The sequence below is a fragment of the Nothobranchius furzeri genome, chromosome 1 (assembly GCF_043380555.1).
Source record: "Nothobranchius furzeri strain GRZ-AD chromosome 1, NfurGRZ-RIMD1, whole genome shotgun sequence".
NCBI classification, from domain to species: domain Eukaryota; kingdom Metazoa; phylum Chordata; class Actinopteri; order Cyprinodontiformes; family Nothobranchiidae; genus Nothobranchius; species Nothobranchius furzeri.
The window spans coordinates 64,857,328-64,996,497 of record NC_091741.1 but is presented as its reverse complement, the minus strand read 5'-3'; the positions used below and the strand labels follow the sequence as shown (position 1 = coordinate 64,996,497).

Sequence of the window (139,170 nt, the reverse complement as noted above, 5' to 3'; positions counted from 1 at the left end):
AGTCCTTCAGGGGTACTTCTGAGTTAAAAAATGCTCATGAAATACGTATGTGGAGTAACCAGGTAGGTAGGTTTTAACTGTTGCAAATCTGCAACGTCTGCCTCCAGAGGGTTAAGCCTCGTAATTTAAAATGTTTTAATTTGGAAGGTAAAACATGTAGTCCAACCCAACTGTGTAAAGTTGTTGGTTTTTAATGGATTTTTCTTTGCCCCAAAGAAAATCATACTCATGTGTTCATTCCCTCAGTTTGGCCAACATATCATAAGGCTTATTATTTTCACAAACACAACTGACAGGGAAGTGCTTCACCACAAAGTAAGTCTCACAAGTTTGATTGATGGCACGCTTCTCCTAGGGCTTCTCAAGCATTAACGTCAGATATGGTTCTCCTTAAGCTCTGTCATCTTCCACTCCCATACTGACAAAAGTGAGGCTGCCACATAATCAGTGACACCAGTCCCACTGACCACAACCAACAGGCAAGGAGGGGAAACTGTATTGCCCAAGGACACAGCAACAATCACGAACAGAGCTTGGGTTTGAACCGCCAACTCAACAATTACAGGACAATCTTCTAACCCCTGCTCCACCTTCGTTCCTAATTGACCTTGTAACTCATCGCCACATTGACCCATTGCTTAGTCTCATCAAACCATTGACTTGACTTGTTGAACGATAGTGTCATCTTCACCTTGGTCCATAGATATTTATGTATTCATATATTTTAAAGCAGCACCTTTCTATTCCAATTTGAAATCCTGAAAACAGAAATAACGAAGCTGCTGTTTGACTTCATCATTAATTCACTCATCCCTCTTCTTCTGCACCTTTATTAAACATTCCATTAAAAGCCCCGTTTCCCCTCATTTGCTGCAACTCTAGTTTAATATTTTTTTAGTCCAGATGAGCAACTGTGAAGGTCGCTGGACAGAAACCTGGGGTGTCCCTCATCCCCCCTACACCCTGACTGTAAGGACCATTACCTGAGCCCCATTAAACCATTAGAACTGTGGCTGTGTCCCAGACCCTCATAAAGACGTCTCAGCTGCTCAGTGAGACATTCAGAGGTGAAACTCATGTTTTAAATAGTGTTTTATTTCAGTTTCAGTTGTGTAAAAAAATTAACAGCGTAGAGGAAAGAAACCAGGCAAGAACATCTGCCGCTTACAACCAAACTAGCTGAGCTGTTAAACCAAACAGAGAAGAATAAATAATAAAAATCTGCTGTAAGTAAAATACTCCTGAATCTATATGTTTAATAGGAAATCAAAGTTGTGCTCCAATAATGTTATGCTTCATATAATATCAGTCAGAATTCAAACGGAAAACAGAAGCAACAGTTGCTTTAAAAGCTGCGCGCACTAATGGAAATCCCTCCCCGAGGATAAGTAAATTGGTTGTGAATCTCAAAGGCGTTTAATAAAACACAAACAGTGAGTTTATAACAAGCCTTAATTCAATGTTGCGTTTAACCACCTTTACTCTCCTGAACTTTATTGCAATTTGATGTTTAAGTTCTCCAGGTTTCTTGAAGGATGTTTTAAAGTTCTTTGGAGGTTTTGTGCATTTTAAAGTGTTCTCTGTCAGTGATGTTGGTGTTGAGACTCTGGTTGTTAGGGGGCTGGGGGTTGAAGAATGGTGCTGTTATTAAGCAGAATCTCTCTGCTTGGTGAGTTTCGTGAGATTAGCTTGATGTCCGACACCTCCACAGAACCTCCACTGTGTCTTTCAGTCCAGCTGTTGAGCTGTTTTATGTCTCCCTAGAGAGAAGTGGACTGAATTTGAACACATCTGCTTGATTTGACCCTAAAATATAAAAAAACTGGACTTTGCTGTTTCCTGTTGTTGCTATAAAACAAGTGAAGTGAGCTTCTTTCTTCATCTCCAGACTCCTTCAGTCTAACAAAACCCCAGCTCATAAACAGACCCAATGAGAGAAAAAGTTCACTGTCTTTTTAAATCCCATTAAATCAAACAGATCAGGGGCCTCAGGTCCTGGTGGTGCCCCCATAGGACTCCCAGTGACCCCTGGGCCTCATGTTCAGCTGTTTCAGAAGCAGAGCAGTGATTTCTGCAGTGTTCTGTCACATATTTCAGCAGGCCTGGCTCTCATTAAAGACGGCGGTGCGCAGCGCGGTAATTGTTTTAATTTATTTGTTTATGGCGGAGACAGAGGGGACGGGCACATGGCACTCTGCAGCTTTATTGGGAACATATGGAAGACATTTATCACCATTTGCAGCGATCGGCCTAAATGATTTTATTAACTAATTTGTAACTTTACACTTTTTTAATCAAACACATGCTGTGTGCTGTAATACTCTGATAATGCTCCAGGGCTTTGTAAAGAGAGCGCTCGCAGCCGGAGGGAAATAAAAGCAGAGGAGGCGAAGGAGACACGAAATGAAAGTGTGGAGGTGTGAAAAGAAGAGGAGGAGGATGAAGATAACTGTAGGCTGAGCTGCTTCTCTCTCAGGTCATTAGGATGCTTCTTTACCTGAAGGCAGCGAGGTACCAGTGAACATGTTTTCATCCTCACTCCTCGTTGCTGAGGATTTCTGCAAGGCCTCTGACCCTATCTTGAAGGGGTCAGTGTCCAAGCCACATTGGACCGAACCTCAGTGGGCTGAACCTCTTCTACCCAGCAGGCTGAGTCTCAACGGACAGAGATCAGTGGAATCAACCATTTAGGGCTCTGGGAAATTGTTTTTATTCAGTTTTTCTGTGTTTAATTTTCTGAATTCCACGTTTCAATTCAAACATATTTAACAAACAAGTAGCCTCAGCATTAAAAATTCAACGACTTTCACAAACATTACAAAGTGCTGTGGTTCTGCTGAATTTTCAGTGTTTTTGTGCAGTTGTCAAAAGTTTTTACTCATCTTGTTTAAAAGAAAGAATGCATTATTGTCAAGGCTGGATTATAATAAGGGCAAACTGGGCACAGGGGCCCACAGCCACAACGGGGCCCAGTCTTTTTTTTGTGTGTGCAGCAGTCTTAACTTTGGAGAAAAAAGTTAACAAGTAATTAAACTTCCGCCCGCATTTTCTAAGTTAATACACATTTCTTTTAACAACGGTAGTTTTTGCATCTTTACTGTCTGCTTCAGCCCTCTCTCCCAGAGCCGCGGCCGCAAACTCACTGATGCGCCTTTCAGCTGCTTTTTAAAGGAGTCCATTGAGTCTACTGATCTCAGGCTCAGGAGGAGAGAGTTCCAGAGTCTGGGGGCCACAGCAGCAAATGATCTGTCACCTTTGGTCTTTAGCCTGGTGCTGCACAACCAGTAGGCTTTGATCACTGGACTTCAGGGACCTGCTGGGGGTAGGAAGGAGACAGGAGACAAAAGGAGGAAGGAAACAGGAGAAAAGAGGAGGAATGAGACAGGAGACAAGAGGAGGAAGGAGACAGGAGACAAACAAAAAACATGCAGATATTTCTTCTTTGCAAACTTTTCAATAACTGTATAATCTTTTAAATAATCCTGCATTACTTTCTGTTGTACTTTGACAGTGGGATCTCTTTTACAGCAGACTTGCCCCCACTGTCCCACAGATTGACAACATTTTTGTTAATACAAACAGAAGAGAAGACAGGAGCACTGTGAGGAAGAGAGAGACAGAAAATGAGGAAAAAAGAGAGAGGACAGAGAAAGAAAGAACTGCAAAATGTTGGGAGGAATGATGTTAGAGAGAATGTGATGGATCGTCTTTGTCCAGATGTAATGGAGTAAATAGTGTCATTCCACTTGCCAGCAGTAAAACTGTTGAAAACTGCTCTGCCGCAGGTGGGGAGTTGGTTCTGAACGTCTCCATTTTACGTGCTTACATAGCCAGCTGCGTCTGATGTTTGTCAGTTTTGAGACGGAGACATTCGAGGTAGGTCAGATTCTGTCAGTGCTCTGTGCGTGAGGAAAACGTTATTTAAGAATTAATTGAGTCTTTTTATTCCAACAGAGTGTGCTGTATGACTCGACCAAAAGCTAAGTTTCTGACCAGCATTCCTGTGTTTAACAGATTAAATACTGGTGTTGGCAAAACTTCGTCTCAAAACCCTTTTTAAAACATGCAGCAGAGTTAACAAAGACCTGGACCTATCAGTACCAGTGTCAGGCATGCCGGTGAGTGAAATGGAGGTGAGGATCCATACGCGGGTGAGGAAGGAGGCAGGCAGGCAGACAGGAACATTTAAAGGGTTTTAATGAGACACGCAGGACAATGAAACAATGAACCAACCAGACAAAATGGACTAACAGGGTTTAAATACAGGAGGAGCTGGGACCTTGGGTGATTGGGAGACAAGAGGCAGGTGGGAGCAATTAACATGGACACAGGACTGAACCGAATGGGGAGACAGGACAGGGTGTGACAGTCCCCCCCCCCCCCCCCCCCAAAAAAGGGCGGATTCCAGTCGCCCACAGGAACATAGAGCAGGACGGGAGCAGGTCGGCCACTGGGCCGGAGGCGTTGTCGTCGACCACTGGGCTAGAGACGGCGGCGTCGACCACTGGACCGGAGACGGCGGCGGCGACCACTGGACCGGAGACAGCATCGACCACGGGACAGGAGACGGCGTCGACCACTAGACTGGAGACGGCGTCGACCACGGGACTGGAGACGGCGTCGACCAATGGACTGGAGACGGCTTTGACCACGGGACTGGAGACGGCGTCGACCAATGGACTGGAGACGGCGTCGACCAATGGACTGGAGACGGCGTCGACCACTGGACTGGAGACAGCGTCGACCACTGGACTGGAGACAGCGGAGACGTTGGACTGGAGGGGACATCGACCTCTGGACTGGAGGGGACGTCAACCTCTGGATTGGAGGGAACGCCAACCTCTGGACACGAGGGAACGTCGACCTATGGCCACGGGGGAGCGTCCACCTCTGGACACGAGGGAACGTCGACCTCTGGACACGAGGGAACGTCGACCGCTGGACACAAGGGAGCGTCGACCTCTGGACTGAAAAGAGTGTCGACCTCTGGACTGGAAAGAGTGTCAACCTCTGGACACGAGGGAGCGTCGAACTCTGGACACGAGGGAGCGTCGACCTTTGGACTCAAAGGAGTGTCGACCTCTGGACTGGAAAGAGCGTCGACCTCTGGACTGAAAAAAGCATCGACCTCTGGACTGGAAAGAGCGTCGACCTCTGGACTGGAGAGAGCATCGACCTCTGGAATGGAGAGAGCGTCGACCTCTGGACTGGAGAGAGCGTCGACCTCTGGACTGGAGAGAGCGTCGACCTCTGGACTGGAGAGAGCGTCGACCACAGGACTGGAAGGGGCGTCGACTTCAGGACTGGGAGCGTCGACCTCCATCGACTTCTGGTCCGGGGGCGTCGATTTCTGGTCCATCGACTTCTGGACCGTGGACTTCTGGACCGTGGACTTCTGGACCGTGGACTTCTGGACCGTGGACTTCTGGACCGTCGACTTCTGGTCCGTGGGCGTCGGCTTCTGGACCGTCAGCTTCTGGACCGTCAGCTTCTGGACCGCTGGCTTCTGGAGTGGAGGAGTTGTTGCTGCAGACAGGGCCACTTGGACAGGCTGGACCGGATGCGGTGCGACCTCCGGGACCACCACGGGAACTGAATGTGGTGCACCCACCGGGACCACCGCTGGAACAGGATGCGGTGCGACCTCCGGGACCACCGCTGGAACTGGATGCGGTGCGATCTCCGGGACCACTGCTGGGTCAGGAGCTGACTGAACTGGTGGTGCCAGAAACTGGGAGAGCTGGGAGGATAGATTGTCCAGCTGGAGCTCCTGGAGACTGAGGCTCTGATGGAGTTGGGCCAGCTCAGCTCGGAGACCGGCGAGCTCTGCTGGGTGGACTGCGGGTTCGATCCTTTGGCCAAGAGATGAGGGAGCTGCAGACTGAACCAGAACCTTCTCCTGGTAATTCGGGGAGGATAGGGTGTCCAGCTGGAACTCCTGGAGGCTGACGAGCTGACGGATCCGGCCAAGCTCCGCCTGGAGGCCGGCGAGCTCTGTCAGCTGGGCTGTAGGCGTGGTCGCTCCACCTGCAGGTGACGGAGGCGCTGATTGGACCGGAGACGGGACTGCTGGTCTGACTGGGGGCGGGTCCAAGCTGGCGCGCCGAGCCGGAGCTGCAGGGAGCTTGCGGCTCCGTCCCGGGACCAGGGGTGACGGTGGAGCCCGGCATCCTTCCCAACGCTGTGGGCCAGCTCCGGGGGAGCACACAGCCAGTCTGGTGCCCACGTAGCAGGAGCGGTCAAGCTGCGTCTCCTGGTCCAACCTCACATCTAGCTCCGGGAGGGCGGAGGGGATCGTCGCAGCTGGGGTTCGGCGACGGCGTGTGCGGCGAGACGAGGCCAGAGGAGGAGAAGCCAGCCAGTGATCTGCGGTTAAAAACTGGAGCAAACACTCCCAAGGAATAACCTCCCTGCTGGATCCTTTGGTTCATTCTGTCAGGCATGCCGGTGACTGAAATGGTGAGGTGAGGATCCACATGCGGGTGAGAAAGGAGGCAGGCAGACAGGAACATTTAAAGGGTTTTAATGAGACACGCAGGACAATGAAACAATGAACCAACCAGACAAAATGGACTAACAGGGTTTAAATACAGGAGGATGGGACCTTGGGTGATTGGGAGACGAGAGGCAGGTGGGAGCAATTAACATGAACCGAACTGCAACGAATGGGGAGACAGGACAGGGCGTGACAACCAGGGCTGGTATGGTTACACAGAGTGTAATAACGTTCACAGGACCCATACAGGGGGATGTTCGCATGACTTGTTCATGCTGGTAACTCACAGAAAATTTGACTTCGGGGTCAAAATCTTTGGGGTATTATTTGGCGCTTCGTTGTTTTTATTTTTATGGAGGACTTTGGTGTTTAGGTGGGCCTTTTCGCCATGGCTGATCTGTTGTTTTTCTGTTTGTGTGGAGAGAAGGGCCTACTCCTGCGTAACCATGGGAAAGGTACAGGAGCAAAAACACCTGCACTATTACATATGTTTCTCTACTGCTAATATGATCAAAGCCTGTGACCATCTCAGGGTAGCCGCAGGGTATTAAAGTATTAAAAAAGCATTGAATTCAGGATAGCCAAATTTAAGGCCTTAAAAATATAAAATTTCAGAAAGAAGGTATTACATTTCAGAAAAAGGGCATTACTTTTTACATTTTTAGATGTTATATTTCATTTTAGAAATAGTTAACACTTACATTTCGTGATTAATACTCAGATTTGTTATTTATAAATAAAACAATATGGCGAAATGCACATTAGGATACCGCACTTGTTGCCATGATTCCCAGTCACAATTTGGAACTGTCGCTATCCAGAACAGCACCTACAGGAGCATGCGACTGGTATTGTTTCTTCTCTTCCAGGAATAATTTCAAACAAGAACCACGATGACCCAGTAACGTTTATGCCGATATAAACGTACAACCAGCAAGCTTCTAGAGTTAGCAGGCGTTGCTAGCGTGCTACTTGTCCTGTATATAAGCAACATATTCTCACCACGCGTCCCCTCAAACAGTGAAGTTGTTTTCTAAACTAATAAAAATCACTTGGTTAATGTTCTGCCCTAAACTTTGCATTTGGCTTAATGGTTTTTGATTTTCGGGGCATGTTCATTCGCAGTGGCGGCTGGTGAAAAATATTTTTGGTGGGGCTGTGCTATTTTTTTATTTTTAAACAAACTTGTGCTTTCTGAGCTTTGTGCACAACTTCACTATTTCCTGAATTAAGCACAGCTCTTTTATTTCCTGTCTTACATCATTGGACAAACTGATTAATCCAGGTGTGTCTGACTATTGGCACGCTGCCTTGCAGACAAAGGTTGAAAAATACTGCATTAAATTGCACATAAAATAACACGACCATAAATGGTAAATAGGCAATGCAAGAGGCAAGTAACAAAAACATTTTGTTTAATTTCAACATTTGAGTGAACACCAAAAATTATGAGCAGGTCACTGTTACAGTAATGGTAGTAAACACCACTTAGACAAAATGCCAGAAATTTACACTGTTAAATATTTCTGGAGTGTTGTGCCAAGGTCAACTTTATACAAAGATCAAGTGGATGCATTTGTGTGTGTGTGTGATACCTCATTTGTACAGAAATTTGTCCTTCTGTCCTTCTGAGTGGCAAAGCTCTCGATTAGCTTTTTATTGAAGTCAGGGATGTTTGTGACAAGCTTTTTTTTCCATGGAGAGCATGGCAAGAGCATTCAGCCCATCCTGTGTCATGGTGTTCCTCAAGGAAAGTCTTAATCCTCTTTAAAGTAGAAAAGCACCTTTCTGATTCGGCTGTGGTCATGGGTGTGGTGACAAGAATCTTCTTTTGCATGGCTCAGGATGGTGTGAAAAACCTGTCATATGATAAATAAAAAACAACAGATAAGTACATAGGAAACACTTTTATAGGAAATAATGTCATCAGTATCCTCTTACAAATGTCATATTTCCCAGTTTTTGGGACAATAAAACATTTCTGATTCTCAATCAGATGTTTTTACATTTGAGGTAAAAACATCTAATTGAGAATCAGAAATGTTTAATTGTCCCAAAAGCTGGGAAATTTGTTTGCTGCAGCAGAAGTGTAACAAGTAAAATGGAATCAGATTGATGTATGGACAAATTTACATGAAATACACATTTACATGATTAAATATGTATAATAAGTATGTGTGTTGAAATTAGTTTTTACAGTTATTGCACATTAAACATGTTATTAAACAAATGTCCCGGTTTGTGGGACAACCAAGGATTTCTGATTCTGATTGTCTTGTTCACAGAAATGTAATGTACAGCTTACCTCTGCACCCAGCTGCTGTTGTTCCCTGCATGGCAACGTTAAACTGCTGCCTAGCATGGCTAGCTTCACCGTGTTGTTGTCCATGTGTGCCCGGGATGACTCGTGTTTCTTCACCTTCTCAGAAAAATGTTTCATGTCTGTAACTCCTGACTCATCCATGCCTTATCTGTCCCAGCCGTTTTGAATAACAAACACGGAAAGCAAAATAACGCATTAGCATGATTGCATCCAGCTAGCCAAGCCTTCCTGGTGTACCAATTTTGGGAGAAGCCTCGTGTGTACAGTTTACCTCTCTCCTTCTCCTGCTGGCTTATCTTTACGTCGGGCTGATCTGGTCCAAGCTCTTTGACATTAAGTTTTTCCACCATAGTTCTCCTCTCGAACGGATACTGAAGAAGAGACCAAACTGAATTCAGAGGCTGCTGAGATCCGGTATCCACGCTGGTTGTACTCACCGGCGGCGTCCATGTTACATCTGCGTCACAACCAAAAACGACTCTGCCGAGTTCTACCGAACACCAACGAATCCTTTGGCTGTAGCTCCATCGCCCATCATGCTTCTGAAACGTTCTGAAACAACGTCGACGCTGATTGGATACATTCCCAATCCTACCCTTTGATATTCTTGTCAGCAATTGGACAGCTGGTCTCGTCCTGTTTGGGCGATTGAAAAACAGCACACAGCCTCCACCGCTCGGCAGAGACCGGCAGAGACCAATATAGATAGATATATATATATATATGATTTGTTTTTGTTACAAAACACACAATTAACGTAGAATATGTGATTATTGTTAATTTTATTTATTTATTTTTTAAAATAAAAATTAAAAACACGGAAAAACTGGGAGGGCGGCGCCCTATCGCCCTCTACTGGCCAGCCGCCACTGATTCGCATTTCAGGGTTTCACTTCACTGGGGTATATACAGTATATATATATTTATATGTTCTGTTGCAAGTGTAAATATGTATTTCCCGCCATTGATCTGGCATTACATTTGACTGAAAAAGCATTAAAAAGGTTCACTATTTCAAACCTGGAGCTACCTTGCCATCTGGATTTGGCACTGATCCTGTTAATTTTGGCAAAAGAATTTTAACTTATTTTGTCTAAAATTCTTTTAATTTTACTCAGGATTTAGTCATCCAATTTGCTTTCATTTTAGTCTTACTGTAGTCAACTAAAATATAAAGCAATTTCATTTAGACTAAAATATATATATATATTTTCTTTTGATCGGGGCGGTTCTAGACCAAATTTTCCAGGGGGGCCACAGTGGGGCCAGTATTTTTTCATGGGGGCGCAAGAAAAAAAAAAGGGAAAAATTAGGGCAATATCAAAATTATTTTTTGTCTCCGCCATATGACTAATTTTGTGCTTGTGCACAATTTTACCAAAGGAAATTCCTAGTACTGTGAAACTACTCACTTTTTTGACTCCTTTTTCATATCTATCTTTACTATATTTTGGGGATCACATTTATCCAAAAGCTGTATTTTACTAAAATAAGATTCAAATAAATTCTTAAGTAAAGACAGTGAACAAGTAAATTATTACAGCGAATGCAGTAATGGTTTACATGTGAAAGTAAAACTGGCATGTTTTTATGGTACTCAGATAACAATTCTGAATGCTTCACCGTAACACGAGACTTGAGTAAAAAATAATTCTAGTTGATTATTATAGTTTGTGACTTTATTTGAAGATTACATGTACTGTACATAAGAAAAATAAACATTCAAATAAATTATGAGCACAATACAATTTCAGACTATTTCAATTTTTGCCTTTCAGACTTTGCATGTACCAAAAAAAAAAAACCCCTCCTCTCTCAGTTGCTTTTTTCCAGTTCCTAAATCCACATGGTGAGTCAAACACACTTCCTGCGCTACTTGGCGGGCTAAAATGTCTGCATGCATGACAATAAGTAGAGTCCATAGTAACAGAATATTCAACCCAAGGATGACTTTCATACCAGCTTGGCTGAAAGCTGCGTCTTCTGTCTTCTATTAATGTCACTGGAAATGTCCTCAAATGAGGCTGAGTAAGTGGGTCATCCTTACACTTGCTGATATCTGAAAGAAAATAAATGTTAGCATGAGGATAAAAGTCATAATTAGTTAATTCTGAGTCTTATTTTATCTATTTATTAAATATAAACAACAGAAATTTTGGTCCAGAGTCAGCATGCCTCAAATGCATTTTACACACTGTATGAGCTCAGTTAGGAACTTAAAAGTAAATGACAGAAACACGCGACTACGATCAAAACACTGATGTCAGGAAAATAAGCTGTATTGCTTACCTTCGTCTCTTAGCGTCTTTTCCATTAGTCGTCCTCAATAACTTCTTCGGGTCCCATTTAAACTATTTTTAATCTTTTATTCAAAAATCCACTGCGTAAACAGTTCTGTCCACAGAGTGTGCTGCGCTCTAAAGGCTCCGTGTGAAATGCTGCAGCGCATTAGTTCCCGTCTCCGAGGCAGCGCGGGAAAAAAAAATCTGATCTCTTCAGCACAGGGGCCATAACAGGGGCCAGGGCCGGTTCTACAGGGGCCCAGGCCCCTGTGGGCCCCCGTTTAAAACCACCATTGCTTTTGATGCAATAATTTTCTACATTTGTAAAGAAAATGTGAACTAAACCTACTTGAAACTGTAAAGAAATATGAAAAATTCACATTTCACACTTTGGATCAATAAAACTACCTTATTGTTTTAACAATAATTAATGGAAAATACCAAAATGAACACTGACAGTTTGATATTGTGGCTCTCCAAATAAAAAAACTAAACAAATCTGTATGATCGTTGGTGTGTTCTTGTTGTGTTGAAATTCTAATTCCATCTTTTAGTTCTTTTTAAAACACAGAAAGGTTTTATTTACCTGCAACGTTTCGTTTGCGGCTGCAAACTTCGTCAGCCTGACGCACTGCTCCACACTTTCGGTTTGGCTCGGCTCCAGCAATCCACTCCTCTCCCACCGCTCGCTACTACCACCTATATAACCAGGTGAATCCCTGTGTGGCAAGGTGGAGAAACGAGGACCCGGGCGGGATTCGATCACCAGACTCCCGGGTGAGAGTCATGCACGCTTACCAGTCAGCCAAAGGGACATCGCCTTGGCCAAGTAGCCAGGGCGTATGATCAATCGGGACACTGTGACAGTATTCTCACACTGTCACACCTGGATGTGAAATCACCAAGCAAATACTTTTCAGATCGTCACATTTGATGCTTTTCCTCCCAGCAGTGGGTATTAGACGTCTGGACACGAAGACGTCTTTTTAGACGTAAACTGTTTAACTGTTATCAGCAGCTTGGTCAAAGCTGATCCGGACTCTGATTGGTTCTTTTCTTGTCTAGTGCCACCTGTTCCATTTGCTGAGTGGTTTTTTTTTCCCGTTTTTCCATATTTTCGTTTTCTGATTGGATTTTCGTTACTGTCAATTTTTGTTGTCTTTTATTTGTCAATGAAAATGTTGATCAATATCATAATTTAGTCTTTCTGGAAGTATGAATTTAAGTTTTCTTTTTGTTTGCAAAAATTAATTTGTCACAAAACCCCCCAGAAAATGTTACTATTTTGTTTGTGAAATTCACTGAAATCATCTGTAATATGTATACTCAGTAAAACGGGGAGAAAATACTGCAAACTAACACAAGTAGGGATTTGGAAGGAAAATAGAAGAGAGGGGTATTCTTAACATCTCAGTGTTTGGGAAGGCCTGTCATTCTTCCACCTGATGCATGTGTTTATGGTTCAGCAGAGCAACAGACTGGGCCTTAACAAAGACAAGGGTTAGATTCTGATTCTGTTGGGAGTTCATCACATTATTATGATCCAGTAGTGAACAAAAGTGAGCATGTGCATTATTACATCAAACAAAGGCTTTTAATGTGAAAGAGGTGCGTGTTGTTATACTGTATATCTAAAGCTTCTCAAACTGGTTAAAATGTTCAGGAAGAACCAGATCACACCGGCTCAGTACAGAGCAACACCACTCTACTGTTTACCAGCATCGCCCATGACACATCTAATGTGCAAAAACAAAAATCCTACTAATGATGTTTTAGTTTTTCATAAGATGATACATTTTCTCTGACAGATTGTTTCTCCTTATGAGAGTTCTTGTTTTATTAGACACTTTTCAGACAAACATGACTCAATCTGTTTAAATTTCCAGAACCAGATCCGGTCTCCTGCCGTTTAGACTTTCATCTTCAGACTCTCCGTTTAGAGTCTGGATCTTTGTTCCTGGGTGATGAGAGTGAATGAAAAGCTGACTGTTTTTGCAGAGTTAATGTGTGGCTGCTATTGTGTGGCTGTTGTGCCCTTTAGCCAGGCTTCACTGCATGGTACCAACCTCACGTCTCTTTTGCTCTTTGTCAGCTGTGATGTGAGGCGATGTGACGACACGTTTAGACTGATAAATGAGACAACATCTTAGACAAATCTGCCATTTGAAGCACCATCTGCACCACCTTCTCCTCCTCCTTGACTGCCTGTTACGTCTCAAGCTTTTCCATCACCTTTTCCCGGTTTTCTGAGGCGCCTTGTGCTCTCACGTCTACTGAATAAAACAAAACGGGTTGTAGTTTGTCGTCCCTCAGCGTCTCGACCACAAACATCTGGACGTAAACACGAATCCCACCAACAGCTGCTCCTACATAAAAGAAGACGCCAACTGGCAGCAGAAAGACCATCCTGCTGTGACGAAGAGCAGCGTGACACTGCAGCACCGCCGCTTCCCATTAAGACCCTAAAGAGCCGGACATCAAACCAGGAGGAGCAGGAGGAGGATCATCACAGTTTAATAGGACATGTGGCGTCTCCTCCACTCAAGCCCAAACTCTCATCCTCTATTCTGAGCAGCTGTGCACATCCTGATGGACACCTTCATCATACTCATCCTCATCACTGTAACTGTGATTCCTGAAACAGAAGCGAACCAGGAAGCTAAAATAGGAAGTCACTTTTAATCAGGAAGTTACTTCAAACCCATTAAAGCTGCTTTCTGGAGTTTTCCCCTTTCAGAAATGATGTCAGAAATCTGTAAAAGTGATTATCTTATCATGTACTGTGATGAAATGCAACCGATACGTCTTTGTTTTTTGGTTTTTTTTTTTTTTTGCTAAGCACGCCCCCTGCCCGCAGAGCTCCGTGCAATAGGAAACTGAGCGCCGACCAGAACTAACCAATAGCGTAAGACTACCACTTACTTGCTTCAAATTTAAGGAATACCTCAGCTGATGCAGAGTTGATGAACTTTTCACGGACAAGTAAGTCTCTAAAATATAATTATGAGAACACAACATGACATGAGAATAATACTCATAAAACGTGTTTTGGCTCTGTTTGTCGGCTACAGAAGCACATTTATAAACACAAACGTGAAGTCGCCATCTTGAAAATGCAGAGCAACTGACTTTTTGTGAGATATGCTTGTCAGCCAGTAGATGGTGCCATTGGATAAGATAAACACTCCGGGAAGAAGCTTTAAGTAGGGAATAAGGAATGCAGAGGTGGAAAGACTACTAAAATTTCCTACTTAAGTACGAGTACCAATACTTTGATAATTTTTTACTCAATTACAAGTAAAAGTACTTGCCTAAATTTTTACTCAAGTAAAAGTAAAAAGTATCGTAAACAAAATGTACTCAAAGTAAAAGTTACTTAGTTACATTTTTGTCAGCGTGAGGATGGCTACATCTAAGCAGTGCTAAATCACAACGCCAGTTCACAATTCACTCGTGTGTGCAAGCACACACACACTCAAACACGCACAGCTTGAAGGAGGGATTTCTATCCAGTCAGTGAGAACAGGACGTGCACATTGATTGGACGAGGTTTTTCTAGGATGGTAAGTTTCAATTGTGATTAAAATTATTCTTTATTTTGAGAAAAAATATTTTTAGACACCATCAGTATGTGAGGTATCTCAATGTTCTCATGACAAATCTCTAACATGAGACTGTGCTCTAACCTGTCACATAACAAGCTAAATGCAATCAAACATTTCAGATGGACCGTATGAAAGCTGCTAATGTCGGCACTACCCTACTTTACCTCTACATTACAGTTACTTTATCCATGTCCATCCTAGAGCTCCTCTCTGACCTTCATGCTTATTTAGAGCAGCTGATTTTTAAAGCTAGCAGAGTTCATCCTTGGTAGTGGTTTCACTCACTCATTTAACCCTTCACCACTGAAACCAGTTTGTTCATTCCAATCCTCCTAAATAATCCTTCAATCATCCAACTGGAATCCTTCCAGGTGTTGCTAGAACTAATGGTGTCTCCTCACCAGCGTGAGCCTCCAAACTGTGAAGGTTGGTCTCCAAACATGAACTTTAAATTCATGCATTTATCTCGTCTTGTAACACTTTAACATGTTTTAAAAGGCTAGTATCATGATAAGTTACACCTCCCAGATCAAAAATAAGATAAAACATTATCGTAGACACTATTAAGACGTCATTATTTATGAAATAGAAGTTATTTTCCCGAGCCGTTACTGCAGCCAAGAAATAAGATGCATGGATTTGATGAAACCATGCTGTCTCATGCAGTTCTATATGTGTAACACACACACACACACGCACGCACATGCACACGCAAGCGCGCGCGCACACACCTACACTCTGCAGCATGCTAGAATCATGTAAATGACTAATTAAACTACATTGAACTGCTTTTGTAAAAATGTAATCTCTTATTCTGGAGTAAAATAAAGAAACAAACTAAATCATCACACATCTGTGGCATCAAGAAGCATCTTCTGAGTTCAAACACAGGGATGGAGCACAATGTTTACACCTGAACAGTATCAGGACGTTGTAACTCATGGAGGCCTGCAGGTCTTCTGTTTTATGAGCAGAGCGCTGAGAATCCGCTTGTCATGAGCGCTAAACGTTATTTTGCCGCTGCCGTACGGAGCGGTAGGGAAACACAATTCAAACACGGAACCAAGTCCAGCTACCGAACCGAGCAGAATTCTGATGACGTCACACCGGTGCACGAAGGTGCGGGATCCAACCCACAGGAGAGGGAGGAGAGAGGAGGTAAACAGCGAGTCGAGGAACTGAACTGGTGTCTTTAAGCAAAAGTGTACACCCCACGGTTTAGACGCGGCGCTCATGCAGGTGTCTCTTTCCGTTCCGATGCTGCTACACGTAATATTTTTAATTTATTAAGCCTATAATTTATTTTTAGTCAGTAACGGATATCATTTAAAATGTAGCGAATTATAATTCTTTTTTAAAAACTTACTCAAGTAAAAATAAATGTACAGCTTTTAAAAACGACTTAAAAAGTATAAATACACAAAAAAGTTACTCAATTACAGTAACGTGAGTAAATGTAATTCGTTACTTTCCACCTCTGTAGGAATGCTTATGTTGCAGGTAAAGGGCCGGCACAATCCCCACTGACAGCTTAAATATAAAATATTGAGGGAACGTCCGGGTGCCTGAAATGCAAATAAAGAGATGGAGACATCAGAATGGAGTGGTCTCTGTGAACTGCTACTCCCGAATAACAGTAGACGGGACACAGAACACCACTAGCCCCCCACCCCCACCCCGCCACCTTGTGGAGAACCACGGTATTGCGCCCCACACTTTCCTATTCTTATTTTCTTACTTTTACTAAATTACAACACTAAATATTTTAACAAAATTATGTGACCACACTTTGTGGGCATCACACTCTCTCGGGCAAACAAAAGAAATCTCCCCATAACTAAAAATTGCATTTCTTTCTCACATATTTACATATTTTAGCGGTCTTTAACACAGTCACCCTTTAATGAACGAATAACAAAGGCTGTATATATACCTGAGTTTGGTCAGGGTTTTGACTCCTCCTCCTGTACATGAGGTAACGTGAGATCCTCTCCTGCTTTTCCTGATGGGCAGCGGGTTCCAACTGACACCTCCTCTTTTAAATGTACTTCTTTTTCATCCGTCAACCTCTGTGTGTCCTCCTGTACTGCTCCTGACTGATGTGTCAGTGGTTGGTCACCCCTTGGTATTCTCAACCAGTACCCTGAACAGTGTTCTTCCTCAGAGTCACTCTCTGCATCCTGACTGTCCCTTATTTGTTCATTGGTGTGGACAGCTCCCCTTCCTGAGTACTCTCCTTGCTCGTGGGTTTGTACTCCTCTTAGATTTTTCCATGGAGACACACCTCTCAACGGGTAGGTCATTTACTAACATCAGGAGATTACGACGCAGAGTATGCGTCCTCTTGTTGTCTCCGCTCTCAGGCTGGACAGTGTACACTGGGTTTGGGCCTATTTGTCCTGTCATGATGTAAACAGTCTTTTCTCAATGGGATTTCAACTTGCCAGGCCCTCCACGTTCACTGAGGTTTCTCACTAGGACCCGATCACCTGTTTGCAACACGACTCCCTTCACTTTCCTGTCATACTCTATTTTCCCCCTTGCGCTGGACTTCTTACTTTGTTCACCGGCGATGCGGTAAGTTTCCGCCATACGTTTTGCCCATTTCTCGGCAAAACCCTTAGGTGAGCATGTTTCTCTGTTTTCTGGTGGTCCGAATAACTAATCCACCAGTGGCATCATGGCGTGTACAATTATATGTGTGCACTACATGAGCCAGATGATCCTTCCACCGCCGCTTTCCTTTGTACGGTAGAGTTCTTAACATTTGTAAAATGGTTCCGTTGAACCTCTTGGCGGGGTTACCTTGCGGGTGATAAGGGGGCATGCTGGAATGACCCACCCCAGACAGATTTTGAAGTGTCTTAAACAGTTCATTCTCGAACTCCCGCCCCTGGTCGTGATGTAAATTCTGTGGGTACCCAAACCGACAAATGAAATCCTGAAAAATACACCCAGCGGCTGTGCGTCCACTTTTGTCTTTTGTAGCATAAGCCTGAGCAAATATTGTAAAGTGGTCGACGACAACCAAGATGTGATCATTTCCTCCCACACTTTTCTCCAAGTGTAAGTAGTCGACACACACCAGTTCTAAAGGACAGCTGGTGGCTATAATACCCATGGGGGCATAGACATGCGTAACAGGTTTTTTTTGACATAATGCAAGAGCATTTCTGGGTGATATGCAACTCTACCTCTTTTGCCATGAACGGCCAATAGAACCTCTCCCTGGCTAGATGCAGTACTCTTTTGGTACCCACATGCCCCATTTTGTCATGTAGCGTTTGTAGGACCAACTTCTGATATCTCTCAGGGAGAACTAACTGTTTCCTATCTCCCGTCCTCCGAAACAGGAGACGGTCTTCCAGACACAGCTTTGTCCACTCATGTAGCATCTTCTGAGCTGTTCTACCCACTGTCCTCCATACTTCATCTGTTAACTTGGTTTGTGACTCTTTCAGTCTTATCACCTGGTTGATGTTGTGATCCTCCCGCTGGGCTTTCACCTACTCACTGTGACTGATGTCCGGGAGGTTGGCAGTCAGTATAGGTGGGGTCTCATCAGCCGTCGTGTTGAGGATGGTGATCCAAGCAACTTCCTTCTCCTGAGCGATCTGACTCCTGTCCCATGTAGCCCGAACCGCCTCATCTGAAAAAGTCTCAGTACACTCAGGCATGTACTCCTCCATGTCCAACGGTAACCGTGGTAATGTATGTGCGTCTGTGTTAGCTTTCGCAGGCCGATATTTTATGTCAAATTGGAAATCAGAGAGTTCCCCCACCCACCTGTACCCAACAGCATTAAGTTTTGCTGTGCTCATGATGTAAATCAGGGGATTGTTATCTGTGTAAATGGTGAAATGGGGTGCGTAATACAAAAAATCTCTGAACTTCTCGCATATGGCCCATTTCAATGCGAGAAACTCCAACTTCCACTATGTAACCAGTAGTTACGTTCCGCTTGTGTCAAAGTCCGTGATCCATAACCTATTACACATAACTTGCCATTTTGATTTTGGTAAAGGATGGTTCCCAATCCCTTATCTGACGCATCAGTGTGCAATGTGAAAGGCAAATTAAAATTGGGGTAGGCTAGTACCAGTGAGCTTGTGAGGAGAGTAACTAGTTTTTCCAAGGCTTCTTGGTGCATACTAGTCCATATAACAGGCTCTTTGGAATGGTGCTGGGTGCGTTTGTTGTCCTTCCTACCGACAGAATTTACCACTGTGCTTGACTTGGTTTGTAATAACTTGTAGAATGGCCCAGCTATCCTGGAGAAATTCTGGATGTATGTGCAGTAATACCCCAAGAACCCTGTTAATTTACATCTGTGAAGGTTCTCAGTCATCCTGGTCATTGCAGTCTAAAGCCGGGCGTACACTGTGCGACTTTTTCACTCGTAGCACTCAGCTTCAGCTCAAACTGTACGACTTCCTCGCAGGGCAGATCTCACGAGCCAGGCGCTCACACTGTACGACCCAGTTCTCGGATGCGACCTGACTGCTCACACTGTACGTCTGGTAGCAACACGTCGGCCCTAAAAATATGCTAAAAATAGCAGTTTTTACTCATCACGTCAGACTTTTTTGTCTCGTTTTGCCTGTTGCCCTTCGGGAGTGCTGCAGGAGGACACACAGGGATTTATGGGGGTTGGATGAACGAAATAAAGAAAGTAAATCTGTGTTTTGTGATCAGTTTAATTTGACATGAACACGACAAACACGCTTTCTTGACAATCTTTGTGAGTACAAAAACGTGTTGAAACAAAAACGAACAACGTGTGTTATTAGGGAAATAGCGGGGAGCGGCGTTGATGCAGGATTGCGCATGCGCCGTGAGCGGTTCTGATACATTTTGGGTCGCAGCTGCTCGCAGCGCCGCTTCAACAGTGCGATACCCTCACGAGGGACGAGCAAAATATTAAACACGCCAGAAGTCCGTGCGACCTCACGACTGCTGATCAGCAGCTGGTCACGTGGTGTTAATCGCCTCTCGTAACCCCCTGTACACTACAAGACCGCTCGGCGCAAAACTCGCCCCAATGTCGTGGATTCTCGCACGACTAGAAAATCGGCTCAAAAAAGTGAAAAAGTCGCACAGTGTACGCCCGGCTTAAGGAGCTTTGAAAGAAAAGCGTCTGGACTTCTTTGAGTTACTTGAGGACTTTTCACCTCTCAACCGAGAGGCTTCTTAAGTTCTAAGGTCAAATGGTGGAGAGTCCCAGATTCAAACCCAGTGGGAGTTTCCCCCCAAAGAGGGAATAAAAGACCCCCTGATGATCTTCTACATAAACACATGAGCCAAGGTGTGAGGGTGGGTGTGGGTCCTATTCAGCCAGAGTTTTTGGGTGAGCTCTTTGTGAAGCCTGGCCCCACCCTATATTGTGAATTCCTGAGGTCAGATGGCCCAGGATATGCGTGGGCGTTGAGGAATCTGGGAAGGGATCTCAAAACTGGATTATAGATGGCAGACAGTTGGTGTCGTAAACCACCGCCTCTGTTCAAAGATGGTTGCTCACAGTGGTCATAAATGGCTTCCTTTACTCCTCTTTCAAACCATCTATCCTCTCTGTCCAAAATGTGAACGTTGGCATCCTCGAAAGAGTGACCTTTGTCCTTTAGATGCAAATGAACTGCTGAGTCCTGTCCCATGGAGGTGGCTCTTCTATGTTGTGCCATGCGCTTGTGAAGTGGCTGTTTGGTTTCTCCGATGTAGAGGTCTGGGCATTCCTCGCTGCGCTGTACAGCATACACCACATTGTTCAGTTTGTGTTTAGGAGTTTTGTCTTTCGGGTGAACCAGTTTCTGTCTGAGTGTGTTGCTGGGTCTGAAGTACACTGGTATGTTGTGTTTGGAGAAAACCCTCCTGAGTTTCTCTGATACACCGGCTACATAGGGAATGACAAGGTTGTTGCATCTGTCTTTCTTATCCTCCCTCGCTGGTGTCTGGTCTTCTTTTCTGTGCATCGTTGCTGACCTTATAAATGCCCAATTAGGATAGCCACATGTTTTAAGTGATTTCTTTATATGTGTGTGTTTCTTCTTTTTCCCTTCCGGCTTAGAGGAAACATGTTCTGCCCGGTGGTGTAGGGTCTAGGAGCCCATGGCGCAGCCATGTTTTTGTCTGTAGAAACCTTCGTTGTATTTGAAATATGTAGTGGTGAGGCAGAGGTCTAACAGTGTGCAAATCTGATCGGGTGTGAAGTTGGTCCTGTCCTCCAAGGTGCTGTCTTCTTGTAGTCGTTTTCTAACAGTCTCCCCTGCCTCCGTAGTGGGTATGCAAGACAAGAGGGGGACTACGTCAAAGGGCACTATGGTTTCATCTGGATCCAGGGTAAGTTTCTGGACCTTGTCAGTGTAGTCGGTGGAGTTCTTGATGTGGTGTGGGATGTTCCTCACCAGAGGTGCAAGGATGTAGCAAGGTGTTTCGCGATGTTGTAAGTGACTGAATTTATGCTACTGACAATGGGTCTGAGAGGGATACCTTCCTTGTGGATCTTGGGAAGTCCGTAGATGCAGGGTATGGCATCTCCTGGATAAAGGCGGTGATATGTCAGGCGGTTGATGGTTTTGTCCCTTTCAAGGCCTTGAAGGCAAGCTACAACTGATATAGACGGACTCACCTCGACACATAGCATTGGCTCTGGAACCCAAGTCCTTGAGAGGGGGTGGACACTCTCCTTTGCTGGAGTTGCTCCGGGTGAGAGGCGGAGGGCTGGGGTTGGCTTGTTGAGGCGGAAGGCTGGGGTTGGCTTGTTGTTAGCCCCAAGACTCTCTGCCTGTGTGTTGGGGTTTACCCCAGGGGACGAGAGGGTAGCTTCCCTGCGACTTCGGGTTGGGGAACAGGTCCTGACTGTTGTTTGTGCTTATGGGCCAAATATCAGTTCAGAGTACCCACCCTTTTTGGAGTCCCTGGGTCGAGTGCTAGATAGTGCTCCATCAGGGGACTCCATTGTCCTGCTGGGGGACTTCAATGCTCACGGGGGCAATGACAGCTTGAACTGGAGGGGTGTGATTGGGAGGAACGGCCCACCTGATCTGAACTCGAGTGGTGTTTCGTTATTGGACTTCTGTGCAAGCCGCAGTTTGGCCATAACGAACACCATGTTCGAACATAAGGATGCCCATTGGTACACTTGGTACCAGGGCAGCCTAGGTCGCAGGTCGATGATAGACTTTGTAGTCATATCATCTGACCTGCGGCCATATGTTTTGGACACCCAAGGGAAGAGAGGAGCGGAACTGTCAACTGATCAACACCTGGTGGTGAGTTGGATCAGATGGCAGGGGAAGATGCCGCGTAGACCTGGCAGACCCAAACGCATAGTGAGGGTCTGCTGGGAACGCCTGGCAGAAGAACCTGTTAAGATGGTCTTCAACTCCCACCTCCGACAGAGCTTTGACTGCGTCCCGAGAGCAGTGGGGGACATTGACTCCGAGTGGGCCTTGTTCCACTCTGCGATTGTTGAGGCGGCTGTTGCTAGCTATGGTTGCAAGGTGGCTGGTGTCAGTCATGGTGACAACCCCCGTACCCGCTGGTGGACACCAGAGGTTCAGGGAGCTGTCAGGCTGAAGAAGGAGGCCTACAGGGCGTGGCTTGTCTATGGGTCCCCGGAGGCAGCAGACAGGTACCGGATAGCCAAGCGGGGTGCAGCAGTGGCAGTTGCCGAGGCAAAATCTCGGGCATGGGAGGAGTTTGGTGAGGCCATGGACAAAGACTATCGATATGTTCCAAAGAGGTTATGGCAAACTGTCCGGCGCCTCAGGAGAGGAAGGCAGCAACTCGCTCACGCTGTTTACAGTGGGGATGGGGAGCTGCTGATGTCAAAGTTGGGACAGTTTATGCAGTGCTCCTTTACTGTGCAGAAGTCGGTTTTCCTCTAATTATCAATTGCATGTCGTTTTGCTCCAATTATTAATGCATGGTTTTCTTTTCTGAGATGTTTGCTTGTTTATTTGCATGGATTTGTGTTTTCCTGTTATGAGCACGGAAAATGAACTTCTGATTGAGAGCAGCTGCGCAGCTCATAATCACGGACTGATGCGGCTTGGGATTGGACAATTGGGGGATTGGGACTTGATATAAGGACACTGACAGGTTTGCGAGGAAGGAGAGACACGGAGCAAAGCCGCCACAGAGTAACCGGGCAGCAGCGGGACGCGCGTTCCTGGAACTACGTTGGGTTGCGGTACCGACGCTTTCTATCTCCTGGGAGAGATCAGAGGACGCCGCGGGAGGATCCAGTCGTGACATCAGAATCATTCAACGTCTGCCAAACAGCTAAGTGAAGGGACGTGAAATATTGTGGCTATTTCCTGCGTGCCTGTGGATTCTGGGAGGGAAGTGAATGCCCCCCTGAGCTGTGTCTTGTGTTTTCCTCGCAGCGGCAGAACCGGAGCCAGGGGGGGAGGAGGAGTGGGGCAGCGGCCCACCCTGACTGATGACGAGTTGGAGCAGACGCGATCCGTGACGAAGCCCAGACGAGGGGGGCTGGGCCCTAGCCTGGAGATTTCTATAAGCACCAGAGACTGAAGGACATCAGGGAGGCCCCTACAGGACAGTAAAGAGAACACACCAGAGCTCCAGTTGGTGGGAGCAACTGTTTTATTTCTGAACAGCAAAGACAGTTTTTATATATATATATTTTAACAGACTGTTTTAGAATAAAACGTTTTGATCATACTTTGGTTTTAGTCTTCCTTTAGCAGTGGAACTTTCACAAATGCTGGAATCAGGGAACCTGCTTGGTGACACTGACGTCAACCGGGGCTATAGTCGGATGGTGGAAGGAATACTTTGAGGAGCTCCTCAATCCCACCTACGCGCATTCCGAGGAGGAACCAGAGGCGGGAGACCTGGGGATGGACTGCCCAATCTCTGGGGCAGAAGATGCTGAGGTAGTCAAACAACTACACAGCGGTGGAGCCCCGGGGGCGAATGAGATTTGTCCTGGGTATCTCAAGGCTATGGATGTTGTAGGGCTGTCGTGGTTGACACGTCTTTGCAACATTGCGTGGTCATCGGGGGCAGTTCCTGTGGAGTGCCAGACCGGGCTGGTGGACCCCATCTTTAAGAAGGGTGACCTGAGGGTGTGTTCCAACTATAGGGGGAAAACCAGGGGCACCCTGTGGGGGATGCTCCAGGGGTGGATGGCTTTCTGTTAAGGGCCATTCAGTCCCTTTACCAGAGGAGCGTGAGTTTGGTCCGCATAGCCGGTAGTAAGTCGGACCTGTTCCCGGTGAGGGTTGGACTCCGCCAGGGCTGCCCTTTGTCACCGGTTCTGTTCATTACCTTTATGGACAGAATTTCAAGGTGCAGCCGTGGTGTGGAGTGTGTCGAGTTTGGTGGCAGGAGAATCTCGTCTCTGCTTTTTGCGGATGATGTGGTCCTCCTAGCTTCATCCAGCTCTGACCTTCAGCTCTTGCTGGGTAGGTTCGCAGCCGAGTGTGAAGCAGCTGGGATGAGGATCAGCACCTCCAAATCTGAGACCATGGTTCTCGACCGGAAAAGGGTGGCTTGCCAACTCCGGGTTGGGGGAGAGGTCCTACCTCACGAAAGAGGGTAGGAGGGATTGGGAGATCGACAGACGGATTGGTTCACGGAATGCATCACTGCAGACGCTGAGCCGATCTGTCGTGGTGAAGAGGGAGCTGAGCCAGAAAGCCAGGCTCTCGATTTTTCAGTCGATCTACGTCCCAATCCTCACCTATGGTCATGAGCTTTGGGTAATGACCGAAAGAACGAGATTGCGGATACAAGCGGCCGAAATGAGTTTCCTCCGTAGGGTGGCCGGGCTCAGCCTTAGAGATAGGTTGAGGAGCTCGGATATTCAGGAGGGACTCGGAATAGAATTGCTGCTCCTCCGGATCGAAAGGAGTCAGTTGAGGTGGTTTGGGCATCTGGTCAGGATGCGTCCTGGACGCCTCCCTGGGGAGGTGTTTCGGGCATGACCTGCCGGCAGGAGGCCCTCGGGTCGACCCAGGACACGTTGGAGAGGTTACATCTCCAATCTGGTCCGGGAACGCCTTGGGGTCCAGCCGAAGGAGCTGGTAGAGGTGGCCGGGGAGAGGACGGCCTGGAGCTCCCTGGATGCTGCCCCCGCGACCCGGACCAGGATAAACGGAGGAAGACGATGACGACGACGACAGGCCACCAAAAACTGTTGCAGGTAAAGCGCCAGCACAGTCCCCACTAACAGCTTAAATATAAATTATTAAGGGAATGTCCGGGTGCCTGAAATGCAAATAAAGAGACGGAGACATCAGAATGGAGTGGTCTCTGTGAACTGCTGCTCCCGAGTAACGGTAGACGGGACACAGAGCTCCACCCCCTGCCTTCTTGTGGAGAACCATGGTATTGCACCCCCACACTTTCCTATTCTTATTTTATTACTTTTACTAAATTACAACACTAAATATTTTAACAAAATTATGTGACCACACTTTGTGTGCATCACACTTACTGAATAGTTGTCTCCTTTTATGTCTGTTTACAATAAGAGTCAGATAGTCTGGTTAACAGAAGGAAGAGAAAATCTCAGCTACCTGACTGATCTGGGGGAGGAGATTAATGGTGCAACAATGACCAGAACCATGAAGTCAGGGTTAAGCCCCTGGCCTGATTCTAAGGTAGCAATGTTTAGTCATTATAATCTACAATTTTTACTACAATAAAATAATTTTTATTGCCAATCCATCATTAATGGATCCTTCAGCTCTAGTTTCAAAGATCAACTTAGGCCCAGTCTCAACACTCGCACTCCCCCCTAATGTAAAAGTGCACTTGGAGGAAGTGTGCAGTAAGGCTTCAAGTGTGCAAATAATTGCCGGATTGGGACAAGGAGCATTGTGTCATCGACTGCAACGCATGCCGGGATGCTGGCCGCTGTGCTACTTTTTACAAAACTTTTATTAACAACTTTCAAACAAACAACCAAACAGTTATTTGAAATAAATTTACATTTATTGCTGCTTTGTCTAAAATATTCAGAGCATCTACTAATCGTCCTAAAATGAACTACTTTCATTTGAAAATACTGTTCTTCAGAAAAGGCACTTGAGCCTTTTTTTCCGCAGCAATGGATTGTGGGTAATACCCTTCGCCCAAGTCTGCATCTGTGCGGACTTGGGTGAAGTGTGGATCAAGGGTGGTAAAGGGTCATGATCATCTTCCACATTTGAGAATCGGGACACCCACTCGCACCAAGGGCGCAAATGTGGAAGTGCGAGTATTGCGATTGGGCCTTTGTGGTTTTGATAACTGCAATGTACTACATGACCTCTGGGGGCAGTATTGTTTATGTTTTTTGCCAAGACTGCAAATAGCCCTACCATTGAAGAAGAACATCTGATGATGAGGAGAACAGAGTGAACAAAAATGTCAAATGGACAGAGGAGAGTGAATGACATGAAAATAACAAACATCTGAGACAGATTCTACAGAGAGTGGGAGGATGTCACTAAAAACAAACGTAAAAAAATGACTGATTCGATTTATACGATTTAGTTTAAACAATCACCAAAGTACACATTTCATGTTTCACAAATATCCCAGGAAACTGTAGCAGTCTGTGAAACAAAGCTGAATAAGCTTGTGAAAAACTTTTATCAGTTACTAAACAAAGACTTTCAGACTAAAGATGTGAATTAAAATCAAAATAACTAAATGCGTTGTTTCCTGGATGACTGTCTGACATTTTTGTGCATTAGGTTTTGTTAAAGGTGTGAAACATTCCGCAGAATAATCAATCATTTTCCCTGCAGTTTTGCTGCAGACTCTGATAATGGCTCAGAGTGACGCCTCTCAAAACTCGCTCAGCACTGATAGATTCTGCTTTTCCTGATTTGAAGCCAAATGCTCCATTTTTCTCTGAGAAGTGACCGTTTTTCCACTGGTTGCCAGAATGCTGTAGTGGCTTTCTGCTGAAGATGTTTCAGCTCTGCGTCACTGCTATCACACCAGACCCGTTTAGTGCTTCTTGATTAGAAAATCAGATCTAATTAACTGAAATGGAGTTTGGTTTGGGGCCCGGTTCAGTTCGAAGTGCTCTGTGCTGAAGCAGTAGATCACAGGGTGAACGTAGCCACTGATCGGACACGCTGCAGCCGGAGGTCTGTAATTTACTGCCTTCGTCACAGGAAGCAGCAGGATGTTTTACCCAGGTGTGGGAAAGGTGGGAAATGTTCAGAAGCTAACAGAAACACATCATTTTACTGTGGAAGTAACTAAAAACCTTCATAACCTTTAGGATTCAGAATCCTGTCAGAAACCTGCTGAGTTATCCACCATCTGAACCCTGGGTCCTGCTTAAACTCTGACTCTGTTCTAGCTCAGGATAGATTTCTCAAACTAAAACATTTTTCTCTTTTTCAGACCCAATCAGAATCTTTTTAATGATGTCATCACCTTTAAGAACACAGAGGATAAATTTGCTCTAATCATTTGTTTACAAATCCAGAAACACATTCATGTCGTTGTCTATTATTTTAGAACAAATGCATTTTCAGTCTGAACTAATCTGCAGAGCCTTCAGTTGGGTTTTCTGTTTGGCTCAAAAAGACTCAAATAAAATTCAACAAAAGCCATTTCTAATACAGAAAACGGCTCTAATAATAACAAAAGAGAAGATGATAGTCTAGTTTGCTCAGCCTCCAGGGCCTGGCTCCACTCTGTGAAACAAACAACATTTTTTAATAAAGCTGAACATCCTTCCATGAGTCTGTTCCTCATCCTTTGTTCTGTTCTGCCCACCAGGATGTTGGTCTGGGCCTGCACCCTCCAGATTAGCTCTCCAAGTTCAGGCCAGTCAAACATGAAGGAGATTCCCTCAGCCAGCAGGTAGCAGCTACAGCTGGACATTAACGCTCTGAGGGAGAAACAGCCCGAAGGTTATTGGCGACCAGCCTCTTCACAATTAAACATGATCAGAATATCATCGCTGTCTTGTTCATGGACCAACAGAAGTCTAAAATACAGGTTATGAAGAGACAAACACTTTAAATCTTCATGACATCACTCAGCACATCCACAGGAACTGTTGCTGTGATGTTCTCCTGCTCGTTCACTTTGTGTTTGTTTTCTTCTTCTGTCTCCTGTTGGTCTAATTTAGACGTCCATCATCACCTTGCTGTGTATTTTAATATCATCTTCTTGACTCTGGGGACCAACACATTATAATCACTGCCTCCAAATAATTTGTTTTTCCGGCACAGCTCCCCTGCTCCCGTCCAGCGCCGAGTTTATATTCAGAACATTGTGCTGCCGTTTACGGACACGTGGATCAGCCAGCTGCTTTAATCTAATGGAGGAGCTTTCAGGAGAATTACATGAAGGAAACGTTTCTGATCACTGATGCAGATTTCCTTATTGAGCTCAACATTTTTACCGTCGCAGATTGTTTTAGGAAATGACCTCAACAGGTGAAGACAGAAACAATAAGCTGTTAGATCTCTGCAGAAGGAATGTAAGGAGCCCAGTCTGCTGCTGCTAAATGGTTCATCTAGATATTAACTGACATCATTGGGGCCACAGCTTCATACCAACAGTCCACTTTAATTAAAGAAACACCTGACTAGCTCTCCTGAAAGAAAACAGGCTTATGTTCATGATTCTCTGTGGATCGTTGAGTCTGAACAGTCAGACTTGACGTGAAACAGTCTGACGTCAGGAAGGTGAGCAGCAGGTATGGCATGAATAAAAACCCATCTGTCTATCAGTCCCTTTCTTCATCCATTCCTCGTGTCTTGTACAGTAAACACCCCCTAAGCCTAAAACCAGGTTGTGACGCCTTTGGAGACACCAATTGGATTGAGTTTGTTTTAGTGTGTTTGTGTTGATTCATCGTCCGCTTCAGTACTTCTTCACACCTTGTTCCGCTGATGTTTTTGTTTTCATCATTATTTGAATTCTTCTCCACCTGTCGACCCACCATAGCTGGACCCATTTCACCTGGACCTGTTGTTGGTCCAGTCCAGTCAGTCTGGGGCTGAATCGTTGTTTTGTCCTCTAAATTGAAGCATGTGTGTTCCGTCTGCCCGAGGCCTCCTCTGTGTCTCCATTCAGCCCATTGAGGCCCATTCACCTCACAGTAACAAACAAACAGAAGTTCTGCCGGTCCTGCTGTGGTTCTCCACTGCCAATGTTCTGTATTTCTGGTGGTGTGATAGGGATTCCAGCTAATTACCTCTCCAGCAGTCCCTTTGAGGATCTGACCTGCGCCAGCGGGAGCAGCAGAATTAGCATGCGATGATGCAGATGAAATGTGTCCCTGTGCCTCGCTGCAGCTCCACTTATCAAAAAGTGATGACCCCCGGCTAACGATCAGTGAGTCGGGCCCTCGCCTCGCTGGGGGAGGAGCCACAGAGGTTTCTGTCAGAGGTTTTTACATTAAAGATGGATGTCAGAGAGGAGCGTGTAGGAGGAGGAAGCGGGTCGGTTGACTCGGCTCTGACCTCTTAAATCTTCACCTCAGGTGTTTTTCTACTGCTTCCTTTTTATCCTGCGGCATCCTAACTCCACAGCATCTTTCCCAAGTAAAGAGGGACTGTGGGGTACAACAGCTCTGCAGCCAGACCGGGACGTGACCGGCTCATGTAATCACATGACCACAGCAGAGCAGGTCATTAAGATGGAGCCTTCAGCTGGCACCATGGGAACCGGACTAGAACTGACACAGTCTGTGTGTGAGCAGATGTCAAGTCGAGGAAAATTTAGAGAAACAAAACTCTTCTTCTGTTCCCCCCCGTCAGAGGACAGACCGCGGCTGCAGGGAAATGTGCTGCTGCTCATTTAGATGAGCAGCCAAACAAAAAGCAGTGCTGTAAACAATGAGCAGCATCTCCGTGGTAACCAGGGCCCCATCTGTTCACCGCTAATGACCTCCCTCTACCTCTACACCACTTTAATTAAACCAGCTCACACACACACACCTGAGAGTGCCTCTAGTTCACAGAGCCAGTTCTGACCTGAGGACAGTTCACTGGAAAAAAAATGGGAACCCTCAGACAGGTGGTCCACAGGTGGTCACGTGATGCCCTTCAGGTGTTTGTTTCTCGGTCCCCTCATGTGTTCAGACCTGCTCGTCTCTGGAGTCCAACTGTTCAGACCATCAGTTTACGTGTTAGGTAATAAACAGCACCAACCCAACAACAGGCTGCTGCTCCTTTTAACATGATATGAAACTCAACTGCTTGATGTCATCACGGCTACGGTAGGAAAAATGTTAATGTGGATTTTAAAGGGGCAGTCTGAACAGCAGCACAGAAATAAAAAGAAAAGAAAAATGACAAACTGCACATTACTGTTCTTTTGATGTGTTTTACAGTTTTACATCACATCTGGTTTTTATACACTCAGTGAGCTTCCTCACATCGTTTTATAATTCTTTACACTGCTGTCAGCTTCACGTTACACGGTTATTTCAGCAGGAACATTATCAATCAATCAGATTTATTTATAAAGCGCTTTTCAAACAAAGTGCTACTCAAAGTGCTTTATAAAATGACCCCAGAATCCCATAACAGGTTAAAAACATTAACAGACATATGCAAGCATACACACGCACGCACGCACACGCATGCACACACACACATGATGACACACACACGCACGCACACATGCACACACACGCAGACAGACACACACACACACGCACGCGCACACACACACACACACACGCACACATACACACGCACACACGCACACACACACACACACACACACACACACACACACACACACACACACACACACACACACACACACACACACACACACACACACACACACACACACACACACAAGTAAAAATTCTATTTGGCTGAGTCCAGATGAGCCAAGTAAGGTAACACAAGGAAACGCCATCAGAGGAGCCGTCTGCCCCGGCAGCATCAGGTCTTCTACACTAAGTCAGGGCACTCAGTGGAGGGGGAGCATAGACCCCCACCTCCACTTAAACACTACCTATAGAGCGCCCAGGAAGCTACAGTCGACCACCGCTCCCGGGGCAGAGGGCCCCTACAGAGGAAACACTAGATTAAACATGAACGTTCTCTGTGAAGGGTGAGACAAAGAACGGTTCGAAGGATCTTTCATGGCGGTGAAAACGAAGAGTCGGAGTACCCGGCCCGGAGGGTTACCGGGGTCCCACCCTGGAGCCAGGCCTGGGGTTGGGGCCCGTGAGCGAGCGCCTGGTGGCCGGGCTCTCGCCCATGGGGCCCGGCCGGGCCCAGCCCGAACCGGATACATGGGCTCGTCCAACTGTGGACCCACCACCCGCAGGAGGAACATGAAGGGTCCGGTGCAATGTGAATCGGGTGGCAGACCAAGGCGGGAGCCTTGGCGGTCCAATCCCCGGACAAGGAAACTAGTTTTTGGGACATGGAACGTCACCTCGCTGGCGGGGAAGGAGCCGGAGCTTGTGGCAGAGGTTGAGCGGTACCGGCTAGATATAGTCGGACTCACCTCGACACATTGCATTGGCTCTGGAACCCGAGACCTGGAGAGGGGTTGGACACTCTTCTTTGCTGGAGTTGCTCCGGGTGAGAGGCGGAGGGCTGGGGTTGGCTTTTTGTTAGCCCCGAGACTCTCTGCCTGTGTGTTGGGGTTTACCCCGGGGGACAAGAGGGTAGCTTCCTTGCGCCTTCGGGTCGGGGAACGGGTCCTGACTGTTGTTTGTGCGTATGGGCCAAATATCAGTTCAGAGTACCCACCCTTTTTGGAGTCCCTGGGACGAGTGCTAGATAGTGCTCCATCAGGGGACTCCATTGTCCTGCTGGGGGACTTCAATGCTCACGTGGGCAATGACAGCTTGACCTGGAGGGGTGTGATTGGGAGGAACGGCCCACCTGATCAGAACTCGAGCGGTGTTTTGTTATTGGACTTCTGTGCAAGCCGCAGTTTGGCCATAACGAACACCATGTTCGAACATAAGGATGCCCACCGGTACACTTGGTACCAGGGCAGCCTAGGTCACAGGTCGATGATAGATTTTGTAGTCGTGTCATCTGACCTGCGACCGTATGTTTTGGACACCCGAGTGAAGAGAGGGGCGGAGCTGTCAACTGATCACCACCTGGTGGTGAGTTGGATCAGATGGCAAGGGAACATGCCGCGTAGACCTGGCAGACCCAAACGCATAGTGAGGGTCTGCTGGGAACGCCTGGCAGAAGAACCTGTCAAGACGGTCTTCAACTCCCACCTCCGGCAGAGCTTTGACCACGTCCCGAGAGCAGTGGGGGACATTGAGTCCGAGTGGGCCTTGTTCCACTCTGCGATTGTCGAGGCGGCTGTTGCTAGCTGTGGTCGTAAGGTGGCCGGTGCCAGTCGTGGTGGCAACCCCCGTACCCGCTGGTGGACACCAGAGGTTCGGGGAGCCGTCAGGCTGAAGAAGGAGGCCTACAGGGCGTGGCTGGTCTGTGGGTCTCCGGAGGCAGCAGACAGGTACCGGATAGCCAAGCGGGGTGCAGCAGTGGCAGTTGCCGAGGCAAAATCTCGGGCGTGGGAGGAGTTTGGTGAGGCCATGGAGAAAGACTATCGATCGGCTCCAAAGAGGTTCTGGCAAACTGTCCGGCGCCTCAGGAGAGGAAGGCAGCAACTCGCTCACACTGTTTACAGTGGGGATGGGGAGCTGCTGACGTCAACTGAGGCTATAGTCGGACGGTGGAAGGAATACTTTGAGGAGCTCCTCAATCCCACCAATGCGCATTCCGAGGAGGAACCAGAGCTGGGAGGCCTGGGGATGGACTGTCCGATCTCGGGGGCAGAAGTTGCTGAGGTAGTCAAACAACTACACAGCGGCGGAGCCCCGGGGGCGGATGAGGTTCGTCCTGGGTATCTCAAGGCTATGGATGTTGTAGGGCTGTCATGGTTGACACGTCTCTACAACATTGCGTGGTCATCGGGGGCAGTTCCTAGGGAGTGGCAGACCGGGGTGGTGGTCCCCATCTTTAAGAAGGGTGACCTGAGGGTGTGTTCCAACTATAGGGGGATCACACTCCTCAGCCTCCCTGGAAAGGTCTACTCCAAGGTACTGGAGAGGAGGGTCCGATCGATAGTTGAATCTCAGATAGAGGAGGAGCAATGTGGTTTTCGTCCTGGCCGTGGAACTGTGGACCAGCTCTATACCCTTGCAAGGGTGATGGAGGGGGCATGGGAGTTTGCCCAACCAATCCACATGTGCTTTGTGGATTTGGAGAAGGCTTATGACCGTGTCCCCAGGGGCACCCTGTGGGGGACGCTCCAGGAGTATGGGGTGGGTGGCTTTCTGTTAAGGGCCATTCAGTCCCTTTACCAGAGGAGCGTGAGTTTGGTCCGCATAGCCGGTAGTAAGTCGGACCTGTTCCCAGTGAGGGTTGGACTCCGCCAGGGCTGCCCTTTGTCACCGGTTCTGTTCATCATATTTATGGACAGAATTTCTAGACGCAGCCGTGGTGTGGAGTGTGTCGAGTTTGGTGGCAGGAGAATCTCGTCTCTGCTTTTTGCGGATGATGTGGTCCTCCTAGCTTCATCCAGCTCTGACCTTCAGCTCTTGCTGGGTAGGTTCGCGGCCGAATGTGAAGCGGCTGGGATGAGGATCAGCACCTCCAAATCTGAGACCATGGTTCTCGACCGGAAAAGGGTGGCTTGCCACCTCCGGGTCGGGGGAGAGGTCCTACCTCAAGTGGAGGAGTTTAAGTATCTCGGGGTCTTGTTCACGAGTGAGGGTAGGAGGGATCGGGAGATCGACAGGCGGATTGGTTCGGCGTCTGCAGTGATGCGGACGCTGAGCCGATCTGTCGTGGGGAAGAGGGAGCTGAGCCAGAAAGCCAGGCTCTCGATTTACCGGTCGATCTACGTCCCAATCCTCACCTATGGTCATGAGCTTTGGGTAATGACCGAAAGAACGAGATCGCGGATACAAGCGGCCGAAATGAGTTTCCTCCGTAGGGTGGCCGGGCTCAGCCTTAGAGATAGGGTGAGGAGCTCGGACATTCGGGAGGGACTCGGAGTAGAACCGCTGCTCCTCCGGATCGAAAGGAGCCAGTTGAGGTGGTTTGGGCATCTGGTCAGGATGCCTCCTGGACGCCTCCCTGGGGAGGTGTTTCGGGCATGTCCTGCCGGCAGAAGGCCCCCGGGTCGACCCAGGACACGTTGGAGAAGTTACATCTCCAATCTGGTCCGGGAACGCCTTGGGGTCCTGCCGGAGGAGCTGGTGGACAAGGCCGGGGAGAGGACGGCCTGGAGCTCCCTAGTTGGGATGCTGCCCCCGCGACCCGGACCCGGATAAGCGGAGGAAGACGAGACGAGACGAGACGTTCTCTGTGGCCCTGAGGTCCTCTGGCAGCCCGTTCCAGAGGCGAGGGCCATAACACTGGAAGGACGCCTCACCGTGAGTGTGTGTCCTGACTTTAGAGATGACCAGGAGATGCCTGCCAGAGGAGCGCAGAGGCCGTGAGGGTTCATATGGTAAAAACAGTTCTGAGAGATAAGAAGGCCCAAGACCATTAAGACACTTAAAAACCATTAGAAGAACCTTAAAATTGATCCTGAAACATACGGGGGGCCAATGCAATGATTCTAAAACTGGTGTAATGTGCTCCCGCCTCCTGGTCTTCATCAGGACACGTGCTGCCGGATTTTGTACAAGTTGTAAGCCTGAGATGCTCTTTTTGAGAAGACCAGAAAGCAAGGCATTGCAGTAGTCTATCCTACTGGTGATAAAAGCATGCATCAGCATCTCCGTATTGGCCCGAGAGAGAATGGGGCGGACTCTGGCGATGTTCTTTAGATGATAAAAACCTATTTTTGTGATATTTTTAATGTGTGGGATAAAAGTCAGCTCAGAGTCAAAAATCACACCCACTTGTTCAGATGAATTAAAAAGACAGAGATTGTAATTTCAGTAAAAGCTTCTCTCTCTCTGGGCCTCAGGACCAATGAATAAAACTTCAGTTTTGTCCTGGTTGAGCTGGAGAAAGTTCTCTGCCATCCAGAATTCGATGTCTAAAATACAGTTAAAAAGTGCATCCATTGGCCGAGAGTCATCAGGAGACATGGAGATGTACAACTGTGGATCATCAGCATAACTGTGAAAGTTAACCCCGTGCCTCCTGAAGACACCGCCAAGAGAGAGCATATAAAGATTAAAAAGCACTGGGCCTAAAATTGAACTCTGGGGCACACCACATGTAATCCCATGGACCCTAGAGGAACAGGTATCAAAACTCACCATGAAAGTCCTGTCTGTGAGGTAGGATGTGAACCATTTATGTACAGCACCAGAGAGCCAGATCTGTTGTAAACAAGTTAAAAGAACAGTATGGTCTGCTGTATTGAAGGCAGCACTTAGATCCAGTAGAACCAACACTGCCATCTTCCATTTGTCATAATTTACTCTAGAAATAATTTAAAATCTTCCTGCCAGATTCAATCTCAGTAAAAGAGCTGCTTTTAGCTGCTGATGATGATGAAATTTGAGTAGGGGTTCTATGAAAACAACCACAAGGTGATGATGATGGTCGGAGGGAACCAGCAGCCCCTAGTGAGTACAGCAGGCTTAGTCAGTTAGCCCCAGGGCTGCTGTGGCAACATCGTGGCCCATCACTGCCTGCATGTGAATGTGTGGATAAATGACTGTTGTGCTGTAACGCGCCTTGATGGGGTTCTTTACCATGTCGCCTTTTAAATACATACAAAATTCCATGTCTGTGGGAAAAGCTGCTTTGTAATTCCTAAGTAGATTCAGAGATCTCATTTATCTTATTTGTCATCTTAATCAGCAACAGCCATTCAGTTTGTTTGTATCCTGGAACTTTTACTCCAGAGCAGAAATGGTGCAAAATGAACAGCAGAACAGATAAATATACACTTTACTTAAAGTGTATTAGTTCAAAAGCACAGACAATTGTGTATCTCTGCAACATTGTTTTTGTTTGTTTTGAATGGTTCCACGTTATGCTGTTGCTAGTTTAGTTATGTATGTAATTTAAGACTGTTCTGACATGCAGCATGTTCACTCAGCAGCTGGTTTATCATTCAGACACTGGCAACTTGTTTCTAAGCATTTGTAGGACTACATCCTTTATTGGAGCAGTTCCCATATTGTCATTATTTGTTATTGCGTATTTGTGATTGGACTGCTGCCCACTCTAAAATATATTATGAGGAGTATGATAAATATAGAACCATGCAGATGAAAGTGTCTACTAGAAGGTGTACTTAAAGAGCAAGTCACCCCCAAATCAACTTTTTTTTTCTGATATAGAAATGCGTGTCTAATCGTGCTGCAGACACGTGCAGTCAATAGTTTTGCCCTTTAGTGCATTTTAGTTAAATTTTTTATTTTCTGCCTAAAACTGTCAGTGTTGTGCCGTTGTCAGGTGAAAACTCTGCACTGCAGTTGAATTTAAATCTGCCATCGCTATTGGCTAAAGCTTGGTTTATGCTTGACGCATTCACTTTCCGCGCGGTGATGCGGCTCGCGGCTGGAACGCGCTTCACAACTCGCAGCGTTTATGGTTTGTGCGGCTCGTCTCTGCGGTGAGCCAATATTCTCCCAAACTGAACAGGGCAGCATGGAGCTCTACAGCATGCATCCAACACTACACCATAGTAGAAGTAGAAATCACTGTTTACAACATGGTATTTCAGCATTTTTAACAGCGTTCTCGTCTTTTCCGACAGTGCGAGCTATCTCTCTCCAAGAATTATTAACAACATGTTGATCACGGTGATCTCTGAGAGCTGAATCATACAAATGTCTGTATTTACGAACCTCTGCCGTGCCGGTCCGCCATGTTTTTCCGCGTCCGACCGTCCGCGTGGTTAGAAATTTTCCGAGGTGCGCGTTGCGGAAATCTTGGGCCGTGCGGAGACGCGGTGGAGGGGCGTGGTTGTTAAAATGACGCAAAATGACGCAACTTTTCCGCGCGGAGCCGTGCAGACCTCGCGGACGTGTCAAGCATAAACCAACCTTAAGAGGTACCCTAGAACGTTAGCTGGTACCACATGATGTCACAACGTCATTGTGAGCCTGTGTGTGTGTGTATTTGTTAGCAGCTCCGCCCTCTCAGTCTGCTAGGCAACAGCATTTATTGCATTTTTCAAACAGGAAGCGGGAGTGGAATAATCCTAGGGGGTGACTTGTGCTTTAAGTATCATCATTAGCCAGATACCTCCAGCTGTCCACAAAGTATAGCCAACCCTTATTTCAATTTCAACAACGTAGAAATCTGTCAGTTACTACATCCTTTTGTGAAAATAAACGTGCAGAATTCCATGTAAATAACCACAGAATTTAATGTACATAAATATGTAATGGGAACCTTAAAGTAGTGCTAATATTTATAAAACAAATTGAGCTGAATTTAGATGTTTTAAAGTGGCAACACACTTTGGTCCTAGATGCTAACAGAATAACTGTTATCAGTTCTGATCGAGTTAGACGTATGGCGGAGGATGTTTCTGAATTTCATGAAAAGAAACGCCCTCTCCATGCTTTGGAAAAAAAATGTGCATGAGAGAGAACGCCCGGTTATCCTCGTGCACACTCTGTTCACAAGTAGCTGCCAGCCTTGCCGTACTTCTTCTAGCAGTAATCTGAAAGGAATTTCTCCAAATAGCATGCCGAACTTTAGCTTGACTGTCGAGCAGAAAACTGGCATCAGAGACGTGTGTGGCGAGCCCAACCTTCACTTTGCACATGCACAGGAAAGGAAACTACCCAGCAACGAGCACGTACTACAATGGCCTTGCGTGAATGGTTCACCAGATTGATTGACAGTTATACTGACCAATGGTTCAGATGATCCACCTGGATCCACTATGCAATGTGAATTATTCATTTTACTTTAAATGCTTATTTCTCAGGTCTCTAAGCCCCGCCCCTTCCCTTCACCTTGCATCACATTTAGGTTCAGGACACCCTGCACCTGAGTGTGCAGACTGTAGGGATGTGGCAAAAAGGTGATATAGATTCCTCCTTACTCTTTCACTTCATCAATAGACCATGACAGTGAACCCTATAGATCAGTCAGAAGCTAACGACCCCCTCACTGACGGCCTTCAGGGTTTGGTCTGAATAAAGAAAGAAAAACTTAAGGTTACAGTTAGCATCACAGAGGAAGGACAGAAGAGGATGAGGTCATGAGGAGAGTCAAAGGACCTTGAAAGACAAAAGTCTGAATGGGATTCAGTCCTGAGTGACTTCAGACCCTAAAGACCCATAATTCATCCAGAGACCTCAGGGCTGGTCTTCCTCTACTCATTATTTGCATGCTTGTTAGTGATTAATGGAAGAGGAACGCGTGACTTCAGTGGAGGGCAGAAGAGACAAGGAACTTCTCATTTTTGCAGGATGTATTTGTTTTCTGCAGGTGCCAGGTAACCAGACTCAGTTCAGAGTGAAAGGTTCTCTTCACACCTGCTTCTGTACCATTACACCGATCGATCGGACCTAGCTGGACTTGCTCTCAGCACTTTGGTCATTTAACAGTTTTAACATGTAGAATGTGCAGCCATGTTCATTAGTGAAGAGCTGACTTCTGAATGGCTGCTTTGGTCAGATGTGTGGTTGGTGAATTAACTAATAGAAACTCTGGACAGTCAAAACTTTGTGGGACATTCAGGGAACAAACAACAGAGTTACTGTTTGTGCATCAACACAACAACGTTTCCTTGACCCAGAGCTGTGGACTCCCCCTCCTCACCCCCTCCTCTCCTTGGGATGGGTTTGGGTCTTCAGGGCCCCTCAGACCTTGACTGACTGATTAATGGACTGGACAGCAGTCAGCTGGTGAGATTAGAGGAACGCCGCCTCCTCGTCTTGGGACGCCGCTGTAAAGAGAAACATCCAGCAGCCTATGTGCCAACCCCAACCCCCCATCCCAATCCCCTCCTACCCTGGAATTTCAGGCATTGGGGAAATTAATGCTGGGATGGAGGTAGGGGGGGACGGGTGAAGGCAAACTGCTTGCCAAACCATCTGAGATCTTCCTCCTCCTCTCTCTTCTTTTTCGATTTTGTTTGTGCCCGCTGCCGATTCCCCGGCCGGAGTTTTCGGCTCGGCGTCAAATCCCTGCCGTCCTCATGGATTCTCCAGATCTCATTACAGTCAATGAGGCAGCAAAGACTTTCAGATCAAAGTGAAAGACTTCAGCCGCTGAAGGAGGCAGGGATGCTCTAACCGTGTGTGTGTGTGCGTGCGTGCGTGCGTGTGTGTGTGTGTGTGTGTGTGTGTGTGTGTGTGTGTGTGTGTGTGTGTGTGTGTGTGTGTGTGTGTGTGTGTGTGTGTGTGTGTGTGTGTGTGTGTGTGTTTTAATGGTTGCCAAACTGTGAGAACATCTAGGAAGAACCAGCCCGTGTTTCACTCATTCTCTACAGACAAACCGATCGCTGCACATCAATTTGATTTGACTAAAACTTTTTATTCAAGCATCTAAAACAATGTAAGGAAACCTACGGGTGCCTATTAGGGCTACTCAAAATAAGAGGAAGTGTTGACTGAAGTCAAAATGTCAAGAAGGCAAAATCAAATATAACACTTTAAGAATACATTTATTTTAAGATTAAAAAATAAAACTCAATCTAATCCATCCCTTGCAGACCTCCAGTACCCATAATGCCTTCTGTTATGAACTATATAACGACTTCATTCCTCAGCACTGGTTTTGGTAAATACAATATACATTTTAGCTCAAACACAATCATTTTTATCAGGATCTGAATTCCACCAGAATTTTTTTAAGACTCTTATTGTGAAGGATTTTGGTAAGCATTGTGAGTTCTGTTGTGGACGTAAAGGCTGCAACTCATACTCAGTAAAATGTCCTGGATTTTATTTATATTCTTTTCAGTAAAACACACCTGGAACTTCTGGTTACAATAATAACAAAAACAGAACCAGAACAGTCTGGTTCTGGAGCACAGCTGGGTTCTGATCCATTTAATAATCATAAAACAACCTTTCAGCTTTAATCTTGACACCTCCTTTTGTTTTCATCTGAGTGGCCCTGAGACGCCGTCATCATTTTAAAACCCAAACAGTTACCTGGGTTGTGAACTTTTTGTTTGTGGTCTTACAGTTCTTGACGGATTAAAGTCTGGCAGGACTTCCTGTCCATTTTAAATACTTTTCAGAAGCTGATCCCTCTGTGAGGTTTGTCTTTGTGACTTTGTGTTAAGGGTTTTAAATGATTAACATCAGGCTAACTCTGAGTTCGGCCCGGCTGCATACATTCACAGCTCCGTGTCAGATATTAATCCTCAGGGTTTCTGGTTTTAACATATTTATTACCTGCTGCTCATTTCAAAGTCAGCAGCGCTCAGCAGTGATGATGCTTAGCACCGGATGTCCGGGGCAGGACTCCACGGGCCTGAGCGTGAATAAATTGACCCGGTCGCAGAAAGGCGTGTTGTAATGAAGGCGGAGCGGTGTTGGGTGGAGATCTCTGAACTATCACTGTGATTTACTGAATGACGGTGTTATGTTAAGATGTGTTACCCCATTTAAAGCTAGCTTTACCCTCAAACTGTGCTGTTTGTAGTCAAACAGTTTTAAGAAAAATGCTAAAATGAAAATAATACTAATGAGCTTCCCTTGATAAAATGTTCCTTCTTGTCATTTCATCAAAGGAAGCGCATCCTGACAGTTGACTATAACAGTTATGTGGCTTATATGATGTGTTGCTCTGGATGCTTTGTTCTGCTGCAGGACAACTGGAGGTCTTTAACAACAGGATGTCCATCTGATCCTGATCTCTGGTGATCATAACTAGACTTCCTCCACCACAAAACTGATTTCATATTTATTGAAAAGTCCTACACATCCATAGGCTTTCATGAAAGGTGTGAAATTGTTTCCCTTATGTGTTCACACTTCATACTGTTTGGTTCTGGTTCTGTTGCTTTCTAACTCCTCTTAGCCTACTCCAGTTCTCAGGTTTAGTCTCGTTAAAAAAACTCTTCACAAACTCCGCCCACTTTGCAGCTGGAGCACAGGCTGCTGGGACTTGTGTAAACCAGACTTTCAACTAGAGTAACAAAACTTTTCCTAAAGTCAAACATTCAGTGTTTCAGGACTCCCAATTGGACCTGTGTGGACTCGACCCCAGCCGGGTCACTTCAATGACTCGTTCCAGCTCCCTTGCACTGCAGATTAAAAAGTAGTGTGTGTGTGTGTGTGTGTGTGTGTGTGTGTGTGTGTGTGTGTGTGTGTGTGTGTGTGTGTGTGTGTGTGTGTGTGTGTGTGTGTGTGTGTGTGTGTGTGTGTGTGTGTGTGTGTGTGTGTGTGTGTGTGTGTGTGTGTGTGTGTGTGTGTGTGTGTGTGTGTGTGTGTGTGTGTGTGTGTGTGTGTGTGTGTGTGTTGTAGAGTGGGGATCGAGCGTACTCAGATGGACCTGTGCCAGGCTGCTGGGTTGGTGGGGGTAATGATCATGCTGGTTTGTGAGGCTTAGTCTGACCTTGGGCGGTACAAACAGTTAACACTCAGTGTGTTGAACACAAACGCCGTACCCCACCCACCCGTGTGTGTGCCCCCTCACTAATCTCAGCTCTTTTGTTGTGGTTTTGTTTTGGTTGGTGGTGGTGGCCCTTGCTGCCTCTGAGATGCAAAAAAGAATAAAAAGAGGAAGTGGGGTGAGGTGTGGGAGGAAAACTTCTTCTCCAACCACAGAAGCCCTCCCCTCAGATCCCTGTGCTCTCCATCCAAACCCTCACTGCACTCAGCATCTGCTCAGAGGATGAATAAATGAAGCGCTCCTTCCCCCTGCCTGACAGAGGCCTGTCTTAATTGTGGCTGAAAGCCGGTTTTTCTCCCCACTAATTAGCAGATTGCTGCGTTAAATGATTCAAAAAGTCAGGGCTCATACGGACGCTGCCGATCATCACTTATTCAGGCGGCGAGCGGCACTTTTTGTGAACACCGGCGCCCGAGGTAAATTAATTTACTCCAATTAGCAGCCTCCGTCAGCACTCATCAGCCTCTCCTTCCACACAAAACGTCTTTAAAAAGTAATGCTCTTATTTTGTCCTCTGGTTTTGTTCCATCTGATGACTGCTGGAGGGAAACGAAGCAAACATAATGAGATCTGGAAGTTACAAACAGGCAGGGGAACAAAGGCAGGTTAGGCTAAAGAGTCAGTCATTCAGACTGAAGAAGCAGCTCCAACCTAGAAAACATGGGCTTTTTTATATTTTTGCTGAGTCATCTTCAGAACAAGACAAATGAAATACCATTTTCGTGTGTATTTTATCTTTTAACATTGGTCACAGAGCAAAAAACTGATGCTACCAAACAGATTTCATGTGTGTGTGTGTGTTTATAAACGAGAACAAAATCAGAAGTTCAGTCAAAGGTCCAGCTGATGGAAAGATGAAGAGTGAGCAGAGTGTCCAAAGGCATCTCACCACTGACTCGTTTCAGAAAACCATGAAGTTGCTTTTCTGGTAAATCCTGACTTTGCTCTGGTCATAATCAATTACAAAAGTTTGATCAGTTTTAAAAGGAGCAGATTGGACCTGTTACTGTTTGGAGTGGTGGACTGATAAAACTGCCACACATCTATTAAAAACAAGTGATTTAAAATTCAACGCTTGTTAGTCTGTATTATTTGCACAATGGTTCCTCTGCTTTATTAACTGAGTCATTTTGGACAGACTTGCTCCTGATCAGCTGTTTGTGTTCAAAGCTTTCAGCTGGTTTGGTTCCTGTGATGTGATTGCGTCTTCAGAGCCAGGCCGCTGCAGGATGAAGGTTCTTCTGCTCGGCTGTGTTCCAGATGCTTCATCATTAAACTGCTGTAGGAGTCGAGTCTGAACGCTGGATCGCAGCGGCGCACGACGGGACTCCAGAGACGACAGATGTTTTGGCTGAGACAATTAATTAGACAGCACCAGAACCTCAGAGGAGCCCACAGGTACATGTCTGGACATCACGGTCATGGAGACCTGGTTCTGATCTGGTTCTGATCTGGTTCTGATCCGGTGGACCTGTCTTCACTGACCACATCCAGTCACAACACAGGCCTTTTTTTTTTGTTTTATCTAAACTGACCGTTCATCATTTTTACATTTTATAACATTTAAATAAATACGCTATAAAAAATAAATTATAAACTGGTAATAAAATTGTTTCCTATGAGGGTCTAGCTTGTAACCAAAATATGAGCAGAAACACGTCTCCTGTTTCTTTGTTGTTTTAATAGATATTGAGATTGTGTTTAGAGGTGAGCAAGTCTGAACTAAAAATATTTAGTCACCTTAGCTCATTATCACAAAGCATTGTGGGTATAATTGATTCTGTGCCACTGCTGGTCGAATTTTGATATCTGTTTGTTTTAAGAATAATTTCATCCATGACTTTATTTCAGATGTAATGTCCAAACAAACCAAACGTTTGGTGAGAAAACAATGATTGTTTGTGTTTTCCAAGGTAGACATTTTAAATATTTAGTTATTGGATGTCTGCGGACATGATATCAGTGTTTTTCAGAAACGATGACACAGCTACTGATTTCACACACACACCTTTGTGCCCTAAAACAAAAGCAAGACGTTTTAACTGTCTCTTTTGTTATCCTGTTGCTATTAAAATCACGTTAACAAGGTGAGATGGAAATAGCTTTTAAAAAACCAAACATTTTTTTGTCTTCAGCAAAGTTGAAACGGATCTTTCTTTGTATTATGATATATAATGTATCTATAATGTGCATGGATGTTTTATGAACACAGATTCTGCTTAAATAAAACCAACTAAAAGCTGAATATTCTGATTTAATGGATAGAAGCCTTCACCTGCTGCAGGTAGATTTAAACGTAGTACTAGGGTTGTGTTACTAAACCTTCTGAAATATTTATGCACACATCTTTAACTCTGACTTTTCATCAACGAGCCAGGTACTCTCTTACTCCACGTCTTTGTTCATAATTTATGAAACTGGGACAGCTCTCTGTTCAAGCTGCAGAAGAATTAAGAGGTACGGTGCATGTGTGTGTGTGTGTGTGTGTGTGTGCGTGCGTGCGTGAGTGCGTGCGTGCGTGCGTGTGTGTGCGTGTGTGTGTGTGTGTGTGTGTGTGTGTGTGTGTGTGTGTGTGTGTGTGTGTGTGTGTGTGTGTGTGTGTGTGTGTGTGTGTTTGATGCCGACATCAGAACACAAAATGTTCTCAATGGAGTTTTGTGTTTCTGATGATCGTGATTAAGGTAATTTAAACATTTCTTTTTCTAAAATGAAGCATCACTAAATCTTTTGATTCTGTGATTCATTAAAATTGTTTTTCTTTAAAGTTTTGGGGTTTGTCACTGATCTGATTTCGTGATGGAGTAGCTGATGGACAACAGCTAAGCGGTTCAACTGTATGTGGACCAAGTGTGAAGATCTAATTATGAGGTGATTCAGGTAAACTCAGACATTAAGTATCCCATCAGCCTCGTCATCCTCAAACGGGTCTGAGCTGGTTGTGAGGGTATCAGATCTAATGGCTTAAGGTTAGTCACCATGGTTCTTGTTGTTCAGACAGCAAATCAGAATGCTTTGAGACTTAAACAAACATTAAAGTGTTTTAGAAAGACCAGGTTCTCTAAGTAGTCATGTGTATTTCCCCTGGCGATAGGGGGCAGTACATACCTTAATAATTGCAAGCAAGCTGTGTTTTTGTGTTCGAGGAAGACCTAACCAACAGAAAGCCATTAGGGTTAAAAAATAAACTATGGGAGCACAACCTCCAGCAACATTACATCAGACAGCCTTTCATCACTGACAACGAGTGGAGAGCTGAATGTGTAAAACAACGTTTATGAACGGTGAAAGTTTTGTAACTGTTTGTTACAAAATCAGTAAATGCATTTTGTCCTCATAGGTTCACGTAGAAGGAAACATGGCGTCGCCCAGAGACTTAGTCCCACTCCCAGTGCTTAATTTGTAAATCAAACGTTCCCGGAACACAAATACTGATGTCAAACCAAAGTTCACTAAAGGTAAAGCAGATGCAGGAACACACACGGGGTGGTGGTTCACTTTAGCTATTGGCAAGTAATTAAAATTGATCCCACATTTTCAAAGTTAACATACATTTCTTTCATAAACGGTAGTTTTTTCATCTTTACTGTTCCCCTGCTTCAGCCCTCCCCCCGCCCCCTGCACAGCAGCCGCAAACTCACTGGTGCACCTGCAGCCTCTCAGAGTTCCTGCTGCTCTAAACATTGAAAGAATACTTCTGACTATTTTCAATAGTGTCTGTTTGTTGCAACCACCAGGTAACAAACTTGTTTTTATTTGACTATTTTTCTGTCCCATCTCTGTTTATTATCTTCCTGCATCTCCTCTCAATCCTAAAGAAAAACTGCTACCTGGCTTCACCGCACGCCAACCACACCGGTGAGGTGAAGTCACCGGAGGATGAAACAGGTGATGCGCTCCGCAGCAGCGAAACACATCAGACACAAATAAAAACAGAAAGCATGAAACAATATGAGCCTAATTAAACAATTGCTTGTTCAAATTGTTTTTGAGGCGGCGACACTTTGATAATGTTACTGTGGCCGTTCTCAGGACAAAATAATCCCTGGAGAGTCCACATGAACAATGTAATATAAGTAGAACCAGGATCGTTTTCGGGCTCCCCTTGGGTGTGGAAGTTGTCTCTTTAAGCCATAAAATACAGAAATAAATTAACACTTGAGTAGACACCTATTTGCCTGCTGAAAACTTCCATTTCACAATAATCATGACATTTGCCTCAATAAACAGGGTGTTAAACGATGATAGAAATTAACAAAGTTAAATCTCGGGTGAAGCTTTATGACAACCAGCTAACCTCCCTGTTTTTGTTCTGAGGATTACATCTCTTGGTTCTGAGCCATCGCAGTGACCCAAACGCATTTAAAGACCTGGTCCAGGAGCCCAGCCTTCACCTGCTGTTTGCAGCTTCCAGACAAGTTCTGGTTTGATCCAGAAAGTCGTCGCTGATAGTGAAATGAGTCATCCCAGCGGGTCCTGAGCATCCCGGTAAGGCTCGTTCTACCTCCTCCTAAAAGTGTGGGAGTTTTTAATAATCTGAAGAAGAAGAACATGTCATCCTGGGACCAGTTTGGCTTTTCATCAATCCGCCATTCCCTTTTTTTCTGATTGTTATGTTTCTTGCTCTCGCCCACACGCGCTCAGAACCAGTGATCCAGAGATCCAGAACAAAGCATTCTTTTTGTACTCCATTTAGAAATCAGCTCTGGTTATGTAGAGGTCTCACAGGAAGCTGGACTTCAGAGAGGAGAATGTTTTTCCTATAAAAGCTCTGGGAATATTATCTAATCTCTTTGTTATCCACGACAAAGTTTCTCTGCTGTTTTATTTTTCTCTTTGCAAATTAAAAATCAAAGTTCAAACAGAAAACAAAACGCTCTTCTGTGGGTGGGGGGCGAGGAGTCGTGTATGGAACAGAGAGAGTCCGATGCAACCAAACTGTTCCTCAGGGGTGAACTTCATAAAACTACGACAGCAGGTAGAGAAAGGAAATTCAAGAGGAAAACATCTAAATAAAATCAATGAAAAAATTATAGAACAACAGTGTGGCTGTCACAAATGCTGGCAGATTCTGAAGTAGTGGATCAGAACACCCGGGTCCAGTCCTATAATCATGGCTATGGAACAAAAACAAGAGCAATGCCCGAGTGCATGTAGGTCATCAGAATCAGCTTCTAGAAAACTTCAATTCAGTTTTATTTATATAGCGCCAAATCACGAGTCATGACAAGAGTCATCTCAAGGCACTTCACATAATAAACTTTCCATTCCAGGTCAGTTCATTAAGCCAATCAGAAAAAATGTTTCCTATATAAGGAACCCAGCAAATTGCATCAAGTCACTGACTAGTGTCAGTGACTTTACAGCAATCCTCATACTAAGCAAGCATTTAGCGACAGTGGAGAGGAAAAAATCCCTTTTAACAGGAAGAAACCTCCAGAGGATCTTGGCTCAGTATAAGCAGCCATCCTCCACGACTCACTGGGGATCGAGAAGACAGAGCAGACACACACACACACACACACACACACACACACACACACACACACACACACACACACACACACACAACTACACACACACCAAGCAATGTGTCTATGGTTACATTATGATTTCTTAGTAAATATTCTACTTGGCGAGAGATAAACTTTATTGTATTTATCCTAGTGAATCTATAATTAAACAGATAAACTAGTAGTAGCACATCCAACGTCAAGGAAAGCAAAAAGTTATTATCAGGAGAGGGAGAATGTTTAAGTGATTAGCAGCAGTGTGCTAGACGATGGCCCCCTCCATGAGGTCACCACAGCTCAGCAGAACATCATTGTAGCTTCTTCTGGGGAGAAAAACACTTAGAGAAAAGATAAAGTTAACAGCTGAAATTGCAGAAAATAATACATTTAGAGATCAGATTGTAGAAGAACGTAGTAGTGTGTGAAAAGTGGTCAGTGTATCCTCCAGCAGTCTAAGCCTATAGCAGCATAACTACAGAGATAACTCTGGATAACCTAGCCTTTTTAGATGGAGGCATGTTGGAGGCAGGGCAAGGGAGAGCCGTCTTTACCGACTGTACACTCCACCTCCCTCTACTCCCCCACTTGTCCAGATTTAGGCTAACATCAGATTTTATCCATAGACCCTATCAAATAAAAATGTTTTAAGCCTATTCTTAAAAGTAGACAAGGTGTCTCCCTCACAGACTAAGGCAGGGAGCTGGTTCCACAGGAGAGGAGCCTGATAACTAAAAGATCTGCCTCCCATCCTAATTTTAGATATTCTGGGAACCACCAGTAAACCTGCAGTCTGAGAGCAAAGTGCTCGGTTAGGAACGTATGGAACAATCAGATCACTGATGTATGATGGAGCTTGATTATTAAGAACTTTACATGTGAGAAGAAGGATCTTAAAATCTATTCTGAATTTAACAGGTAGCCAATGTAGGGAAGCTAAGACAGGAGAGATATGATCTCTCTTTTTAATTCTCATCAGAACTCTAGCTGCAGCATTTTGGACAAGCTGAAGACTTTTAACTACATTCTGTGGACTTCCTGAGAGTAATGAATTACAGTAATCCAGTCTTGATGTAATAAATGCATGAACTAGTTTTTCAGCATCACTCCTGGAAAGGATGCTTCTAATCTAAGCAATATTCCGAAGGTAGAAAAAGGAAATCCTACAAACCTGTTTAACCTGGGATTTGAATGACATGTCCTGGTCGAAGATAACACCAAGGTTCCTTACTTTGTTCTCGGAGATTAATGTAATGCTTTCAGGTCAGGTGATTAGCTAAGCAATTTCCTTTTCTGGATTTCTGGTCCAAAGATGAGAACTTCCATCTTGTCTTGATTTAAAAGCAAAAAGTTTAGAGTCATCCAATTTTTTTATGTCCTCAAGGCAAGCCTGTAATCTTCCTAACCAATTAGGTTCATCAGGGTTAATGGATAAATATAACTGAGTATCGTCAGCATAAGAGTGGAAGTTTATCCCATGCTGTCTAATGATTTTATCAATTAGGAGCATATATATGTATATAGTAAAAAGAATTGGTCCAAGCACTGAACCCTGTGGTACTCCACAAGTAACCCTGGAGTTTGAAGAAGTATTCACTTTGTTTTTTTTTATGTTGAACACATTTGTCTAGAGTGGCTCAGAATGACCAAAATACTACAAACGTTTAACTGAACACTGAGCTCACTAAGCTCACAACAGAATCCAGGTGAAATTTGGATCAACGTCTCCCGAGCACGTGAGCCTAACGTAAAAGTGTTGGTGCTGAAACAGACTCAGCACAAATCCAGAACCTCTGATGGAACCTCTGAAAACATGTCAACACAACTGGATAACATGAGTGAAACAAAGAGGAGACAATTCGCCTTGCTCTGTGTCCTCACCCACACACTCTTTCACACACACTTCTGTGTGTGCATGTGTGTGTGAGAGAGAGAACGAGAGAGAGAGAGAGTATGCGCGTGTGTGCACGTGGCGTGTGAGTGTGTGTGTATGTGTGTGTGTGTGTGAGAGAGAGAGAGAGAGAGAGAGAGCATCTGCATGTAAGAGAGTAGGAGTGTGTGTGTGTGAGAGATAGCAAGTGAGAGAGAGAGAGAGAGAGAGAGAGAGTGTGTGTGTGTGTGTGTGTGTGTGTGTGTGTGTGTGTGTGTGTGTGTGTGTGTGTGTGTGTGTGTGTGTGTGTGTGTGTGCGTGTGTGTGTGTGTGTGTGTGTGTGTGTGTGTGTGTGTGTGTGTGTGTGTGTGTGTGTGTGTAAGAGAGAGAGAGAATGTGTGTGCGTGCGTGCGTGCGGGTGTGTGTGTGTGTGTGTGTGTGTGTGTGTGTGTGTGTGTGTGTGTGTGTGTGTGTGTGTGTGTGTGTGTGTGTGTGTGTGTGTTTTAGGGGTTGGATTAACTGCTCTGTAGTGACTTTTTATGCCTTTCATAGACTAGTTGCTGTCACGTGATATTGACCGACAAGATGCAGTCCTTGGAAAAGACAGCAGGTGATGAGCTCCTGCGCGTCGGGAGGCGATGTGCTGTGCCAGAGCGTCGGTATCTGATGCCCGCGGTAAAACGGACATTTGACCAAATTATGACCTTTACCCTCTTGCAATTTAACCTTCCCCTTACCCCCATCCTAACCTTAACCAGCTTGCGCATGCAAAGCTCTTATCGTTGACACGCTCCAGACATCTACGTCCTGAGCACGGCCACAGTAACATTATCAAATCAGGTGTCGCCACCTCAAAAACAAATTTAACACGCGATCGTTCATGTCGGCTCATTTCCTTTTATGTTTTCTGTCTTTTATATGTGCCTGATGCATTTCGCTGCTGTGGAGCGGGGCATCACCTGTTTTGCCCTCCGGTGATTTAACCTCACTGATGCGGCCTGTGCGCAGCGCGTACTCCGCTGTTTTTGTGGTCGGTAGATCTTTTTAAACTGCAGTTCAAAGGTAACTCATAAGGTGAATATACTGTATATGAAGCCAGGTAGCAGTTATTCTTTAGGATTGAGAGGAGATGCAGGAAGATAATAAACAGAGACAGGAAAGAAAAATAGTCAAATAAAAACAAGTTAGTTTTTGTACCTGGTGGTTGCAAGAAACAGACACCATTGAAGATAATCAGAAGTGAGGAACTGAAAATTAAATAATTATGTTAATGTTTAGAGCAGCAGGAACCCTGAGAGGCTGCAGGCGCATCAGTGAGTTTGACACCGCTGCGCAGGGGGAGGGAGGAGAGGGCTGAAACTGGGTAACAGTAAGGATGCAGAAACTACCATTGTTAAAAGAGATGTGTTTTTAACTTTGAAAATGTGGGCGCAATTTTAATTGTCAAAAACTCCAGCAAACCAACGTCATCAACGACCTGTCAAAGTCGACTAGATTTTCATTACTTGACTGTCTACTTTAAAAAAAATCAAGTCATGCAGCCCCTAGAGTGTGTAAGGGAGAGAGACAGTGTGTGTGTGTGTGTGTGTGTGTGTGTGTGTGTGTGTGTGTGTGTGTGTGTGTGTGTGTGTGTGTGTGTGTGTGTGTGTGTGTGTGTGTGTGTGTGTGTGTGTGTGTGTGTGTGTGTGTGTGTGTGTGTGTGTGTGTGTGTGTGTGTGTGTGTGTGTGAGAGAGAGAGAAAGAAGTGGGGGATTTCTCTTCCTCTCAAGCATCTGAAGAGACAATCTGCTGTAAATAAGCAGTAAAAGGAGAAATTTATTTTGAAACACACACACACACACACTGTTAGTTTTATGGTGTATGCATAGAAGCACACACACATGGTTAAGCTGTTTGTTACGGTTGTGTGCAAATGTTTTAGAAGACAGACGCTCTTCTTTGGAAACCTACTGGTGAAGCAAATCAGAGTGTGTGTTTCTCACATTTCAGAACCTCATCACGGATGGACTCAAGTGTCAGACACTCAGACATGGACGTCACTAGAGTTGAGATATAGGAGGGGCTTAGCCCCAGGAGCTTGACCTTGAACATGTTTTGTCACACCCTGAAAACTTTGTCAATTAATTCATTATATGAAGAACATTTAACAAAACCTATTATTTTATCACTTTCTTTTCCTTTCCTACCTTTGTGCATTTCTCTCTTCTTTTTATAAAAAATAACACTTAATAAGTGTGATTCTATGTAAAGGTTATAAACAAATTCCACCTGCTGTAGATTGCTGCCTGAGCAGACTATTCAGCAAAATACAGTTTACATCTTTACTGATAAGCTAACAGCTAGTGTGTGGCAGCCATGGCCAAAATGTTTTGCTTCATCTTAAAACAGCTCCAATTTCTAAAGTGTATCATCGGTTCATGTGATGTTATTACCTTTACACTCCCATAAGATTTGCATGACATGGCTATTTACAGTTATCTTGTACTCCCCTTAGTCTTGTGCCGTCAAGAGATCTCTGGGCTCTCCACTGAAGGTCTAAAGCCTAGTTCACCTGCAACTCCACCAGCAAATGTGCGTTCCCACGCTCACGTATTGACAGAGACGATTTCTATTTACACTTCTCTGTTGATTTCTCAGTGTTGTGAAGCAAATTCCTACCAGAGGGCGTAGTGCCTTTCTGGTGCATCCTGCCAGTATCACAGTCACGTCTCTAGTGTGTTTATATTATGTTTATGTATTTCAGAGACTTTTTAACACAGACAACTTTGTCCTCTACCTCTTCATCAAGTCACCACCTCTAAAGTCATTTCCTGACACGAATAAAAAGTTTGCTGAGTATCTTTGTACTCCTTCAGTCACGGTTGTATTATCTTTATCATCAGATTTTTTACGCAAGATGTTTTCAATGTTCTCCATCTCTGTTGCTAGATATGTTAGTTTCCCATTTATTTTATTTTATGAGGAATGGCAGTGCTGTTGATGAAGTTAAGGAAGCGGCATCCTGCCCAATCACAGGCATGGGGTCTGCATCGCTTTCGACGATTATTTAGAAAAGTGAGCTCTAATCCATCTGTCCGTGCGAGCTGGTTGGAGAGCCCTTGTGAGGACGGATAATGGCGTTGCGTGTCTTTGTGCTGCCGCAGACGGAGATGTATAAATTAGACTTAAGAATGAGAAGCCTCTGTGACCTGGATCGGAGATCCAGAGGGAAGGATTGATACTACTACACTCGGACCCCCGCCTGCTACTTCTGCTAAGGCTGTAACAATTTAGTATGCTAGCTGCTAGCCGGCCCTATATTTGTGTCCTGCCTACCTGTTCTAAGCCAAACCAATCATTAATAACGGGACTTTTACATTTGGCAGGGATTTTTCCAGGACTCTAGAAGGTGCTATATCAAATACAGGCCATTTACCATAAAATAGTTCTTCCTTTTTTTTTCCACAAACTTTTTGTTTATTTTTTTCTATCAGTATGTGAAGAGCTCTTCAAGCTGTATGGCAATAATCCTGCAGAATATAAACTGTAAGTCTGTCTGTGTAAGTGTGTATCAGTGTGTGTAAGAGTGTGTAAGTGTTTCTGTGTAAGTGTGTATCAATGTGTGTAAGAGTGCGTAAGTCTATATCAGTGTGTGTAAGGGTGTGTAAGTGTGTGTGTGTAAGTGTGTATCAATGTGTGTAAGTGTGTATCAATGTGTGTAAGAGTGTGTAAGTGTGTATCAATATGTGTAAGGGTGTGTAAGTCTGTCTGTGTACGTGTGTATCAATGTGTGTAAGAGTGCGTAAGTCTATATCAGTGTGTGTAAGGGTGTGTAAGTCTGTCTGTGTGTGTATCAATGTGTGTAAGAGTGTGTAAGTGTTTCTGTGTAAGTGTGTATCAATGTGTGTAAGGGTGTGTAAGTGTTTCTGTGTAAGTGTGTATCAATGTGTGTAAGAGTGCGTAAGTCTATATCAGTGTGTGTAAGGGTGTGTAAGTGTGTGTGTGTAAGTGTGTATCAATGTGTGTAAGTGTGTATCAATGTGTGTAAGAGTGTGTAAGTGTGTATCAATATGTGTAAGGGTGTGTAAGTCTGTCTGTGTACGTGTGTATCAATGTGTGTAAGAGTGTGTAAGTCTATATCAGTGTGTGTAAGGGTGTGTAAGTCTGTCTGTGTGTGTATCAATGTGTGTAAGAGTGTGTAAGTGAGTATCAATGTGTGTAAGAGGTGTGTAAGTGTGTGTGTAAGTGTGTATTAATGTGTGTAAATGTGTATCACTGTGTGTAAGAGTGCATAATGGTGTGTCAGTCTGTGTAAGAGTGTATAAGTCTATATCAGTGTGTGTAAGAGTGTGTAATTGTGTGTTAGTGTGTGTAATTGTGTGTGAGTGTGTGTGAGAGTCTGTAATTGTGTGTCAGTGTGTGTAAGAGTGTGTAATTGTGTGTCAGTGTGTGTAATTGTGTGTCAGTGTGTGTAAGAGTGTGTAATTGTGTGTCAGTGTGTGTAAGAGTCTGTAATTGTGTGTCAGTGTGTGTAAGAGTGTGTAATTGTGTGTCAGTGTGTGTAAGAGTGTGTAATTGTGTGTCAGTGTGTGTAATTGTGTGTCAGTGTGTGTAAGAGTGTGTAATTGTGTGTCAGTGTGTGTAAGAGTCTGTAATTGTGTGTCAGTGTGTGTAAGAGTGTGTAATTGTGTGTCAGTGTGTGTCAGTGTGTGTAATTGTGTGTCAGTGTGTGTAAGAGTGTGTAATTGTGTGTCAGTGTGTGTAAGAGTGTGTATGTGTGTGTCAGTGTGTGTAAGAGTGTGTAATTGTGTGTCAGTGTGTGTAAGAGTCTGTAATTGTGTGTCAGTGTGTGTAAGAGTGTGTAATTGTGTGTCAGTGTGTGTAATTGTGTGTCAGTGTGTGTAAGAGTGTGTAATTGTGTGTCAGTGTGTGTAAGAGTCTGTAATTGTGTGTCAGTGTGTGTAAGAGTGTGTAATTGTGTGTCAGTGTGTGTAGGAGTGTGTAATTGTGTGTCAGTGTGTGTAAGAGTCTGTAATTGTGTCAGTGTGTGTAAGAGTGTGTAATTGTGTGTCAGTGTGTGTAAGAGTGTGTAATTGTGTGTCAGTGTGTGTAATTGTGTGTCAGTGTGTGTAAGAGTGTGTAACTGTGTGTCAGTGTGTGTAATTGTGTGTCAGTGTGCACACCAACCAACAACACACACATCTCTGCCTCCCCCTGCTTCCCCTGGCATCTTTCCCATCATTCCTCTTGTCTGCTCCACAAAGCTTCCTCCTTCAGCGTCCTGCAGTCCATCAGAGACGAGAGCTCCTAGCTGCCATTATGGTGACAGAGACATCCTCGTGGGATGTGGAACCAAAAAGAGCTGTTGGGTTGTTGTTGTTGTCGTGTTTTATTTTTTACTGTGTACGCAAACAGTGAGTTGGCTGCTTCGATTGGCAGAGACGCAGCCTGGTAATTATAATCCTCATGCCAAGCAGGCATTTTCACATTAATTGGAGTTGGAGCAGAGGATTGTGGGAGATAGGTGAATGATAATGAATGATCAGCTGCTAGACGCAGAGGGAAAGAACTGGACAGGAAACACAGCAGCTCTTCAAGTCTGGATTTTTGGAAAGAAGAAGTTTGTTCAACCAGGAGCAGGACAAAGCGTGTTCTTCAGCTGGATGAGGAAAACTCAACTCTTAGATTGGATGAACATTCAAGATGTGGACAGAACTCTGGAAACAGGAAAAACTAAATGAACGGAAGTCAGTTGTTGCCGTCTCATGGAGGTGCAGGGGCTCCTCAGAACCAGGAACCAGAAGGTGGCCCCCGCCCAGGGACAACTTTAGTTGGAGGCCCTTGTGGGCTCAGGTGATAAGTCCAGGTTCAGCTGTGCGTCGTCTCACCCTTTCTGTAGGGTGAAAGGTCAAACCTCCAGTAAAAACTGATGTGTACGACCCTCCCGCTGGGCCTTGAATGCAGCAGCAGGTCTTTCTCCATCATCACTGACGAGCAGCCGGAGTCTCCAGGCTCCGACACCGGCAGCAGATGGTCCATGACCCGTGGGAACCAATCGGACCATTCCGCCCCAACCCTCCCACCACCCCACGGCAACATGGGGGTTTCCAGCCTCACACATCAGGGGTGAGAATGATGCTGAGGGTGAGTTAGGGAGTGCCTCGACATCCATCAGTGCTCAGTGTTAATGAGAAGAGGTGCATGAACAGGTGAGGGAGGCAGGGAGGTGATGCCCAGAGGGGAGAGGGGTGAGAGATGTTAGTAATGGTGATAAATAGGAAAACAACAGGAGGTAAAGAGGAGGGATAGTGCTGAAGTCTTCACCTGATCCACACCAACAACCAATGGTAACATCACCTGATATCCTCTTGACCCCACGCTGACCTCACAGAGTCCAGTGTTAGAAAAGCTTCAGGACCTAATTTAAATAAACATTTGATTTAAGTAATCTAGGTCTGAGGGGTGTGTTTGATTCAGTCGGAACTGCTTTATGGAGCTGATTTGGATCAACGGTTCCTCTGGAATGAAGAAGTCATTGGTATAAACCTGAATGATAAAACCAGCTTTGTTCGTCTGTGTTACAGAGCCTCCTCCGTCCCTCCAGGAGTCCCACTCCATCATCCTATCTCCCATCATGCATCACCTGACACAACATTACAGATGCATTATGGGATCTGAAGGGGAATAATGAGGGGATGCAGTGCTTCGTTTATATTTGATGAAACATGAGAGGACCAAACGCCGGTCGTCAAGAGAGACCAAGGTCATCAATATTCCATCAGACCGCTCGCTTTTATTTTCTTTGTTTCAGAAAATTCAGGAAAGTTTTAAAAGAACGCAAAGTTCTGTCCTCGGTGTACCCGGTTCAGAACAGAAACCTGGTGCTGACCTGGTCCAGAGGTGTAGCCGACTGCATCCAAGATGGGTCAGAACCACAATGGAATTGTGGTCAGACGGATCAGTCCTGCAGATATTTGTTGAAGGAAACAGACTATGTACTTCAGTAGCAAAGAGGAAAAGGAGCATCCAGAGTGGCAGCACCAGGTCCAGAAGCCCGTTTCTGTGATTTTATGAGTTTGGATCAGGATTCTGCTGCCTTCTGGGCCATATTTGCTCCACAGAAACCCACAAAACATGTTCTGACCCATCTGTAGTAGAGACTGTTCAAGATTTCGAAAACGCATGCTGTGATAAGATCAAACCGGTTTCAGAGGGGTCTGTTTGAAGAACAGGACAAAGGACAAAGGTGTTACCTGGTGTTTTCAAACCAAGGCTTCAGCTTTGTGTCGACCCAATCAGAATACTAACCTGCAGGTTTGAAAGTGGCTTAACAGATTCAAATGACCCCTAACCCACATTCCCTCCCTTTCCCACTCTTAAAACAATTATGACAGTTTCACCCCCAATCTACAAACCATTCCCAGGCACACACACACACACAAACAAAAAATACACAGACACACACAATCGTACACATAACCACAGTAAACACTAGGCTGAGCTCAGACTGGACAGGTAATGAAAGACACGCCATCAAGGGAGCCATCTGCCTTGACAGCAGCAGATCCACGGCAGCAGCCAAGACACCAATCAAGGGCGCCCTGGGAGGGAGGGTGGAAACTCCCACCACTACCTGGGCACTACCCAAGGAGCGCCCCAGCAGCCACCACCAACCACCACCAACCAACGGTCCCGAGGCAGAGGGCTCCACAGAGGAAACACTGGAAGGATTAAAATATGTAACATGTAAAATAACAAGAGCTAATACAGATAGTAAAATATCCAATAAAATGTGATTATATAAATAAAACAACGTAAATGTGTAACACAACAGTAATTAAAATAAATAAATAAGTAAAACAAGCAATGCAATAATTAGTAATCCGTTAAAAGCTAAACTAAAAAGGTGGGTTTTGAGCCTGTTCCTAAAAACATGAACGCTCTCTGCGGCCCTGAGATCCTCCGGCAGCCCATTCCAGAGGCAAGGGCCATAATAACTAAAAGATGCCTCGCCGTGGGTGTGAGTCCTGACTTTAGGAATGACAAGGAGATGGCTGCCAGAGGAGCGCAGGGACCGCGAGGGTTCATATGGTAAAAGCAGTTATGAGAGATAAGATGGGCCAATACCATGAAGACACTTAAAAACCATTAAAAGTATCTTAAAATCTATCCTGAAACATACGGGGAGCCAATGCAGTGATTATAAAACCGGAGTGATGTGCTCCCACTTCCTAGTTTTAGGTTTTTTTTTTTTTGCTTTGCTTCCAAAGACTTTTACTTTTCCCTCCAGGTTCTGCCATGCTGCCAACAAAATTGCAAATTGTCCTTCTTCTTCTTCTTCTTGTGCTTTTATTGATGGTTGGCAAACTGAAAAAGCTAGCTGCTAGCCGTTATATGAGCTACCTCACCTGAAACATGACTTCATCTCAACCTGTTCTGAAAACTGGATTGAACAGAATTTGTTGATGAAGAATATGTAGAAGCTACAGAGCCAGCTGGAGTCCTGATGTATCTTCTGATCTCCCAAACTCCTGTGGTCCTGCATATGATGCAGAGAACTCAAATACCTCACAATAAGAGATGTTCTTCTTGCCAACCAAACCAGATCTGTTCTGTGGGTCATCTATGCATAGAGATGTTTTAATGCTGGAGATGGAGAACCCATCCTGTGGAACCATCAGCTGAAGATGTTTCCATGTGTCTAGCTCGACTCGTGCTTACATGAATCAAGTTTACTGATGAATTTTTGATCTGGGTTTCACTCAGCAGCATCATGTCGGATGTGATGTGAGCTGCTCTTCCATCTTAATGACAAAACAAACAGCAGCTCAGACTAAACAGCTGATTTAAACTTTAATAAGGACCAGAGGAGGGAAATGGGGCAGAAAGCTTAGGAGGAGCACGTCGGGTTGGAGGGGATTCACAGAGGGCCCCTGTCAACAAAGCATCCATAATGCAGAAATATCCATTTGGCCTGTTTGATTGAGAGTGTTATAGACAGCAGGAACACGAAGGAGGACGTCCTCTTCATCATCGCGCTGAAGCAGAGACACTCCAGAGAGACGTTCGGACGAGTCTATGAGCGCACAAACAGCTCCAGCGTGTTTGAGGGGATTATCCCTTTAAAAGCAGCAGTTCCAGGTAACGGCAGGAGGGACACACCTGTGATGATGCTGTTAATAACGGCTGCCAAAGCTATTCCATGTGACGTGCATTAACTCAGCTGCAGGATCCTAATTATCCCCCTGGGAGCGAGCTTTGGACTCCTCCATCTGATTGAATCCACGTTTAATCACGGCTCTCTGAGCCAATCGGGCATGTCTGCTCGTCCCCTTAGTCCAACAGAAACAAAATTATTTCAACATGACGACATTAACAGAGCAGGAAGTACCCAACACATGCAGACCCAAAGGTCAAAGGTCACCACAACACCACCAAAGATGTGTTAACCTGTGCCTTACCTCATCCTAGTGGAAGCTCTGAATTCATTTTATTTTTCTGGTTTCATTTTTTTTCCCTGCAGCTGCATGAGGCTCTCTGATGTTCTATCAAATTTACCAAACAACCACTAACACAAATACATAATCATCTCCTTCTCTGACTAAAAGCACAGTAATCAAACTGCTGTTTGTAGTCAGGAGGACACAGGAGTCAGAAACTATCACAAAGCTGCAAAAACGTCTGTGATTCGGAGTGAAAACACTTTAAAACATTCAGAAACTAAGTTGTTTCATGACCAAAAGGAAAATTAAGGGAGAAAGAGAGAAAATACCGGATTGGAAAAGAACCAAAACACGATCAGAACTAATCTAGATCAGATGATTGTTTCAGTGTTTTTGTTTCTCGAAGAGCAGCTGATAATCCTGGGAACATGATCGGGACTATCCCGAGAACCTCAGTTAAAAGACGTCAACGTGTGGAGTAAAGTTCTAATGAAGGTTCTAATGTAAAGTCCAGATGTTCATCAGAAACAGATTTGGTCTGAGATCTGAAGAATACAACAGTCTGGAACAGATAAACAGCAAACAAACACATTTTATATTTACTTTCAAATCAGTGTTTAACGTTCAGAAGAATTTTGAGAAAATGTTTTTAACATTTTGATTCTTTTTTAAAAAATGAAATAAAATATTTGGTGTTCTCGGTTGTTCTGCTGGATTAATGTTGGTTTAAATGTTTTATATAATTTAGAAATGAAATCCAGATTTTAAAAAGTTGTTTTGAATTGTAATTTCTAGCTTTTCCTCAGATGTTCCAGATTCTAAACATAAAACTGAACATTTTATATAAATATAGCTAAACTCCTGCAGTCCAAATGATGCTGAGTTATTAATCGTTTATTTCAGACTGACACTTTGGGATGAAAACATCAATCAGCAGAAAACATTCAGGACGAGGGTCAAGTTACCTTCGCAGGTGCATCCCGAGTTCTGGCTCCTCTCAACATGAAGAAGGATCCTAAACATAAAATCATTTTTAGTTAAATATCCAATTTTTGTGTTGATTCTGTTAAACATCAGTGGTGTTTCTATATTTTTTTCCATAATCTGAATTTATTTAATATTCTAAAAGATTAAATCTAATCAGATTTAAAGTGAGAATCATATTTATTCAAGTTCATCGACACTAAACTGAAAGGATTTAAATGTTAAGAGTTTAAACACTAAACATACTCACGATTTTTTTCTCTTGTTATAATTATTCTGTTTATTGTTTTCATTCTAACAACACTTTTATTTTATTTATTTAAAATCCATACGCTCTTTTTATGTTATTTCCTCCTTATAATTGGTGTAAAATTAGAAGGATTTCTTACCTAAATAAATCAATTGTTTTAGTTAAATAACTTATTGGTACTTTTCTTCTGTTTCATTAAACATTTTTTGACATTTATTTTGTTCAATGGATTAATGTAAGTTGTTTCACTAATATTTAATGCTCATAGTGTTTACATCTATTTTAGATTAACAGATTTAATCATCGCAGTGTTTGACTTTTACCTGTATTAGATGTAACTCTGTGTGTGTGTGTGTGCACGCGCGTGCGTGCGTGTGCGTGTTCGTGTGTGCGCGCGCGCGCGCGCGCGTGTGTGTGTCTAATAAAAGTAGAGTTTTTCACCAGTAGTTCATCAGTGACCTTAACTAAATTAAGCGTCCTTCAGCACAACTGTGTGGGTTTAAATGCAGGTACACAGCGCCACTTGCTGGTTGAGACAACCCGTGAAAGTCTGATTTGACAGAAAAACTGATTTGAACTGAAAAAGAAAATGAGTGTTTTGGGGGTAGATCCGTTTAAACCTCTGTTCTGTTTCTTCTTTAAAATATTCATTCATCCATGTCTATGCCTGCTTGCCCATAAAGGGTCGTGAGGCAACAAGCATTGTCTTCATAAATCTAATTTTCTTTTTCAAATAAGTTTCACATTCTTCAGCCTTCATTTTGTTGACTACCTCAGGTACAATCACCCTCTTCTAGTCTTCGGGCAAACAGGACAGGTTGCCAGTCTAATGCATGGCACCGCCAGGACATACAGGACAAACAACCATGCATACCCTCACTCACACACACACACACACACACACACACACACACACACACACACACACACACACACACACACACACACACACACACACACACATTTAAGGAAAATTTAGAAGAAGATGATCTTTTATATAGTACCTCTCAAGATAAAAATCATGAGGCGCTTCACAAAAACGATTTAAAAGGAGAAATATATATATACATATATACATATATATATATATATATATATATATATATATATATATATATATATATATATATATGTATATATATATATATATATATATATATATATATATATACATATATATATATATATATATATATATATATATATATATATATATATATATACATATATATATATATATATATATATATATATATATATATATATATATATATATATATATATATATATATATAACAGGAAAGGGAGAAAGAAAATAAATAAGAAAGAAGGAAATCAGTGGATCCCGGGAAAGGCGGAACAAGAGCAGAATAAAGAGAGGGTGATGATGAAGGTCACACTAAAGCCAGCCTGAACAAGTGAGTCTTCAGCTGCTTTTTAAAGGAGATCATTGAGTCCACTGATCTCAGGCCCAGGGGGAGAGAGTTCCAGAGTCTGGGGGCCACAGCAGCAAATGATCTGTCACCATTGCTCTTTAGCCTGGTACTGCACAACCAGTAGGCTTTGGTCATATTTATGGATTGTGGAAGGAAGCCAGGGAACCTGGAAAGAACCCATGTGTGCACAGGGAGAACATGCAGACTTCATGCAGAAAGACGAAGGACACGAGGCTGGGATTTGAGCCTGGAGCCATCTTGCTGCAAGGCAACAGCACTACTGTGCAGCCCTCTTTAAAAATGTACCTGTTAAAATGTTTGCACTATTTTGTTAAAAGTTAAACGTAAATCAATAATTTTCTACTCATTTCACTGTCTGTGTAGGGTTATTATCACTACAAAAACAGAAGCAAAGCCGACTTATTCAGAGTTGTTTTATTTTTTTGGTGGGGGTGTTTTTGAAGATAGAAAACATGTGAGAATAGGAACAGAAAGAATGCATGAAGTTATAATTTATCATCTGATGTTTCATGAAACAGAAGAATCATTAAATCAGTAATTGTGTTATATGTTAATATTGTTTATTTCTTTTTATAAGAAATAACATGTATCCATCCATTGTCTGAACCCGCTTGTCCACGTAGGGTCGCGGAGGGGCTGGTGCCTATCTCCAGCGGTCAGTGGGCCGGGGTACACCCTGGACATAGTGCCAGTTCATCGCAGGGCAACACAAAGACACACAGGACAAACAATCACACACACACACACACACACACACACACACACACACACACACACACACACACACACACACACACACACACACACACACACACACACACACACACACACACACACACACACACACCTAAGGACCATTTACACCAATCAACCTAACAGTCATGTTTTTGGACTGTGGGAGAAAGCCGGAGTACCCGGATAGAACCCGCGCATGCACAGGGAGAACATGCAATCTCCATGCAGAAAGACCCCAGGCCGGGAATCGAATAGGACCTTCTTGCTGCAATGCAACAGCTCTAACCCTCTTCTTTCTCCAGTCAGCTCAGAAATCTGTGATTTTGAATCAGCAATTTCAATATCCCGCTCTCGTATACGCCCCTCCTGCTTTCTAAAAGATCACTCTTCAGAGCATTTTTCTCATCCTCCAAAACAGCAAACTGGTTTTCTGTTCTCTGGTTTTCCAGGCGAGACGCAACCCGATGGGCGCAACTCAACTCGAACACTGCCACTCTTCGAGAGAGAGCAGATTAGTCGTCAGTGTAATGCTCAGAAGCACTACCGCCATCTGCTGGTTCGGAGAGGGTGGGAGAAAAAAAGAAGAACGTTAGCGTCATCTTCTGGATTTTCACCTTCACTGCAGTCTGTCACTGCGCAAACAAATTAATTTCGCACATGGCTGTGCACACCTCAGTTGAACAAAACGATTCAAACACTTCCTACTACAAGATCATGATCGAAAAGGATTTTAGGAAGAAGATAGATCTTATAATACCTGCACCATTCTCGAGCATAAAAGACATAATAGTCTGTCAGTCAGTTAACATAACAAATAATAATCAACATTAATTGTATATTTCAACCGTTTTCAATCTCCATAATGTCCATTATTCAGCAAGTTCATACATTTGTATTCTGTTTTTGTTCTACAATTTTCAACTGAAAAACACATTTACACACATCTTCAACTTATTCTGTAACTAATTCAACAATTTAACGCCACATACTGAAATACATGCACCTCTCTTATAAAGTAGTCTTTGCAAAATTATGTTTAAAATTAAATTTTCTTCTAGTCTCCGGATCCTCAGAACTAAAAACAAACAACTTCTGCAAACTCATCGATAATACTTGACTTTTTGCCTTGTACATAACTAATAATGTGCTTAACTCAACTAAACCTTTAAGTTTCATAATACGTGATCTGATAAATAAACTATTGTACTATCTTGGATTTGCTTTACGTATAATTCGTACAGTTCTTTTCTGTACGACAAAGGCTTTATGTGTTATCAGTGAAAACAAACTGTAACAACTTTGACACACTGACAATATCATTAAAGCAGCATGAATTGTTTTCATTCTGTCGCAGTGTCCACTCCTTACCGCTAGGTGGGGGTGACGCGCTGTAGCGTTATTTGCAAACATCCGATTAACAGAAGAAAGCCGAAGCTACAGAAGCAAAAGCCAAAAATAACTAACTCGTTATTATCGTCCTGACGTGTAATAATCTGAAGTATTTCCTTTATTAAAAGCAGCTCTACGTGGATATCATTGAGCGCTAGCTGCTCACTTGCTGGGTGTTGTACCTGAACGTGTTCACCGTTTAGTTGAGGTGAGTCTTCCGGTAGAAGCGAACGCTATTAGCAGCGTCGACAGTTTTCTCTAAACGCAGAAAATCTCAAGATCTGTTTTCATCCTCGTTACTGATCAAAGTTTATAGTTAAGAAAAAACACAAACACGTCTGTTTGAGATGCGTTGAGCCTATTTATGAGCCAGCTGTTTTATTTTATTGAATCGCTTCATTTCAGACAGAAGCCTAGATATTTCATGTTTCATCTCATCAGTTAGCAGGATCGGACACATCCATTAAACCAGGTCCAGCTGGCGATGGTGTCAGTCTGATGATGACGTTTCAGGTCTAAATCTTATTGCAGGGTGCCCAACAGATCTGGGTCAGTCTGGGCACAATGTTGGTTTCTTCCTCCTCCAGTCTTTGCTTGTGGGGACCAGTCCAGAACTTGCCCCCCTTGTTCCTCTCTTTGTAATGTGGGTAGCTGGTCCAGGGCCCATACAGTGGACATTCCTGGAACAGAAGTGGCCTTGAAGGCAACAGATGTTTCTCTGCTGGACTTGTCTGCATTAATGCCGCCCTGATCCAAACCCATACCACCTGGTTTTTGGTACTGGTGCTGATGGGAGGCAGCTTTTCTTCAGCCCAGCAAATGGTGTCCGTTCTTCCAGCAAACATAAGACATTGATCTCTGATCCATGATCTCTGATCCATGATTCTCCTGTGGTTCTTGTCCATCCCTGGTGGAACCCAGAAGTTGATGCCACCTCTGGACTGGGTCAAAATCTGGCTTCTGGTCTGCTCGGTAAAGTATTGAGAGCATCTGTTGAACCCGAGGAAGGTTTCTCACAGTAATATGTAGTTTATGGGTCTGTTGATAAAGGATGGCTCTGGATGCAGTGCCGTCTGAAGGGTCGGAGGTCACGGTGGTCTAAATTATTCCTGCTGCTTGAAATCCGATTCATTCTGTCTTTGAAAAAATTCGGTTGAACATCAAATATCTTGGCTTCATTCTGTTTAAGGTTCTGTTTAGTGGTTTTGGGTTTTATTAAGGAGTCCAATTCCTGGTGCATCAGTGACGCATTTTTGCTAACTCCTTTGTCATTTTCATTCCCAGAAGCACTTTCACTTTTGTCTTTTTGTTTTTATAATGATGTCACATTGGATTAATTTAAGTTAGCCTGTGTGGACAAGTAGAATGCAGATCAGAATCAGAAGTTTTTATTGCCATATATGTGCCAAGTCACAACATTAGGAAATTGCTGCAGTATTTTGGTGCAGAAGGTAAGAAAGAAAAAAATTTAATTAAGAGATAAGCAATATAAAAACTAATAAAACACTCATGATAAAATTATTAATGTAAAAATTGGCAGGAATTAGAGAAGCAGCTATCTACCCCGTGTAGGTACTAATCTGAGTGTTTGCTGAATGTTTCAAGCACAGCATCGGGTCACGTGACTAGGACCAATCAACTTGAGTGGGCAGGCTGCCCTAGGATTTTCATTCAAAAGTCCAACTGCAGAGGGGAAGAAACTGTTTTTGTGGCGAGAGGTTCTGGTCCGAATAGATCTGAGCCTTCTGCCAGATGGGAGCGAGTCGAAGAGACTGTGTTCAGGGTGACACGAGTCGGCTTTTATCCGACCTGCATGCCTCAATGTCCTAGAGGTGTACAGATCTGAATGGAGGGGAGTTTGCAGCCAATGACCTTCTCTGCAGAGCGCACAACACGCTGCAGCCTCTTCTTGTCCCTGGTGGTAGCTCCAGCGTACCACACGGTGATGGAGGAGGTGAGGATGGACTCGATGACTGCGGTGTAGAACTGCCTCATCGACTGTGGTGATAGGTTGAATTTCTTCAGCTGCCTCAGGAAGTACATCCTCTGCTGGGCCTTTTTTCTGATGGTGGTGATGGTGGGCTCCCATTTGAGGTCCTGGGTGATGGTGGTGCCCAGGAAGCGACATGAGTCCACCATCATGATGGGAGTGTCAGACAGGTTTAAGGGGGGGATGGGGTGTGTGTGTTTCCTAAAGTCCACAACAACCTCCGCTGTCTTCTGGGCGTTTAGCACCAGGTTGTTGTGGCTGCACCAGGACACCAGCCGTTCAGCCTCCATTCTGTAAGCGGACTCATCCCCATTAGAGATGAGTCCGATGATGGTGGTGTCGTCAGCAAACTTAATTAGTTTGACAGACTCATGCTTGGAGGTGCAGCTGTTGGTGTACAGGGAGAAGAGCAGAGGGGAAAGAACACAGCCCTGTGGTGAGCCGGTGCTGATGGTCCGTTGGTCCGAGACATTCTTCCCCAGACTGACTTGTTGTTTCCTGTCTGTCAGGAAGTCAGTGATCCACCTGCAGATGGGGTCAGGCACGTTCATCTGGGACATTTTGTCTTGGAGGAGGTCTGGCAGGATTGTGTTGAATGCAGAGCTGAAGTCCACGAACAATAACCTGGCGTAGGTACCTGGGGAGTCCAGATGCTGCAGGATGAATTGTAGAGCCATGTTGATTGCGTCATCTACAGACCTGTTTGCTCTGTATGCAAACTGCAGGGGGTCCAGGAGGGGGGCTGTGAGGGTCTTGAGGTGGGGGAGAACTAGGTGCTCAAATGACTTCATGACCACAGATGTCAGAGCCACGGGTCTGTAGTCATTTAGTCCAGTGATTCTTGGTTTCTTGGGGACAGGGACTATGGTGGAGATCTTGAAGCAGGCAGGCACATGAGATTCCTCCGGTGAGGAGTTGAAGATGCTCGTAAACACTGGGGACAGCTCTTCATAGAGTGGCAGGAGCCACGCCATCAGGGCCCGGGGCTTTTCATGTGTTAAGAGACCTGAACTGCTTCTTTACATCTGCTTCATGAATGTGTAGATTTGTGGTGGAGGTGTGTGATGTGAAGACCTCATGAGTGGGGAGTGAGGGGGAGGGTGATGAAGGTAAACTCCACAGTGATGGTGATGGCTCTGTAGTGGGGAGTGGCTGACCAATGTCTCCATTTTTGGGGCTGAACGAGGAGTGAGGCCTGCCTGATGGCTCATCAAGCCGACAATAGAAATTGTTTAGGTTGTTTGCCAAGAGCAGATTATCGGTGGAGGCAGGGGTTCTGGGTTTGTAGTTGGTGATGTTCCTGAAACTTTTCCACACCGAGGTTGGGTCGTTTTCAGAGATTTGCTGCTGCATTTTGTCATGATGCTGGTGTTTTGCTTTGACCAATTCTTTGCTGAACCTGTATTTAGTGTCTCTGTAGGAGTCCTTGTCCCCCCTTTTAAATGCATCTCTCTTTTCTAACCACAACTGTTTGAGTTTAGGGGTAAACCAGGCTTTGTCATTGTTATAACTCACCCTGGTGTGTGATGGTATGATGCTGTCCTGACAGAAGTGGATGTAGGAGGTGACGGTATCTGTGAACTAATCTAAACTGTCTGAGGTGGCCTTCATTACCTCCCAGTCTGTGGTCTCAAAGCATGTGCGAAGCTCATCTGCGGCATCTGTGTTCCACTGTCTTGTTGACTTCACAACAGGCTTGTAGAGTTTTAGCCTTTGTTTGTAAGCTGGGATCAGATGGATGGTCACGTGGTCAGAGAGTCCAAGCGCAGCGCGCGCCACTGCATGATAGGCTCCTGTTACTGTGCTGTAACAGTGGTCCAGGGTTTTCCCCTCTCTGGCTGGACATTTGATATACTGTTTATATTTGGGAAGCTCCTGGCTCAGATTTGCTTTGTTAAAGTCTCCAAGTACAATGATTAGGGAGTCCGGGTAAGTCCGCTCCATGCACAGTATCTCTTCCGCGAGCGCACGCTGAGCCTCGTGCACGTCCGCGTCAGGTGGGATGTAAACAGCGCCTAGAATGAATGAGGCGAACTCCCGCGGAGAGTAAAATGGTTTACAGTTTGTGAAAAGATATTCCAGAGATGGAGAACAATGCTGCGCGATCACTGTGACATCTGTGCACCAACCATTATTGATGTAAAAACACACACCTCCACCTGTGGTCTTGCCGGAGAGAGTCGCTTCCCGATCTGCGTGGATGAGGTGAAACCCCTCCAGCTGGAGCTCGCAGTCGGGGGTGTCCTCACTGAGCCATGTTTCAATGAAGCATAGAACCCCAGATGAGGAGAAGTCTCTGTTTATGTTCCTCATCAGGGTCAGCTCGTCCATTTTGTTGCGGAGTGAGCGCACATTAGAGAGGAAGATCCCAGGTAGAGCCGTGCGCAGTCCCCGTCTCCTCAGACGCACGAGCGCGCCCGCTCGTTTACCTCTCCTCCTGCGTCTCACTTTCCTGATTAAAGTTGATATTGAATCGGCCACGGATGCAACAAAAAACGAGGTTAAGTCCACCGGAATCATAGTGTTGTAACTTATGAGTTCTTCTCTTGAGTAGGAGTACCCAGATACGCAATTTACACACAAAAACAGAACAATAACAGCGCACCAAATTACCAAGGCAGCCGTCTGCGGCGCCATCTTGAAGATACCAGATCAATCAATCAAAGCTTTATTTATAAAGTGCCTTCCGCAACCCTGTCAGGAAGCCCAAGGCGCTGAACATGGTACAGTAGAAGGTAAATATATTGAATAAATCAAAAATAAAAGCAATTCAAATTACAAATTACAAAAAAGGTGAAACATTCTGGTACAGGACAAATGTGTAAAACAATGGATTGAGTGAACCAATGAAAACTGTGAGATAAAATCAACATAAAAGAGGGCCAAATTCAAACATGTTCAGGAAACGCCAAGCGGAGGAGGTGTGTTTTTAGGTGACTCTTAAAGACTGGCAGAGATGGGGACAGCCTAACTGAGGGTGACAACTGGTTCCAGAGTGACGGTGCTAGGACTGAGAAAGCCCAGTCCCCGCAAGTACAACACCTAGAACGAGGGACAGCGAGCAGGCCTTGGTCAGAGGAGCGCAGAGCGCGTGATGGGGAATGTCTGTTCAGTAGTGTGGCTAGATAGGGTGGAGCACCACTGTTCTGCACAACCTGTAGGCGACGCAGTGTTGACTGACACAACCCTGCATAGAGAGAGTTGCATTAGTCAAGCCTAGAAATTACAAAGGCATGCAGTACCCGCTCCAGGTGGGCTCTCGACAGCATAGGCTTGATTTTTGCAAGGCGTCTCAGGTGAAAGAAACTGGACCGGATCACAGAATTGATGTGAGCATCAAATTTAAGTCCAGCATCAAGTTTCACCCCCAAACTGGTAACAACTGGTTTTGAGTAGGGAGAAAGAGGGCCAAGATCAACATAACGATCCACATTCCTGCTGTTGGGGTGAAAAACAATGAGCTCTGTCTTTCCCTCATTCAGCTGTAGAACGTTGGCCATTAGCCAAGACTTCACCTTGTTAAGACAGGACACAAAGGACTGGATAGAGTGACCTTTCTCCTGACACAATGGAGAGTAAATCTGGTAATCGTCAGCATAGAGATGGAATGATAGGCCATGTTTACGAACGATTGACCCCAGAGGAAGCAGATAAATGGCAAACAAAAGAGGACCAAGGATCGATACCTGCGGGACACCCCAGCGGAGCCCCTCCCAAGATGAGAAAACATCACCCAGTTTAACGCAGAATGTCCTGTTGTGGAGATATGATCTAAACCAATCCAGAGCTGACCCTTTGATCCCAACCCATCGTTCCAAGCGATCGAGTAGAATCGCGTGGTCAACTGTGTCGAAGGCTGCCGTCAGGTCTAACAACAGAAGCACCACAGATGTACCCTGATCTAGTGATAGATAGATGTCATTTAGGACCCTCAGTAGAGCTGACTCTGTGCTATGGCCAGACCTGAACCCTGATTGGAAAACCTCAACTAGATCAGAGTCAGCTAAATGTGAGACCAGCTGCTGATAAACGACTTTCTCAAGCAGTTTAGATGTAAAGGGCAGGGTAGAGATAGGCCTGTAATTTGCGATCACAGAGACATCAGCACCAGGTTTCTTCAGGGTCGGCCGAATAACTGCTGCTTTCAAAGCAGCTGGGACCACACCTGTGCTGAGGCTCCCATTGATAATCTGACCAAGTGAAGGGCCAAGACACTGAAAGGCAGCCTTCCAGAGACGAGGCGGCAGAACGTCAAGTGGAGAGCCAGATGGCTTCTGCCTCACAACAAGCGTACTCAGCTGAGTATGAAACAGTATTGAGGGAGCTCAGGGTGGGTGGTGATGGAGGAACTGGAACAGGGTCAATAGAGCTACCAGAAATAGCTGCTCTAATGCCTGACACTTTATGAACAAAGAATCTGTGAAAATCTTCAGAGTTTCCAGCAGCTGTAGGAGACATGGAGCTAGGCTCTTGATACACCAGAACAGAATTTAGTGTTTTGTAGAGAATCCTGGGATTCTTGGAGTTTGTTTCGATGATGTCTGCAAAATAGGCCGTTCTGGCAGCCCTCACAGCATCCTGATAAGCAGATGCTTCACCCAGATGCTTCTGGGTGATGTTCACAGGTGAGCAGACCTGAGCAGGTGAGGTAAGACCTGCACTGAGACCATCCTTACCTGCAGCTCGGGTTCAGGATTTATCACAGATCTAGTCCTCTACAGACCTCTGATGTTATTAAATGTGGGCAATGCTAAGAGGTTTTGGTTCTTCACCTGCCAGACAGCAGATCTTTCTTTGTCTTCTCTCGTGACGTGTTATTCTCCAGCTTCACACTTTAAAGCTTGTTTCTTCCTGAACATTTCTGTCCACAGGAACCCCACTCCCACCCCTCCTGAGCCTTTTCCCACAGAGTCTCAGCATGTACCCAAACAGAGGGCCACCTTCTGACTCGGACCACCGACCCAATCCACGGCCTTACAGCGCTGCAGCTGACAGCAACTTTTACAGATGGTCTCAGCAGGGGTCTTTGTCCTCAGCCTCCTCGTCTTCCAGGAGCTCAGCAGCTCTGCCACCACGTCCGAGTGCTCAGGACACCGTGCAGAGCCTCCTGACCAGCTGTGGGCTGGAGCCTAAAGACCTTGCCGTCCTTGCCAAATTACCTGAAGATGTTCTGACTGTTGAGTCTCTCCCAAACATTATTCAACAGATCAAGAGCAAAAAGGGAACTGTGCGACCTTTTATTCCTACAGCTGCTTCTGCACCTTCCAGTTCTTCCTCCTCCTCCAACTTCAGCTTCTCCCAACGACCCACTTCCAGCTTCACCTCTGCAGACCGGGACCAGCTCCGCAGCCAGCCAGTCCAGTACCCATTCCAGCAAATCCCATATACTGCTCCTGCTTCTGAACCACTCCTGGACTTCCAGGGGAGTCGCATGACAGCTCGTTCTGTTATACCACCTTCCTCCTCCTCCAGAGCTGCTCTGGATTATGACCACAGGCCACACACCTCCAAGTATGGTAAGGTGGTTTCTTCCTGCAGCCCAGCCGGCCCACAGAAAGGACCTCGACCTTCTCGTTTCTCAGATGCTGAGAGAACAGATCACAGAACCGTTGCTCCTGCTGATGAGTTCCGCCGCTGCTCTGGGTCATCCAGTGTCCCTCGGCCCATGGCCTCAGTGCCCTCTAAGAAACAAGCTGAGGACTTCCACGGTGTGTCCCCGCAGGTGTTCCCGTACTCGTGCTCTCTGTGTTTTATCACAGTGCTATCAGTGAAGGTAAGTTTACCTGTCCTCTAGTGGTCTACAGGGGAGTGGTTGTGGGGGCCTGTGAGGGATTACAGGTGATGTGGTGACTGGAAGTAGAGTCCTGCAGTGAGATGGGTATCCCGCGTGTCCTGAATTTTCCTACTAGAAGATGGAGATTGCACCTGATGACAAAATGAAGGGTGAAGATTTTAAAACGGAAGAAAAAAAATGTTAGATTTACGTAAACAACAAAGGAGTGCCAGGGTCAGACAGACGAGGGAAATGGCTCATTAAATGCAGCAGCTGCCTGCACAATGGTTGCTCAGCGTACCCCCAGCTGGAACTGCTTAAGTCATCTGCAAGGTAAGAAACAGCTGCACCAGCGTTCATCAGCTAGCTTCTTATGTTCTTAACACTGATTAGCTTGTATGAAAGCCAACACAAACGGTAAGTTTAGGAGTTCCATCAGAGAGGATGGGACGGACGGGGAGGGATCCAGGTGCAGGAGGGTGATTCAGAGAGGGATGCTGAATCTGATAGAGTTCATCCGCATCTAACGTCTTTGTCCTGGCTGGCCTGCACTCCATTTAAAAAAAATCTCAAGCAAGGCCGAGTGTTACATGTGATGATGCCGGGTTCGGGATTCAGGTCATTTCATTTTGACTAACATGGGTTTTTCCATTGCTGATACTGATGTCAATATATAGAGGTCATGGTTAGCCAATGGCAGATATCGAGACGTTTTCCTCCTTATTTATGTGCTAAAATGTCATTAATTTTACTACCTCTTATGTGAGCTGTCTTTACTGAGTGCAGTCAGATTCGTTGTACACTGACCTAAGGCTGGGCGATATGGCCTCAAATCTATATTGCGATATATTTTTTCCTCTGTTTATATATGTCAAAATGACATGCTTTTAAATATCCCCATGTGGCAAATATATGCCACATGAGGCATAGGCCTCCTCCTCCACCCACTCCATGCTTGCAGTCACTGCCATTCTGTTGTCCCAGTGTCAGCAGGGTGCACATCTTAGTGACGTCATGTGTTATCGCGGTATTGCGGTATAGCCAAAAACTCTATCATTACCCAATTTTATATAGTTTCTACCTTATATCGTTTATATTGCCCTCCCCTACACTGACCGGTGCAATAACAAAAAACCTTGACTCTCGAATAACATCATTTGATGCACAAAATTTCTGAAGCTGAATCCAACTGTGAAATCTTAATTATATGCAGCGCTCAGTGTTAAAATCAGACATCTAAAGTTAATCCAACAAATCAATTACCTGACCAATTATTTAACATTCAAAACCGGTAAATAAAAAATCTTAGTTGAAAATAATTTTAGAGCATTTAGTAAGCAAATGATATTCAGAAATTTAAATATACATTTAAGTTAAATTCTGCACCGGGCTGCCTGTGGATGTGCCTGACTTTAAACCGGCTTTACTAAGGAGGGATGTCAGCCGATACTGAAATATAAAAATGGTACAAATCAGTCCAATATCTCAGCTAAACCCTAATATGAACCTCGTCAGCCTGTGTTTGGAGATGCGGGAGCCAGTGGTAATGGTCAGCTTCAGCTGGAGCGAGATTTAAGTCCTGCGCAGAGATCCAGTTGAAAATTCAGCAGATTCACTTTTTGCCTGTGTTTCAGGTTTGGACTGAGCACGTTAACAGCTCTGTCCATGCAAACGGACAGCTCAGACTGCTGCAGCAGTGAGTCTTCACACACACACACACACACACACACACACACACACACACACACACACACACACACACATGGGGGATTTATCAAGTACTGATCTAATGCCATGTACTCATACCCATAAAGGGTCTCACACACACTGTAGTTTCATGTTGTCATAACTTTTGTCTCCTCAGGTTTCCTGACTGGGACTGTCGTGTCAGCAGGTCAGTAATGTCATAATCTGACTAAAACATCATTTTTGTCTCATCGCCTTACAGCATAAAAACTGCTGATTCAGTGCTGATCAGAGGTCAGAGGTCACATGATAGAGAAATCAGGAGTAGTTCCGACCACCGTAACTGACCAGTCAGACCGTGCAGCCAACTAGCTGTCACAGCTGTTAGAGGGCACTCAGAAACAGTCAGAGGAGGTTCTGCTGTGAGAAAGCAGTTGCTAACACCCCAACATGACTAGTCATGAGTTTTCTGTTTCTAGTGACAATGGGCAATCGGAGAGAAGGAAGAAAGCATCAAAGGATGAATCAAGACCTGCTCCATCAGCTCAGAGAGCTGGTCAGAACCAAGGTGGGTTTGCCTCATTAATGTGTGTGTGGTTCTGCTCCATGTTGTGGTTCTAACAGTATGTCTGTTGTGTTCAGCAGCATCACAAACCAGCAAGCAGCAGAAGGTAAAGATCAGATCCAGTCTGAGATCAGCTCAGCTGCTGATGCTGCTGGACCTCAGTGTGTTTGTGTGTGTGCGCATGTGTGTCAGCCTTCAGACAGAGGGAGAGTGGTGTGTGTGAAGTTTCCAGCTCAAGCTGTGGACGAGGAGTATCTACGAGAACTCGTGGAACCATTTGGAAAAATGGGCAAAATCCTCCTGTTTCCATCTGTGGTGAGTTTCACAGGCTGTCACAAACAGTGTCTCACACACTCGTGTGTGTGTGTGTGTGTGTGTGTGTGCGTGCGTGTGTAATGGTAAATGTGATTGCTGCAGGCCTTTGTGGAGCTGGGTTCTGCTGACCAGGCCAAGGACTTGGTGAAGTTTTACAACAACTCGGATTTAGCTGTGACGAAGAAGCAGATCGAGTTTAGCATCTCCAGCACCTTCACCTTCCTGCAGGTAGCACCTGTCTGTCTCTGTGCGTCTCTCTGTCCGTCTGTCCCACCTGAAGCAGTCATTTTCTTTGTTTGCCTCAGAGCTCTCAGGTGGTGACTTTCACTCCAGCTCCGAGAGGAAAAGACGGACTCTCAGATCTGATCAGCATCATCAAACGCTTTGGCGAGCCACTTTACACCCTCTTCCTGCCGTCCAAGGTGAGCTCAAACAGAACTGGTTAGCAGAACTTTTAAATCCATCACGAGGCGTGTTTCCATTACCAGAACTCCAGGGTAGTTCCTGGGATGGGGAACTTGACCAGGAGATAGGATGCCCCAGTCCTCTTGGCTGTTGTGTCTCCATTCAAATCCAGCCCTTTCAGAACTTGCACAGACGTCAGCATTTCACTGATCAGCCCCAAAAAGCACCCAAAGTAACATTAATAATATTAAAAGCATTTATTTTATAGAAGATAATTTCATTCATTCAGAGAACAACAGCAGCTCTGAGTTTTGTGAGACATGCCCCGTTAATTAAGTCTCTGGAGGAATTTCCCTGAGTTTTCTGGTGTCGGGAGTTAGATTTTAAATGCGATCGGTGCTTTTTTATTTATTTATTTATTTTGGTTCCATTCTGCTTCACCAGCTACTCTTCTAATTTTACTGCTGCTGGTTGTTTTGGACGCCTGCTGATGTCATTTCCTACTGAGTTACAACCAATCAGCGTGAGTTAACCGGAGGTTCCACTCAGCTACTCCACCGGGCCGTTCAGAGAACCTACTCCGGAGCAGGTACTCAGAAGGTTCCTGAAAACGGCCCCAAAAATGGTCGTTCGGACGGCCCGGTCAGGTGGAGACACGAGCATGTTGGGAGGTTCCTGTAGATCTACCCTGAAGCTCTTGTAGTGGGAACACCCCTATGGACTCTGTAGTCCTGGTCCAGAACCTCTGATCCAGTCTAACCCTATAACCTCTTAGTAGTTCCAGAGTATCTGAAGGTTTGTTTGAGTTTTTCTTTGGACTAATTTTTTTCATGTTTCAGTCCCGATAGACCCGATGCTAGTAATGTGCGTTATAAATGGTATAAGATATAACTGGTATGATTTTGACATATGATATAGAAGTTTTTACTACCAGCTAACCGGTTGTGCTTGCTGATGAGGAGCGCAACAGTTTAGCACTTCACCCACTTTTGCAAGAATGTTATCAATCTGCGTCAGCTTTGGACGAAACCAGCTGCAAAGCAGGGTGCGTGGATGGAGACGTGCTTGTAAAGAACACGGGGTAACGTCGGTTACACGGACCTGCTTTGGATTTTAGGGGTCGGATGGTGAGCCGGAAAACATCTTCAGTAAAATATGCTGGGTGAGAGTAAAGTCGTATCAGCGTTAACAGTTTAACACCAAATCTTAAATGCTGTTCGTTTCTAACATGATGAACACACAACACTTTCAAACTTTTTGGACATCTCCTGTGATTTAGTTTGAGCAGCTATCCCACACAGTCCTTCCCAGTTTCAGCCGTTTGTCCCGCTAAGTTAAACAGATCTAGTCTCCTCCCCCTGTCTCTCACTCTGTGCTGGTGCACACCACCGTGGGTCACACTGGCATGGATCAGCTGATCTGAGCGCAGTTGAACAAAAGTGAAAGAAACTGGATAAACCTCCAAGCAGCAGAGCATTCTTCTAAATGCAGTTATTCAAACTCCTGAAGTAAAACTTAACATCTGTCAGCAAAAAGCATGAAAAATGAACCAGGAGCAGAAAGAAATGTTATTTGTGTTTTTACATGTTTCACTTTTTCCTCAAGATCCTTAACATAAAAACTATTTCAGATATTTTGTATTTATTTCAATTAGTTTTGAAAATTAAATGTAATTTATAATAATAATTAATACTGAAATTTATTCTTTAGTTTTTAGGATTATTTGTTCTGCAATTCTGGTATGTGAGATTGTTCAAAAACATTTTTACTAGGGCCGGGACTTTAACGCGTTAATTACGATTAATTAATTAGAAAAAAATAACGCGTTAAAAAAATTAACGCATTTAATCGCAGCTTGCATTTCAAGCACGGCAGAACCTTTGTCATTGCACGACTTCCTCGTAGACTGAAAATCACTGACGCACACAACAATGCACAGTGCTAATGGCTACTAAAATGGAATGAAAACAGAAAGAAGTTGCCTTGCTTGGACTGATGCAGGATTTAGGAAACACATCCGCCTCTTTTCTTAACTTGGAAAAAAAAACTTCCAGACAACAACAGAGTCGTGTCGCGGACATTTTTCAGAGATCATCTCTGTTGGGGCTGCCCGGTGGCACCGGAAACTTTACAAAAGTTGCGGTAAGCCAGTGGTTCCCAAACTTATTTAGCCGCGCACCCACTTCTATGTCCCGACCATATTGATGAACCCCCCCAGCCCCACATCAGGGCATGGCTATATATATATATATATATCAGACGTCACGCTAAACCAGGGGTCGGCAACCTGTTCCCATCAAAGAGCCATTATTACCTGTTTCCCACAGTAAAGAAAACACCGCAGCAGCCGCTGCGTTGTGGGCGGGGCCTACCCTCAGACAGCAGAGCGCTGCTCACAACAGGTGACAGCAGCCAGTACCGGTCGCTCGTGTACGTCAAAGCTATCTTTCATAAGAAGATAATCAATAAAACGATTTATATAAAAAGGATCCAGAAGTTGTAGCCCGTCTCTGCCTACAATATTTTGATATTTTTCACCCTGTTGGTGGTTTTACTGAGCAGGTGCCACTTTTGTCATACGTTTCTTTTAAATACATGTTTAGACTGTTCAGAATACAAATCCAGGCTCTGTCACGTTTGCTTGTTGTAATTAAACTTTGTAGGTGGGGAAGGTCAGAAAAGGATCCGATCAATTTGTTTTTCCCTCATTTACAGCGACGGAGATAACGGCGCAGTGCGCCTGGCTCTGGTGTTAATCAAGTTAAATTATATCTCTTTGCAACAATTTTCACAAGAAAACATAACGGTTAAAAGCAGGGCTTGTGTTGACCGGACAGTTCCCGTATTTGGCCGTTTATTTTGACGTTGAAAGAATAGAAAAAATTACCCCGACGCATGCAGACGAACTGACACTGTATTCGTTTCGCAAATCGCAGATGTAGCTAAATCACTCAAGAAAAGATTCCCTTCTGAACATCTGAGCTGGACACCGCTCAGTCAGCGGGTACATAAGGTGCACAGCGAGCTGAAGATGTGGAGAGGGGCTTGGAACACGTCGCAGAACCAGAGCGCATGCGGGAAGATTCCTTCCACTGAAGCGAGAGTTTTCCAAACCCGGTCTCTCAGAGAGACTTGTCACTTAGAAAATGTTCCCTGATGATGAAACTTTGGCTGAATTGTGCTTGTTCCTGTCTCCAATGTGGCGTCTGTTGAGAATCCCAGAATCTCACATCGTCTTCAGCTCAGAAAGCGTCTATATGATTACGCACAAGCGTGACGCGTCAACCCGGTCACACAGTAGACCGGGTTGGACCTGTTCAGGTTTACAGACAATCTTTACATTTAGAATTGGCATACAGATGTAAAATTAATGCAGTAAAATATAAAGCATTTTATTTAAATATCTATTCATTATTTTACAAGCACAGAGAGCCGCATCAGATGGATGGAGGAGCCGCATGCGTCTCCAGAGCTTGCCGACCCCTGAGCTAGGGCATGTGCGGAGGACACACACACACACACACACACACGCACACACACACACACACACACAAGCAAAATATACTTGTTTTCAATTACGTTTATTGGGCCCACATACATTTTCTTAGGCCCGCCCACAAATGAGTTTCTGGCTACGCTAATGGTGACTTTTGACAGACCTCTCTGAGTTCCGCAGCCATTACACTTTTCACCTCGCGCACCCCCTAGCGGCAGCTGGGAATCCCTGCGGTAAGCTATATTTTTAACATTTACGTAACATCTGCAGTGCTTAAAGCACCAGACAGAATAATTCTGTGCCCTAACAGTAGTTTATGAAACAGGGTGTCCGCGGGGTTTTAAAAAGTATTAAAAAGTGATAAATAAAAATAGTCAAATTTAAGGCCATTAAAAGTGTTAAATTTGGTCTCAGAGGTATTATTTTTTCCAAGTTAGGTATTATTTTTTTCAGACTATCAAGTGTCGTATTCTGAACATCGACATAGAAATATATTCCGAATGAAATGTTTTGAACGATTATAAAAATAAAACAAGCCGATTATTTGCTCCTCCCACTTGAGCTGCCCTGAGTTACAAATGAAGCGCTCCGTTGCCAACTTAGCGACTTTGATGCTATTTCTAGCAGCTTTTCAGACCCCCTTCTTGACTTTTTAAATCTTAAAAGTACCTAGCGAACACCTCAGAAACATCTCTGGTAACCCTTAGCTACTTTCTGGATAACTGTCGTCGACATTTCCTGCTGCAGGTTAGCTAAACACTCCGCCTGCGCTCCGGACCGTTCTTCAGGACATTAGGAAAGGGAATGATGAAGTGATGTGTCAGTCGCTAAAGAAACAGCTCTCGGAGCCGGCTCCCTGTTGGAGTAACCAGAGTGAGTGACACACACACCGCACCTGCGGGCTCCTGAGCCACTAAAAACGGCTAAATGTGCGCGTGCGGCGCGCTAGACACACGTGCAGCTTGCCCCGATTGCTGTGAGACCGGGTTGGGGGGTGGGGGGTGCAGCTGTGGTTGGGACAATTATTACATTAACTGATGGACTTGTAAATAAATAGTTTATAAATAAGGTAGAAATAAGTTCCTCACGCTGATAAATAATAACTAATCTATCTGAGGACACGGTGCTAGTGCACTCTCCTACAGCACCTTGACATGACTAAATAAATGTTATGCAACATTTTGTGAACATCAATTTATTTGCATTTATTTGTTATAAATGCCACTGTATAATTCTTGCTGTCAGTATTTGCAAGATATTGGTATTTGAGTCTGTACGGGTTAGACTTAAATGAGTTAAACCAAGGTCTACAGCCCTTGGGTCATAAACTATGAGCTATAAGTATATTGGTCTTTTTATACTGGGAATCAGGAGTTCTTTTAGTGATCATCTTGTTTCTTGTTTATTTTTGCCCTGATTGTGCCCTGAGCAGTTTTATGACTGAATAAAAATAAATTTAAAAAATCTACATAAATTGAAAAATCGTCTTAAATAATCGAGATCTCAATTTCAGTCACAATAATCGTGATTATTGTTTTTGCCATGATTGAGCAGCCCTACTTTAGCATATCCGGTCACATTATGATGACGTCATATTCAGTGGTCGTTCTGCATCATTTCAGGCCTCGTGGTCAACTGTCTGAACCGCTGAAAAGAAGTGCCTGGCATATTTTCTAAGTAAAATAAATATGCGCAATACGTTGTCAACATCAGTGAGTCTCTAAGTCTATGCTTTTTGTATGTTATATATGTTAAAATATGTGTAAATAGGTCGCTGATTAACACTTGCAATTTAGTGTTGTCATGGTTTTAAAAAAATTCTGAAGGTAGTAAAAAAAAGTATTAAAAAGTAGTAAATTTTACTTAAGGATTGCTGTATATACCCTGATGAAAGTAGTCAGACAAACGAGGCACCTGGCTGCCACTGGGAACGCTCCGTGTTCTCACTACTCTGTAAACAATCACAGACAACGTGTCTTACAGTTGAAAACAGAAGTTTAAGTTAAAACAGAAACACTCTGAAACTTTTCTGATGATTTTCTAAACAATTCTGTCGGGGAATTATATGTTTCTGAGACGAGTCTCTGTCTAAACATCACATGCATTACTATCATTAAGCAGCGAGGTGTGTGAAGCTGTCATCAGCTAAGGGGCGGATGCTTAAGTGTATCAGGGGCAGCGAGGAACGAGAAAGTTGTGATCAGGCTGGAGATCACACCAGATTCACTGCTGCAGGCGTGAATCTGCGGGTCTGCGGCTTCCCCTTCTTAACGTGACATCAGGACTTCCCATGTAAGGAAGGTCCGCTCACCTGTTCGTCAGATCATTATTTCCTCGCCATGGTCATTTATCTTCCCATCATCCTCCAGTCATCCAACTGGAACCAGTTAGTGTTCCTGATTATTCTCAGAATATGCCACGCCTGCTCTGGTGTTAAAAGTTAGTACATTTAAGTCCTAGATCATATTTGTGCCTGTTCTACTGTCATTTTGAAGGATTATTATTTATGTGTTTTTACTACATTATGAGTAGAAATGCTAATAAAAACTCCCAATTATACAAACAAGTGAAACTGGAAAAATTAGAATCTGGTGCAAAGTCAAATTTATTTCAGTCATTCAACTAGGCAGAGAGACTATTTAAAGGCTCAGGAACCCTTTGCAGGTGTTTTCTATTAGTAATTATAATTTTTAGTTGATTTGGGTTTTGTTTCATATCACACAGTGACATTTGAATAATTAAACTGCATTTCTTATTAAAAGCTTTAGTTTACAGTAATAACCATGTCTAATGTTTGATTCTCTGTCTCATAATTTTAATTAAAAGTTTTACTTTGAGAGCACATTTTGCTGAACGATTAAAATGAAATTAATTTAGATTAATTAATTACAAACCCTGTAATTAATTAGATTAAAATTTTTAATCAAGTCCCAGCCCTAATTTTTACATGTATAAACAGAAAAAAAGAATATGTCGTGATATACATCGGTCCCGCATGTGCTGCAGAAATTACAGCAATATAGATTTTAAGCCATATCGCCCATTCCTATCCGATACCACACCCATTTTAGATGAATGTTTCATGTTTGTTCAATCAATCAATCAAAGCTTTATTTATAAGTTGAACCCAATCATAATTTATTCACTGCTGTCTAATCAACATCATCTCAGAAGTGCCGTAGCTTCAAGTTAAAACTGATTCCTATTATCAGCTGACCTGATGGATCCTGGTTCTATACAACCCAGAACCCTGCAGGCTGAACTCTATCACGGGTCTTGGCTCTAAACTTTTCTAACTTAACTGTTTCAGGCCTCTGTTGAGATGAAGTTCTCTGCTGACGCCCAGAAGCTGGTCAATTACTACACGTCCAACACTCTGAGGATCAATAATGACCTCATCAGTGTCAGTTTCTCTTCTGAGTACAAGAGCCTCATGTGAGTGGGACCAGGTCCACATGAAGCCGTCTCTCTGATTCTGATCCACTCATCTGTTGGTAATAAAGGTCCGGTTCTCTTCTGTCCCCCAGGAGGGTTTCAATGGCCCAAAAGTACGAAGAGGAACCAACCAAGACTACAACGAGGAGCAGTGAGTCCAGCAGAGATCGGAGGACCAGGTCTAGGTCCAGAGACCGGTCCAGAAGAGATGATGAATCCAAAACCAGGTCCCAAGACGAGATCAACAGAGATGAAAGAACCAGGTGTAGGTCCACAGACAAAAGATCCAGATCCAGAGACAAGATCAGTAGAGACAAAAGAACCCGGTCCAGATCCAGAGACAAGCACTTCAAAGATGAGAAGACCAGAAAAGTTTCTGGAGACAAATCCATTCAAGAAACAACGTCCAGTTGCAAAGAAGAGTCCAGCAGCATCTCAAAGCAGAACCAATCTAAAGAGAACTCTGAGAGACCAGGTGAGACAACAGAGCCTGACTCAAACTTTATCCAACCTTAGAGCAAAACAAAACCAACATCTGTGACCGGACGGTTACACCACACATCTCCACACACGTCTCTTTCATAAAAACGAAGCAGGATCATCTGTCTCTTTATGCAGATGACATCCAACTGTACATCTCCTTTAAGCCCCATGAGATGTCTAAGCTGCAGCTGTTACACACCTGCTTAGACTTAGAGATCCTCATCTGTGCCCCAGACAAGCTGGTTCCCAAAGTCAGAGACTCTCTTGGTCAGCTTGCTTCTCACACCAAACCTTCTGTCAGGAATCTTGGCGAGACTTTTGACCCAGCTCTCACCCTGGATTCTCATGTCAGTTCTCTTGTTTGCTCTTCCTTCTTCCATCTCAGGAACATTGCTAAGCTGAGTCCCATTCTGTCTCGCTCTGAACTTGAGACAGTTATCCACACCTTCATCTCCTCACACTTAGACTACTGTAACTCTCTTTTCACATGTCTGAGCAGAACCTCCCTGAACCGTCTACAGGTGGTTCAGAATGCCTGTGCTCGGCTTCTGACCAAGTCCTCCAAATACACCCACATCACCCCACTTCTCCTCCAGCTTCATTGGCTGCCAGTCAACTTCAGGGTTCATTTCAAGATCTTGGTTCTGGTCTATAGGGCCTTACATGGACCAGCACCATCTTACATTGGTGATCTTCTTAGTCCCTACACCCCCAGCAGGTCCCTGAGGTCCAGTGATTAAAGCCTACTGGTTGTGCAGCACCAGGCTAAAGACCAAAGGTGACAGGTCATTTGCTGCTGTGGCCCCTAGACTCTGGAACTCTCTTCCCCTGAGCCTGAGATCAGTGGACTCAGTGGTCTCCTCTATAAAGCAGCTGAAGACTCACTTGTTCAAGCTGGCTTTTGTATGACCTTCTTCACCACTCTCTCTTTATTCTGCTCTCCCCACCTATTCCACCTTCCTCAGGATCCAGTTTTCCCTCTTTCCTATTCACTTTCTCTCCTTCTTAACATTTTTTTAAATCACAATTGCCTATTTTTGCTCATTTTAAATGTATTTTTAAACATTTTCTAAATGCTTTTTTACATTTTTACATTTTTTGTTTTTGTGAAGCGCCTCGTAGTTTTTTTCTTGAGGCTCTATAGAAATGATATTTTCTTCTTCTTCTTCTGTCTATCTTCTGCTTGATCCTGATCATGGTGGAGCAAGTTGGTGAGAGTTGGACATGCTCCTGGTCCTGGACAGGTTGCCAGTCTGTCACAGGGACACAAGGAGACTCCACACTCGCACATGGAACCACTTTAGGATCATCGGGTGTTTTCTACATACTGTAAATCCTCTTAATATTAGCCTGTATTCAATTACTGGCCAGGTCTCCTACATTAGCCGGTCTCGCTGTCATCGGGGGTAAATAAAGGTCCGGGCTATTATTAGAAACAGCACATAATTTTTTTTTCTTGGCAGGCATCAGCATTACTGGTATAGGAAGCCCAAGTCACGCCCATCTACTTCTGGACCATTGGTCCCCGGAAGATCAAAAAAATGAATGCAACTCAATGGGGCTAAAAACGCTATTTTCTAATTTTGCTTGTTATGTGCAATGGATTTCACATATGATGTCCATGAATTTTAAAGAAGCATTTTCATACCAAGAACACGCTTATTTACGAACAGGCGGAAATGCTATTTTTGTGTGAAAATAAGTCCAGCACTACAAATGTGCTTCACGAAAGTGACGTCATCGAACCAGACATGAAGAAAACTGAGGGAAAATGACTGTAAGTTTAGAAAACATCAAGTCCTTCCCACAGGAGGAAAGAACCACCATAAATCTGGTCATTTGGTAAGTAGCAGTTAAGCTAGGGGAGAGTAGCTTTTGTGGTGACGTCACATATGCGACGTGCCGATTTCTGGTGTGTTGTCGGAACCAGCGGAGGTAAAGAACGTTCTGCCACTGTACCTGGATTTTGTGGCTGAGCTCACTGCATCCTGGGCCAAGCTGCTATCCACCCGCAGCACGGTCCCGGGTTACAGTCAGTTTTTGGACCTCGACGGCGCAGAAAGGGCAAGATTGGTTAACCTCCCTCCGATGGAGCCCCTTCTCGCGGCTTACCTGGCCCCGACTTGCAATAACGAAGTTTGTGGACAAACTAATTACCCTCCAAGCCATGCCGCTTCTCAGCTGCACAATTGGAGAAGGTTTACCCTGCTCAGGCCTCCACTGCCCATGTCCTCAGCTCTTCCACCGTGCTCCAGACCTACCAAGCACTTTGCCTGGCAGACCTTGGAGCAAGGGTCCCACCCGACAGCCCACTGACCCTCTTCATCAATGAGATACGGGTCACGTCGGACTACATTCTGCGAGCGGCCCGAGGCGTCGCCCTGCTGTTGGGAAAAGGTATAGCCTCAACTGTAGTGGCTCAGAGACACTTGTGGCTGACCCGACAGGGCTAACTACCCGGACGAGCCTGTCGCACCCAGTGGTCTGTTTGGACAGTCCCTCGACACTATTCAGACAAAGTTCGAGGCCCAGTGGAAACAGACTGAAGCGCTACGCTCCATCATCCCCAGGCGGGAAGGGTGGCGCATGGCATCTGGGTCTGACAGGAAGAACCTGATCTCTCCTCCTCCACCTCAAGGGATCATCCTCGCCAGCGGCAGCGAAGGGCTCGGTCCCAGCTCAGACCCCGTCATTCCCTCCTCGCCACTCCGCCTGGAGTAATGGCCCTCCTGGGGACTCACAGAAATGCTCTGTGAGCCACAAAAAGAAACCTCAGTCGTCCTGATCCCGGGACCGACCTTGTTCAGGTTTTGGACCCTGTTGGACTACAAAACCCCAGTTTTCCATGGTTGAAATGGACCAGTTCAGCTACGGTTCAACCCCGCAGTCCAAAGAGACTTAGTTTTACTGCCCCCAGGGGGCGAGAGTTGTACTGTTTACAAAAACATTCACACAAATGTAATAAAGGGCTGCATGGTGGCGCAGTGGTTAGCACTGTTGCCTCGCGGCACAAAGGTTGCAGGTTCGAAACTCGGCTGCGGCCTTTCTACGTGGAGTTGCGTGTTCTCCCCATGCATGCATGGGTTTCCTCCGGATACTCCGGTTTCCCCCACAGATCACAACATGCCCTATAGGTTATAAATTGTAAGTCGCTTTGGATAAAAGCGTCTGCTAAATAAATAAACGTAAACATAAACAAATATAAAGACTGCTGTTTGCACTCAAAGATGTGTGGATGTCTTTACAATGCTTCTTAAATTGGCCCCATAAAGCTGCGTCAACCCGCTCCGCTGGTGAACGACAGCTCAGTTTTCACATCAAATCCTGTGTGCAATCAGCTTCTGTGGGAGCAGGAAAAGCTGCTGTTCTCCCGCTCTGCTGGAGAACAGCAGCTTTCCTCCGGTGGCATACATGATGTTCAGAAAGCCTCCCGTTCCGCTAGAGGGCAGCAGCTCCCCCATCATGGCACTGAGCGGTTGCCTCGTGGTGAAAGTTCACCTCTGGCAAGCATGCGCAGTGTCCCCCTGGGTCAAGCGCAAGGTTGCCATGGGTTACCGACTGCAGTTCCTCGTCAAACCGCCCGTATTTCCCTCTGTTGTGCAGACGTGTAAATACCGACGCTGCGGTCGTGTTACCGGAGGAAATTCAGACTCTACTGTTGAAAGGAGCTATTTGAGCGGTCCCTGTCGAGGACACAAAACAAAGGTTGGTACAACCGCTACTTTGTTGTCCCGAAAAAGGGGGGTGGACTTCACCCTATTTTGAATCTGCATGTGTTAAACAAGTAACTGCGCACGTACAGGTTCAAAATGCCAACACTCAAACAGCTACTGGATACAGTCAGTCTCGGAGATTGGTTTACTATGATCAATCTCACAGATACTTATTTCCAGGCGGGAATCCATCCCGATCACAGGTGGTTCCTGCGCTTTGCTTTTGAAGGGAAGGCCTATGATACGTGGTTCTGTCTTTTGGGTAAGCTCTAGCTCTCTGCACCTTAATTGTGTTGAAGCCGCACTAGCCCCCCTCAGGGAGGAGGGCATCCGGATTTTGCTTACCTAGACGACTGGGCTCTAGTAGCGAGTTCCCGAACACAGGCAGAAACTCACACTGCACGGGTACTTTCCCACGTTCAAGCCCTGGGGTTTTCTGCAAACTACAGAAAGAGTTCTCTAGTTCCGAGTCAGAGTTTCTCCTTCCCCGGGCTGTAAATTTGCTCTCGGTCAAGCAGAGCGCGTCTCTCGGACCAGCGAATAGCCGCGATACTCAGTTGCTTAGCGCGCTTTCAGCTGGGAGCCAGACTGACACTCCGCACAGTAGCTCTTTCTCTACTGAATCTGACCCACACATTGCTGCACTGGTGCAATCTGAATCTCCTGTCTCTCAGAGCAGCTTATGTCCCCGGGTACCTAAACCACAGGGCAGACTTGCTCTCCAGGGGCGGACCTCTGTCAAAAGAATGGAGGCTCCACCCCAAGGTGGTGTCCCAGATTTGGCTGAGGTTCGGCAGGGCAGTAGTGGATCTGTTTGTGTCGCGCACAAACACACACTGTCCCCTGTTCTTTTCCCTGACGGATCAGACTGCTCCAATGGGATCGGATGCTCTGGCGCAACTTGGCCCAATGTTCTCCTCTACGCTTTTCCACCGGTGGAACTGATTCCAGCAGTACTGGAGAGAGTGCTTAGGTGGAGCACGTCTCTGATTTTGGTGGCCCCTCAGTAGCCCCTCAGTGGCCCACAAAGTCTTGATGCCCGGTGATCATCAGTCTGATGATAGCCCCCCCATGGAAGCTCCCCATCAGACAGGACCTTCTGTCACAGACACAAGGGAAAGTGCTGCACCCGCGCCCCCATCTGTGGAAGCTGCAGGCCTGCCTACTGAAAGATCCAACCTGTTAGCTTAAGGTCTTCCCCCGGCTATGGTGAGTACTTTTCAGAGCTCAAGAGCATGCTCCACTAGGGGTTTATATGCCTATAAGTGGAAGATTTTTGAAGTGTGGTGTCTAAGCAGGTCAGTAGTTCCCTCACAGAGCTCCATTGTGGACATTCTGTCATTTCTACAGGATCTGCTGGACAATGGCTTGTCATTCTCCACTTTACAGGTCTACCTGGCAGCCATTTCGGCTTGCCATGAATCTTTTAATGGAGTTTCTCCTGGCGCTCACCCTTTAGCCGTTCGGTTCATGAAAGGGGTTCCCAGACTGAGACCCGTTATTAAATCGTCTGTCCCTTCTTGGGACTTCGCTTTGGTGCTGGAGGCCCTGTGTGGTCCCCCATTTGAGCCTATTGAATCGATCGGTATGACGCTTCTGTCTTATAAGACAGCTCTGCTTCAGCCTTTGTATCGGCTAAAAGGGTGGGAGACCTTCATGCTCTTTCAGTTCACCCTTCCTGTCTGAAAATGTCATCAGCTGGAGCTAGGGTCACTCTGCATCCGAATGCTGCGTATTTGCCTAAGGTCATCCCGCTCAACTACGGTTCCATGACCATAGAGCTTTCGGTCTTCAGTAGTCCTCCTTTTGCCTCTGAGGAGCAGAGGAGACTGCATTGTCTGTGCCCGGTTCGTGCTCTGCAGTCTTATATAGATCACACTCAGAGTATCAGAAAAACAGGCCAACTGTTTGTGTGTTTTGCCAAACCCTCCATGGGTAAAGCTTTGTCAAAGCAAAGACTTTCTCATTGGATTGTGGAGGCCATTTCCCTGTGTTACAAGGTCACTGGCTACCAGCTGCCCCTAGGGGTCAGGGCACACTCGACTAGAGGTCTGGCTGCTTCTTGGGCGCTGTTTAAAGGTGTTTCAGTTGGTGACATTTGCTCAGCTGCAAGCTGGGCTACACCCCACACCTTTGTGAGGTTTTACCTCTTAGATGTTTTGGCCTCTTCGGTGGCCCATGCGGTTCTCTCAGCTGGATCTGACTTGCCATCTTAGGTTGCAATCTCAGGCCAGGTTTGATAGCTGCTCATAGGGGCGTTTCGATAAGTCCCATAGTACCTTCGTTGTACCGAATGAATCAATTCAATTCAAAAATACTTTATTAATCCCAGAGGGAAATTTGAGTTTCAGTGCACACAATTCTGAGATCAGACATACATACATGGATGCATGACAAGAACTGCCGTGGAAAGGCCTCAGTAGAGCCTCGGTCTGGCTTGGAAACTGCTCTGGCATTTTGAGTCTCTGTGTTTGTGTATTCTTTTTTGGATATCATTTGTGCAATTGTTGGACAGAATGACTTGCTATGGCATTAATTGCATTAATAGAGCGTCCAAGGAGTCTCCACTTCATTTTTTTCGGTAAGTAAAATTATATTTATGTATTTTAGGTTACTGCCGAGCTGAGCTTAGATTTTAACATGTACTGTTTAACAATGAAATTTAAATGTAATAGGGTAAAGTGCATTTAACATAATGCTGCACTTTAGAAAATGGGTTGAAATATAACATGTTGGTGGAGCTGGGTTCCGACTATCGGCTTGTGGAGCTCTCGGGAGACCGATGTTTTCCACCCGTTTCTCCCCTCCCCGCAGCTCGGTGCATCTCTGTCTGATCGCGGCTTCTGTTTGATGCGCGGGCTGCCGGCTGGGTCCCCCCGCAGCTCGGCGCATCTCTGTCAGATCGCGGCTTGATTGATGCGCGGGCTGCCGGCTTGTGGAGCTCTGGAATGGAAACCTTTCCACCCGGTTCTCCCCAGTGGCAGCTCTGCGCATCTCAGATCGCAGCGGCGCTTGTCTGCTGTGCGGCTGCCGGCTTGTGGAGGTCTCGTAGACCTCTGTGTTCCACCCGGTTTTACCCAGCGGTCATCCCGGTGTATCTCTGACTCAGAAGCTCTGGTGTTGTGCACAGTTAACTCCGTAGCTAGGTTGCTATCTCCATTAGGTTAGCTCCCACCTCTGCGTTAGCTTTGGGTTAGCCAGGGTTAGCTTCAGGTTAGCTTGTAGCTAGTTCAACTGGGTGTCGTCAGTTGATCCCAACCTTACAGTCCCACCCTCAGCTCCTCCTCTCTTCCCTTTTTTGGAATTGTCTGGGCTTGACGGAACCTGTGACACGGTCAAAATGGCAGTGGTGGCTACCTCCCATTTGGCCTCAAAAACGTGATATTGGAGCCTATGGAAAGGAATTGTCCAGTATATTTATGTTGATGGTTCGAGTTGAGCTGCGCCTCACCTGGAAAACAGATGAGAGCAGACGGAAGCAGCAGGGGGAGCGGCTGAAAGCCGGCGTTTACATCGGACAGATTTCCCTACATGTGTAGCTCGGGGGTGACAATGGCTGAAGATATCGCGCTAGAGTCGGTTAGAGTTCATACTTGTTTAATTATTTATTTTAATTCTGGTGCCTGTTTGCAGCTGAAACACATCCTCACATGCTTGTGGATATCATATATTGTATATGGAGACCTGACTGTAATAATAAGTAAAGGTTATCAGCTTTAGGTTTAGTGTGCTCATAGGAAACGTGACAAAAGAACACAAAACACATTTCTCTTTATGGCCTATATTGTTGTCATCATCAACATAGCATGATTTACAGAATACTTGCGACCAACTAACATTTTTTTTCTCCTTGAATACGCTTTAATGACAAAGCACATAATACAACTACAAAGAAATAACAAGCACAATGTCAGGGGGTTTCTATGGGAAAACAAAACAGTCTAACAAAGAATCACATGATATAGAACAGGGAACATAAGTTTATGGTTTTGACAGCTTTCAAATTTTGAGAATGTTGTATGGTTTGACTTTTATTTGATTAATTTATTGATATTATTTGCTAAATTACATATACATAAGTCGAAATTTTCTTTTCTTCCTTGAACCTTCCTTTCAGTGCTTTTTAAATGAAACCAGACAATATATAAAAACCATGTGACCAACTAACATTTCATGTTCTACCACCGGATGTTTGGATCAAAATATGAACCAGTCAGAACTTAGGCCCTGTCCACACGTAGCCAGGGATCATCCACATGAAAACGGATCTTTTTAAAAACTCCGGCCAAAGTGAAGATCTGCGTTTTCCCCGTTTTGGGTGTCTGCGTGTGGACAGACAAAACCGGAGTTTTAAGGTCCGCAACGTCACTTTCCGCGACAAAAAATGCTGACATCACATGTGCGACCTGTGTTTACACTAGCCGACAGCATGGATGCCCTCAGAGCTCCGCTCGCTTCATCAACTGTCCAAGCGCTTTTTGCTTGTTTGTTTTTGCAAGCGGAATTACTGCTCCTTGCGGAAGACCACGGACGAAGGGCGAGGTTAAGAACGGGGGAAGTACTGCCGCCTACAGGTCTGGCATGTCCTTAACAACGTATTTATCCGGGTACGTGTGGACAGTTTTTTTTTAAACGAGGTGGTGTGGATGCAAGTTTTTGGAGAAGCGGATATTAGTTTAAATAAAATCCCGGCTACGTGTGGACTAGGCCTTAGATCAGGTGAGAGCCAGGCGTTTCCCGTCATCCCCTAGGTTTTGCAGCCGGTGGAGAGCAACTGCAGCGCCTTGCTCCAAAATCTGCGGCCGCCTTGATCTCACGAGGTTATCGTTGCCTACGTATGCATGACGCAGAGCAAGTCGGCGTCAAGTCGGACACAAATCTAACCGGCAGGGGGTCGACCAAGATGGCGCTCTTGAGTGGACGTGCTTCGCTGAGCTCCGCAAACCGAACTGTTTTCTATATAGTTAGAGAGTGAACAAACTGAACTTTCGCCTTTAGTTATCTGTCGCGTCTGTTTGGCTGCACTATGGCTACGTCTGCTGGTAAGATGAAACCTCAGGAGAAGAGGAAGAGCGATGTAAAAAAGGTGCTGATCAGTACATGCTCTACCAACAAGGCTGCTATGCTAGCTCCCGCTGAGCTGCCGGAGACCAACAACATGCCAATTGACAATATGCACGACTATCTCGAGTCAGATGCGTATCCACCGAAGGTCTCGTTACTGGAAGATAGTTTTCCACCTCTCCCTGTCACCCCGGTCAACTCACCTGCACCTAAATGGAGACGAGTGGAAGACTCGACAACTGATGCAATCCTCTCCCAGCTTTCCTCCCTCACAAAGCTGATAAACAACAGGTCAGATGCATTGGAAAAGTTGGTGAGTGACAACTCCGTAGTGATTGCAGAGGTGAAGCTGGCAGTCACAGAAAACCAAGCAAATTGCAGATGTTAAAGAATCCTTTAAAGCTGTTTGTGTTGAAGTAAAAGAAGTAAAAGAGAGTTGACCGCTGCGAAACTCTGTTTAAAGATTGCAAAGTTAATTCTGATAAGACAGAGCAGCGTGTCTCTCAGCTCGAGGCTTACTCCCGACGCTGGAATCTCAAGCTCCACGGCTTAGAAGAGAAGGATCAGCAGGATCTACGACGAGAGATTATTCACATATGCCAGGGTCTGCTCCCTGAGGCCATAACCAAGCTTCCAGATGCCATTGATGTCGTTCACCGCCTTGGCCCTAGGAAGCCCGGTGCTAATCAACCAAGAGGAGTCGTCATACATTTTATCTCCAGGTACTACCATGATGCTGTGTGGCGCTCTGCCAAAAACTCCACTTTCCTGAAGAACAAGAGCTTGAAACTGGCGGAGGACTTGTCAGAAGAGGACAGGGAGAAAAGGAAGTAGCTGTGGCCCCTTGTTGACCAGGCACGGAAAGATGGCAAGCTGGCTTTCTATGTAGGTGGTCGCGCCTTTGTGGGCGGAAAGGAGATTCTTCCTCCCTGAGACGCTGAATAGACATTCCTAGCTAAGTGACATTTTTGTAATGTTTACAGCCTGTTTGAATTTGGTAGCACATGTTCACAATCTTTTATAAGGTTTGCTGTTCTCAGACCCATGTTGGTGCTTTGTTGAGACCTTTATCTATTTTCGCATACATGCTAGTTTTTCTGGTCTTGCTATTGTCTTTGTTTATTTTCCTTATGTCTTTGTCTATTATCTCTTTAAACACAAGAGGTTTGAGAAACCATCTAAAACGAAAAGCTATATTCTTATACTGCAAACAACTTAATACTGACTTTTGTTTTGTACAGGAAACGCATTCAATTGAACAGGACACCAACTTCTGGAAATCACAGTGGGGGGGGGGGGCGACCTGTGGCTGTCTCATGGGTCAGAGCGTTCAGCCGGTGTTTGTATTTTGAAAAACCGCTTTAGTGGAAAAGTTTTAAATTCTGAACGTGACAAAACCGGTCGTTACATATTGCTAGTCCTAGAGGTTGCCGGTGTAAGTTATATTATAGTTAATGCCTATGGCTTCAATTCGCAAGCAGAGAACATTGTTTTTTTATTTTTATTTTTTTTGATAATTTGGAAGAACGTCTCCTTTACTAGTTATCTAAATACCCAAAAGCTTCTATGGTTTTAGGCGGGGATTTTAATTCTGTGTTAAGTAATCGCCTGGATAGGCTGCCTTCAAGGAATGAAGACTCCTCTAATATGTATGTGAAGACGTTCTTACAAAGCTTTGATTTAACCGATACATGGAGAGATACTCACCCGCTACAGAAGTCATGTACATGGAGCAACAAAACTTTATCAAAGCAGTCTCGCATTGATCTCTGGCTTATATCCAAGGATTTGAAAAATTTGATTACAAATATTTTACCAGCACCCCTATCTGATCATAAGACTATTCAAATTATCATTCCTTCTCTTTCTCCTGGTCCTCCTAAAACCTCTTATTGGAAATTAAACAGTACAGTCCTTAAACACAAGGAAGTGACCTCTAAGATTGAGAGTTTCATTCGACTATATTGGGACAAAGCTCAAAATGAAAATCTCTTTAGCACTAACTGGGAGTTATTGAAGTACAAAATTGCGAAATTCCTTAGAAAATATAGTAGTGATTTAGCTAAAAAAAGGAGATTAGAGGGAAATGACACTATACTTAAAATTGCATTCCTAACTTCTAAGTCATTAGATGCACTCACTGAGTCAGAACAGTTGGAGCTAACCAATCAGCAGCTCAAGTTAGATGAGATATATAAACGAAAAGCGCAAGGTGCCTTTGTTACATCTTGCTGCAAGTGGCTCGAAGAGGGCGAGCAGAACTCTTCATATTTCTTTAGCCTAGAAAAGCAGCAATCTAAAATTAACTCCATTCAGCAATTAAGAATTGACGGAACAATCATTGATGACCCAAAGAAAATTTCTCAGTATTGCGCCAAGTTTTATAGTGATCTTTACAGCTCAAGATATTGCTCTCAAGAAGCTTCTACCTTTTTTAATTCTATCCCTAATATTAATCAGATTTCTGAAGCTGACTCCGATTTTTGTGATGCCTCTATATCACTGAAGGAAATTACTAATGCTATTAACCAGCTAAAAACAAACAAATCACCTGGAACGGATGGCTTTACTGCAGAATTTTACAAGCAATTTTCTCAGAGCCTAGCTCCATTTTTAAAGGACGTTTTTGCTGAGAGTGTTTTCAAAGGCTCCTTACCTCCTACATTAGCTCAAGGATTAATTGCTCTCATTCCTAAACCCAAGAAAGACTGCCTCCTACTGGACAACTGGCGACCTATTTCTTTACTAAACAATGACTATAAGATCTTTGCGACGATACTTGCTAAGAGGCGGAAATCAGTGCTTGACTCTATAATTGATGAAAGGCAGTCTGGGTTTATGTGTAATAGACATATTTCAAATAATGTTAGATTGATATTAGATTTATTAGATTATTCTGAGTTAGTTCATGATGATAGCTTCGTCCTTTTCTTGGACTTCTATAAGGCCTTTGACTCCCTGGAGCATGATTTTATAATGGAAGCCCTAAAAAAGTTTGGTTTTGGTCAGTTCTTTTGTAAATCTGTCCAAACTTTGTACAATATTGGAAATAGTTCTATCAAATTAAGCAATGGCACATCCCCAAGGTTTGATTTAAAGCGGGGAGTACGGCAAGGGTGCCCCCTCTCTGTTTATCTGTTTCTTCTTGCTGCCCAACTTCTTAATCTGCACATTAAACACAGTAACATTTAAGGCATTAGTATTGCTAATAATCATATTTTAATTAGTCAGTTGGCAGATGACACAGCTCTGTTTCTGGCAGATGCCTCACAGGTTTCAGTTGCACTTAACTTTATTTGTAGTTTTTCCAAAGCTTCTGGCCTCATCCTTAATCTGAACAAATGTGAACTGCTGCCAGTGAATAATTGCTCTGCTCCTGTAATCTGTAATATTCCTGTAAAAGTCTCAGTCACTTATCTCGGCTTTCATATCACTAAAGATAGAGAAGCCAGAGGGAAGTTAAACTTTCTTCCCCTCATTGAAAAAACTCAGAAGGTTTTCGACCGGTGGACGCAAAGAGATCTTTCTCTGAAAGGCAGAGTTCTGATCACCAAAGCGGAAGGCATTTCTCGTTTAACTTATGCTGCTCAATCGTTACACGTGGATAACTCCTTCTGTAAATCTGTTGACAAGATGTTATTTAATTTTCTCTGGAAAAAAAAACTCATTACATCCGTAAGTCTGTAGTTTTAAATTCATACAACAAAGGGGGCTTAAATTTTATAGACTTTAGCTCCCTCAATAATACATTTAAAATAAATTGGATCAAGCAATATCTCAAAAACCCTACTTCCATATGGAATTTCATTCCTCATCATGTCTTTTCACAATTAGGTGGCCTAAAATTTATTCTGCTCTGTAATTACAAAATACAGAAAATTCCAATTAAACTCTCCAACTTTCACCAACAGGTTTTTTTTTAGCGTGGGCAATGCTTTACAAGCACAACTTCTCTCCACAGAGATGTTATATCTGGAACAACTATAATATTGTCTATAAGAACAAGTCTCTTTTTTTATGAAAAATGGTTCAACAAAGGTATTATACTAGTCAGTCAGCTCTTTAATGAGAATGGACTGCTATACAGTTTTTCAGAATTTCTTGCCAAATATAAAATTCCAATTAGCCCAAAAGAATTTTCTATAGTATTTGATGCTGTGCCTTCAGGTCTTCGTATGTTATTTAAGACGGCTTGTGTCTGTCCTCCGTTATCAGCATCACCTTCGGATCTAACTCAGCTTCCACTAGGCAAAGTCTGTTTTTCTACCTCTAAAACATTGAACTCCAAAATTAGATCTTTATTTCAGGTTGACTTGGTCTCTATTTCATCTGCAACTGTCTATTGGGACAGGTTTGGACATAACGTAGACTGGGGAAAAGTCTGGTCCCTACCACAGAAGTTTCTTTTAACCAACAAAATTAAAGAAATCTCTTTTAAGATTCTACACAGGTTTTACCCAACGAAGGTAGGTTTGAGTAGGTTTAAGAAGGATATTGATGTAAAGTGTTCATTTTGCAACTTACACCCTGAAACTACTTCACATTTATTCTGGACATGGGAATTTACTTACAAGTTTTGGAAAGACGTCAATTCATTCTTAACTCACAACATTCTTCCTGATTTCTCCCTGTACTATAAAAATGACATTTTTGGTTGTTTTGGAGGTAGTGGTAAAGATAACGATGCACTCTTTCTGATAAACTTGATTTTATTTATTGCTAAATTCCATATTCATAAATCTAAACTCTGTAATAAAAAACCCTTTTTTTCCTGTGCTAAGAACAGAACTGGAACAGTATATATCCACCATTTCTTGTGTACAGAACAAAAAATCAGTTAAAACTCTGAATACTTGTACGCTGTTCAATGTACTTGTTTAATTACTCTTTGTGTGTACTTCATTTCTGTTTATTTATTTTTGATAATTTTCCTTTTACTCTCTTGTGTATGTATTACATCTTTTTTTATTTTATTTTCCATATTTGTATGTATTTGACTGTTTGATTGATGGATTTAATTTAAAATATATATATATATATATATATATATATATATATATATATATATATATAATTTTTTTTTTTTTTTTTTAAATTTAACCGGCATGCACTGCTCGCCGATCACCGCTGGTCTAATCTGCGCAGAACTGGCTCATCTCGAACACGGCCATTGCTAGGCTAACGTTTACCATGGCAGCTGCAGAGCCAAAGAAGAGACGTAAATTTGACATCTACTTCAAAGAGAAGGTGCTGGAATATGCTGCAGAGCACTCTGGGGAGCGAGCTGCTAAACATTTTAGCATTGACCCGAAAAGAATTAGATACTGGAAAAAGCAGAAAATGGATCTAGCTGCAGCAAACAAAAGGAGAGCAAGACTGCCAGGAGGAGGGAGAAAAAAGGTTAGCACGGAGTTGGACACAAAACTCTCTGATTGGATCAATTCAATGAGGGACAATCATAACAGAGTATCAAGACGAATTATCCGAAACAAAGCTGTGGAAATATACCCAACAGTGAGTGATGGAGGCGAACAATTTCTGGCTAGCAGGGGTTGGCTGCAAAAGTTTTTAAACCGAAATGGCTTTGCATCGCGACGATGCACAGTGGCTCAGAAGGACCCAGATCTCACAGGAACGGTTAAACTTTGGAGTGGTAAGGTGTCTGTTGCCTTTTGTTGTGAATCAATGACCTAATTACGGTAGTTACAGGAGCTCTTGGTACCCTTTTCTGTGGACAAATCTGATCTGGCACCAATGGTTCTGTAACTTCAGATGAAAGTGTCACTCTGTCTTTATTTAAATACAACACAGAACCAGTGAGGGTGAAGATCCAACAGTCATCAGTCTGTGGGGGAGGTTTGACCCACTTGTCGGTTCAACTTTTCTTCAGTTCTTATAATAGCAGCAAAATAATCTGACCTGCAGCTTCAGGCTGGTATAGAACATCCTGGTTATCGTAGAAGCTGTGAGGATGGACCCAGGTCTCCTCTGGTTCTGGGTTCAGACTCAACTCTTGTTTAAATTTGCAGCAACACAATGTTTAATCAGATTCTTTAGAGGTTTGTGAAATGTTTGCCGTCTCCCTTTCTGCAGACGCAGGAATAAAATCTGAACCTGAAGGTGTCCCTGTTACTGAAGAACAGATGTGTGTTGATGATGGGTGAGTTGAGTTCACACCAGAACCAGAATCTACAGGTCAGACAATTTCTGAGTGGAGGTGTTGATTCCTTCAGGCTGTCGGCAGATGACAGTGATATCGAGGGGATGGAGGTCATCGCAGAGGACGGAGAGGATGTAAATGATGAAGATGTAGAAATCGAGGAGGAGGAGAAAACAAACAGTTCCAAAGAAAGAGAGAATTCACTTGAGCAAGGTAGCAACAAACACGGATCAGATCACAAATGAGCCTTCAAATATGAACTTTTAGCAACATGCTCATTTCCAGATGAAGAGGGGGTAAAAGGCATGAAAACTCAGGATGGGGAAGAGGCTGTGGTGGTAAAGGAGGAGGAGGCGGAACACACTGAGCCTGGTCAGGAGAAATGTGGAGAGGAGGGGAAGACAAGTGAAGTGAAGGAGGAGGAAAAAGAAGAAGAGGAGGCTTCAGACCTCCAGAAGGATGAGGTAAAACTTTCAGAACACACAGATGGAACTTTCTCAGACGTCGTCCGGTGTTTAGGTCTTAAACCCTCCTGGGATCCTAGGATCTGAGTTCCTTTAAGGACATAATAAATGACTATTTTAAACTTTTCCATAAGAACAATAAAATGTTTGTTTCTAATGTAGCGTCATGAAGGGACTGTTTTCCCCTCTCTCCTCATGAAGAACTAAACTCTTTGAGATATGGCTCAAGGCCTTTTGATGCCTCTATCTAAACTGTCTTAACTAGCTATTTGGCTCCCCCTACAGCTCAAGATAGAAGACCAAGAACTCTATTAAAAAATAATCAAATAACTTTGTTAGTCCAAATAATCATGTAAAGTTCAATGTTAAATCAATCTGTGAAATGAGAATATTAATTACTTGATTTTATAATCCTATGATAGTATTTTAATAAGTAATATAACTTTAAACTACACACTAGACTGATCACACGTAATGTTAAGATCACATGACACATTCCTTTGTCTCCAATCAGAGCTTTGCTTTCTGATGCCATGGCATAGTCTGTGCGGTGTTTATTTTTGTTGTCTCATTCTGATTCAACCATAAATCAAAACATCTGAATTATGAAACTAACTCCCACGTCACCCTTAACTCAGTTCAAACGTTCTAGAGTTGAGAGCCGGCCACTCGTAACTTTTTAACCACAAAGAACCTTGACAAGCTGGATAATAAAACCAGTTGCAAGCTCCACCTGAATGCAACGCTCCTTCAGAGTAAAAGCTGAACTCACTGACCCTTCAGGGTCCCGCTGTCCAATAACAGTTGTTTACCTGGAGGCATTCCAAGACTAGTCTGTCGTACCGTACACTGTTTCACCGGCTCCAGTACCAAAGGGGGGTCCGAGGACCTGGCATTCTGGATCGAACATGGAGGTCTCCGCAAGGGTATGTAGAACGGCAAGATAGTGTCTGAATGTGGTTTTGAAACTCCGACTATAGTGTAGAGCAAAAACATTTGCTCCCACACAGAACTAATGCTTCTCTGGAAACGAGAGTTCTGATAACAACATTCCACATTACACCATCCATCTTGCCTCATTCACACCTAGATCCATTCATCACACAGTGTTTAGTTAGTTAGCCTTGTTTTAAATTGTTTAGAAATAAATCTTCTTAAACTTTAACACTTTTCTCGCTCTCTTTTGACTCTGGGTTATTACGAAGTGTTACCTAATCCCTGCAATATAAAGTTCCTATCTTCTGTTTAAAGGTAGTATTCAAGGATGCATCAAATTGATTCCATATTTTCTATGGAATCTCACCTTTGATGGTTTCTCACGTAAGATGTAACTATTGAACCACTACACTTAACAACCTTTCAGATTCAGAACATAGTTCATCCTTATCGGATGTTTAGGTGCTGGTTAAGGGAGTTCAGGTTAGTCCAGATGTTTAGTCCATGTTCCAGAATGATGAGTAGAGATGTTGTGTTTTTAGTTTTGCAGATTTTCTGTTGATTTTGACTAAAATATTCTTGATTCTTTTATTTGTTGTTTATGTTGGAGTGGTTGACCTGGTTTTGTTTGTTTTGTGTTTCCGGGGTTTGTCTGAAATTTTTTGGTAACTTAAAATGTTGAAGAGCTGCAGAGCTGAGTGGCAGATGTGTCTCCTTGTCCAGCTGTTAATGTCAGTCTGATTAGACTTTTCAGGCTGCCTCGGACCAGTACCGGTTCTGATGCAAACAGAAAGTGGATTTGAAGGCAAGTGTTGGTTCTGATCCCTGATGTTTTGTTTCTGGGTAGGATGAGGGCTTCCATGTGGACCTGGAGAACTGCATCACCCTGGATCAGGTGGACTGGGATGATGAAGGTAGACCTACACTAAAACCCTGTTCAGTTTGAATCACTCTGATATTCTGCTCTGTTACAGGTGGTGCTGCTGGTTCTGATGGGTCCAAGGTGAGATTTCTAACTCAAATTGTTCTTGACCAAGAACTCAGATGTTCAGAATTGTTGATCAGTGTCAGATTTGTTTCTGGAGCACATTTAAGTTAGGCCAGAAACTGGTCTGGTCCAGAGGAGACGTTCTGATGCACACCTTATTGGTCCTGTTTTGGTTGAGTACCATCAGAGGTTTTATTTCCTAAAGATCTCTGTTGTAATGAATCCTGCTGGTTCTGTTCAGGTTCTTTGGGGAGATTTCAGACTCTTTCCCTGTATTTTAGGTTTTGGTGGAGATGTCAACTCCTGCTGAGTCTCAAAGAGCTGACCGAGTGCTCCAGTCCAAACCAGTCCTCATTAGCAACTCAAGAACCAGTAGTGGGTCCACCAGTGGGTCAGAACCACCTCATCACCACCTCCATTCCTTCCCATCTTCCGCATCACTGATCTGTCATCTCACGGAGGACACAGCCCACAGCGAGAATAGAGGACTGAAAAAATCTGATGCCTCTGACCCAGACCGGACCTGTTCCAGAGAGGGAGAGGGGTCATTGAGGAAGACTCTGGAGGAAAAGACTGATGAGACTTCAGAAATGGAGACAGCTGAGAACATTTCAAAAATTAATTCAAAAAGCAAAACAACTGAAGATCAGGAGCTCAAAACAACTTCAGAGAAGGAACTGGATAAAAAAACTACAGATAAGAGAGAGTCCACATCCAGACGAGGAGCAAGAACTGGACATGCCATCGATTCTCAGGAGGCTGAACAATCTGAAGAACCATCATCAGACACCAAGATGAAAACAGAAACATCTCAACCAGAACCACAACAGGTGAGCTTGAATGCCAAGCCGCTGACCTTTAGGTGGGTTGTAGATGCTGAGAGAACGTTCATACCAATTGTAGAAAAACCCAAAACAGGGTTTCATCTTCAGTTTCAGATTTGTGTCACTTTATCTACACACAGGTTCTGATTGGACCACTATCTATCCATCAGGTGTTTGGTTACAGCTGCTGATTGAATGCTGGTGCATTCAGTGGCAGCTCAGATTTTTGAGTTTTTAATATTAATCTTTCCAGAAGCTGTTTTTAATTCGGTCATTTAGTTTGCCTAGACGTTTTTTTATGTCCGAAAGCAACACAGGCAGTCCCAATAAGTCAATTAGAGAGTTAAACCAACAGCATAAACCCTAGATCACCTATAACTGGATTTAAACTGTCAGTAAAGGGCTCTCCTAAAGTTTTAGTAGAAAACACAAAAGATTCAAGATGTTTTATGTTTATATGTTTGAGGCTTTTATTGTGAAGGAGTGGAAGAAATTCTTAGAGCTCTGCTGCAGAAGTAGCCAAAAGTTAGGAAGCAGTGTAATTTCACTGCTTCCTCTTTATTTTGTCCTCCTGTGGTCTTAATATTTGGTCTAGGCAGATTTTAAAAAGTGCATGGATGGAGCCTGTGTGATCTTTGCTTTGAACAAATCAAGTTAGTCTTGTTAAACACCTGGGTCATCCTGATGAGTAGAATTTTTTCTAAAAATTTAATATGTAAATCTGAATCCTCCATGATCACAGCTTAACTTCAGTTGCACGAACATCAGCGCAGGACTGATCTAAGGTCTGCTTTCAGAACGCAGACATGGATCGACAGTCTGCACCAGCCAACAGCCCAGCAGAACCCAAGAAACCTGCCACACCAGTTGGTAAGTTTCCTGTTTGACCTCCTGAGACCACATCTGTGGACTTCCACTTTTTGTCTTAGTAATGTTGAGACGCTTGATTTTAAGGTAAAAAAAATATTTGTGTGTGTTCATGTTGATGAAAGCAGACTAATCTGTAATGGCTAGATTTTTTTCTTTTTTAAGTAAGATTAAATACATTCATGAATGTTTTTTCTGATTGGGACTAAGGATTTGTTAGGCCACATATTTCATGAAGTCTAGTATTTTTCTTCCCAGCAGCCAATCTTTCTGAAGGAGTTTGGCTGGCATTTTGGGTTAGAGGGTTTATTTAGTTGCTTCCTGCGGTGCGTTCACTGTCCCTCTGGTTTTTGTGTTGCAGGAGCAGAGTTTGTGCGCCCAGTTGTTGGTTATTTCTGCAATCTGTGTCAGCTGATCTTCAGTGATGAGGATGAAGCCAAGCTGCTCCACTGCAGCACACCGGAGCACTACAGGAAGTATCAGGTTGCTGTGGAAGCCAGTTGTTTCACCACCCAGCCGGTGTTGGCCACTCCTAACATCTGCTCTGTTTTGTTTCAGGAGAAGACAGGGAAGAACCCGTGGATGAACTGAGTATTGTGGGGGATTTAATGAAAAACTCTTGACACAAGCTGGTTTAACTTTATCTGTAATTTTAGTTTTCAAATAAAAATGTCACATCTGAGGAAGTCATTTATTCTGGTAAACATCCAGATCCTACAGGAATGGAAGTAGTCATGGCAACAGACTAAACACGAAGTCTAAAATCTAAAATCACGTGTAAAGAACAAAATAAAAAAATAATAATCCTTGTTGGAGATTCAGATTCAGACAGTTTTCTTCACCTTCTTCCCAGCTTTCGTCTGTTCCTTCTCCAGATGTTTCTGAAACAAGTTATCCTCAAATCAATAACGTGATCTAGAACCACCATATGAGGCATTGGTAAAACATGTCTCACCTGCAGCTTGTCGTAGTGCACACGGCTGCTGCAGTGGTTTTTTTTGGCCGTGTCTTCGTTCGAGTAAAACAGGAAGCAGACGCGACAGTAGTAACCCATCTTCACATGTTCCACACCTGCACAAAACCAACCAATCAGATCAGAGAGATTCAATCAGCAGTCTGACTGTAGCTCAGCGGGCTTTACCGATGGGCGTATCAGGGTCGTAGGGTGGCAGTGGCAGAGACGCCAGTCTGGGTTTGATGTCAGGTGTGGTTGTAGCTTCATTCTGTCCATTTTGATCGGTTGATGTGTCCATATCCTCCTGCTGATTTTCCTGGTTCTCCTGTAGAGCAAAGTAAACCAACTTAGCAGCCATTCGTCTCAGGCTACCTTCTGCCACAATCACCCCTTTTAACAGCTTTGATCAAAGATTGATGTGGATAACAAGAACCTAGAATAGAATGCAACGCCTAAAGCTCCTCCTAGCCACTTCCCACATTCAGGAGCAGCCTTCAACGGCCATCCACAAACTGACCCATGTCCAAATTGGAAGACTCTTCCAATGCATTCTTCTCTTTTACAGGTTTATGGACAGATCTGAAGTTTACTTCCTGGCTCACCACATCCCAAGATTTATTGTGGGCAAGGAAGACTTTTATTCTTGTAGTAATGGCAGACAAAGTGGGAGAGGATTATTTTTTGAGCTGTCAAGGCAGGGCAAGAATAAATCATATGGCTAGCCTGGTTTTCCATCGCCCCCCCCTCCCAGATTCTCCTGCATCTCACACCCCACTAATTGAGAAACGCTGGGCTAGACCATCCTATTGGAAAGCAGCTCACTTCCAGTCTGTGCCATCAACAAAGGACCCGGACAGCCCCAGAATTAGATTCCCCTGAATCTATCCATCATGATTTCAGATTACTTGAGTTTTTGCCCAGACTGAATTCCTGTTTAGTCATTAATCAGGTTCAACAGTCACTTACATCTTTGCTGTTTTTCTTCTCTTCAGAATCTTCTAAAGGTTTCTCAGAAGAGTTTTCTTCTTTATTGTCACTGTTCTCCACCTCCTTAATCTCCTCCTTTGGCTCCTCCTCCTCCTTCCTCTCTACATTTGGTTCCTCTTCCTCCACCTTTGGCTCCTCCACTTTCTGCTTTTTGGCTGGCGGCTCTTCGGTGGGTTGGCTGGATTTTGGTGGAGAGCTGCTGGATGCCCTTTTTATCTTGGTCGGACAGAGATGGCTGAACGAAAAATGAACATTAAACAAACCAACCAGTCATGTGGTTTCATTTTTACAGACAGAATGAAGCTAAAATGCAGAAAACATTTTCATAAAACCTGACCTAGAATTGAAGAACACAGAAAAACAAGGTCTAGAGCGCGTACTAAAAGCTCCCAGCTGCCAGTAACGCAGCAGAGACGATTTTGATGTTCTCAACATTAAAACATGAGTGAAGCTTTTTTTTGAGTAAGGCCTGATTCATGCTTCTCCGTCAGCTCCAACAGGGAGAGACACGCACGTACAGACGGAGACATTTTGCCCTCATACTTCTCCGTCTCCTGGAGAGTGTTGCAAAGCAATTCCCCGGCAGGACAACAGAGGGCGTAGCGCTGTTCTATGTATCTGGTCCAAGATGGTGTGTTTATATTGTGTTTTTTTGTATATAAGAGACTTAACACGGACATATTTGTTTCTCATTCTCCTCCACCTCTTCATGCACTCGCCACCTCTAAACCCACGTTTCCTGTCATTTCCGTCCACAAATAAAACGCTTGCTGCGCGTCTTTTCACTCCTCCAGTCACAGGAGAATTAAACGTTCATATTTTTCGAGTTTTTTCATGAGGTATTCTTCAAGCTTCTCCGTGTTTGCCGCTTGTTATCCTTGGCTCTCTTCATGTTTTTGAGGGCGCAATGGCGGCGGTGTAGATGACAGCGGCGCCCTGACCAATCACAAGCTTGCGTTCTCCGTCTCAACGGACGGATGTTTAGAAAAGAGAGCTCAACTCCGTCCGTCCTTGCAGAGCTCTCCAGCAGGCCCGCAAGGACGGATAATGGCGTTGCGTGTCTCCACACTGACGCAGACGGAGAAGCATGAATCAGGCTTAACAGTGATCTACACGATCAAGGTGAACGACACTCAGATTGTTCCTTTGCTGTTCAGCAGCCATTGCTAATGAGGAAACACTCAACAGGAATGGCAAAGAAGAGTTGTACGCCGTTAGAAGGGAGGAGACAAACCTATCAGGACGTTTTAACTTTAACAATATCTTCACAGCAAAAGCCTGAGGAAACTAAACTACTTACAGATGTTTGACATGGCTGAAATAAGAGATACCAAGAATAAAATAAAACAGATCTGTCTGGTTTAAAACCACAATGAAAAAATGTATTTGTAAACAGTTTTTAATTCAAAAACACCAGATCTGAGCAGATTCAGGAGACCGGGGTCAAACTTCAGCAGGTCAGATGCCTTTAAACCTGCTTAAACATCTGAAAACCTTTCATTTTAACAAATGAAAATTAAAACACCTGCTTGTTCTTCTCTATGATGAATTTTAAAGAGAATAAAGGTCTAAAACTCTTGTTTTATATTCTTCTGCAACAATCTAATTTAATGTTGATGCTCTGATGACGTTAGAGACCCACCCATGTTTCAGCTGCTTGTACTTCCTGCTCACGTAGGTGGTAAGGCGTTTTCCTCGAAACTTCAGCGGCTTCTCTTTACACGCTTCAGCCATTTTCTCTGCATCCTCCACTCTGTCCATCTCTACGAAACACTGCACACACACACACACACACACACACACACACGTCATAAACTTTGGATCCTAGTGCCGTCCCAGCCAATCTAACTAGTTTTGGTTCTGTACCTCTCTCCTCAGCCTGTGCAGGAAGTACTTCCGAATTTTTCCATATGGCTCAGCAAGGCTTAGAATATCTTCATTGGAGTATTTAACGTTGGGAATCTGACCGATGTACACAACTTTGCTGTCCCCACACTGTTTATACACACACACACACACACACACACACACACACACACACACGTCTTTTTACTCAACAAGTACAACTGGCTCTGTTCTGGTTAAGAACATTTGACTGTGTGTGAGAACCACAGAGGAGCGGAAGCAGCTCACCTGGATGGTGGGATGACTCCGGTAGTGAGTGATCCTTACTGGCCGGCCGCACACAGACGCCGTAACATTACTGTTGTAGAACTTTGCCATGGCGATCGCGTCTTCCTCTTTCTCAAACTGAATGTACGCCTGAGGATGAGGAGGAAAAGGAGACAAGTCAGGAGTCAACTGATGAGGCTCCACAAAGGTGCTCATTTATAAAAACGGGAAATTTGTTCCAAAAAAGGAAAGCATGGCCATTTTCTTGTTCATCTGTCAGTAAAGAAAATAAAAGACCTCCTTTCTGTAGCTCCATTTGTCATTTCCAATCCCCACACTGAAGGTTTAGGTTTCTTAGAGGAAAACCGTAAATTACCAGGGGTCTCATTCATCAAACATTGCGTAGAATCCTTACTAAAACCGTACTTAAGCTCAGCAAAAAAAAAAAAAAAAAAGTACTTACGCCAAGTAGGTTTGTGATCTATCAAACATGGAGTACGCACAGCTGCACGCAATCTCCGCTTCATAAATCGGAAACTATCTACAAATGTTCTCAGCTGCTTTTTAGTCACATCCCGCCCTCACCACGCCCACTTACTGCCATTAATCGTCAATGCAAAGTGCCTTGTGGACCTCATGCATACAGTGGGGCAAAAAAGTATTTAGTCAGCCACCGATTGTGCAAGTTCTCCCACTTAAAATGATGACAGAGGTCATTAATTTACATCATAGGTACACTTCAACTGTGAGAGACAGAATGTGAAAAAAAATCCATGAATTCACATGGCAGGATTTTTAAAGAATTTATTTGTAAATCAGGGTCGAAAATAAATATTTGGTCAATAACAAAAATTCAACTCAATACTTTGTAACATAAACTTTGTTGGCAATAACAGAGGTCAAACGATTACTATAGGTCTTTACCAGGTTTGTACACAAAGTAGCTGGTATTTTGGCCCATTCCTCCACGCAGATCTTCTCGAGAGCAGTGATGTTTTGGGGCTGTCGCCGAGCAACACGGACTTTCAACTCCCTCCACAGATTTTCTATGGGGTTGAGGTCTGGAGACAGGCTAGGCCACTCCAGGACTTTCAAATGCTTCTCACGGAGCCACTCCTTTGTTGCCCGGGTGGTGTGTTTGGGATCATTGTCGTGTTGGAAGACCCAGCCACATTTCATCTTCAAAGCTCTCACTGATGGAAGGAGGTTTTGGCTCAGAATCTCACAATACATGGCCCCAATCATTCTGTCCTTAACACGGATCAGTCGTCCTGTCCCCTTAGCAGAAAAACAGCCCCAAAGCAAGATGTTCCCACCCCCATGCTTCACAGTAGGTATGGTGTTCTTGGGATGCAACTCAGTATTCTTCTTCCTCCAAACACGACTTCTACTTTGGTTTCATCTGACCACGACATTCTCCCAATCCTCTGCTGTATCATCCATGTGCTCTCTGGCAAACTTCAGACGGGCCTGGACATGCACTGGCTTCAGCAGCAGAACACGTCTGGCACTGCAGGATTTGATTCCCTGCCGTTGTAGTGTGTTACTTATGGTGACCTTTGTTACTGTGGTCCCAGCTCTCTGCAGGTCATTCACCAGGTCCCCCCGTGTGGTTCTGGGATTCTTGCTCACCGTTCTCATGATCATTTTGACCCCACGGGATGAGATCTCGCGTGGAGCCCCAGATCGAGGGAGATTATCAGTGGTCTTGTATGTCTTCCATTTTCTGATAATTGCTCCCACAGTTGATTTTTTCACACCAAGCTGCTTGCCTATTGTAGATTCACTCTTCCCAATCTGGTGCAGGTCTACAATTCTTTTACTGGTGTCCTTCGAAAGCTCTTTGGTCTTGGCCATAGTGGAGTTTGGAGTCTGACTGTTTGAGGCTGTGGACAGGTGTCTTTTATACAGATAATGAGTTCAAACAGGTGCCATTAATACAGGTAACGAGTGGAGGACAGAAAAGCTTCTTAAAGAAGACGTTACAGGTCTGTGAGAGCCAGAGATTTTCCTTGTTTGAAGTGACCAAATACTTATTTTCCACCCTGATTTACAAATAAATTCTTTAAAAATCCTGCCATGTGAATTCATGGATTTTTTTTCACATTCTGTCTCTCACAGTTGAAGTGTACCTATAATGTAAATTACTGACCTTTGTCATCATTTTAAGTGGGAGAACTTGCACAATCGGTGGCTGACTAAATACTTTTTTGCCCCACTCTATACATAAGCTGGCTTGTTGCAGCGCTTCGCCAATGACATGGCGACCGGCAGATCAAGGAAGCGCTACTTCACAGAAGCAGAGGTTCCTGTGGGTGAGGTGGAGAAATGAAAGGAAGTACTTTTGCAAATTGAGGAATACAAATACCTTGGAGTTCACTTGGACAACAGACTGGACTGGAGAAAGAACAGCGAAGCTGTTTACAAGAAGGGACACAGTAGACTGCACTTCTTGAGGATGCTTAGGTCCTTCAATGTCTGTAGCAAGATGCTGCAGATCTTCTACAAGTCTGTTGTTGAGAGTGTAATCTCTTCAGCCATCGTCTGTTGGGGTAGCAGCATCAGAAGCAGGGACCTGAAAAGGCTCAACAGCCTAATAAAAAAGGCTGGTTCTGTTCTGGGGACGACTGTGGAACCACTGGAGGAGATAATGCAAAGAAGGATTCTCCAGAGAATCAAGAAAATAATGGACAACCCTGAGCATTCTCTTCACAAGACTGTCCGACAACGGAAGAGTGTCTTCAGTCAGAGGCTTCTTCAGTTTGGCTGCAACACTGACCGCTACTGGAGATACTTCCTGCCAACAGCCATTGTAATATACAATAACTCTTTGATGACTTGATTATTATTATTATTCTGAGCTACTACAGCAATCATTTTCCCTCTGGGATTTATAAAGTATTTTTGAACTGAATTGAATTGAAAACAAATAAGAGAAAATCCAGAGTGGCACAGCGTTGCTGAAGGAGTCAATGCTGTGGGTTATTCAGAGAGATCTGTGGGATATAAAAACAATGATCCAATTGGGATTCCATCCCAAAACTCCCGGGTAAAAGTCATAAGTGCTAACCAGTCGACCAAACAGAAATCTTCCTTGTCCAAGTAGCCAGGGCACATGATGAATCGGGTCACAGTGACAGGACACACACTGTCACAGACGCATGGCATTCTGTCTCTATCTGTCCCCCTGTTGATATTCTGCATTCAGTATTCTGCGCTTCAGGTTGTGTGTGTGTGTGTGTGTGCGCGCATGTGTGTGTGCATGTGGGGGGTCTTGTTCTGTGTGAAAATGAAGCAGTACAAGTGATAATGCTGCAGGATTTCATAATTTTATCCTTCTCAGCAGCAGCACTGCAGGTGCTCTCCATGTCCAAAATGTGTGTAAGCCAGGTCCTTAGTCAACTTAAAGTTGTGCACATTTTTCCACTAAGTTTTCTTTCATAAATCCCAAAGTTTGCGTGGAAACATTCTTACGCAGTTTTCCGACCCCGTTTTGTGCGTAAGCAAGCTTGATAAATGAGGCCCCTGGAGAATTAGACTAAACCTTTAAAGCTAGCATAAGAGGATCGGGTGGTTGACGGTTCAGTTCAGTGTTTCAGACGTGTTAAAGTTCTGAGTCATTTGAGTGAGGACCTTGTGGGCTCTTACCTCGGGTCGCAGGTCCAGAACCAGGTGTTTTACCACCTTCCCAAAAGGTTTAGCGAGTGCCAGGAGCTCATGGACGAAGTTGTAACCTCTCCTGAAGCCACCAATGTTCACCACTCTCATTCCCTGTAGACGACAAACAGATTCAATGAAATTGGTCTGGAGTAGCCCAGAAGATCAGGATGAAACGGGCCCGATGACATTAATGATAGCAATGTGGGTGGTGCTGTCAGGAGCAGCAGGAACATCCATGCTGATGGGAGAACATGTGCATACCCCTTTTCTTGTGTTATCTGTAGAGACAAAGACACTTGTCAGTTTTAGGAACCAAAAATATCACAACACTCATTTTTGATCAGTGACGTACCAAAAGCTTCCGACTCCTCATGAGAATCACCTTCATCTTCTCCCAACTCGTCCAGTGTCACAAAGTCCCCCATGTTCTCCAGGAAGTCCTGGTCAATCTGAAGATGGATGGAGCATAAAGAACGTGAATAATTCTGGGACAAACCAGGATTGGATTCTCTGGTAACTGGGAAAATTAAGTCACAGCTTTCACTTTTAACTTCTCTCTGATGTTCCTGGGCTGAGTTCTGGAATTGTTGAATTCTAAATGAAAAGAAATCTTTTGTAAACCAAAAAAAAAAAAGATACTGAATTGATCTCCTTTATTTATTATGATGTATTCAACCCAAGCCTGAAGAGCAAAGGTAGTACTGAGCCCACAGGGAAACTTTTGGGATTCAACATCTTTCATAAGAATTACTTCAGAGTGGCTTGGGATGAAACCTTCCAGCAGGTGTACAATTGTCCCAAATAAGTAGCAGATCAGAATTAATCCTCACTCCTGTGGTTTTCAGCACACACACCTCATCTGTTTCTGCCTCACAGCCCTCTGCTGCTTTGTTTCCTTCATCTTTGTTCTCGTGGTCCTCAGTTGAAGCTTCTGTTTCTGCTGCTTCAGTCTGTCCCTCTGACTCTGCCGCTTGTTTGGTCACATCTCCAGCTGTGACATCATTGCCATCAGGAGCCTGCAAGTGTTTTATGTTATTGCTTAAATCATTTATTCTTCCTCATCTGTTAATGCTGCATTTTACTTACCTCACTCTTCTCCTCCTCCTCCTCCTCCACAGCCTCTGCTCTTCCTGGTTCCTCCTCCTCTGGGTCTTTATCAGCCTTTTCATCTTCCCCTTTGTCCTCTACTCCACATGCTGCCTCCTCATCTTTCTCCTCCTCCTCCTCTGCTGCAGGTTTGTCTCCAGGTTTCGCCTTCTCCCCCTCTTCCTCCTCTTGCTGCTTCTGCTTCTCCTTCTCATCCTTGCTCTTAGATTTGGACATGGCTGTCTTGGCAGAGGATGTTGAATCTGTTCTGCTGCTCTTCCGGCCCTGACCATCTTTTGCTTCCTGTCTGTGGCTTACGCTGAGAGAAGAACAAACATCTGGATTCAAACTTTCTTTTTAATAAAGATTAAATCAAGCAAATTGACCTCTGACATCTGGAATCAGCAGCCTCTTATGAAGCTCATGTTGGCATTTTTATTAATAACTAAAAGAAACATCTTATAGAAGATGCGGAACTGGGCCAGAACCAGTCAGTGGAGTAAAGGAGGTGACTCACTTGAGGGTTTTGTATTTGGTGCAGACATTGAGGCGGATGGACCTTCCTCTGATGGTGAGCGGGTTCACACTGTAATACTTCACCAACATCTCAGCGTCCTCCACCGTCCCCAGCTGAATGAAGGCCTGAACACACAAACAAGTTTACAGAGCCGGTAAAACAGGTCCCTCACTCACTCACTGTTCCAGTTTAGTGACAGAAAGTTGGTCAGCAGCTGGTATGCAACAGGTTCACAATAATCATCACACACACACACACGCACGCGCACACACACACACACACACACACACACACACACGCGCGCACACACACACACACACACACACGCACACACACACACACACACACACACACACACACACACACACACACACACACACACACACACACACACACAACCTCCATTGACTTTCATTTTAGTGACGCCTAACCCTAACCAACTCTAAACCAGAGCATTTCCCTATTTAATCTCATTTTCTCAGATCCAGTAAGACTGGACTTTTATTTTTATTTCATGAGCTCCACGTCTTTATTTTATGACACAAATTAGCGGTCCTAGTTGGCTCTGACTGTGTTATAGATACTTTGGTTACCTGGTCAGTTAAGAACAGGTGCTTCTCCACCACGCCAAAGCGCTCAGCGATGGTCAGCAGCTCCTTCTTCTTCTCATCCTCTCTGGGCAGGTTAGAGAAGAAAACCACTTTGCTGTTGTGACCTTTGAGATCCCGAAGAGGCCGGTCCATGGGTCGGTCTGATGAGCGTGAATCTTTCTGTAGGACAGAACCGGGTCAGAGTAGATCGACACTTTAGCCGAGCTGAGGTGAAAGCAGCTGGTTACCTCGATGACCATGAGCCTCTTGGACAGGTAGAAGGTGACGGGTTTCCCATAAAGAGACGCTGGGTTCTGATTGTAGTAGTTCACCATGTCCAGAGCTTCATCATGAGTGTTCATCTCCAGGAAGGCCTGAAACGGAAACAAACCCAACAAAAACCAATTTAAACAATCTCAGAAGATCAGCTGGTGTGGACAGGTAAAGACCAAGTTCACTAATTTTTCCAGCCCATTTGCAGTGATCTCTAGTATAATTGTTGTCTGTTGACCTCTGTGTGTGTGTGGGGGGGGGCGGCGCTCATGCTCCTGTTTCAGGAACTAGAAGCTATTCGGAGAAGTGAGCAGAGAATGGCAGGATTTGGAGTCTTTATTATTTCCTGATATTTGGACATCTCACTTCTGACTGGCTAACAGTAATGTGACCACCAAGTTTGCTCTGCAACATTGATGTTTTATCTCCACAAATAACCCAAGCCTGAAGGAGTTCTGCTATTTTATGGAATTGCTAATGCTAATGGTTAGCTTCTACTAGCAAAGATGTGCAGTGCTCGCTCCTGGATGCTAAATCAACAACAGCCTCCCTGTTGCGAGCTAAGATGAGTGAGTCCATTGTTAAGGTACCAGTGGTCAAATTTTCACCAACAAATTGACCAGAAGTTAACCTTTCATTTGCAGACACGAAAACACCATCTGTCTGGCCTCCAAATCCAAAACAAAGTTCTGCCCCAGTTCTTGTTACTGCAAAGAAGCCATAACATCTTTGCTCAAGGCCTCAAGCAGAAGTCAAGACCGCTGCACCCTCACTAGGAATAAAACTCAACCTCCTCAAAGTTCCTACATGACTTTACAACTTATAAGTGTAAATAATCATATGTGTTGAATGAACAAGATTTTAAATCAAATGTTTGAATAATCTGTGCTTTAACCAATATCTATACTGATACACATTATAATAAGTAACATTCACACAGAGTTAACCATCTTTGTATCTGAAGGAAGGAGGGACTTCTGAAGTATATTTTCGTAAAGCCCTCAAATGTGTCATATTCTGATTTGCCAAATTTATAAGCAATGTGTTTTAAAGGGTCTCTTGGGTCTCACTGTGGGGATGAAAGAATGGGTTTAATAGATTTGCACCACTCTGACGAAATAATACCAGACTGAAAACAATAATTAAACAAACGGTGCAGGACAGTTAATAGCCTGGGACATTTGAGAAGTTCATCAGGCAATCCATAAATACCAACAGCTTTGTGTATTTTTGCATTTTCTATAACTTCCTGTATCTCTTCTACTGAAATGTCTTTATTTAAAATATAATTAGTGTAATATGGAGGTACATTAATCATTTTATCTTCAAGTAAACATTTGATCTGGCAAGTGTCATCTAAAAATTCATCATTAAATAAGTGAGAACTAGGACATGCATACAGATAGGGTTGGGCACCGTTTGATTTTGAATTATTCCGATTCCAATTCCTCATTTCGATTCCGGTTCCTATCGATTCCCAATTCTGATTCTTTGAAGACGTTCCATGCTTTACATGAGTTAGCTAACCACAGGTCCTACTTGATGAAATAATCTTAACTTCAACATGAATTTTAATTCTATGAACAATAACATCACCTTCATTTAGACATAAACATGTTTTGGAGAAAAAAAGAAAAAGACTTGCAGCACAACCAGTGTGTTTGTTTCTGACCACAACCAAATATGGAAGAAGCCTCTGGGATGAGAGGCTAAGGCCCTGTCCACACGTAGCCGCGGATCTGCCAAAACGTAGATATTTTTCTACGTTTTGGCCTGTCATCCACACGAAAACGGAGTTTTTTCACACGAAAACGGATCTTTTTAAAAACTCCGGCCAAAGTGAAGATCTGCGTTTTCTCCGCTTTGGGTGTCTGCATGTGGACAGACAAAACCGGAGTTTTAAGGTCCGCAACGTCACTTTCCGCGACAAAAAATGCTGACATCACGTGTGTGACCTGTGTTTACACTAGCCGACAGCATGGATGCCCTCAGAGCTGCGCTCGCTTTATCAATTGCCCAAGCGCTTTTTGCTTGTTTGTTTTTGCAAGAGGAATTACCGCTCCTTGCGGAAGACCACAGACGAAGGACGAGGTTAAGAACGGGGGAAGTACTGCCGCCTACAGGTCTGGCATGTCCTTAACAACGTATTTATCCGGGTACGTGTGGACAGAGTTTTTTTTTAACGAGGTGGTGTGGAAGCAAGTTTTTGGAGGGGCGGATATTCGTTTTTAAAAATACCCGGCTACGTGTGGACTAGGCCTAAATGTCTCCAACATATCCAGAAACGTCCAGCTGTTTTCAGCTACAACTCTCAGAATGATCATGTCCAGGATGACTGAGAACTACACCTCCATGCTGCAGCAGCATTCAGTCAGAACAGAAAGTGAATATTAAACGTAGCTGCTGTCAGTAACAATCTAACATATTTTAAACATTAAAACTCTCAACAGAAATAGTTCAGAAAGGAAATTAAAATGTTCACAACTTTGTGTGTGATTTATTATTATTATTATTTATTGTGGCAGAAGCTGGTGTGGTCCACCACAGATAAGCTTCTCTAGCATGATGACTTTAATTATTCTATTGTTCAGCCTTCTGATGTTCACGTGTCTGACTGCTGACGCTCCGTGTGTGTTTTTATTTCTGCAGTGAGACAAACTCACCAGATGTCCACAGGTTGTTCTTTAAAGCTTCTATTAAATCCACCGTACTGACGTATTTTAACAAGTTTCCTCTACGCTGCAGGAGTTAAAGTTTACAGTACGGAGTCACAGTTCGGCAGACACGTCTGTTTATATTTGGCCGCTGCAGGGCTGCCAACTTTTGAACATTTCAAAGAGTGAGACTGGGTCATGGGGTTGGGAGCGGACAATTCGCTGACCGTTGGTGGGGTGGGGGGGTTGTTAATATTGAGACTTTTTGTGCTCTACATTTATTTATTTCTACTCTGTATGGAAGAGGATTAGAGCCACTGACAAGAAAAGAAAAGAAAGAATTCTTACATTTTTCTCAGAATTCTGACTTTTTTTCTCAAAATTATGACGTTTAATCTCGGAATTCTGACAGGGACTTCAGGGAAAAAAGTCAGAATTCTCTTTCTTTTCTTTTCAGTGGCCCTAATCCTCTTCCATACCTCTGGCATTACAGAGGGAACTGACCCTTAAAATTTACTCTATTCTATTCTATTAATTCATATCAGCCAGTAGGGAAAAAAAAACGTTTGAGGAATTTTGGCCTTTCCAGGCTTCTGTACCAGTAACCTGGTTATGGAGGAGGGGTTCGTCTCACAAACAGGAAAAACACACTGGTGAAGTGGTGAATTAAAACATTAGGATTCATGTTTTAATTCACCACGTCACCAACTAATGTAAGAGAGGGAACATGTGAGTGAGTCACCACGGTAGAAAGACCAGCTTGCTGTGAGCGAGAGCAGCGATCTGTGGCTGATGAGTGAAAACAAAAGATAAACTTTCGGGACTGAAGCTCCGTCAACACCGGCTGGCGACGCGGCTGCATTTCTAAATAAAGCATGTCATCTTGGCGGCGCGCGCAGCTGCAGCTCACGGTTCTGGGAGAACCGGGTATGCCTGTCCCGTTATCGGTTTGGATTATACAGATGGGATTCTGTGTGAAATAAGCCAGTTAATTTATTACTTAAATGTTGTTTGTGTGAATGTTGTTCTGTAGTTAATGCCATCATTAATATCATCTGGGTTTTTTTTCATAAGCCCCACACACACTGTGCGATGTGCGTTTGGGAGCGCAGGCGCTGGTTTAGCATGCGAGATTGGAGGTGTGGCGTGAGAGCATGTGAAGAGGGTCAAATGCGTGTGTCTCACGCTCAGTGCATTAAGCCGGGCGCACACTGTGCGACTTTTTCACTCGTAGAACTCAGCTTCAGCTCAAACTGTACGACTTCCTCGCAGAGCAGATCTCACGAGCCAGGTGCTCACACTGCACGACCCAGTTCTCGGATGCGATCTGACTGCTCACACTGTACGTCTGGTAGCAACACGTCGGCCCTAAAAATATGCTAAAAATAGCAGTTTTTACTCAACACGTCAGACTTTCTTGTCTTGTTTTTCCTGTTGTCCTTTGGGAGTGCTGCAGGAGGACACACAGGGATTTATGGGGGTTGGATACGGAAAACGAAATAAAGAAAGTAAATCTGTGTTTTGTGATCAGTTTTATTTGACATGAACACGACAAACACGCTTTCTTGACAATCTTTGTGAGTAAAAAAACGTGTAGAAACAAAAACGAACAACGTGTGTTATTAGGGAAATAGCGAGCGGCGTTGATGCAGGATTGCGCATGCGCTGTGAGCGGTTCTGATACTTTTTGGGTCGCAGCTGCTCGCAGCGCCGCTTCAACAGTGCGATACCCTCACGAGGGACGAGCGAAATTTTAAACACGCCAGAAGTCCGTGCGACCTCACGACTGCTGATCGGTAGCTGGTCACGTGGTGTTAATCGCCTCTCATAAGCCCCTGTACACTACACGACCGCTCGGCGCAAAACTTGCCCCGACGTCGTGGATTCTCGCACGACTGGAAAATCGGCTCAAAAAAGTGAAAAAGTCGCACAGTGTACGCCCGGCTTTAGAGTTTGCAGCCTTGCTGCTGAGCACGGGGGGGGGGGGGGGGGGGGGGGGGGGGGGGCCTCAGTGCTGCACACAGACAGCTGGTGTGATCAGCTCTGAAAACCATTGATCACAATTTGCAGATTACGTTTATTTTTCACGGAGATCGGCCGCGGATTCCTCTTCCGTTGGCATACTAGGAATCGTAATAAAAAACGTTGATCGATTCCGGGAAAAATGAACAGTTGGAACCGGTTCCAAATATTTATCTTTACGAAATGCTTGTGGACTACTGTATTGTAACTGTTCTGGATGTAGAGCTTTCCCTCGTTTAAAGAGTCTTTTGTTAAATCTTAGTCGGATTGGCAACCTTTAAATATTTGGTACAATTCTCTTTTTAGCATTTGTTCCTTGCATCTCAAGTACTTTTTCTCTGCCCTGTGGAAATTTAACTATAAATTCTGCAATTCATCATTCCAATATACCTGTTTTGTACGATAATATTTCTTTTGGCTGGCTTTTCTACATTAATTTTGATCCATATTTATCAATTTCTTTTGTTAAGATTTCATAGAGTCGTTCATAATAAGCATTTACATTTTCTCAAGTTTTTTGTCCTTTCACTAGTTGATCTATAATGTCATCAAGAGCTGTATAGCAAGCACCAGAGGCAAGAAAATCGTCAGGCAGGATTCTTCTTATTGGTCTTTTGATCTGTATTTCAGAGTTTGAGTTCACCTTAAAGGGTAACTCTTTTGACTGAAAGCGTAAATAAAGTACAGAGTGTTCAGGCAACCTACACCCATCATCAATCAAATTTATCACATCTTGATAATTTCTTTCTACTAAATACAGAGGAGTATGGACTTTAAATTCAATACATGTTTTTATGATGATGATATCTGGTTCCAGTGAAAGAAGATGCACTCTAAGCATAGAGTTGGCTTGCGTCCATCCATTAACATTCCAGTGAACCTATACAAACTCAGTACTTAAAGGTTGGGTATTATCTCCTCACATTGGTGGCCTGTTCTCTGTGGTGTCTCCCACTGGGGAGTATTTAGCAAGTTGTCCATTAGGAGCCAGGTAATAATGCTTTCCAGATGGAATCTCACATTCGGACTTATTAATCTGTCCCTTACAGATTAATAGTTACAGTTCGTTTGAACATCTTATTCTTAGTTTTCCTAATCCAGATAGCAAAACTGTAAAACCACTCTTGTTTGTAGTCTTATATCGTCCACCAGGCCCTTACTCTGAGTTTTTGATCAGATCTCTGATTTTTTATCTGATTTGGTGCTAAATACTGATAAGGTCATTGTAGTGGGGGATTTTAATATTCATGTGGACATTGAAAATGGTAGCCTCAATGTAGCCTTTAGTAATATCCTAGACTCAATTGGTTTTACTCAAAGAATACATAGCTCCACCCACTCCTGCCATCATACATTGGACCTTGTTCTGACTTATGGCATTGAGTGTGAGGAAATAACAATCTTTCCACATAATCCAGTCCTCTCGAACCACTTTCTGATAACCTTTGAGTTTTTTATAACCGAGTTCTCGAGACATGAAAGTAAATTTTATTATAGTCGGTCTCTATCTGACAACGCAGTTGCGTCTTTTAAATCAACTGTTCCATCTTTACTGTCCTCAGCATCTCAGAGGCATGTAGCAGAGGGCAATATTTTCAGTTCTAACCCCTCACAAATTGATGCTTTAGTTCATCATGTTAATTCCTCTTTACGTGTGGCATTAGATGATGTTGCCCCTTTAAAAAAGAAGGTAATTAGGGACAGGAAGTTGGCTCCCTGGTTTAACTCTCATCTATGAGCCTTAAAACAAAACTCTAGAAAATTGGAGAGAACATGGCGCTCTACGCACCATGAAGAGGTCTACCTATCCTGGAAAAATAGTCTTGTGCTTTATAAAAATAAGCTTCAACAAACTAGAACTGCTTATTTTTCAGCATTAATTGAGGAGAATAAGCATAATCCTAAATTTCTTTTCAGTACAGTTGCTAAACTTACACAGAATCATAGCTCTGAGCCATCTATTCCCTTAGCCCTCAGCAGCAATGACTTAATGGGATTTTTTACAAGTAAAATTAATTCTATTAGAAACAAAATCTTTAGCATCCTCCCTAATGCGATTTCTTCTTCCTCAGTAAGTGAGGCAGCTTCAGAGGCATGGACGTAATTTGGGGGGGGGGACAGTCAAGTTTTTGACCCCTGCACTTTTTACCATCCAAAAACAATATTACGCTATATTAAATTGACACTGGTTGAGCTCTAGGACCAAGCGGAAAACAACAGTTTGTGTTGAAGCCTGTTTCCCATTAGAACATACTGCAAAGTTACCCATCCCCCCCCCCCCCATGTCCCCCCCTCCCCACTTCTTAAGTGAAAATTACGTCCTTGTTCAGAGGTGACTGTAGAACCTCATCTGTGCTTGAACCGTTTTGATCCAGTTGAGCTTTCAGAGTTATCAAAAAATATTAGCTTCATCTAAACCTTCAACTTGCATTTTGGATCCAATCCCAACCAAATTATTTAAAGATGCATTTCCTTTGGTTACTGCCCCCATTCTAGATATAATCAATCTATCCTTAGTAAATGGGTATGTACCACAAGATTTTAAGGTTGCTGTAATCAAACCTTCACTTAAGAAGCCTTCTCTGGATCCAGATGACCCAATGAATTATAGACCAATATCTAACCTTCCATTTTTATCCAAAGTCCTGGAGAAAATAGTGGCCATCCAAGTATGTGAGCATTTAAACACTAATGCTCTGTTTGAGGAATTTCAGTCTGGTTTTAGAGAGTATCACAGCACTGAAACTGCATTAGTGAGAGTTACAAATGATATTCTCATGGCCTCAGATAAGAATCTTGTGTCTGTTCTAGTCCTGTTAGATCTCAGTGCTGCCTTTGACACAGTTGATCACAATGTTCTTTTAGAAAGACTTGAACATGTTGTAGGGATCAAAGGAACAGCGTTAGGCTGGTTTAAATCCTACCTGTCTGACAGATTTCATTTTGTAAATGTACATGACAAATCTTCTTCATACTCCAGGGTTACTTGCGGAGTACCACAGGGTTCAGTGCTTGGACCAATTCTTTTTACTATATATACGCTCCCAATTGGTAAAATCATTAGACAGCATGGGATAAACTTCCACTGTTATGCTGACGATACTCAGTTATATTTATCCATTAACCCTGATGAACCTAATCGGTTGGGTAGATTACAGGCTTGTCTTGAGGACATAAAAAATTGGATGACTCTAAACTTATTGCTTTTAAATCAAGAAAAGACGGAAGTTCTCATCTTTGGACCAGAAATCCAGAAATGGAAATTGCTTAGCCAATCGCCTGACCTTGACGCCACTACATTGGTCTCCGAGAACAAAGCAAGGAACCTTGGTGTTATCTTTGACCAGGACATGTCATTCAAATCCCAGGTTTCACAAGTTTGTCGGATTTCCTTTTTCCACCTTCGGAATATTGCTAAGATTAGAAGCATACTTTCCAGGAGTGATGCTGAAAAACTAGTTCATGCATTTATTACATCAAGACTGATTACTGTAATTCATTACTCTCAGGAAGTCCACAGAATGTAGTTAAAAGTCTTCAGCTTGTCCAAAATGCTGCAGCAAGAGTTCTGATGAGAATTAAAAAGAGAGATCATATCTCTCCTGTCTTAGCTTCCCTACATTGGCTACCTGTTAAATTCAGAATAGATTTTAAGATCCTTCTTCTCACATATAAAGCTCTTAATAATCAAGGTCCATCATACATCAGTAATCTGATTGTTCCATACGTTCCTAACCGAGCACTTCACTCTCAGACTGCAGGTCTACTGGTGGTTCCAAGAATATCTAAACTTAGGATGGGAGGCAGATCTTTTAGTTATCAGGCTCCTCTCCTGTGGAACCAGCTCCCAGCTTTAGTCCGTGAGGCAGACACTTTGTCTACTTTTAAGAATAGGCTTAAAACATTTTTATTTGATAGGGCCTATGGTTAAAATCTGATGTTAGCCTAAATCTGGACAAGTGGGGGAGTACAGGGAGGTGGAGTGTACAGTCGTAAAGACGGCTCTCCCTTGCCCTGCCTCCAACATGCCTACATCTAAATAGGATAGATTATCCAGAGTTATCTCTGTAGTTATGCTGCTATAGGCTTAGACTGCTGGAGGACACACTGACTACTTTTCACACTCTACTGCTTTATTCTACAGTCTGCTCTTTAACTGTACTATTTTGTGCAATTTCAGCTGTTAACTTTATTTTCTCTGTAAGTGTTTTTCTCCCCAGAAGAAGCTACAATGACGTTCTGCTGAGCTGTGGTGGCCTCATGGAGGGGGCCATCGACTAGCACACTGCTGCTAACCACTAATACATTCTCTCTCTCCTGATAATAACTTTTTGTTTTCATTGACTTTTGATGTGCTAATACTAGTTTATCCGTTTAATTATAGATCCACTAGGATAAATACAATAAAGTTTATCCTTCACCAAATACAATATTTACTAAGACATCACAATATAACTATAGACACATTACGTGTGTGTGTGTGTGTGTGTGTGTGTGTGTGTGTGTGTGTGTGTGTGTGTGTGTGTGTGTGTGTGTGTTTGTGTTTGTCTGCCTGCTCTGTCTTCTCGATCCCCAGTGAGTCGTGGAGGATGGCTGCTTATACTGAGCCAGGATTCTCTGGAGGTTTCTTCCTGTTAAAAGGGAGTTTTCCTCTCCACTGTCGCTGCATGCTTGCTTAGTATGAGGATTGCTGTATAGTCACTGACACTAGTCAGTGACTTGATGCAATTTGCTGGGTTCCTTATATAGGAAACATTATTTCTGATTGGCTTAATGAACTGTGAATTGGAATGTTTATTATGTGAAGTGCCTTGAGACGACTCTTGTCGTGATTTGGCGCTATATAAATAAACTTGAATTGAATTGAAAGGAGAGTCCTGAGATTAAAATCCAACATCCTCTCAGCGAGTGACTTTGCGGATGAGACGTAAACTCTATTGTAACGCTCGTTACCCTTGAGTTTGGCTTTCCTGCAAAACACCGTCTTCATCTCCACTTTGATAAGCCTCGGGGGTTGTCCTGTGGCCCCTCACCCGTTCCGTTGATACCACCTCGGGCACGGGTTCACAGCTCAGCTCACCATGCTGCAGATCCTTTACCTCAGCTACAACATCTTCCTCACAGTTACTTTGCGGTAATCCAGCCGCAATTAATGAAACATCTGGGTCAAAAGACTTCCCCGCCCTTCCTTTTCAGCCATTTTCATGTCCATCTTCTCCATGCTGGAAACCATGATGCCCACTTCCATATCCGTGTTCAAGCGCAACTCTGCAGCCCTTTTTCCCCACTAGCTCTTCAATGCTGTTTCGTCCTCAGAAATTGCCTTCTCCAAACTTCCATGTAAGCTGTTGATCTTCATAATCATTTGCTCTTCCACCAAGGTCTGCATACGGTCAAATTTTGCACTTGGAACTCATAGTTCCACCATCAAATCACCGTCAGCGTCTTTCTGTTTACGTCGACACGTATTGTCCGCCATTATAAATGCTCTAAGTACACAACTATAGTTCTTTATATGAGGTGCAGACTTTAGTAAAACACTGTTCAAAAATTTAAACAACTTTGTTGCATCAATCACCAGTTATTTGGAAATTTTATACTGATACCAAACACACACATGCGTTCAAGCGGCCATCTTGAATGTATAATTCAAGAAGACTATTTTCACTATTAGCCTACATGTTAAACTCTGAGTGACCGATCAGAAATCGTACAAATATCAAACGTGTGGTATTTTGTGTTTGTCAAATAAAACTGATCCCAAAACATTGTTTTACTTCCTTTGTTTGAACTTCCCCCTCCAATCCCCATAAACCCCTGCATGTCCTCTTACGGCAAGCCCGAGTGACATCATTAACAACGTTTGTATTTGTTCGTTTTTTGCTAATAAACGGTTGAGAAAAAAGACCTCAATAACAACACAAGTCTCTGGGTCTTCCGGGTTTTCAGACTCGAAGCTTAGATGTGTTGTGTAAGATCTAGTATTTTTAGGTTCAACGTGTTGCTACCACACATACAGAGTGAGCAGTCATGTTGCGTCCGAGCATTGGGTCATACAGTGTGAGAACACGACTTGGGGACTTTGCTCTGCGAGAAAGTAATAGTTTGAAATGTAGCAGAATGCTACGAGTGAAAAAGTCACAATGTACATCACGTTTTAGAGACACACCATGATGGAGGCGGAGCCTGTGCATCTACCTTGTTCTTGAGGACCAGGTGTTCTCTGAGGCGGCCAAAAGGCTCAGTAAAGGCAAACAGCGTCTTGTTACTCAGAGGCTTCCTCTCATATTTCACCACCACCACCCTGCTCTGCATCTGAAGACAACGTTTCATGTCAACAAGATAATCAGAAATCTCTAAGCAGAACCAAGACTGCCGCCGAGTTTGGACTCACTGTATTCTGTCCCAGTGGGTTTCCAGATGGGCCGCGGCCTCCGCCACCTAAAAAACAAGATGTTAGCAAACCACCTGCAGCTGAAAACAAACTGAAAAAAAGGCAGTTTGTGTCCTGGTCAGCGTCTCACCCCAGCTGGAGGACATTCCTCCGGTGGATCCCGAAGAAATGGGAGGAGGTCCGAGCAGGCCCGCTGATAGGTTGGGGGTTTCCCAGTAGCCCCCACTGCAAAAGAACCACACAAAGTTACTAAACGACAAACTCACAAATCTTCACTAAAGACGAGAGAAGATTCTGGTTACAGAAAGCAAAAAGTTCCAGTAAAAAGTTTTACATCAGCTCCGATCAGCTTACAGCCATCAGAGAACTCTTTAAATACGAGGTCACCAGTGTGATTCAGCACTGGTTCTGAACCAGAGCTACTAGTCTACAATGTTAACCAGTTTGAATAAAAACTGAGCAAAAAAAAAAAAAAAATCATTGAGCAAACAGCTAACCCTAAAAAATAATTTACAATGTTAATCAGGTCTAAACCATCTGGTTCTGAGTTAGTCAGCTGACTAGGCTTCTGTTGAACAGAACCAACCCCGCTAGACTCTGGTCTTACCTGCTGCTCGAAGGCATCCCAGGCTCCCACTCTGGATACCTGAACAAGAAAAAATTAATCAGTTCACTAGAAGCTCAAAAACACAAAGTTACTTCGGTCATATTCATAAACATTACAACCCACTGACTCCTAGCAAACTCACCATTTGAGTTTGCTAGGACACGAAGAAGAGAGGTTCTACTAACAAAACCAACAGGAGTAAACACTAACTATAGAAATAATACAAAAACTGACTAAATTCCTAAATGGAGTTGACATATTTTAATCTGCCTCACAGGCTGAAATGCTCCAGTTAAACCAGGTCTTTCTACTTAGATGTTCCAGCTCAAACACAGATCTGGTGAAGAGGAAGACCAGATGGTGGTCATGATGAGTTTCAGGTCAGTTTCAAACCTTTAAGCTTTTTAATAATATTTCTTAATAAAATCATGTAAACTATAAATGAAACATTTTAGTGCTCTTGACTTAGTGGCAGCACCATATCGGCAGTGTTTCCCTTGCATAGATGTTGCTGTGGCGGCCTGCCATGGCTGAAATCCCAGCACCACGCCTACAAGATCCCAAGTTTTTTTTTTTTGCGCTGCTTTTTGAAGAACTACTCTGTTATTGCTTGTGATCACAGCCGGCAGGCAGCGAGGAGGAGGAGACAGGGCACGGTGAAGTTACAGCATACGTTACTGAGCTCAAACTAGAAAGATAGCAGTGGATATAATGCTTTTCGGTTTACATGTTTCAATAGCATTAAGATAGATGAGTGTTGACTATCTTGACAGGGTTTCCCCAGTGCTCAGCTCGCCAGGTTTTCCTCCCCCCGCCAGGCTAAACATCACTTATTTATGTAAAATTGGTTGTTTTGCATGTCTGACTTTAACCGCATTTAATACTGTATTACGGTTTGAGTGTGAATGTGGGGACGTATTTCATCCACACTTCCTGTTAGGAAAACGCTTCTGAAAGAGGCGTCTCCTGGCAGACCGAGAGTGGCACTGAGGCATAAGTAGATTGCACCCCCCTCAACCCTCCCATGTGTGCCGTCGGGAGTTTCTCAATCTAAAAACGAGTTGTTAACGAGCGTGTGCACGCAAGTATGCACTTACACAAGACTTACTAAGGAGAAAAGCAGACGCAGATTCTGCAGCATTCTGGAGGATTTCCTGTTAACCACGATCATTAGATGACAAGGGGAGGAGGGCATTTTTTTCAAAGAGGCGAGAGGCTCAGACAGCCAGCGTGTCATATCGGCAGGTGAGTGGCTGAGCCAGGTGGAGGTGCGGCTGCCTCACCTGGAGACCAGTGCGGTGCAGCCACGTAGTAATTTGCTGACAACGTCACGTTTTTCAGCTTAGCCATCAACCACAGCTGGTTCTACATAAATGTGGAGCAGAGTTTTTAACCTGAAGATGGAGATATAATTATGGTTTTGGGCTGAATTATTAAATTTAAAGTAAGTTGCACTTAACTGCCACACTAATGATTACACGTGAACAGGACCATTAGACACTCATCTATACAGATTATCAGCAAAAAAAAGGTTAATTTAGGCGTTACTTGCTCTTTAAGATTAATGCATGAGCAGCGTGAGAGGTCGGGTGTTTCGATCTGAACCCTTAAAACCTCCAGCAGGCTACGCTGCACTATTGGTGTGTTAGCCCCCGGCGCTAACAACTTAACATGTCTCGGAGAAAGCGTAAAAACATGTTGGACACTTCTTCTGAAGCTGAAAAATAAAACTTCTTAAGCAGAGCACGACTTTGCCTCGTTCACCCTCTGCCGAGCCGGACTGAGCTCGATAACATTGACCCATTGCTAGTTTGCATAGCCACTGGGTTGTTGGAGCTGCCCCGTGACTGCCTGATGGAAAATCAGCGGGTTTCATCAGACTCGTAAAGTTTCTTGTTTTTGCTGGGGACTCCTGTATTTTACCGCTCCCTCCTGCAGTCTTCCCCTATTAAAATTTTAAATGATTTTGTAAATGTGTGTATCAATAGAAAAAATCTCTGCCTCTGCCAGCTGCAGTAAATGTAGGGAAGACCGACTTGCCTTCTAATTTCCAAACAATAAGAGGTGCATTCATCTGTGTATGTCCATTGATCGGCATTAGTGATATTTTCAGCACCAGAACAATGAAGCAAAGGAACAGATTCCTGAGTTTGTTAGTAATTTCATTTATTAGGTGCATCTAACCTGCTCTATTTTTCTCTGAAATGAGATCAAATCAGTTCTTCTAAGGGTTGTCTCCTCTCTGCACTAAAAAATGTACTTTATTATAATGTTCACTGTAATGCATCTTGATGTTGTTAACAAATAAATTAAATCAAAGATATCGGTCAATAATGCCAAATATGTCCATTTGTGTTTCAGTCATTTTTATACTGGCTTAAAAATACTTCATTAAGTCTACTAAGCAGGGGTGTAGAAGGTTTTTGATAGGGCCAGCCCAGTAATGATCTTGGACCAAAATAAAAGGGGGGAAAAAGTCATGTTAGCTTAAACAAGTAATGTATCTACCTACTGTGCATCTTATTGTATTAACCCGACATAGGTTGCAATTTCAGATGAGCCTGCTCAAGTATTTTGAGCAAATATTGGTGTATTCACCTTTAATACTAGTTATTTAAATGCAGCGGTTGCTGGATTGCTGCAGTTCAAAGAGCAGTGCATCTAATAAAACAATATTAACATAAAGGTGAGACGTGTACACTGTACCCACAAACCCATTTGAGACTGGACATTGAGGCTGACTATCTGGATGTCAGCGGTTATGCCCGACTAAAAATCAACTCAACTACAGAGGTATAGTGGCCCAATTAGACATACAAAATTGTAAATATGGACCCGATACATCGGCCTATCCCTCATTCTGAATATCTGTGATCCTTGGAGACTTGGACTACACTGATTTAGGACCAAAGCTGATCTGGTTCAGATACTAATTTATCACAATGAAGAACAACAATTACAAGAATTTTGTTTTTCACTATGGTTTGAGTTTCAGTTCAGCTGATGACTTGTTCCTCTACTCACCACCTTAAACTGGACCCCCTTCTAGCTTTCTTAGGAACATGTTTGTTATAGCAACTCACATTTCCAGAAGACGCCGTTTGTTTTCAGCATGTCGCAGCCCATTAAGGTGTTGGTTCCACTCCTGCAGATGAAAACATAATTACCGATACCTGAATCATTTTCATGGCTAAACATACAAAACCGACCCAGTCAGAACCATGTTATGTTCATCTAATGAGGACCAAGTTTTTAAATCATCCAGCAAAATTACAAAGCAGACTATAAAAGTCTAACAGTAGTTAGTCTTGAGTTTTTATGGAAAAGTTCTTCCTGCCGTGACAGAAAATGAGCTCCATGTTATTAAACAACAAACTAGAGTCCACAGAGTCAGGATGTGTGTCTGATCCATCTGCCCGTGAAGGTCAGAGGAACTTTAAAACATCAGATCACAAAAAGAGAAGTTAAACTAAGGAGACTCAAGAGGCTGAGATGAAGCTGTAATATTACCTAGATGAGACCTAAACCAGCCAAAATCAGGCTGTCACTGCTGGAGAACTTCAGTGGAAGAAAACCAAGAAAAGGCTCATGCTAACAAGTGATTTAAAAAAGTTACATGAAGACAACTGGAGCTCCAGACTCTGAAAACATGAGGCCAGAGGCTGAAACATTTACAGTTAGTCCCAAAAGAAGAGAGGAAACAGGCTGGACGTACTCACCATGGTGGAATGAACGTCAAAGTCACAAAGAGCGCACACGTGAGGAAACATGGAGGGAGGGACTCCAAAGTAGTCTTGAACCTTTCCAGCTGACGGTGAGCCCATCCTCCTCTGCATAAAGATGGAGTCAGACTGCAGTGCCCCTCCGCTGAGCCCGCTGTAGGAGGTTTGGCGGGAAAGCTCTGAAAAAGACCTCTCTGTGTGTCCATCCCCAGTCCCGCCATAACTAGAACCAAAGCCCCTGCTGGAAAAAACATCCTGCCTGGGGCTAAACCCAAAGTCTCCAGAGCCCTGACCGAGTGAGGAGTCCCAGCTGTCCCTTCCTCCTCGATACACACCATCGGAGGACATGGAGGACCCTGCACCCCGCTCTCCTGAAGCCCCTTTGCGGCTCTTGAGCTGCATGAGGATGCGCGGTAGAGTTTCCACACTGATGTCTTCCTCAGGGATTTTAACCAGAGCATCCAGATCAGAGGGCGACAGCCCCAGACTGGCAAAGAGCTTCATGGTGCTGCCAAGATTACTTCCACCGCCACGCCGGGAAATCTGAGCACCGCCATCTGGCCCCTCCATCCCACCCATCCCTACACCTGAGGACATGCCCCCCATTGGCCGACCAGAATGTTGCTCGTTCATGTTGAAGTTCAAGGTTTCTGGGGCACCAAGGAGCCCCCGACCCACAGAGAATGGTTTCTGACCTCCATCTGCCTTCTGAGACATGACGTCAACAGGAGGGGACAAGACAGTGACTGAAGCAGGCAGCAAAAAGACTCGGTGGATGGAGAAAGGTCACTGTGAAGAGGATCCTCTTCCGTCTTATTTCTGCTGAGACACAATGAGGCAGAGACAACCTTCAAACAAAAAGTCCTGTGATAAGACAGAAGGCAGCAGAGCCACCTGACCAGGTGAGATCACTGCAGAGGGAACATGAGAGGACGTTAAAGAAGGGAGATGACAGAAAGACTTGACCTCAGACCAGGAGAATAACAGAGATGGAGACTCTGTCACTGTGGAGGAGCAATATCAAGGAGAAGTGATTACTACAGACTTTTAAATGCAACTCACTCCATTAGTCTGAGACGTGAAAGAGAAAAACTGACTATAATGAAGGAAGGAGAGCAGCTGCACAATAACACGGCACAGCTCTGAGGGTTCTGGTTCAAACACATGCTGTTACTGGTCAGAAAGAATGATCTTATCTCACATACGGAGATTTTAAAACATTTCCATTAAAAGATTTGACTTCATTCTATTGTAAAATTAAAGATTAACTAAACAAAAATAACTTTGTAATTATCTATGAGATGTAAACATCAACAACTTAAACGGTTGAAGAGTTAAATGGAAATTCAACTGCTGGTTAGGGTAGGCCAAATTGTTTACATCTTCTTTGAATAAACCTCTGAAATGTTTCATCGCATAGAATAAAACTGGTCTCTGACCAGCAATGTGTACAAGCAGGATCAAAATAAAACCAAGCTACTGGTTTCAGAACCTGATCAAAAACGAGTCACATCTGAAAGGCCTTGTTTGGCTGTAGGTTTGTGTGCTGCACAATTTAACAATAGAAGTTCACGATCCAAAAATGGGACACACACGTTAACGCTTAAACAACATAACGTCATTCAACAAATTATTGAGCCGAATTGTACTTCTCTGTATACAAAATACTCCGATCGATTGCATTATAACACCGAAAAACTAAACTGCGTTCCTCGGTTCCACCGCGAAACACATTCGACCACATGAACAAAGCTACACGCTAAGCTAACAAGGAACAAACTTTTACCGTTAAATGAACCCTTTAAAACACTTTGGAGTGTGTGTGCGTGTGTCTTTACATCTGAACTTACCTGTAATTGTATACACTCAAAAGCAATAACTACAAAAACGACCAAACTATAAATATTTAGAGTAAATTGCGTTCTACTTTACGCAGGCTAACTAGGCGTCTCAAGCTAACATGAGTCATTATTGTTTCACTTTCAGTCAACAGTAACATTTACATCGATTTATATGCGTCGATTAAATAATTTTCTGCACGACATGAAGCATAATAGTAACCTGTTTCCAGATTTAAACACTCTTACCGCAAATTTCCGAGAGAGAGAGAGCAGATTAATCGTCAATGTGCGATAACACAGATGATGCTCAGAAGCACTACCGCCATCTGCTGGTTCGGAGAGGGTGGGAGAAAAAAAGAAGAACATTAGCGCCATTTTCTGGATTTTCACCTTCACTGCAGTCTGTCATTGCGCAAACAAATTAATTTCCCACATGGCTGTGCACACCTCAGTTGAACAAAACGATTAATATACTTCCTACTACATGATCATGATCGAAAAAGACCAGGAAGATAGATCTTATAATACCTGCACCATTCTTGAGCATAAAAGACACAATGGTCTGTCAGTCAGTTAACATAAATAATAATCAACATTAAATACTAGTGTTGTATATTTCACCAGTTTCCAGTCTCCATAATGTCCATTATTCAGCAAGTTCATGCATTTGTATTCTGGTTTTTTCTATCCTCTTCAGCTGGGAAAAAACATTTACACACATCTTCAACTTATTCCAATTAATTCAACAATTTAACACCACATACTGAAATACACCTCTGTTATAAAGTAGTCTTTGCAAAATGATGTTTAAAATGAAAATTTCTTCTAGCCTCCAGATCCTCAGAACTAAAAACAAACAACTACTGCAAACTCATCAACGTACTTGACTTTTTGCTTTGTACATAACTAGTAATGTGCTTGACTCAACTAAACTTTTAAGTTTCATAATACGTGATCTGATAAATAAATTATTGTGATCTCTTAGATTTACTTTGTGTATAATTCGTACAGTTCTTTTCTGTACGACAGGCTTTTTGTGTTATCAGCAAAAACAAACTGTAACAACTATGACACATTGACAATGTCATTAATATACAAACCAAAAAGTTTAGGTCCCAACAATAACCCTTGTGGGACTCCACATTAAATCTTCAATGCAATCAGATATCTTACCAGCACACTGCACACACACACATGTCTGTTATCTAAATAACTACTTAAAGAGTAAGTCACCCCCAAATCAAATTTTTGCTGATAAACCATATAAATGAGTGTCTAAACATGCTGTAGACATGCGTTGTCAATATTTTGGCACTTTAGTGCATCTTAGTTAAAATTAAATATTTTGCCTAAAACTGTCAGTGTTGCGCCATCTTCAGGCAAAAACTCTGCACTACATTTGAATTTAAATCTACCTATTGGCTAAGAGGTACACAATGACGTTAGCTGGTGCATTGTGATGTCACAATGCTGTTGTAAGCCTGTTTGTGACCCTCTCGGTCTGCCAGGCAACAGTATTTGTTGCATTTTTCAAACATGAAGTGAGATTGGAGTAAGTTTGTTGTAGGGGGTGACTTGCTCTTTAACTATTTTAAGAGTACTCCTCTCATGCCATGTGTGGGTAATTTAGAAATTAAAATAGAAAGGCCTATGGTTTTGAGTGTTTTTTAATCTATAAAACCCTCTATTGTATTCTTTGAAGTGTTAATTAGATAATAAATCTAAATTGTTTCACTAATGGGTGGCTGTTGAATGGTTTTCTTTTATTTTTACTAATTGTGTAATTACATGAAGCATACGTTTAAGCTGAATCATGAGTTGACTCCATAGACTGTACATACTCAAATTGACTACAAATTCAAATTCAAATGTTCATTCTGTACTCCTTGATATTTATTATTTTTATTAAAGTGTTCAGTTAAAAATCAAAATCTTGTAACAAAATATGTCGGCTTGAAATTACTACAGCCCTTCAGTTAATTCAACAATGAAACACTTATATAATGAAAGGGTGTGAAAAATAATTTTCATATTTTGTTAATGTGTTCTATCTAAATGTGAAGTTTCACATAAAATAGAATAATAAAGTCCGTTAATTGATTGTGAGGACCGCGAATGCGCCACAGTCCTTAAGCCAATCATGGTGGAGCTCGAAGTGACGCAGCAGATGTAAACAAACATTTGCAGTGCGGCCATTACAGAAGAGTTTTTGCTTTGACTGAACTTGAGCTATTAGACATTTTGACGTCGAATTAATCCGCTCAACAGGTATTTGAAGAGTTAAAAATAAAATAGTTTGCGTCACTACATACGTGTGCGTTTGTGTCTGTGTGTTCTGTCGCGGTTTGTGTTGTGTTTCATGCTGTGTAATTCAGCGGCCTTCACAGCCCGTCTGACCGCCGATTTCTACTCGTTTAACGGTCACCTCCCCTCTCGTCGTCCCACAGAGCCACAGAACCGAATCAAGAGGACATGAAGGACCCGAGCATCAACAACACCTCAACCTCCCCCAGCATGACAATGACCGGAGAGGTGATCCTTAGCAGCCAGTTCGGTACCGAGGAGAACCCGTTTGCGGAGTACATGTGGATGGAGAACGAAGAGGAGTTCAATCAGCAGGTGAGGAGCCTGAAAAACCAGATTCTTTACTCAAACCGTGGTCCAGGTTCAGAACCTGGCTCTATAAAAACTCGCTTATTGTACGGGACACATTCTGGAGAATTACACGAAAGCTCCCCTCAAAGTCACCCAGAACCATTAGTACTAAATGCGTGGTTCTGGTCATGGTTCTGTCAGAAGGACATGTATACTGGATCAGCGTATGGCTCTTAAGGTTCTGCCTTTCTTCATGGAAACCCAGTCAGATCTGAATCGGGTCAGCTCAGCTCTGACGTTGTGTGTTTGTTCAACAAAACATAAATTAAACAAAAAGATTTATTGTGTCTTTTAGGCACAGATGTCACGACTGATCAGAGGTCTGGAGTAAGGAAGACAGATTAAGTTCTCACAGAGGAATAGAACTCAAGATAGTAGTGTTAGATGTTAGACATTATGTTGTTTTTCTTGAGAGAAAGCTCTCGGTCATCGGGATACTTCTGGCTATAGTTGTCGAAAATATTCACTTATTTATCTTCTTATGGTTCCTGACAACGCTTTTTAAAACCACTTGGTTAAACTGGTGAAAGCAGGTCCATCAGAGCCACAAATATTCTACTGTCTCTTGTTAAAGCATAGAAAAGACCCATTTAAACATCTGCTGCGAAGAACTCTGAGCTGCTTCTAGGGATGATTACTCTGTGTGTCACAGATCCTTTGGTGTTTATTTACCTCTGATGGGGTGGGGCTGCTTGAGAGACAACTATTACAACTGGACTTCGATTGGGCTGCTGGAGTCTGCTACAGGCCCAGTCATAAGTATGACTGAAACTACTTACTAAATTATTGATAAGACTTAAGGTTTTGTTGCATTTAGGGCAAGGCAGCTTAATTTGTATTGCACATTTCATAAACAGAGGTAATTCAATGTGCTTTCCAGGTGCAAAATCAACATAACAGCATAATTAAAATACACAAATAAATTTATATAAATTAAATGCACAAATTAAATTCAGATTTAAGAATCAGATAAAAGGCTAAGTTAAAGGGGGAGCAGTTACAGTGCACAAGGTGCAGCATAAGAGACGGTCATTCAAAGGCTGATGAACGAAAGTTTTCAATTTTGATTTAAAAGTTACTAGAGTTGGGACAGCATAGTAGCTAAAAGCAGCTTCACCCTGTTTGGTTCTGACCTGGGGTACTATCAACTGACTGCTTCCTAAGGATCTCAGAGCACTGCTGGGCACACTATAAGGAAATCTAACGTGTATTTTGGCTCCATGCCATTGAGTGATTTATAAACTAGTAGAAGCACTTTGAAATTGATTCTGTAGTTTACTTGTAACTCATGCAGAGATTTAAGAACAGGAGTTCTGTTTAATTCCCTCCTGACTGCCAGTGGCAGTAAACAGTGGATGTATCTCCTCGCGCTCTGCGCAGGTCGAGTACTAATGTAAACCTAGTCGCGAGTCTATAAATTACGCGCCGATAGCTACGTTCGGGTCTCTTTGATCTTCTCGCTGTTGACCTGGCGTGCTTCGCGGGTCAGTCGCTCCATCAGTCCGTGATTCGGACCTTGTCGGTCTAGAGGTGAGTACACGTACTACTTGGTGTCAACCTTCCCGAGACCGGGTGGTCGGAGTGCTCAGGGGAGCCCTCTGGGGCGGTGGATTGACGCGGTTATCTGTCGATTGTTACAGAGAGCGGGCGGTGCGGCCGGTGTTCTGAGAAACCGTTCTACTTTGGCAAAACGTCCTACCCGTAGGCTAATTTTACGGTGTTTTACATGACACAAACCATAACCCTAACTCTAACCCAAAAAAAATCAAGTATCAACGTCAATAAAAAGTACTAATACTTACTACTTATCTATTTTCCTGCAAATATGACAATGGAGTAGCATTTCCTTTTTGTGATGTGCGCATGCGCGCGCATGCTCAGGAACAACGGGTAGGACGGTTTACGGGGTAGGAGAAATTCCCAGAACACCGGCGCCATTCGGACCGCCGCTCGGATAGGGCTCGCTGGCGGTCGCTGTTTTCCCCTGTGGAAAGGGGAGGGGTTGCGGCCGGCGAGCGCTACAGGTAATTGGGGCTGGACGTTCTGACCGTGGAGGTGTCACGCTCAGATTATCCAGCCGACACACACATTGTGTGTTGTTTAACAACTCCAAGACTGAATCGCGTTCTTCAGTTTTCTTTGAAGTCCTCGCTCAGTTTCTGTGTAGTCGCTGGCGTCTCCCACATCGGTAGGGATGTTGGCGTTTACGTCATGCGGGGCTCCCCTCCAGGTGGAGGACGGCCACGACTTGTGTCCAAAGTGTCTGGGTGTCAGTCACCTCAGAGAGGCGCTGACTGACCCATGCATGAACTGCAGTATTTTGCTGCTGGCGGCGCGGGAGGACAGGCTACGTAGAGTGCCTCCTGTTTCAGTTAGACCTGCCGCCCTCTGTTATCACTCATCCTTTTTCCGGGTGACGGAGGGATGGACCGGCTGAGGAACGCAGCAGCCCGAGGCGCAAGAAGCGGCGTGTGGCGCACCCCTCTCGCTAGGAAGTGGACACTTTGCGGGCGGAGGTGGAACAGCTCAAAGCACTTGTGACCAGAGCCCCGGATGAGGGGGGCTTGGACGACCTGATCTCTATGAGGGCCTCAAATTCCGAGTTTCAGTCCCTCGGGGAGGAGGGCCCCTCTCCGTTTCGTAGTCAGGGGCTGGTAGTGGAGTCCCCGGGCCTGGGAGGTCACGGGGACTCGGGGATGTCTCTCCATAGCTCAGCAAGCTCGGAGCTGGCGGAGGACCCCTGTCAGTTGCGGGCGATTTTGCGAGCGGCACTGGCCAGGATTGGACTGGACGACGTGCCGGTGGCCTGTCCGGCGGGGAATCCCTTCTTCCGCCGGGCTCCAGCGGCACCCCCGTTTCAGGTCCCACCATCGCTGGCCTTTGTGGAGGAGCTGCAGCAGTGCTGGGGGGACCCGAGGCAGCTCTCCCACCACGGTAGGGATGCCAGGACCCTGGCATCGATGCGGGGGACAGGAACCTACGGGTTGGACCACATGCCTCCGGTGGACCACTGCGTTGCTTCTTTGGTGCTCTCCCCGGATGAGGCATTGAGGGACAGGGTCCGCTGTCCGAGCACCCAGTGTTGGGTGAATGATAGCTTACTGTGCCGGGCTTACGACATCGAGGCAAGGATGGCGCGCACCAGCAATTCGCTGTCGGTGCTGTTGCTAGCCTTGTCCCAGATGCTGCATTCGGGCGCAGCGGGGACGGCACTGGGCGATACAGACGATGCAGCCCTGCAAGCGTTTGGGCTGATGTCCAGGGAGCTTGGTCGGCTGTTGGGCACACTGGTAGTGGCTCGCTGTCAGGTCTGGTTGGCGCAGGCCCCGGTGTCGGATGACTGCTGACAGAGCCTGCGCGGACTGCCCGTGGTGCCGAGCCAGTTTTTCGGGCCCGAGGCTGAGAGGGCGTTGGAACGTCGGCGGCAGTCCAGACAGGCCGCAGAGGCCTGTAGTGGGCGTAGCGGTGCAGGGGTCCTCCCCGTGCCACAGACCAGGCCACGAGGGGCACGGGACCCTCGGCGCCGGTTTCGTCCGGCTGCCCCCTTGCAGGTCACCCAGCAGAGCGCGGCCGCGGCAGGGACTAGGAGACGCTCGGGAGCAGGTCAGGCACCGCCCCGGGGATCCGCGGGGCAGGACGGAACCCCCCCCCCAGGGCCCCGAACAGGCATCCACTCTGTTTACTGGCAGTCATCCAGGATCTCACAGAACCATAGTTACACCGTAACTTCCGTTGTGTGCTCGGTTCTCTCGGTTCTTGTTAAGACTCTAGCAAAACATATATATATTTAGTATGAGCCATGCAATCATTAGACTCATCTGATTTAAAAAAAATAGTATTTTTAAATGTCTTAATGTTTTTATTCTGTGTCTGTCTGTGTGCAGGTGGAGGAGGAGTTGTGGGAGGAGGAGTTTATAGAGCGCTGTTTTCAGGAGATGCTGGAAGAGGAGGAGCAGTGGGAGTGGTTTGTCCCATCCAGAGACCTCCCCTCTGTGGGTGTAGACCAGCTGCAGGACCAGATCAGCCTTCTAGTCCTGGATGCAGATGTGCACCTTGATAATGGCGACCTTGAGGTGGTGGTGAGTTCGGTTTGGTTTAGCCAATCAGAGTACAGTCTGACACACCCATCTTCTTTTTCTTACTGAAATGCTCCTCTTCTGCCTCCAGATGAAGAGCAACCTGAATCCCAATGCTAAGGAGTTCACCCCGGGCATCCAGAAGCACACCATGTGACCCCATAAGGCTCTGCCTCATTTACCCCTTGTCTGCACTGTGACATCATCATTAAGATGTCTGCTGTATTTTCCAGCCGCCTCTCGAACCTTCAGCCTGACATTGACATGTTGCCAAAGTTCTGTTTTCGCCTCGCATGTGTTTAAGTTCTGATCAACTTTCTATGTTTAATCACTTCCTCTGTGTGTGTGTGTGTGTGTGTGTGTGTGTGTGTGTGCGTGCGTGCGTGCGTACGCTCTGAATGTAAATTGGCTTATAACTGCATCAATCAGAACAAACTACTCTGTGTTCTCATCACTCCTCCGTTTTCAGCTTTCACCTGCATCTTTTTCTAAAATCAAATCCACCTGAGACCAGAAACACTCTGCCCCTGCGTAGGTTGCACCATGTTAGTCTGATTCACATGATCCCATCTGTTCCATGGATCTGGTTAGTTCTGGCCTGTTCCAATCTAATCAAGTCTTTTGGAGATTCATCTGGACTTCCTTCTTGTTTCCCAGCATTCTTTGTGTTTCTGACTTGTGGCTCTGCTGGTTCTTTAGCTGATACATTTTTTTCAGATGCACAGATCTTACTGTATAAAAGTCGTTTAAAGTGAAAAATATGTAAAAACAAAAAAAATTCTATTTTTTCTTAAACTAGTTGAAAATAAATGTTTATTGAGAAAATCAACCTCTGTGTATTTTTGTTCAACCCTGTTCTTCCTCACCTGAGTTAACACGGACTGACAATGACATCTTAAGTGGGGTTTTATTGGACCAGTCTGAGACTTTTACATCCTGTCTTAAGATTCTACTTTTAGGAAGCTCTGCTCTGATTGACTGGCCGGGGTAAAATAGTCCAGCCCCATTTGTTAAAGTGATCAAAGATTCTGTACTTCACTGAGACTATTTTGAGCTTTTGCCTGCTTGCTTAACTCAAAACTTTGTAGCGTTATGAATATGCCATTTCTGCCCTTAACAGCTGTCCTTTGACACAGTGACAGTGTGCATAAATTGCCAAGGTCGTGCACTTGCTTCTGGTGTTTACATTCCAGCAAAGAAGACAGAAGAAGGACGAAGAATGCTTTTCATTAGTTAATCAAAGAACTTTATTTCTAATAAAGCTAATCAAAACAACTGTTGGTCAATAATAATCAGGTGACTGATCTGAGAAATCACAATGTTATGATTTATGTGTTTAATGAATAACAGGACTTTGGGCTAACTGAGCTAGACAGCCTGATCCACATAAGGTAAACACATGACACATTAGCCCCATTCCCACCTGTACCGGGTCGGCCCGGGCCGGGTAGCCCCAGTCGGCCCCAGCCTGGCCCGGTTGATTCCACACATCCTTGCCTTGAGCCCATGTGGGCTGATTCTACCCACCAATCAGAGGCTTGCTCTAATGGAAGGTGTGAATGGGCTGATTCTACCCACCAATCAGAGGCTTGCTCTAATGGAAGGTGTGAATTTGCTGTCAGCAGTGGGCGTGTTGGCCCTGGTCGGCCTGAAGCAGTACCCCTCGGGAAGAGGGCCGAGAATGAGCCTTGGTTGGCCCGGGAAAATTCCAGGCCACCCAGATATGTAAACAACCTACGCTACCCGGCCCGGGCCGACCCGGTACAGGTGGGAATGGGGCTATTGTTCACTCATCCAATCAGAACTTCCTCTCTGATGCGTGGCAGAGCTCTGTGGTGTTTAGTTAATCTGTCCACTCCGATTGGTTAAGATTCATAAACAACTAAGCTTGATAAAACAGAACAACGCCATTTTAATTTAGTTCCACCGCAAGTTTCAACGTAGTTCCAACGTGAGTTCAACCAGCTCTCAAATCCATCTGATGTCCATCATCGCTAAGTGAAGTACAGACTGGCCAGCTGTATTTTCTACTTTTAAGCTGAGAACTGTCAAGCTGGAAAATTCTGTCGTTTTATCAACAAGACGACGGTTCCTTCAGAATAAAAGCGGAACTGTCTCTACGTGACACTGAACCCTCCCGTTGTACTGAGAGGCGATCCATAGACTGGTTTGTCATGCTCCCGACGCTGTTTCACCAGTTCAAGTACAAGGTGGGTCCCAGGACCTGGCATCCGGATCTAACACGGAAGTCTCCGCATGGTACGTAGTTCGGCATAGATTGCGTCTCATGTCTTCCTCCTGAAATCCATCTTCGGTCAGTTAGGGCAAACAACATCTCGCACTCAGACTCGCCTCCACCGGATGGAGATTCTGAACTGACACACCGCACCAACACTTCAGCATTACATCCATCTGCATCCATCATTAGAGAGTTAGTCCTGGTGATTGTTTCAAATAATTATAAAATAAATATTCTTAAATGTCCCATCTCTCTCTCTCTCTTCTTGTCTCTAATTCAATACAAAGTGTTTGAATAAAATTCCCTGTAGTAAAAACAACCTCTTTTGATTCTAAGGGCCCGGTCCAAAGATTAATGATCCAGCTCAGGCTCGGATCAGTGAGATCTCTGGACCTTAATAAAAGTGTAAGAATATACTAACTATATTCCGCTACAACTTTCATGAAGTTAAATGATTAGAGCTCTAAAGGACCTGTATGTTTTCTTGTCTGCATGGAGTCTGCTCTGTTCAGTGTCCTTAACTGCTGAAGAAAACTCCCCCCTTTGCTAACTCAAAAACATTTTATTCACCTTCTGTCACAAGGCATCCACAGAAACTTAGTATTTTTTATGAGTTAGAACTCATAAAACAGTTTCCTCTCCCATCAACAATTCCAATTTTCGCGCTGCTCTGGGTGGCTGCATGTTGGAGTAGCTCTGTTAACTACATGTAAGTTTTGCCTTTTTTGGACATTTTTTCTTCTAGCGTCTTAAGAAAAACTGTATTTTTTTGGACCTTTAACTTTTCTATTTCTGGTGCTGTGAAGCTAAAGAGGATTTTTACTGCTATTTTTTCACTTTTTGAGCATTTGTTATAATGCGTAACCTGTTATAATGCGTAACCATGGCAACAAGCTGTTTTACAATTGGGAGCAGCTGATTAACATTGGAAAGGCTGAAATAATACCTCAACTGAAGCCACAAATCCCAAATGAGCTAAAACGAAAGAAGGGTGGATGCAGGGCAGGAGCAAAACGGAGACAGAGAAAAAGGAAATTCAAACCATCTCTTCCATCAATTATAATGGGCAATGTGAGATCACTGGCCAACAAGATGGATGAACTCCAAGCCCTTTCAAGGACTCAGCCAGAGTATTGGCAGTGCAGTGTTATGTGTTTCACTGAGACGTGGCTGCAGGACCATATCCCCGATACCAGCATCTCTGCCAGGATTCCTGACTGTACGAGCAGACATAGATCTGAAGAGGAGCGGGCAAAGAAAAGGAGGTGGTGTGGCAGTGCTTGTCAACAACAGATGATGGCCTCCATGTCATATTTCAGTGAAATGTCGTCTCTGCAGCCCAGATGTTGAACTCTTGGCAGAAAGTTATCGCCCATATTATTTGCCAAGAGAGTTCACCAGTGTTGTCTTGGCAACCGTTTATATTCCACCTTCAGCCATTGCTGAAAATGCATGTGATGCCATCAGTTCCGTTGTCGCTAAGCTACACACCCAGCACCCCAATGCATTTGTGGCTATATCTGGTGATTTTAATCATACCTCACCCTCTGCTACTATGATTCCCTCCAAGCAACACAGACGCAAGTGATTTCTTTTACGGGTTTATTGGATGTCCTTTCTTTGTGGACCTCTTCTGTCCTCCTTTCCTTAGACCTCCCTTAAACCGTGAAACTAAATACAGGATAGTACAATTAAAACATATACAATAATGTGCAACAAAATAAGGACAAAGAAATACCTCATTGGCTGCTTTGCTTAAAACACAAAGGGAATCCATCTGTCCTTCTTTAAGTCCTTTTACTAGTTAGTTCTTTAGCAAAGAATTAAATGTTTTCAGTCCATTAGCTGTCTGCTTGCCAGCACTTCATCCAGGCTGTGTGTTCCTCACACCTGGCTTGTATCATCAAATTAAGGGTGTGGCTGGCAGAGCAGCTCATGTAGCTTTTCAAAATAAAATCACAGGAAACACAACCAACCCAGTGTTTTACAAATGGGAAAATAAATAAATGAAGAAATAAACAGCAACAGCAGTTACAGCTACACTTCCAACATTTCAACAGTTTGTCAGCTGCTCCACCAGAGAAAACAAGGCATTTGATTTGTGTTATGCAAATGTAAAGAATGCATACATGTCCAAAACAAGACCTCCTCTGGGACAATCAGACCACAATCTTGTTCTTCTCTGCTCAGAATACAAACCACTTGTTCAGAGGCAACCTGTGACAAGAAGAACTGAGAAAATGGTCACAGGATGCTGAAGAAGCCCTGCAGGGTTGTTTTGAGAGCACAGATTGGATGATTTTCCGCCAAGGATATGAAGAGGACATCAATGCCATGACTGGATGTGTCACTGACTATTTAAACTTCTGTGTGGACAATATCATACCCACCAGAACAGTGAGATGCTTCGCTACTAACAAACCCTGGATCACCAGTGAACTAAAGAACCTGCTAAATGAGAAAAAAGAACCTTCAAGGATGGAGACAGGGAATTATTGAGGAGTATAAAGAAGCAACTGAAGATCAAGATCAGAGACAGCAAGGAGGCATACAGGAAGAAGCTGGAGAACAAACTACAGAGGAACAATATCAGAGATGTTTGGTCAGGGATGCAGAAGATCACAGGCTTCAAGCAGAGGAAGGATTGCACAGATGGCAGCCTGGACACAGCCAATTAACTGAACAAGTTCTTCAATAGGTTCAGTTCAGAAACAAACCCAGCATCCTCCTCGCCTGTCCCCAGCCAATCAGACATCCCATCCTCCTCTGATCCAACATTTTACTGTTGCACGCCAGCTCTTTTG

The 139,170-nt window shown here is 44.2% G+C and overlaps 4 protein-coding genes across 9 annotated transcripts; 2 read left to right on the top strand and 2 right to left on the bottom strand.

Moving 5' to 3' along the window:
- Window positions 1-7,268: 7,268 nt before the first annotated feature.
- Window positions 7,269-11,247, bottom strand: LOC129162947 (uncharacterized). 4 transcript variants are annotated; one of them, XM_070554716.1, is made up of 6 exons: window positions 11,109-11,247; window positions 10,779-10,878; window positions 9,257-9,455; window positions 9,091-9,190; window positions 8,802-8,967; window positions 7,269-8,355 (listed from the first exon to the last, which is right to left on the bottom strand). In XM_070554716.1, the coding sequence occupies exons 1-5, from the start codon at window positions 11,131-11,133 to the stop codon at window positions 8,933-8,935; spliced, it is 459 nt and encodes a 152-aa protein (XP_070410817.1). In that variant the 5' UTR covers window positions 11,134-11,247; the 3' UTR covers window positions 7,269-8,355; window positions 8,802-8,932. The 4 variants fall into 4 exon arrangements, with proteins under 4 accessions (XP_070410817.1, XP_054595397.2, XP_054595396.2 ...); XM_054739422.2 differs by having other exon boundaries at window positions 9,091-9,455; XM_054739421.2 differs by having other exon boundaries at window positions 8,802-9,190.
- A 51,599-nt stretch (window positions 11,248-62,846) lies between these two features.
- matr3l1.1 (matrin 3-like 1.1) lies at window positions 62,847-100,658 on the top strand. Of its 2 annotated transcripts, none has more exons than XM_015952383.3 (20): window positions 62,847-63,020; window positions 69,674-70,575; window positions 72,210-72,271; window positions 72,440-72,469; window positions 72,741-72,829; window positions 72,907-72,932; window positions 73,019-73,141; window positions 73,244-73,369; window positions 73,447-73,563; window positions 80,353-80,477; window positions 80,570-80,952; window positions 95,831-95,897; window positions 95,971-96,110; window positions 96,183-96,361; window positions 98,145-98,211; window positions 98,272-98,300; window positions 98,567-99,115; window positions 99,907-99,979; window positions 100,338-100,459; window positions 100,535-100,658. In XM_015952383.3, exons 2-20 carry the CDS (start codon window positions 69,721-69,723, stop codon window positions 100,565-100,567), a joined length of 3,195 nt encoding a protein of 1,064 aa, XP_015807869.3. In that variant the 5' UTR covers window positions 62,847-63,020; window positions 69,674-69,720; the 3' UTR covers window positions 100,568-100,658. The 2 variants fall into 2 exon arrangements, with proteins under 2 accessions (XP_015807869.3, XP_015807863.3); XM_015952377.3 differs by having other exon boundaries at window positions 72,904-72,932.
- On the bottom strand, window positions 100,607-127,995 carry matr3l1.2 (matrin 3-like 1.2). 2 transcript variants are annotated; one of them, XM_015952403.3, is made up of 22 exons: window positions 127,643-127,763; window positions 125,553-126,374; window positions 124,917-124,978; window positions 121,834-121,872; window positions 121,357-121,451; window positions 121,227-121,273; window positions 121,031-121,147; window positions 110,132-110,257; window positions 109,887-110,063; window positions 109,294-109,418; window positions 108,777-109,095; window positions 108,545-108,706; window positions 108,043-108,139; window positions 107,952-107,968; window positions 107,679-107,801; window positions 104,052-104,180; window positions 103,785-103,913; window positions 103,561-103,691; window positions 101,898-102,153; window positions 101,118-101,256; window positions 100,932-101,047; window positions 100,607-100,857 (listed from the first exon to the last, which is right to left on the bottom strand). In XM_015952403.3, exons 2-22 carry the CDS (start codon window positions 126,270-126,272, stop codon window positions 100,801-100,803), a joined length of 3,183 nt encoding a protein of 1,060 aa, XP_015807889.3. In that variant the 5' UTR covers window positions 126,273-126,374; window positions 127,643-127,763; the 3' UTR covers window positions 100,607-100,800. The 2 variants fall into 2 exon arrangements, with proteins under 2 accessions (XP_015807889.3, XP_070406082.1); XM_070549981.1 differs by lacking the exon at window positions 125,553-126,374 and having other exon boundaries at window positions 127,643-127,995.
- Window positions 127,996-129,538: 1,543 nt separating this feature from the next.
- Window positions 129,539-134,956, top strand: LOC107380982 (polyadenylate-binding protein-interacting protein 2). The gene is made up of 4 exons (XM_070549978.1): window positions 129,539-129,664; window positions 129,844-130,015; window positions 133,936-134,130; window positions 134,219-134,956. The coding sequence occupies exons 2-4, from the start codon at window positions 129,869-129,871 to the stop codon at window positions 134,282-134,284; spliced, it is 408 nt and encodes a 135-aa protein (XP_070406079.1). The 5' UTR covers window positions 129,539-129,664; window positions 129,844-129,868; the 3' UTR covers window positions 134,285-134,956.
- The last annotated feature ends 4,214 nt before the right edge of the window (window positions 134,957-139,170 follow it).

Bases quoted from the DNA above. Each gene is read 5' to 3' on its own strand.
- LOC129162947 (XM_054739420.2), bottom strand. From the start codon at position 11,133: ATGGAAAAGACGCTAAGAGACGAAG. The intron at 10,879-11,108 runs GTAAGCAATACA...ATTTTCTTTCAG, and splicing joins AAAGACGCTAAGAGACGAAG to ATATCAGCAAGTGTAAGGAT. The intron at 9,456-10,778 runs GTATGAAAGTCA...TCGCCCAAACAG, and splicing joins CGCAGCTTTCAGCCAAGCTG to GACGAGACCAGCTGTCCAAT.
- matr3l1.1 (XM_015952377.3), top strand. From the start codon at position 69,721: ATGTACCCAAACAGAGGGCCACCTTCTGACTCGGACCACCGACCCAAT. The intron at 72,933-73,018 runs GTAAAGATCAGA...CATGTGTGTCAG, and splicing joins AAACCAGCAAGCAGCAGAAG to CCTTCAGACAGAGGGAGAGT. The intron at 80,478-80,569 runs GTGAGTGGGACC...TCTGTCCCCCAG, and splicing joins TCTGAGTACAAGAGCCTCAT to GAGGGTTTCAATGGCCCAAA.
- matr3l1.2 (XM_015952403.3), bottom strand. From the start codon at position 126,272: ATGTCTCAGAAGGCAGATGGAGGTCAGAAACCATTCTCTGTGGGTCGG. The intron at 121,452-121,833 runs GTAAGACCAGAG...GTTCTTTTGCAG, and splicing joins GGGATGCCTTCGAGCAGCAG to TGGGGGCTACTGGGAAACCC. The intron at 104,181-107,678 runs GTAAGAGCCCAC...CCTCATCCTCAG, and splicing joins TTCTGGACCTGCGACCCGAG to GCGTACATTCAGTTTGAGAA.
- LOC107380982 (XM_070549978.1), top strand. From the start codon at position 129,869: ATGAAGGACCCGAGCATCAACAACACCTCAACCTCCCCCAGCATGACA. The intron at 130,016-133,935 runs GTGAGGAGCCTG...GTCTGTGTGCAG, and splicing joins AAGAGGAGTTCAATCAGCAG to GTGGAGGAGGAGTTGTGGGA. The intron at 134,131-134,218 runs GTGAGTTCGGTT...TTCTGCCTCCAG, and splicing joins ATGGCGACCTTGAGGTGGTG to ATGAAGAGCAACCTGAATCC.